At 46.3% G+C, this 142224-nt stretch overlaps 8 protein-coding genes and 1 pseudogene across 13 annotated transcripts in view; 5 read left to right on the top strand and 4 right to left on the bottom strand.

The window, feature by feature from the left end:
- The first annotated feature begins 18739 nt into the window (after positions 1–18739).
- On the top strand, positions 18740–25670 carry THAP7 (THAP domain containing 7). Of its 4 annotated transcripts, none has more exons than XM_048516393.1 (5): positions 18740–18810; positions 20248–20327; positions 20649–20801; positions 23257–23373; positions 24896–25670. In XM_048516393.1, the coding sequence occupies exons 2-5, from the start codon at positions 20248–20250 to the stop codon at positions 25449–25451; spliced, it is 906 nt and encodes a 301-aa protein (XP_048372350.1). In that variant the 5' UTR covers positions 18740–18810; the 3' UTR covers positions 25452–25670. The 4 variants fall into 4 exon arrangements, with proteins under 4 accessions (XP_048372350.1, XP_048372353.1, XP_048372351.1 ...); XM_048516396.1 differs by having other exon boundaries at positions 20649–20741; XM_048516394.1 differs by lacking the exon at positions 18740–18810 and adding an exon at positions 18841–19122.
- Positions 25671–31580: 5910 nt separating this feature from the next.
- Positions 31581–48153, top strand: LOC125445293 (E3 ubiquitin-protein ligase TRIM39-like). 2 transcript variants are annotated; one of them, XM_048518297.1, is made up of 5 exons: positions 31581–31928; positions 33287–33584; positions 35777–35887; positions 38520–38770; positions 47737–48153. In XM_048518297.1, the coding sequence occupies exons 1-5, from the start codon at positions 31827–31829 to the stop codon at positions 48004–48006; spliced, it is 1032 nt and encodes a 343-aa protein (XP_048374254.1). In that variant the 5' UTR covers positions 31581–31826; the 3' UTR covers positions 48007–48153. The 2 variants fall into 2 exon arrangements, with proteins under 2 accessions (XP_048374254.1, XP_048374253.1); XM_048518296.1 differs by lacking the exon at positions 47737–48153 and having other exon boundaries at positions 38520–39137.
- On the bottom strand, positions 41426–42361 carry LOC125445294 (annotated as a pseudogene).
- A 2055-nt stretch (positions 48154–50208) lies between the features above and the next one.
- Positions 50209–54193, bottom strand: LOC125445295 (olfactory receptor 2F1-like). The gene is made up of 2 exons (XM_048518298.1): positions 54078–54193; positions 50209–51328 (listed from the first exon to the last, which is right to left on the bottom strand). Exon 2 carries the CDS (start codon positions 51136–51138, stop codon positions 50209–50211), a length of 930 nt encoding a protein of 309 aa, XP_048374255.1. The 5' UTR covers positions 51139–51328; positions 54078–54193.
- A 3237-nt stretch (positions 54194–57430) lies between these two features.
- On the bottom strand, positions 57431–58370 carry LOC125444020 (olfactory receptor 5V1-like). Its single transcript, XM_048516459.1, is given in 2 exon segments — positions 57431–57847; positions 57849–58370. Coding segments are annotated over 2 exon segments (936 nt in total). The 5' UTR covers positions 58368–58370.
- An 11125-nt stretch (positions 58371–69495) lies between these two features.
- Positions 69496–70443, top strand: LOC125444022 (olfactory receptor 5V1-like). The gene has a single exon (XM_048516460.1). It carries the CDS (start codon positions 69499–69501, stop codon positions 70441–70443), a length of 945 nt encoding a protein of 314 aa, XP_048372417.1. The 5' UTR covers positions 69496–69498.
- A 9123-nt stretch (positions 70444–79566) lies between these two features.
- LOC125444023 (olfactory receptor 6N2-like) lies at positions 79567–93087 on the top strand. The gene is made up of 3 exons (XM_048516461.1): positions 79567–79585; positions 90049–90131; positions 92149–93087. The coding sequence occupies exons 1-3, from the start codon at positions 79567–79569 to the stop codon at positions 93085–93087; spliced, it is 1041 nt and encodes a 346-aa protein (XP_048372418.1).
- Positions 93088–98297: 5210 nt separating this feature from the next.
- Positions 98298–117988, bottom strand: SLC27A5 (solute carrier family 27 member 5). Its single transcript, XM_048518400.1, is given in 11 exon segments — positions 98298–98693; positions 99691–99821; positions 101180–101277; positions 102297–102495; positions 104089–104179; positions 109102–109191; positions 109193–109309; positions 111203–111327; positions 112205–112363; positions 113593–113802; positions 117233–117988. Coding segments are annotated over 11 exon segments (1875 nt in total). The 5' UTR covers positions 117711–117988; the 3' UTR covers positions 98298–98516.
- Positions 117989–138961: 20973 nt separating this feature from the next.
- Positions 138962–142224, top strand: part of ZBTB45 (zinc finger and BTB domain containing 45) — an 8548-nt gene continuing 5285 nt past the window's right edge. Inside the window, exons 1-2 of one of the 2 annotated variants that reach the window (XM_048518368.1) lie at positions 138962–139073; positions 142036–142224. The exon at positions 142036–142224 is cut by the window's right edge and continues 1416 nt beyond it. In XM_048518368.1, coding sequence (XP_048374325.1) covers positions 142098–142224 — 127 coding nt within the window. In that variant the 5' untranslated portion in view covers positions 138962–139073; positions 142036–142097. Of the gene's footprint in view, positions 139074–139122; positions 139207–142035 lie in introns of those variants that run through there. The other variant, XM_048518367.1, reaches the window with a different exon arrangement.

Raw genomic sequence — 142224 nt, forward strand, 5'->3', positions numbered from 1 at the left:
CTCTCAGCCCCACCTACCCCACAAGATATCTGTTAAGGGGAAAGAGGAAGGAAAAGGAATTTATAAGCCCCCTTGAGTCTCCTTACAGGAGAGAAAGGTGGGGTATAAAGCCAAACACTTCTTCTTCTTCGTGGTCACACCACCACCACCCACCACCGGAAGAATTTTAAAAATATCAGCAGCTTACTACATTATAACATTTGCAGTAGCGATGAATGTACAGTAGAGATTTGTCTTCCTTGAAACAGCCTAGAACTGGCAGGTTTTTGTGTTTGAAAGAAACCAAAACTGGTTTGAATTGAGGTGAAAAAGAGTTAGAACTGAAGAAGAGAAGAAGAGTTTTGGATTTATATCCCCCCTTTCTCTCCTGCAGGAGACTCAAAGGGGCTTACAATCTCCTTGTTCTTCCCCCCTCACAACAAACACCCTGTGAGGTAGGTGGGGCCGAGAGAGCTCCGAGAAGCTGTGACTAGCCCAAGGTCACCCAGCTGGCATTTGTGGGAGTGCTCAGGCTAATCTGAATTCCCCAGATAAGCCTCCACGGCTCAGGCGGCAGAGCTAGGAATCAAACCCGGTTCCTCCAGATTAGATACATGAGCTCTTAACCTCCTATGCCACTGCTGCAGATACAAACAAAAGGGGGTTTGTATCTGCCCACTGTGGCCACTGATGCTATTCTTATGCCACTCTCAACTTTCAGCTGTTTAAAAAAATAGTGCCCATCTCTAGCCTTGGAGTAGTTGAGATCATCTGTTCCTGGGGCAAACGGGGGACATCTAAGCATGGGGGCAGGTGGCAGGGATCGTAGCTTAGTGCGAATGGGCACGGCTTGGCATGTGGAAGGTTCCAGATTCTGTGCCCACCCCCTCTCTTTTTAGGATCTCCTAGAGGAAGGCTGTGGAAGATCTCTGTCTGAGGGCCAATCAAGATGTGTAGTTTAAATAAGTAGGGTCCAGGTTCCCTGCAGCTCCAAAATGCCCCTTCCTGAGAGCCAGCGTGGCGTAGTGGTTAAGAGCAGGTGCGCTCTAATCTGGAGAACCGGGTTTGCTTCCCCACTCTTCCGCTTGAGCTGTGGAGGCTTATCTGGGGAACCAGATTAGCTTGTGCACTCCAACACGTGCCATCTGGCTGACCTTGGACTGGTCACAGTTCTTCGGAGCTGTTTCAGCCACACCCACTTCACGGGGTGTTTGTTGTGGCGGGGGGAGGGAAAGGAGATTGTAAGCCTCTTTGAGTCTCCTTACAGGAGAGAAAAGGAGGATATACATCCAACTCTTCTTCTTCCTGGGGTACTTTGAACCAGGAAAATAGTGGAAGCCCCTCCTCCCTTTGCACTACGATCCCAATCTGAATCGGATCCTGGCAGTGCTTGATAAAAACATTTATCCGTGGCTACATGGAAAGCAAATGTGGATTGGGAAACCCAGACCTGACTAGTTGACAAAGTCACATTTAGTTCAGGGCAGAGACCCAGACAACTGTTCCTGGCCAGAGTAGGTTATGCTAGGTTAGATCGGTCGGTGGTACAAGGCTATAATTCCAGAACCCTCCTGAAAGGACATTTCAATTTGTCCAGCCCCTTGATGAAATGGGTCTGAACTTTTTCCCAAGTCCCACTATCTTGGACTGTCAGTGTAGCACCTGAGTTCCACTATAACCAGCGAACTATGTGAAGCGCCATGTGAGTGTTGAAGGGAGCAGCCAGATCCTGAGAACTTTCTAACGCTTCTAAAAAGACAGTTTCTAGCCCCCGTGCCTGTGCACGTTTGGAACCAATGGGACAATGCCAGCTGCAGTCACAAAAGCCAAACGGGAGGATGAATAGAACGCCCCAAGATCGAGGATGGTGTGTGATTTGAATTTCCCCGGTGGCCACCTGTAAAGACAATCCATCTGAGGATAAGCCTGATTTTGGCAGAGAGCACACTGAGCATATTTTGTAGGAACACCCAGTTTATGGAGGGGGGGGGGGCTGCCTATTTGTGTCTTTTGGAAGAAGGAAGAGGCTTTCTGTTGGTGCAGTTTGGGGCTGGGCCCTTCGATGAATTTGGTGGGGGTTTTGGTAAGTGCCTTCATACCGCTCGCTTTTTCCTTCTCATTTCCCCCAGGCGACAAAAACCTGGCAAAATATAACTCAGTGTTTGGGCTTGCTTAGTAGGAAACAACCCCTGTGGAACTCTGAAAGGGGTATCTCCAAGTGAACAGGCAGGCCCGTGACTTTAAAGCAGCGTCGCGGACTCCGGGGCGATTTTCTTCTATGGAAGGGCCCTTTGGATGTTCTGCTTCATCCATCCCATGCCCCAGTAGAACCTGCCTGTTCTTTCCCGACCTGTGACTGCTCGGTGGTTCTCATCTGGGTCGGCTTCCGTGCGACTTTCTTGTAACATTGGTGCTTCTTCTGGGATGCTAGGAGAGCTGAGGGCTTGCAAAGAGCTTGGGACTGAGCTCGGCTTCAAGGTTGCCCCAATCCAGCCCAGAAGGAACGGAAGTGAATGGGATGCCACTTAAAGCGGAAAGGCAATGTTTGGTACCTTGTTGACATAGAGGACAGGGCAGCACTTGCCTTCTAGCGATGCTTCCTTTTTCCTTGGCTTGCCTATGCACTCTCTCTTGCTGCCTTTTCTTTGCTTCTTGGCTCTTGCATGTTCCTGCTTGCCCACGCGTTCCTTTTCCTCGCTCTCCTTTCTTGTTGCTTCTGCTTCTTGCAATTCTCCAGGTTTTTTTCCTGCTTGCTTTCGGATTGGCATGCCTGCTTGCTTTCTGCTCTTGCCTTTTGCTTCCGTCCTGCTCTTCCTCGCACATCGGCTTTGTTTAGGGCTGCTGGGATGTCCCCCAATCACGGTCAACCCCCACTTGGCGATGCTGCTCATTCTTTTTTCCACTGGGGTCTGCAGCAGATGTGACCGAGCCAAACAAATCTGTCTCCTCCGCAGGTGCTAAAGCAGCCTGGAGGGAGGTCTTCAAGTGAAGAATCCAATCGGCAGGGAAGAGGCACTGCATGATCCTTTTCCCTTCTGCCCAGGGGCGTGTCTACTTAAAACAGCACCTGAGACTCCCCAGGCTCCGCCTCTCCCCCCACAGCTGCACCCCACCCCTGCCAGGAACAAGGTGCAGTTGAAGGCTGGCGAGCTTGTTTCACCCTGCTCACAATTTCCACATGGAGGTCAGGTGTGGGGCTGCCCTCCCTGCCATGTGAAGATGGGAGCAGCAAGGGCCCATTTGAGCCTGACCTCAGCCGACCTCACACTGAAGCTGGCCGCTCTCATCCCTCTGGCTGTATGCCCTTGGCTCTGCACCAAGTCCCAAGGGGAGGGGGGAGGCCTGAACTTGGAGCCGCATCTAGTTTGACCCTCAACCTCTTGCTTTTTTCATTTTCTTGTGTTTGCTCTATACACTGGCTCACTTTCTGCCTTGACTCACTCATTCCGATTTGCTTCTTGCGCTTGCTCGCTCTTTCCTTCCCTTTTTCCTTTTTTCCATCTCTCTGTCTTTCTCTTTCCTTTTTTCCTTTGATCCTTTTTTCTTTCCTTTTTTCCTCTCTGTCTTTCTCTTTTTACTTCCTTCTCTCTTCCCTTTTCTTCTTTCTCTCCCTCCCTCTTTCTTTTTTCCTCCTCTTTCCTTTTTCTCCTCTCTTTCCCTCTCTTCCCTTTCTTTCATCTCTTTCCTTTCTTCCCTTCCTCCCCCTCTCCTTTTCTTTTTGTTTATTTCTTTTCTTTCTCCCTCTCTTTCTCTCTCTCTTTCTTTCCTTCTCTCTTTCCTTTTTTCTTTTTCTCCTTCCTCTTTCTTTCTCTTCCCTTTCTTTCATCTCTTTCCTTTTTTCCCTTCCTTCCTTCCTTCATTCCTTCCCCTCTCCTTTTCTTTTTGTTTATTTCTTTCCTTTCCCCCTCTCTTTCTTCCCTTCCTTCTCTTTCCTTTTCCCTCTCTCTCTCCCCCTTTCTTTCTTTCCTTCTCTCTTTCCTTTTCCCTCTTTCTCTCTCTCTCTCTCTCTCCCTCTTTCTTTCTTTTTCCTTTTTCCTTTTTCTTTCTCTCCTTCCTTTCTCTCTCTTTCCCTCTCTTCCCTTTCTTTCCCCTTCATCTTCCCTTTTTCCCTTTCTTCTCTTCATTTCTTTTTCTTTCTTTCTTTTTCCTTTTCTATCTTCCTTCCTTCCTTCCTTTCTTCCTTCTCTGCCATTTTGATTGGCTGCCTGGTATTTATCCTTGGCTTGCGATCTAACCTTGCTCTTTGTTTACTTCTAGCTGTGCTTCTTTGCTTCCTCTCTTATTCTGGCATTCCCTCTATTTCTTGACCTGTTTGGCTTCTCCTTTGCCCTCGGTCGTGGGTTCCTTTTGTCCTTTTCTGCATGCTCAGCGCTTTTGCCTCCGGAGGGCCCATTTGCTGTCTCTTTCCTCTGCTCTCTCCCCTCCAACGCAGAGGCCTTCTTTCCTCCTCTACGTGGCACCACCAATCATAGCTGTGCTGACTATGCATTTTCTTCAGTCCCTGGTAACTACAGGCCTAAAATGAAGCCAGGGATCCGCTTTTCTTTCAGCGCCCCTCTCACTGGGAAGTGGGGAGATTGTCCCTATGTTGCAGGACCATCGGAGACAGTCATTCCAATTCGTGGCAGGAGGAGAGCCTGGCTGAAGCAGTCGGGTTTGGTTCTCTTGTGCTCTGCTTTCTCGGCTGCTGCCAGGTCCTTTGCCTGCTGAGGAATGGGGGAGTGATCCAGTATCTCCAGTCACAGACTGGTCTTTTTGCAGGCTGTGGCCTTCAGCAGGTGCCCAACGTTGATGCTGTCCCTGTTTTTCCTACCTCTCTTCAGCTCCTCTCTCCAGCTCTGCTGTTGACTTGACTGGGTTGTCATCACTGCTGACCCCCATTCTTCATGCCTTTTCTATTAGTTTTGAGCTTTCAATCTCTGCCTTTTTCCTCGCCTGCTCTCTGTCTTGTTGCTCTGACGCTGTTGCTTGCTTGCCTCTGTCTCTTTGCTCTGCTGGCCTGTTCTTAAGTGTCTGGTTTCTCTCTCCCCCCACCACTACATAAGCTAAAAGATTTGTCCGTACCAGCAGGTTGAGACTGTATTGTTTGAAGGCTAAGGAAGAACAGGATGTTCTTCGATACTGAGCATTTCTTTTCCTATCGTTGCCTGGGGCCCTGATCCATTCTTCTTTGTTCAGATTTCTTGTCCTTCTCTTTCTTTATTCACACTATTTCTTCTTGGTTTCGTATTGCTGTTCTGTCTTTCTGTTTTGCCTGCTATTTTTTCACTTTCCTCAAGCAACCTTCCTCTCTTATCTACCCTCTTTCACTATTCTTTATCACATCCCTGGCTATTTGATCTTGCACTCATTCTTTCGCTTACCCTTAGCAATGTTGTTCTCTCCTTGGGCTCCTTATGTCCCATTTGCACGCTCGATTTCTGTTTAGTTCCCTAAAACTGCCTCTCTGCCTTTCTTTCCTTCCATTCTTCTTTCTTTCATTCCTTCTTTTCTTCTTTCTTTCTTTCCTTCCATTCTTCTTTCTTTCCTTCTTTTCTTCTCTTTTCTTTCCATTCTTCTTTCTTTCATTCCTTCTTTTCTTCTTTCTTTGCTTCTGTTCTTCTTTCTTGCATTTCTTCTTTCTTTCCTTCCGTTCTTCCTTCTTTCATTCCTTTTCTTCTTTCTTTCCTTCCATTCTTCTTTCTTTCTTTCTTTCCTTCTTTTCTTCTTTCTCTCCTTCCTTCCTTCCTTCCTTCCTTCCTTCCTTCCTTCCTTCTTTCTTTCCTTCCTTTCCTTTTTTCTTTCTTTCTTTCTTTCCTTCCATTCTTTTTTCTTTTATTCCTTCCTTCCTTTCTTCTTTCTTTCCTTCCATTCTTCTTTCTTTCATTCCTTCTTTTCTTCTTTCTTTCTTTCCCTTCCTTCCTTCCTTCAAGTTGTTTGGACCACCACCTGCTTGCAAACTAGTCAGTTCCAGTGCACCATCACTTTGTATGAGACTGGGGAAGCAATTGAGTTATGGAACTCTTCCTCTGGAAGGGTTCCCCCTCTCCTCCCTGTACAAGTTTGGTAGCGAACATCACGCTGCCAATGCTAACTGTCCAGTACTAGTGTCCTGGTAGGGAAACAGCCTCCGTTCTTCAAAATGATCCTCTGCACGCAGCATGTCTCTCTGTTGCTCCTTTCACCTCTGTCCCTTCCTTGTGCGGTATCCTGCTTCCTTGGCTCCAAGTTTCTTTTAATCTCTCCAAAAGCAAAACTGAAATATGGTCTAACTAGGCTGCATTTTTGAACATGTCGCCTCACTCCTATGGGATGCTTCCAAAAGAGAGGGGCTGGGATACATCTCTTGTGGGGGGGGGGGGATGCAAATATCCTTGCTTGGCTGGCTCTTCATTTGACTCCGCACATCCCGTTTGGCTTTCTTTTTCCATCTGGCCCATGCACTTTCTCTTCCTTCATTTCATCTGTTTTTATACTCTTTTCCTTTGCTACCTCTTTTCTCCCTGCTGCTTTCTGATATGGTTGCTGTAAAAGCCTGCCTCTTTCTCTCTCTCACACGCACATGCTCACTGCCTTCTCACATGCATTTGGCCCCTCTCTGGATCTCTTTTCTTCTCTTTCCTGCTACCTTGCCTGCCCTTCCTTCTTTCTGCCATTCTTTTTACATGGGCTTTTCTGGAGTCGCTGTTCTGGGATTGCCTGTGCATCCATCCTCTCAGTCAATTTCTCAGTCCCACTTACATTATGCTTCTCGCTGCTTTTCTTTTTGGCATTGGGTAAAGGAAGGGCTGACAACCACAGGAAACGTGTTTGAAATTGCAGCCACAAAGTGAATAACGCTTTGCCTCACCACATGCCACAGTCAGTGTTCCTCAGTGGAGGTACCTTGTGCTATATGTGGCCAACTCACCACAAAGCCATAAAGACTGTGTACATGGCACATTGCTACAATGGCTGCCTGAATATGACTTCTTTTCCTCTCCTTTTCTTTCTCTTCCTTTTCTCTCTCCTCTCCCCCACCTTTTTTCTCTCTTTTCCTTCCTCTTTCTCTTTTCCTACCTATTTTCTCTCTCCTCTTTCTCCCCTGTCTTTTTTCTCTCCTTTCCCTTCCTCTTTTTCTTCCTATTCTCTCTCCTCTTTCTCTTATCTTTTCTCTCTCCACTTCCTTCTCTTTTCCTTCCTCTTTTTCTTTTCCTACCTATTTTCTCTCTCCTGTCTCCCCTGTCTTTTCTCTCTCCTTTCCCTTCCTCTTTTTCTTCCTATTCTCTCTCTCCTCTTTCTCCCATCTTTTCTCTCTCCGCTTCTTTCTCTTTTCCTTCCTATTTTCTCTCTCCCGACTTTTTTCTTTCATTTTCCTTCCTCTTTTTCTTCCTATTCTCTCTCTCTCCTTTCTTCCCTCTTTTCTCTCTCCGCTTCCTTCTCTTTTCCTTCCTCTTTTTCTTTTCCTACCTATATTCTCTCTCCTCTTTCTCCCGTCTTTTTTCTCTCCTTTCCCTTCCTCTTCCTCTTTTTCTTCCTATTCTCTCTTCTCTTTCTCCCTCTTTTTTCTCTTTTTTCTTCCAAATACTCTCTCCTCTTTCTCCCTTTCTCTTTTCTCTCTTTGTTCACTCTTCAGCTTGTTTTCTCTGTCCTACAGTTCCCTTCCTTTCTTTCTCTTTAAAATTCGCCTGCGCCACCTCTGTGCAATGTTTTTTATCAGGGCTACTCCACTGAAAGGATAGCTATCAACTACTGAAGAGCAGATATTCCCTATAATAAGAAAGCAGTTCCTATGACAGCTGGGCCATGCTACCAAGCTCTGTTCAGCTTGCCTATGTGAACGGGCTCTCGCCTGTTCATTTAGGATCAGTTGCAACAGCATGATGATTGAAACAAAAAACGGTCATCTTAATGCATCCCACTTCTTTCATAGGAGTCATTGCAGCATGCATGCAGTCATCCTATTTTATTCCTACTGATTAAAGAGATGACGAGGCATCGTTTCGATGAAGCAGCGTAAATCATTGCAAAAATCTCATTTTGTTGTGACATCACTTCAGCCACCCTGGGCCTGTCCTTAGTCGGGGAGCGCGCAATAGAAATTGAATGAAATAACAACAATAATAATGCCCTTTTTGAGCTGGCCAAAGCCACTGTGAGAGCTTTATGGATGACAGGAATTTGAACTCAACTCTCTGGTCAGAATCCAGTGATCTAACAACTAGAGCACACAGTTCGTCTGCACCTGTAATCACAAATTCTTTCACATAGCATGCATGAGAGAATTCCGAGCCCCTTATGCCATCTTTGATTCTGGTTTTCTTTTTCCAAGGGAAGTGTTTATGTGGTAAAGTCACTGTTTTGTTTCTGATAGAAAAGCACCTCGGAGTTGTATTTATCAAGAGAACACAAAATATGAAGGCCAGAGACAAACCTCCAACCCCATCCTGAGGTATTAAACCAGAGATTTGAACCTGTAATTAACCTAGGATATCTAATACTGAAAGCTGTCACGGAATATAATCCACGGTTCTGGTTTTCATTTCAGGATCTCCTCATTTGATTTGTTTTTCAAACTGTGTGATGATATTGTGTTTCCTAATAAAACAGAAATTCATTTGCTGATGCTTGGAATGTTTCCTCAACTGACACAACATAGTTATCCCGATTTTGTTTCAACAATTGAACTCTAAATGGCAAGCTATTTTTCAGCATTTTCAAAAACAAAAAAGGGGGCCTCAATTAAGGACTGCGATGAAAATTAATAAAATATGCACAATTTGGTAACAGGCAGTGTTTTTTTCCTCTAAGCTAGTTTAGGAGAGATGAAGATACTTACATCTGTTTTGAATTATTATCCCTGACTTCATTGGAGGGGCACCAGGTAAACAGTGAAAAGTTAAACACTCCCACAGTGTTATCTTTGTTAATTCTTGTTTCTTATTAATATCTGTTTAGTATTCAGGTCAGGTCTTATGATAATAATGTAGCGTTTGGGGAGAATGACTGAATGGAGTTACCCAGCACTAGCAACCAAGATGGAGAAAATCTCCATAGCCACCACAGCAGTGGCATAGTGGTTAAGAGCAGGTGTACTCTAATCTGGAGGAACCAGGTTTGATTCCCCGCTCTGCTGCTTGAGCTGTGGAGGCTTATTTGGGGAATTCAGATTAGCCTGTGCACTCCAACACACGCCAGCTGGATGACCTTGGGCTAGTCACAGTTCTTCGGAGCTCTCTCAGCCCCATTTACCTCACAGGGTGTTTGTTGTGGGGGGGGGGAGGGAAAGGAGTTTATAAGCCCCTTTGAGTCTCCTTGCAAGAGAGAAAGGGGGGATATAAATCCAACTCTTCTTCTTCTTTTGTGCTTATGTAGGCAGAAACAAATGATAGCTGAACACTGCAGAATCCGAATATGCTGCAGTGGTTACGCTTGTAGTCGACCCACGCGGTCAGCGTAAGAACGAGACGAGACGCGGAGATAACATCTGGTGGAGATCGCCAGCAGCGGGAGACCGGAGGTCCGTGTTCCTAGCGAGTCTCCCGCCTGCCGGTTCCTGGCACCTTTTATTGTTACTCTGTTGGGGGCGTGCAGGAGGGAGGACCGGGGGGAGTTCCGGGAGAGCGGGAAGGTCGGAGATCATCATGCTGATGCATGTGATCTCATCTGGCTACCGTCTGCGGAGAGGGAAGCGTACAGCGTCTGAGCCTAATCTCACCTGGGAGGCAAGACCATTGTCCCTGCGCCCGGTGATTGAGCCAGACAGATTCATAAGCGATACCTAGCTGACTCATGGGGGGGATGAGGTAGAAGTGCGATCAGCGACTGCAGCCGGCAAGGCGCGGAGTCCGCTGGCGTCCCAACGTTCCACTGCATGCGCACTGCTGGAGTGCGGCAGTGCACTACTACATCTCCTCCTTTTTTTACATTTTAGAAAGCGGGGGGGCGAAAGCGTTAAGAAGCAGGCTTTATTAAAGGGGACGCTTGTCTCCTCCGCCCGTTTGGTCAAGGTTGGCCAGCTGCTTGTATGCGCAACATTAGAACTGTGGTTGCGGGGTAAGTGGAAATGCGAGGGAGTTTCTTACACACGTTACAGGCAATATTAGACACGCATTGAGCGAAGCAAGATCCGATAACAAGGCATACAATTAAACCAATGCAGATCTGTACAATAGCATCTCAACCATCCTCCCGGCAGCCAGCTCCAGAGGGCCGACCACCAATGGGGCAAAACATCATACTTCAGATTAGATACAACTTCTTGCAGCTCACGCACTTTCATGTGAATCCCAGCACTGGGAATTATCAGAAAGACATTAAAACAAACACATATTATGTACATTCTCACAACCCTTGGTGATGCAACAACAACAAAATAATCAATAAGCTGACACGCATTGCTCTAGGGTCGCTTGGCTGAAGTTCCTGCTGCTTTCGGAGGCCAGGGCATCCAGAAGCCCGGTGGAGGTAGGGGACCTGATGGACTTACAAGCGAGACACAGGCCAGCCCGGCCAATAGTCTTAGCATTGTAGGAAGGCGCAGTCCGGGGACTCTCCCACTGAGGGAGATTCGCGATGGTGAGACGAACTCCGCTTCAGAGAGGGCGCACCGCGTAAACTCCGACATTGCGGAGGGTCGAAAGGCAGAGCGGAGCAGGCATGGCCCGGCGGCGTCCGAGCTCCCGGGGTGGGAGCCTGGGAGTAGGACAATGGTATTGAGGCGACTGAGGCAACAAAGAGGTTCCGGCAGGGAAGTCGGGCGAGGGATGTAGTTAAATGTCCTCTCCCCGCAGGTCCAGAACCAGCCCCTGGGGAGCAGGATGTTTTCGTAACATTTCCGAGGGGAATGTGTCCTCCATGTGTGTGCAGTTCCAACTGGCCGAGCCGACGAATGGGCCCGGGTCGGTTCCCTGGATGCGAAGCTGCGCCGGTGATGCGGCAGGTGTTAGGACTTCCGTGGTTAGCGACAGTCTTGGTGATAAAGGGAGAGAGCGCCGCGAGGGTTTTGGACGATCCGGGTCCCCAGTGATAGGCGCTCATAGAGTAATCTGATGGATGAGGCATTCATGTGATAGCTCGGGCTTAGCCCAGACTCCGCTAGGGAAGTCTCGAGAGCTTTGCAGAGCGAGGAGCAGGCAGGAACTTAGCAGGCTCCACGACTCCCTGTGGGTACTGGCCCAGGCAGAAAAGATGAAGGGGGGGGGGGGGGCGTTGGCAGCTGACAGCAAACTGCTCCCAGATGTTGGTCTGGTGAAAGCTTCGTCAGGGGGGTGGCCCGATCGCCATCGGCAGGAGGCAAGGCAGAGCAGACAAAGCGATGTGAGTGAGTGCAGCTGGCGAAGTTTGGTGGTGATGATCACAAAGGAGAGCGGCACAGAAGGTTCCTCGGGTGTCTCGGGGTGGTTCTTGCTGGGCGCCCAGCAGCGCTAGGAGCCTGACTGAGGTGGTTGCCTTGGCGTCTCCCCCAGGTCATTCCGGGTCTTTGAAGCTGTTAGCGGTGAAGCAAGTTCCTGCTGGGATACGCTGGGCGGGGTCCCTCTAGAGAATCGTTCCACATCTCCGGGATGGGGTTGAATTTCCTCCTGGCGCCATTCCATGGGTTGGCCCGTCATGGTGAATCGGAGTCCACGGGAACCTGTAGGGAGAGGGACTGAAACACACACCCCTTTCCCAGGTTACGGGGGGGGCCGGGTCCCGCCAGGCTCAGAAGTCCTAGAGCAGGGATGGCGGGAGGTGTTTTGCAGAATTTAATATAAGAAGGAAGAAGGCTTGTTTTACTGGCCAGCCTGGAAGAGAGGCTGCTTTCCTAATCACGTATCCTCCTGGGGAGCCGCCTTACTACTCCTCTTTCTTTAGTTGTTTGACGCGACGGGAGGGGCAGGAGGTAAAGGCTGACCCTGGTGGGAATTCGGCTTCAGAAGCGTCATCAGAAGTCGCGTCAAAGAGGCGAGGTCCGAGCCTCGAGAGAGGAGAGGAACAGGCAGTCCTGGGGGAAGTTGTGGAGATACGCATACTTAATCAGCAACACAAAGGGGGCTTTTGGAAGCACCTTTTGGGGGGATGGGATGCATCCGAGGAGAAATGAAGCAATCGGAAGGCGATTAGAAGGCAAATTCCTTGCACACACGAAGGAGAGAGGAAAGGGGGGGGTTTCTCTGCAAAGGGAGTTGTACTTTACCGGCCGTGGACCTTGAGTGGCTAATGCAGGAAGCTGGATGGTGCTAAATTTTGTGATCCGAATTATCTGGAATTAGGCCGCCCTTGAAACCACTCCTTAAAGAAGGCGGTTTATTCGATAAAAAGCCTGCCCTAACCTTTAATGTGGTACTGATAAAAGTTGCCAGGCTGGAGCAGCTCCCTAACCCAAAATGGGCTTTGGAGTATTGAGGCGATAGTGGCGGCAGCCCCTTTTTAAACTGGGGCCCTGTCCTGACGGTGCTCACGGTATCAGGGCGGGCCCAGATTTTAATCCAGGGAGGGGCCATTCAGCCAATTGGCCCTCCCGCCTTTACTAGTCGAAAAGACAGAAAGGAAAAGGAGGAGGGGAGAGGGAAACAGTTTTCCTGCGGAAATTAAGAAGCAACCTCGGAAGGCACGACTGGAATCAACGACCGCGTGACGGCTTTACCCATCCCAGACCAGAGTCGTTTTAACCTGACTCATGAGGGTCTCTTCCCCAGAGATCTGACATGGATGTCCAAAATGATGCAAGGCCCGGACCGTGAAGGCTGCCGCTTCGAAGTCCTGGGCTGTTGACCGTGGTGTCGGCGGATGCTCCGGCCTCATGCTGATTTGTCTCCCCCACCCCCCAGATAAAAGTAGCGGGCAAGCCTCCGGTCGGAAGCCCACTGAGTCGGGCCCGACCGGCTGCTCTGATGACCGGTACTTTTATCAGCGCCCGGTGTCCACCAGGCCCTTGAACTTACATCGCTTCTATGGCCAAGCTCTCCCAGATATGGGCCGGGGAGCTCCCGGAGTAGAGCGTCTCCACCGGCTAGCGACGGTGGTGTACAGGCGCATGCGCCATGTTGGCTGCACTGGGGCTCCATTGAAGCCTTTATTGCAGGTGCGGCAGCGGGCAGGCGCATGGAGGCAAGGAAAAGAATCAGCTGAGCGCAGCTGGCTCCGGCGGGCAGCTCCTGTGGGATGTTTGTCCAAACCTGGAGGTGGATGGGTCGCTTAGTGCGGCATGGGAGTGCGCATCACTCCGGGGACGATGAACAGTCCCTGTTCAGCGGCAAAGAGGCCCTTGGCAGCACTAGCCCAATTGTCCCGGGTAGGGATAGGAAACTCGTCATACTGGGTTGGGGTGACAGGAGGAAGAACACTGCGTTAAGGAGGGAACTTAAAAGGGAGATGGGCTGGAGTGCATGCGGCGGAGGGGGGAGATACCCACCCGTAGAAGAGGAGTGGTTTCTTGGCAGGGAGCGCTTGGCGTTTGGGTTCGCTTCTAGTACTCTCCTCCTTGGTCCTGGGCTGGGGAGGGGCCCGGGGAGGAGTTTCCCGACGGGCAGTGCGCTTTCTCCAATGGAAACCCTTCTGGCAACTGATGGGCACCGGGTTTTAGGTGGCCTTCTCACTCCCTGAGGGAGGACCCTCCTCCACTCGGGGAGTTGTGGAAGGCCCCCGCGAGGGCTGCCTACACTCCCTTCGGAGAGAGATGCCCGGGTCTGTCATAGCAGTCAAAGCAGTCATCCTGCCACCGCCTCCCGCCGGTGGAGAGTCCTGCGGCGAGGAGGCTAGCTTGGTGGCCGGAGAGGATCCAATGTCCTGGCAAGCCTTAAGCATGTCGGCCAGTTCAGGATTTTTTGCCCTAGGCCTGTGATTGCCCTCGCGGCTTACCTCCATGGAAGCGTTCTCTCAACTACTTCGCGAGGCGCATGAGGAGCTCCGCTTTGGGCCTCCCTCGCTATCTACCTGCACTCTTGAGCTTCCTGGAGCCTGTTCACAAAATTCAGCATAGGGCTCTTGGGGTTTTTGCTTGGATGGAGTAGGAGAAACTCTGGGTTGGCTGGCCGGCATTGGGGACTTTGATAAATGCCTTATAGAGCAATTCTCAGAGGCGATCGGGTAAGGGTGGCCTCTAGAGCAGGACAATCTGATACGTTGGGGTTGGCAAGACGCATCCCGAAACCGTAAAGCTGAGCCCGGCGGTGTAGGCGCCGCCAGAGGTGGTTGCTCTGCTGACAGCATTGCTGGCGGGAACTCACTTTCCCAGACCACAAATTGCTTGGCGGGGCTCAGGAGCATCGCGAAGCAGTGAGTTTCCAGTCATCTGGAACCATTAGGTGGTTCCGCTTTATGCGATGGCTTCCAGCATGCCTCTCACGTAGGGGCTAGGTGACTCCTACGTCCTGCATTCAGCTTTGCGGAGTTTCCTTCAGTAAGGAATGTTATAGCTCAGGGGGGCGGTACTTTCGACAACTCCTGCCGAACTATGCCATCCTCCTCCCAGTTATTATCTTGTGAAGTGGATGGGGCACAATGCAAGAATGTCGGCATCGATCTTCCGGTCAGGGTCTCCTTCTTCTGCAGATGCGTGGCTAATCACGTTCTGGCGAGAGTTTCGAAACCAGCGCCATTATGTGAAGCTGGCCGAATGCAGTGGCCCGAGGAAAATGAAGAAGCGGGAGCAAGGGGAGGAAGCCCGGCTGAGCAGCAGGAGGAGTTTGAAATGGGTGAAGGAGCGAGGGGGGCAGAAGGAGGACGAGGCGTCCAATTTAGTGGATAGAAAATTCGGGGTTGAGAATTAGAAGGTGAAAGATGTCGAAAGGAGGGCGGCCTACAGCAAAGGGAGCCGTTAGGTTCTGCAGGCTGATGGCGACATCAAACATTGTCTCCGTCAAATTTTAACAGCGACATCGGTAGCGCGAGGCTCACCTGTCGCTTGAACAGGTCCATGCCCGATGTTTTCCAGTCCTTAAGATTCAATGTCCACCCTCTGGGTACCATGGACACTGAGGAGCTTCAATCTCCTCAACCAATTTCGCGCCGACTCCCTTCTGCACCTCTAACTACGGGGACCCTGCCGCGTTAAGCTTTCAGTTAGATCAAGCGTGCTTGTCATAAGCCCTGCTGCCCCGAAACTCCCATGCCCCACCGGTGTTCCGTCCCGAGACGAGAGAGTGTCCTAGGGCCAGCGTGTCTCCTGGATCGCCCGATCCAGAGGACGAAGCGATACGAAAGCGGTGAGTCCCTGGATCGCCGATCCAGCGGACTTCGGTATCGCGGACCCTTCCCCAGGCCACAGTGGCAAGGCAGGGTGTGAGGTTCTGAGGATTCCGGGTTTCGGCACCAGCATGTAGTGGAAACCGCAGCGGTCAGCGTAAGAAGCGAGACGAGGCAGCCGGAGATAACATCTGGTGGAGATGTCGCCAGCAGCGGGAGACCGAGGAGTGTCCGGTGTTCCTAGCGAGTCTCCCGCCTGCGGTTCCCTGGCAACCTTTTATTGTTACTCTGTTGGAGGCGGTGCAGGAGAGGAGGAGGACCGGGGGGAGTTCCCGGGAGAAGCGGGAGAGCTCGGAGAGATCATCATGCTGATGCATGCCAGTCTCATCTAGCTACGTCGGGAGAGGGAAGCGTCATCAGCGTCTGAGCCTAATTCCTCACCTGGGGGAGGCAAGACCATTGTCCCTGGCGCCTCCGGGTGATTGAGCCAGAACAGTTCATGACCTGTGACTCCATGGGGGGGGATGAGGATTCAGGGAGTGCGATGCGACCCGGCGGCAAGGCCGGGCAGAGGTCGCTGGCTGGCGTCCCAACGTTCCACTGCGGCACTGCTGGGTCGGCAGTGCACTACTACATCCACTGAAATTGTTGGGCAAATCCCAGGCTAGGAAAGGTACCCCAAAAGCTGTTAATAGACCAGAAACCCCATGTTGCCCAAGAAATGGCAAAACATGGCAACTGACCCTTCATTACACTCTGCTGTGATCTCTTCTATCGCTAAGAGCTTGTCATAGGGAACTGTGGAGAGGTTCCAAGCCACAGGGAGCACATGCCTGCCCACAAAAAGGAGCAAAGGTATACAGCACAGCTGATCAGTTGTTTCCCCACCCAGGATCTCCTTCTGGATGCTGGTTTGGTAGCCCCGTCAACAGTTTTTGCCAACATGTCAGAAATGGATGTTGTGAAAATGACTCCAAAAGCCATTTGTCAAAGAGGGCAGGTCAGTTTCAGAGGCAGGCTGAGAAATATCAAGAAACAGAGGCTCATTCCGCACGTGCAGAATAATGCACTTTCAAACTGCTTTCAGTGCTCTTCGAAGCTGTGCGGAATGGCAAAATCCACTTGCAAACAGTTGTGAAAGTGGTTTGAAAACGCATTATTTTGCGTGTGCGGAAGGGGCCAGAGAAAGCAGAGCAGGAGGGGGGAGAAGAAAGCATAAGAGACTTCAGTTGTTGGCTCTGATTATTAGAGTGTTTCAGTGCTGAATGGACAGGGACAGGGCAGAAATTTGTTAATGTAGTCCCTAAGGCTGGAAGCTGATTGCCTTGGGAATTCCCTGCCCTTGGTCCACGTTTGGATGGCAAACATGAGCACCCAACACAGTTATCCATGTCTAAAAAAACGAAATAGGAGTTGACTAGTGGATTGGGGACTAGTTTCCAATGGTGCAAGTATAATAATAATAATTATTATTTATTATTTATTTGATTTAATATACCGCCCTATCCCCGAAGGTGTTTCCAGGCACACTTTACCCTGTAGTCTGTGCCAACTATATACAATTGAGGTGCCAATCAGGTGCCCATGTCTTATCTGCCTTTGCACACGGTACAGTTGTGCACACAGCCCTAATTATGCACACGGCACCTGCTGGAAGGAGGGTCCACCTGTCATCTAGATTTTGTCCATCTAAACACATGTTCTGACAAAAACATCAAATATAAAATCATACATACAATTTAAAACAGTTATGTCCTAAAACAGTTATGTCCTAAAACAGCGTCCCACGAAACCATTACGCAACCCTCCCCAAAAAGAATAATGGGTCCCAATGGTGTTAGGGACCCATATAGAGCAGGGGGCGCTGGGGCACCCTCAGTGGCTGGTCTCTCCAAAGGCCCGATGGAACAGCTCGGTCTTACAGGCCCCGCGGAATTCTCCAAGGTCCCGCAGGGCCCGGACAGCTGGTGGGAGAGTGTTTAAAAAGTCAAGGCAGTCCACAGTGCAAGCACCAGGTCACTACTAACCCATGGGGTGGTGTCACATGACAATATTTACTAGGTAGACTATGGTTATGGGATGGTTTGCCATTGCCTTCCACAGTCATCTACACTACCCCCAGCGCACTGGGTACTCATTTTACCAATTTCAGAAGGGTGGAAAGTTAAGTCAACCTTCAGCCAATTACCTGAAACCAATTTCTGTCAGGATCAAACTCAGGTCATTAGCTAAGCTTTTGACTGCAGCACTGCTGCTTAGCACCATGGGGCTCATAAGGTTTATGTAACAGAGGTTGATTCCACATAGGAAAAAGCCAACATTACACATAGGACCCTGCCTTGATATTGTGTATATTTTAGTTAACATTAGAGGATTCCTGCAACACAGGACTATCATATTATGTGCCTGCTGTGACCTGTCACTGAAGAATAGTTGGAATGGTGGCTCCTCCAATAAAATGTGAAGGAAAAATCTTCCTTTCCTCCCACCAAGGAGTGTCACAGTGTTGTCTGCAAATAGACTCATGCTAGAGAATTCCAAGGGTATAGTTTTCATTGATACCGAAAACAGAAATACGACAATGGAAAGTATTCCCACTTCTCCCATATTGTAGCAATCTCTCTGTAATAACTATAAATGTTTGCCAGTTATTGGTTGTGTTGCTTACTCTGCTGGTACAAAATCTTGACTTTGGGATATGGAGCTCAATTGTAGCAGCATAATTTCTCTCTCTTCTTTTTTCTGCTGAATCCAGGAGGGCAAGTTTTGTTACACACAGAAATGGCTGGTGCTTGCAGATGTGAAGAAACTATAATAGTTTAGCATATAAAATCCACACTTGTGGGAGCTGAATTAGATTCAATTTTCTGACCTACATGCAATCTAAGGTGTGGGTTGGGTTTTGTTTTTAGCATCTACACTATGTCATCTTTGTTTCATCCGTCTGCTACTGCCCCCTGCGTTGCTCTATTCCACCCCAAACTTTCTTTGCTACAACTTTCCCTGAAATATTGCTAAGTGGATTAGCATGCTGTGTGGATAGGGATGCTGTTGCAAGCCTAACCAATGTAAAATCAGAGAATCCAAACAGCGCAAAACTGAGACTGTAAAAGGCAATGTCAAAACAGAGAATCCACACACACAAACCAAAACAAAAGCAATTTGCACAACAAGCACAATGTGACAATGTGACCCATGCACTAACTTCAAAGCACAGAATCTAAACCAAGATAACCTGACAAGCTAGAACCAAGCCCTATAAAGGGGACAGAGATGTGGGGGAAACAATCGCAGGGCAAACAGCCTCAACTTCCGGTCTCAAAGGCAAGCCTCTCCCACGATTCGGGGCTAGGAACAGGGAGTGGCGCCGCTCTTGGCGTTCTCGTCTCTATGGTCAATCTCTCTGTGAACAGAGCGGTCCGTTCGGTTTCAAACAGGCGGTTGGGAACGTGCGTCATGGTACCGTCTTTTTTTAAAAAAATCATCTCACCGCTTAGTGATTTGTCCTTGTCTAAATAAACCATCAGTCACAACAATAAATAGTAATAGTCAAAATTGGTGGGGAAAGACGGGGATTGGGCCGGCCGCTGGTCTCGCGAGAGCGGAAAATCTCGCGTGACCCCGCTCCCCCCGCGAGAGCGGCCAGGAATTTCCTTTTTCCCAGGCAGTCTCGGAAGCCGCGTCGGCAGCGATGGGAGTGGGGAGGTGAGCAGCGGCCGGTCCTCCTCAACCGCTCCCCGCCTGGCGCGGAGACTCCCTGGCCGCGGAGCCGCTTTCTTGCCTTCCCTCCGGGGGGCGGGGCCCCTATTGTAGCCCCGCCCCTATTGTAGCCCCGCCCCTTCCCGTTCCCTGGGATATTTTGAACTCAGGTCCAAGCCTCGGAAAGCTGCTTCCCGACCGGTCTGGGTCCTTCCAGCATCATGTTGTTCTCCCCAGGAACGGGCTCAAGAGTGGTGAACAGCCTGCCATTAAAACCATGCATAATAGCCATTCCTTAGTGGAGGCGAGGAGAGCAACGTGAGCTGATTTGGGGAGAATGAAGGAAATGAATGAAGCTGGGTCTTTTGCAGGAGGAAGTCTGCTTCTTCCTCTTTGGCTCCTGAGCCTTTTGAATATTATGCATTCTCTTGTCCCTCCCTTTTTATTCCAGATTGGTCAAGCTGGAGTATTTTACATCCCTGTTTCGCTCTCTTCTTGCCATGCTTGTGGATGGCAGTGAGGAGCTGGAGGGGGAGGGGATCTTTGCCTTCCACAGAGAACGATCCGCCTTGTTCCCTCTCCCAGATCCCCCTGTACAATCAAGTCTGTGGTTGAACCAATAGGGTCACAGTAATGGCCACACTGTTGGCACTTAAGAAAGGAGGTGTTGAATGGCTTGAGCAAGGCTATGTATGTGCTCAGGAAGTGTGGAAAGCTCTTAGTGTGTACTGCTGGGTACAGAATTACCCAGCCTGCCGATCTTGATTCCTCACAAGGACTTGAAATTACTTGGGGGTTGCCTAGTGGAATCTCAGAAACAAGAGGGGTGGCAAGATGAGAGAGTTAATAAGGGTGTGTTGTGGGGTTAGGGATAAGATCTGGGTTCAGATCTCTTCCCTAAAACTCACTGGGTGACTTTGAGCCAGTGGTCATCTCTAGGCTACTCACAAAATCTTTTTGGGTGAGAGAAAAGACCAAAAAGGAAGGATAAGGTAAATATGCAATTGAAATATGTTGCTGGTAGTCTTGGGGCTTGGCAGCCTTGTATAGCAGTTTATCCCATAGTTACATACAGCATGCAAACGGGAAGTGTGCATATGCCAGTGACGGGATTTAGTGCAATATTTGGCAGCTGACTTAACCCAGAGAGCCCACAGCCCTTGACACTTTCGCATATCTAACTTTGCTTTGGTAATTTAACCTGAATCATTGGGACAGTGTGCATGAAGGGTTTTCAAGGTAACAAGTTCTTTGTCATTGCCTTCTTGTGCATGGATTGAGAGAGTTCAGAGAGAACTATGACTGGCCCAAATTCACCCTGCAGACTTCATGTGGGGAAATGTGGGGTGGGGGTGTTCAACCCTGTTCTCCACATTAGACTCCAAACACTCTTAATCACTACACCATGCTGGCATGTTACAAATGCCCGACTTTTCCTTGCAGATGCCCCGTCACTGCTCTGCCACTGGCTGCTGCACCCGTGACACTCCTGAGACCCGCAACCGTGGCATTTCCTTCCACCGGTGAGTATCCTGCTCTTTCCCATTCAGAATCCTGATTAGTAGAATTGGTTGGATGGGGCTAGTCTGGAGAGAGTTCCACATCTCAAATGAGCCACGTCTCTATCCTAACTTCAGTCAGAGCAGGGCAGAGTGTTGGGTACTGTGAGGGACTGATATTGGCCTGAACAGATTGAATGTGTCCTAGTTTGCTTGAAAGTACAGGAAAGCTTGTGGGATGAATTTCTAGGCAAATGTTCCTGAGGCTAAAGGATCCATTGTCTTGCCTGTTGCATTGTCCCCGTGCTAGACTAATTGTGATTCCCGTTGTGCATGTTCCCTCAGACTGCCAAAGGACAACCCCCGGCGGGCCACATGGCTGGAGAACTGTCGGCGGAAGGACATGACCGGCCAAGGTCTCTGGGACCCCGCCTCCAAGTATGTTTACTTTTGCTCCAAGCACTTTGAGAAGACTTGCTTTGAACTGGTGGGCACCAGGTAGGTAATTGGTGTCTGACAGCAGATGCGGTGCCATGCAGTGCCTGGTAACAATAAATGCTGGTGAACTGGGAAATCAGTAATGGTGAACTGGAAAATCAGACCCAAATGCAGACTTTCCCTTTTTAAAGAACTCTTGTTGAGATCATAAAAAAGATATACGAGGGCAGGATAACAAAGCAAAAACTTAAGGAACATGGAAGAACCTTCATTCTGCTTGGTTTACTTAAAGCTGATACATTTCCACTTGCTAAATACTGTATCTTTGTTGGAGGACGTCATCATAAATGCTGAAAAAGTAGATTATAACTCTAACTTGGAGGCCAAGAGGGTTCGTGACATGCTGTGGTCCCAGTAGTACTATCAGATGCGGTGCCATGCAGACAGACCAGGTTGCTACCAAGTCTTAGGATGCACTGAAAGATGTGTTTGCGTGTTTTCTCTGGACTTGGGTTGTTTCCATGGTCTTTTGTGGGGAGAGAATGGGACTCCTTGAAGCAATGCAGGCTGCAGTTTCACAACTATTACTTGGGATCCAGAACACAGATGTCTAGAGATGTGGGCAAAGAGTATTTATTTAGGAAATTTCTGTCCCATTGTTTTATTGAAATATGTGTGCATGTTCAGTGCTGTACGGTCGCTTTTGACTCGCAGAGAAACTATGACCCCCCCAAACCTCACATTAACATCTTTATTCAAGTTTTGCAATCTGAGATCCGTGGCTACCTTTATGGAGTCAGTCCATCTCATGTTGGGTCTTCCTCATTTCCTGCCATCTTCAACTTTTAAAAAACATTATTGTAATTTCTCATAATGCGACCGAAGTACGATAGCCTTAGTTTAGTCAGTTTAGCTTCTAGGATCAGTTCAGACTTGATTTGATCTAGAACCCACTTAGCATTCACAAATAATACAAAAGGGGTCATTCCTCCTCCTCCCGCAAGGAGCAAGTGACAGCAGCATAACAGCTGCTGTTTGTGATTGGTAATTTGTTCAGCGTTTTTATCATTGTTAGGCGCTTTGAATGCTTTTTTTGGAAAAGTAGGATGTAAGTACTGAAAAGATACAGCCTCTGACCAGCAATAATAGCAATTGGTCATTAAAAGCTCAGGAGGAAGGGGGGTTGCGGGGGAAGCAAAAGATCAGCTTTGATTGTCATCAAACACTTGCTGGAACAGAACCGTTTTAATAGATTTCTGGAGAGCCAAGAGGGAAGGGTAAGAGGGGATTCCTAAGATCAGAGTTTAGAGCCTGGGGCATACGGCCGAGAAAGCCCATGAGTCTCTCTTGTGTTCAGGCAGAAGGCAGCTGGGTTAGTTACAGGTGCGCCTCCAGCTACTCTCAGGGGCCCGAAGCTTGCACAAAACCTTGCTCTCCTATGCTTTGGTTCACATTTCTGAAAGTGCTAACTAGCAGTGGCAAGGACGTAGGTAAGGGGGGGTTCTCAGGTTCAGAACCCCCCCATTGCATGTCCGAAGCTCCGCCCCCCATTTGTGGGGTTTTGTATTTTAAAAGTGTTTTTTCGTTTTTGGCCTGCAGGGGGCGCAGTTTTTAGGCTAGCGGCTCCAAAATTTCAGGCTATCATCAGGTGACACTCCTGATGATACCAGCCAAGTTTGGTGAAGTTTGGTTCAGGGGGTCCAAAAGGGGTGCCCCATCCCCCATTGTTTCCAATGGAAGCTAATAGGAGATGGGGGCTACAACTTTGAGAGTCCATAATTTTGGATCCCCTGAACCAAACTTCACCAAACCTGGGTGGTATCATCAGGAGAGTCTCCCAAAGATACCCTGAAAGTTTGGTGCTGCTAGCTTAACAATTGTACCCCTGACAGCAGGCACCCCCCAAATTTTCCCAGATTCTCTTTTTAAATCCACCCCCTTCGGCATGGATTTAAAGGGAGAATCTGAGGTCCCCACTTTAAACATTGAAAGGGATGTTGTTTCATGGTGGGGGATAATCCACCCCAAAACAGCATCACTTTCAATATTGTTTTATCTGGGGACCTCAGATTCTCCCTTTAAGGTGGATTTAAAAGGAGAATCTGGGCTCCCTAATTTAAACACCATTGAAAGTGATGCTGTTTGGGGGTGGATTCCAGCATCACAGCAGTTGCCCATGGGGGGCGGGGGGGCGGTGCACAAACCTCACATTTTGCACTGAGCTCCATTTTCCCTAGCTATCCCTCTGCCTGGAGGGGAGAGAGAAGGGACTGCCGGCTGCCAGCTGGAAGCCCAGTCGGTGGGGGAGGCAGGGTGGGCGGGTCACGGGAGTCTGCCATCCCTTGCTTTGGAGAGCTGCTTTTATAACCACTTAGGCTGGGGGTGGGGCTTGGGGAGGCGTGGCCACGCCCCCAGAGGCAGGTGGGGGCGTGGCCTCGCCTTTGAATCCCCTCGTAAAAAATCTATACCTACGTCACTGAGCAGCGGCCTCTGAATGTTGATGCTTCCTTCCTAGCGGTTACCATCGACTCAAGGAAGGTGCCGTCCCCACTATATTCGAGCTTCATGCCAAGCCGCGGCGGAAATTAAAGCTAGGCAGTTCCAGACATGCAAGGCATCAGCAGAAGCAGAGGTGAGTAGTCACTTTGCCGTCCATTGCCCTGTTTCTTCATTTTATAGTTTCTCAGCCACATGTGTCGGTAGGCTTGGGAGAGAGGCCTGGTGACGGGAACCATCAAAGGTGAACATAGTGGCATCTGGGCCGAGGGGCAGGGAAGAAAGAGAAGGAGGGAGGGAAGCCGCTGGCATGGTACATGTACAGAAACGGGATTATAATGCAGGAGGGAAAGCAATTGGGGCTAAATTAGACCCCAGGCCCATTTTGTGGGGGTAAGAAAAGTTGCAGTATATCATTGCATTTCATCCAGTGGATTCTAATCTGGAGAAACAGGTTTGATTCCCCACTCCTCCACCTGAGTGGCAGAGGCTTATCTGGTGAACCGGATGTGTTTCCACACTCCTGCATTCCTGCTGGGTGCCCTTGGGCCAGTCACAGTTCTTTGGAGCTCTCAGTCCCATCTACCTCACAAGGTGTCTCTTGTGGGGAGAGGAAGGGAAAGGAGCTTGTAAGCCACCTGGAGTCTCCTTGCAGGAGAGAAAGGTGGAATATAAATCCAAACTCTTCTTCTTCTCATGACAGCTTTGCAAAGGGGTGAGAATCTATATTTGCCCAAGACCATCCAGAAAGCTTCCTGTGTTTACATCTAGTTCAGTTTTCACTGCTCTATAATGGCAGACTGCTCCCCTGGGAAAAGCTGTTTGGCCAACGTGATGTAGTGGTGAAGAGCAGGTGGTCTCTTAACTTGGAGAACCAAGTTTGATTCCCCACTCCTGCACATGAGTGGCGGACTCTTATCTGGTGAACTGGATTTGTTTCCCCACTCGTGCGCACAAAGCCTTCTGGGTGGCCTTGGGCCTGTCACAGTTCTCTCAGAACTCTCCCAGTCCCACCAACCTCACAAGATGCCTCTGAGTCTCCTTACAGGAGGGAAGGGTGGAGTATAAAACCAAACTGTTCTTCTTCTGCATAGCTTTTCTTGGTTCTGTGCATGGTCTGCCCTCATTCCTGCTTTTCTGTGGGGAGCAGTACCAGTGGTAGCAACCAAACGTCACATTTATTCAGGAGTTCTATCATAACAAATCGCCCTTAGTACAAATTGTAGTACAGACCAATAAACATTCCATCAGAATACATCATAAGATATCAAAACAACATCTTGATTCAAGCGACAGCCGAAGGGAAGTGCTGAACCAGAACACTTGACTGGGGGGGGGGGGGGGGGGGGGGGGGGCACTGTAGTCCCATTTCACAGAGTGATAGTTTCTTCTGAATATCCCACCAATATTTCTGCTGGTTTCCTTCAAATTGTTCTTCCCCAAACGTGCTTCAATCAATGTAAATGTATTAACGTGCTTCGATTATATTCCAACTTTATGCCGCTTTATAAGTTCTTGGTACTGTAAAAGCAGCGTGAGCTGGTGAAACTTGGTGTGTGCTTACACAATTTTCCCTTGTGTGGTATACTGTTGTTGTTGTGCTGTGTACCCTCTGGGAACCTTCCTGACTGACCGTGGTTCTGTTCCCTTCCTCACAGCTGCAGCCCTTGCCTAGAGGAGACATCAACCCCATTGTCCATGGACATCTCGTGCTTCCCTGCACAAGAGCTCCCGAGCCCCGTGGCAGCCCCCACCAGCGGGGAACCCCGAAGCCAGCCCCTCCTCCCCGGACCGGAGCCAGAAAGCCTGGCCCCGCTCTCAGACATTCCCCCAGACCAGTCTCCAGTTGCCACAGGCCAGGAGGACGCCTCTCCCTCTCCAGCGCTCCCCGAACTTGTGGGGGATCCCTCCCACCCCGTTTCCCTCTCCCTCTATATGCTACGTCTCCCTCCCCCAGCTGGGGCCTACATCCAGAACGAGCACAGCTACCAGGTAGGCAGCGCCTTGCTGTGGAAGCGGCGAGCGGAGGCGGCCCTTGACGCTTTGGGCAAAGCCCAGCGGCAGCTGCAGGCCTGCCGGCGCCGGGAGCAGCGACTCCGCCTGCGTATCTGTGAGCTGCAGCGGGAACGGCGACCGCACAGTGCCGACGCCCACCGGCGGCTGAAGGAACACCTGCAGGTCTTTGAACTGCAGCTACTCAACGACCTGGAGTGACTCTGGATGGGGGGGTGGGGGGTGGCTAGTCCTCCTCTCTCCCCCCCCACAAGCTGCCTCGGGGGGGGGGGGGCTACACGACAGCCTCCCTTAGCCGAACGGTGTATTGAGCGACTCTTGAGGCACTCCTAACTGTCCCGCTACCTGGCACTTGCCCTCCTCTTCCCCTTCCCCACTTCTGTTTACTCGGTGTCTGTAAATAAACATTGTTTTGTATAACTAGTTGCTCTCAGCTCAGGAGGAAAACCAGTTTGGCTTTACCTCTTTTGAGCATCATTCTGTTTCAGTTTCAAAAATTCACAAATTCTTTGGAGGTACTCGATGAGGGAAATCATTTTACACATTAAGGAGCCTGTGAACAGATAGGCATCCAATGGCTTGTTTTGAGGATGTCACAGCCTAATAGAATGACATGATTTGCGATCCCGCTGGGCCAGTGCAGAGCATAGAAAATCATGAAAAGGGTCTTCCATCAAAGGGAATAAAAACCACAGGTGTACAAAGACCAAGGAGCAGGTGGCCGCCTTGCTCTGGCTGTTCCCTTTTTCTTTTGAGCAGCTAATTTACCTTTTCCCTCCTGGTTCTGTGGGAAAGCGCGTTGCTAAAGCAAGCAAGGAGGAGAGAGGAATAGCGAGCAGGTCCTTTCCCCTGAACGTGTGGTTCCTGCTCCTTCCAGAATCTTCAGCCTGTTTATTCCTTCGTGTGGTTCCTGCCCCTTCCTCAGCCTGCTCAACCTTATCTTTAAGGACCTGGATATAGAAGAAGAAGAGTTTGGATTTATACCCCATTTTTTTCTCCTGTAAGGAGACTCAAGGTGGCTTACAAGCTCCTCTCCCTTCCTCTTCCCACAGCAGACACCTTAACTAGCCCAAGGTCACCCAGCAGGAAGGTAGGAGTGCAGAAACACACCTGGTTCACCAGATAAGCCTCCGCCACTCAGGTGGAGGGGTGAGGAATCAAACCTGGTTCTCCAGATTAGAATCCACCGGCTCTTAGCCACTACACTAGTGGGTTAGGGATTGGCCTTTCTTTTGCATCAGGCCGAATGATGGTCTGCTAGTTTTTGCTCCCAACGTTTCACTCGCATCTCCAGGTTAGTGTCCACCTGCTCTTCGCCACTACACACTGAATGCCCACTTTGCCATGGAAGCTCCCCAGGTGGTTTTGTGGTCACTGTTTCTCAGACACAGGGTTCGGAGATAAAAATGGAGGAGCAGTGAATAATAACGTGAGCTGCTTTGGGTCTCCGTTGTGCAGATAAGTGGAATGTAAATAATAAATAAAAACATTGGAGTAAAAGATGCAAGATTTGCACACCTCCTATAAGCTTATGATACATAAACATGGACTTCAGCATAATAAATAAGAACCCTGACGGGTCAGACCACGGTTCGCCTAAGAAGAAGAAGAGTTTGGATTTATATCCCCCCTTTCTCTCCTGCAGGAGACTCAAAGGGGCTTACAATCTCCTTGCCCTTCCCCCCCCCCCACAACAAACACCCTGTGAGGTAGGTGGGGCTGAGAGAGCTCCGAGAAGCTGTGACTAGCCCAAGGTCACCCAGCTGGCGTGTGTGGGAGTGCACAGGCTAATCTGAATTCCCCAGATAAGCCTCCACAGCTCAGGCGGCAGAGCTGGGAATCAAACCCGGTTCCTCCAGATTAGATACACGAGCTCTTAACCTCCTACGCCACTGCTGCTCCCAGCATCAGTGACCAAACAAATAGCAGTTAACAAGCAGGGCACAGATGCCGAAACTTTCCCATTCTTGCACCAGCACCTTTGAAACTGGCACTTTAAGGTACACTTTCTCTGATCATGGAGGTTCCATTTCACCATCTTTGATGTATCTAATCATTGTTACAGCTGCCAACAAGCCTGTGGAAAAATGCCCTTTTAACAGAGGCTTAACGTGTGGGAATCTTCAGCTGAACCTTTTCATGGCGTCACCAGATAGATAACATCCGTAAATCCTCTATTCAAGAGACAGGACATTGTTCACCCCCTCAAGCAGTTACTAGCCTATCCATGATGGAAATTCAGGTTGCCAGCTGGCATGTGTGTCGGGGAGGAGTGGCCGCACTCCTGTGCCTTTTAGATGTCCAGATAATTTAGCAGGGATGCTTTTCCCAGCACAGAGGAGAAACAATGGGAAATCGGCTATACTTCTGCTTGCTGGGCAGCTCTTAAAGGAACAGAAACCCTGCACGCCCCAGTTGACTAGCAGCCTTAATGGCAAATAATGGTACTGAAAAGCCAACATAAGAGCCTAAGAAATAGCCACGAGAGGGCAACATAGGATAGGAAATGGGAAAAGGCGGTGTCATTGATGGTATTTCGGACCAGCCCGGCGATGGCAAACCTGTGACACGTGACGAAATCCAGGACTTTGCTGCTTGCGATCAGAGCAAAGCTTCAGCAAACAAGGAGTTAACCGCCGTCGCTGAAAGGCAGTTATGACGACTGAGGCTGAGATTAAGCTTGGGAGAGCCACTCTTATCTCACCTCGGTCCTGGGTCCTTTTCCCTCCTAATAACTCCAGACAGCTGATTTCTCAAAGATTTATTGTAAAAGTTCAAAACAAAGAAATAAACATAAATGCTTTTAGAGAAATTGACCAGCTGTATGCTTCTTGTGGATCTCTTGGGACCTCTAGCCAAGAGGTGCTTCTCTTAGCTTAGCCCATGATAGAGTCACCTAGGCTTTGTTCCCTCACTCTCCAAGAAAACTTTTCCCGCTCGCCATGAGGTTTCCAAAACCTTTGAAGTTTCATGCTAGCACCTCTGCATAGTTTCCTGTCCCCCCTCCAGGAGATCAAAAGGCAAAGATGCTTTTCACAGTCATATGTGACTTCCCTTTACTGTAGCGATAGCATCTTCCATGACACGCCCCCTTTTGGGATGAAGTCTGTAAACTCCATGTTCACATACTTCAGCTTCCTATTAATACTGGTTGCATAATATCACATGTTTCTAGCTAATACATAGTTCAGCTAACTATTTTCCATCACATATCATGAAAGCAAGCCTGGGAGAGCCAATGCTTGTTTCATTAAAACCTGGGTTCTTTTCTCCAATAACTCCAACCAGCTGAGGTCTCAATGATTTTTATTGAAAAACAGAAAACAAAGAAATAAAACTTAGATGCAGTTAAGGGATTGCTTAGGTGGTCATATCCCTTTTCGTTCTTTGTCCCCATTCCGGGAACCCATGGCCCAGAGATGCTTCTCTGACCAGGTCTCAAGATGGAATTCTTAAAACCTTTGTTTCCCCCTTCTCAGGAAAACTCTGTTCAGGCCACGAGGTAACTTAGGCCTTTGAAGTTTCATCCTAGCACCTCTGCATAGTTTCCTGTCCTTCCTCCAGGAGATCAAAAGGCAAAGATGCTTTTCACAGTCATATAGAATTTTTGGGAAGAGAAGGCTGCATGCAGGTCGAGATGGTAACCAGAGAGTCTGATGCTGATGGCATGAGTGCTTTGGGAGAAGATGTGCCAGGATCCGGCAGGGAGAAGTCAAGGGGCCAGGGCTCAGGTCTTGAGCGGGGCGCCCAGAGGGCTTTCTCAAGCGGATGGCAGGAGCTCCTAAGAAGCTTTATGCTGCATCTACAGGCTATTTGGAATCTTTTGACAGCACAGCAGAGAAAACAACTTCCAAAATTCGAAGCTGGAGGGGATCAAAGTCTCAAGGGAGGGAACGAAAAGCCTCCAGGTGGGAGAATGTTCCATTCAGATGCAAGTGAAGAGAAGCCTGGAATTTTCCATCACAGCAGTTGTGTAGGATAATGCTCATGTCTTTCTTTTCTAGACAAAAACTGCTATCTGAAACTAACCGGCCTTGCTCATCGTTGAGCTATGGACTTTTTTTTAACAACAACAACCTTTATTTGGCATTTAAAAATAGGTTCTAGAGCATTGCCAGACATTTTTGAAATACAAATCAAGAGTACATTCAGAGCGCAGACAGGAAGACTATATAGCAGTATACATTACTTAGAAAGTTCTGTCACTTGTAAAAGAAATTTTGCTACTTTTTCCAAGAGCATGACATCTGTGCTGTTTAACAGAAGCTCCACAACAGAACAGTCAGAGTCACTTTCAGATTTGTCTAGGGCCAGCCTGGGAGAGAAATTCCTAATGCCCACGTATCTGAGCTATGGACTTCTTCCACCTGATGGATCCCTTCCAGCCTACTTCAAAAATCTCTCCTCCCCATTACTGAGACGTTTCTTTATGCAAGCTGGTCTAAATGGTCTCTCCTCTCCAGTTCTTGGTGGAAGATTCCTTCAGGTCCCATTACAAGCTAGAACTTGTCAGTGTTTGCCCAACCAAGTGGAAACAATTGCTCATATTGTCGAAGGCTTTCACGGCCGGAATCACTTGGGTGCTGTGTGGTTTCCGGGCTGTATGGCCGTGTTCTAGCAGCATTCTCTCCTGACGTTTCGCCTGCATCTGTGGCTGGCATCTTCAGAGGATCTGATGGATCCTCTGAAGATCCTCTGAAGATGCCAGCCACAGATGCAGGCGAAACGTCAGGAGAGAATGCTGCTAGAACACGGCCATACAGCCTGGAAACCACACAGCACCCAATTGCTCATATTGTTCTCGCCACACAGAACTCCGGAGTCTCTACGTTGAACCTCATATTAATTCGTGTCTTGCCACTTCTGACCAAGACAAGCTACGTCTGCTCTTGAATGACTGCAGTACTAAAAGAACTACAGACGTAGCAAAGTTTTTGGCGACAGCTTTATCGACAACTGAGCACTCCTGTTGATCAACCAATAACCTTTCTATTTGTTGTTATTGTTAGTCTGATTGTTGTTTTATCCATGCCTAATAAAGGAAATGAAATGTGTTTCTTTTCTTTTTTTATGATCCTAAATCTTTATTAAGCACTTCTGCAAACAGCTTTTTTTTTGCAACAAATGTCGGTTAATTCGCCAGCTATTGTGCACGTCAGTAAACAAAGCATTCAAGACAAAACAAAAGAGTCTCCTTGTAGGAATAAACCCATCCACCTTCCTGAACGTGGTGGACAGTAATAACAATTTCTTCGGTATTTCCAGACCACAACCCTAAACCTACTTGCTTGTAAGTAAGTACCACTGAAATCAAAGGGATTTAAATAAATGCGTTTACGGTTCAGGCTTTTCACGTGACTACTGTGCGTGAAAAAATTTGCATGTGTTAAGAACTTTGTTCCATCGCTGTCGGTTGTCCGTCCCGTGACTCGTCGGCTGCGCTTGTCATTGTCGCAACAAATCCTCCACCGGGTTGATTTCAGGGACATAGGTATAGATTTTTTAGGGGGGGGGGGTTCGGGGGTGGGGCCACACCCCCACCCGCCCCTACAGGAGAGAAAGGGAGGATATAAATCCAAACTCTTCTTCTTCTTCTAAACTGAGGACCTCAGATTCTCCCTTTAAATCCATGCCAAGTGGGTGGATTTAAAACGAGAATCTGGGGAAATTTGGGGGGTGCCTGCTGTCAGGGGTGCAATTGTTAAGCTAGAAGCACCAAACTTTCAGGGTATCTTTAGGAGTCTCTCCTAATGATACCACCCAGGTTTGGTGAAGTTTGGTTCAGGGGGTCCAAAGTTATGGACCCTCAAAGGTGTAGCCCCCATCTCCTATTAGCTCCCATTGGAAACAATGGAGGATGGGGGCACCCCCTTTGGGAGTCCATAACTTTGGACCCCCTGAACCAAACCACACCAAACCCGGGTAGTATCATCTGGAGAGTCCCCCAAACAATCCCTGAAAGTTTGGTGCTGCTAGTCCAAACAATGCGCCCCCTGCAGGCCAAAAACCGAAAAAGCACTAAAATGCTTAAAAAACCCACAAACGGGTGGGCGGAGCTTCGGACATGAATGGGGGGGGGGTTTCCAAACCCGAGAACCCCCCCCCCCCTTACCTACGTGCATGGTTGATTTTCTTTGCTTTGGAAACCGTGTGCAACCTTTCCAGAATCGACAGCTGCAAAACAGATTTCTCCTTGGATTGCTAAATCCAGCTGCTCAGGAACCACTAGCTATTTCTTCTAACCAGGATGGGACTTCCTGTTGAGCACCTGCAAACATTTTGACCCCCCCCCTTCCCCCCCCCCCCGGGTTTTCTGTGGGTTTTAAGATCATGACCCAAAACCATTTCAGCATCTCCTGTTCAGATTAAAAGCATATTATTTTCTGCTCATTTGGTTGGTTCTCACCTCTCCTGGGTTTGGATTTTCTTGGGACGGATGCAGCTACTTGCCAGGTTTACAAAACTCCTGAGTAGTGAGGAATTGGCAGTCCTGCTTCCGGCGGATCTGTCAACCGCTTTCACTTTCATGGTGCCGGAAAATATTCTACAGTCACGTCTCTAGCTTTACAAGGACGGATGGGGAGGAGGAAGCTACTTCCTCCCTTTCCCAGTTCGTGGGACTTTCGTTTTCATTTGCTGAGTGCAGCCGAGGGAGAAGGGCCGCGAGAGGAGAGAGCGGTGAGTTTCCCCCAGTTCCTGACTTTTTCCAGCCTTCTTTTAAACTTCGTGGGGACCTAAGGATCAGGCAATCAGGGATCTAAAAGGATCTATTTCTGAAGCTCTGGGGAGCCACTGAGCATTCTTGACAGTTCAACGACATAAGGCAGCTTCGTTTAAAGGCATTCAAAGCGCATTACTTCCCGCACGCCACGTTTGTTTAGTCGCACTGTTACTTTGGCAGGTTCTAAGGCTGCTGGGGGCTGTCCTCTCTGGGATGGAAGGGTGGTGTAGTGTAGTGGTTAAGAGCAGGTGGGCTCAGAGGTGGGATCCAGCAGGTTCTCACAGGTTCCCGAGAGTAGGTTACTAATTATTTGTGTGTGCCGAGAGGGGGTTACTAATGGGTGATTTTGCCACGTGATTTTTGCCTTAGTTACGCCCCTCCTCTCAGCAGTAGCAGGCAGAACTTGAAGCAGTCTAGCAGGAGGTGCACCGGCGTGCGTGGCAGCCTGCGCCTGCATGCATTCGTTTCCCGCCCAAGGACCGGCGCAGCGGCTGCGTCCTTGCCACAGCCCCGGCCAGGAATGCCACGCCCCGCCCCGAAATGCCCGGCCATGCCCCCGGAATGCCCCGCCCAGCCCCATTGGCGCTACGCCACAGTTTGAATCCCACCACCATGGGAACCTGTTACTAAAATTTTTGGATCCCACCACTGGGTGGACTCCTGCAGGGAGGCTAAGCAGTTCTGCAGCGATTGGCCAAATAGCTTCATGCCCACCACCAAGCTACTTCGCCTCAGGTGTCTCCCAGTGTGAGGCTGCACAGAATACCTACAAAGGTGAAAGCAGAGTTGCACTTACCTGTAGCTGCAGTTCATTGAGTGGGTTTCTGTGTAGACACACAGCCCTGCCTCCTACTGTGGGCTGCTATTTTTTTTACTGCACTACAACTGGCTTTCCAGGTGTTCCTTGTCTAGCTGGGGTGGCGGTAGGAGAACTGAGGGAATAGCATCACATGAACATTTGGACGAGAATCTTTTAGAGCCGCAGAGCAGGCAAAAAGCTTGAAAATCTTTCCGTGGCAGGCTGCTCAAGCGCAGTCCCAGTGTGTGTCTGGACAGAACCCCATTTGATGAGCTACCGTTACAGATAAGTGCAACTCTGTATTTATAATTGCTCTGTGAGTTTGTGGTACACATTCTGGTACTTGCCCTCAGTGATGACAGCAACATAGACAGAGCAGGCATTCCTTTAAAATATTTCCCAGCATCGCTTTCTCTTTCACAGCTTTCAGGCGCAGTATATTCATATTATTATGGTCATGTGATCAGAACTGAGCCCACTTTTTGGAGCACTCATAGGTGCTTTTCTCCACTCCAGAAACTTCGGCCTGGGCCCAAGATGGCCGACACCGTCTGCTGCAAATTGGTGGACTACTTGGAAGAACTGACGGAGGAGGAATTCAAGAAGTTTAAGATGCACCTTGAGGAATATCCGCTCGAGGAAGGCTACAAGCCCATACGGCGCTGTAAGACCGAGAAAGCCGGTGCCATCGAAATTGCCCGGCTCATGGTCAGAGCATATGAGGAGGCCATGGCGTTGCAGATGACAGTCAAAATCTTGGACAGGATAAACAAGAAGGATCTGTCAGCAAAAGTCAAGCAGGAGATGCCAGCCCGTAAGTAAAAGGAGCCAGACCACAACAAAACTGTATTTTCTGAGGTTCTGTTCCTTCATAGGCCTTTAGTTCAGGTCACTATGGAACCTACCTGACTCATCAATATGTGTAGTGGAGCAGCAGTGGCGTAGGAGGTTAAGAGCTCATGTATCTAATCTGGAGGAACCAGGTTTGATTCCCAGCTCTGCCGCCTGAGCTGTGGAGGCTTATCTGGGGAATTCAGATTAGCCTGTACACTCCCACACACGCCAGCTGGGTGACCTTGGGCTAGTCACAGCTCTTTTGAGCTCTCTCAGCCCCACCCACCTCACAGGGTGTTTGTTGTGATGGGGGAAGGGCAAGGAGATTGTAAGCCCCTTTGAGTCTCCTGCTGGAGAGAAAGGGGGGATATAAATCCAAACTCTTCTTCTTCTTCTTCTATCATACAAGAAATACATGGAATTTCACATGCTGTGCCACCTCCAGCTAGCTTGTTGTTGTTGTTGTTGTTGTTGTTATTGATACAAAAACAGTTATACACAGCAAACAAGATCAATATACTGGATTTTGTATTACATCACACGTCGGATATTATTTATTAAATTTATAGGCCGCCTCATCCCCGAAGGGCTCGAGGCGGCTCACAACACGGCTGTTTCAACAGCAAATTCATACGACATAAAAATAACCCATTAAAACTCAGCAGCAATTAATAATGAATAATTAAAACAGCAAGATTGTGTAACACGTATACACGTATACAGAGGCGCCCGATCTAAAGGCCAAAGGAAAAAAGAAAAAGAAAGAAGAAAGAAAGGGAGGAGATAGGCAGGGCCAAGATTGTTGTGCCAAGATTAAAGATGTCCTGGTTTAGAGCTAGATGGGGACAGACGTAATGCGAACACCAGTTGCCTTGTAGTCTCATCTTGGTCTCTTAAGACCTATATTGTCTGCTTGGACTGGCCTTTGGTCTCAGAAGATTTCAGGTGTTTTTGTTTAGAAGTAGTGTTGTATGAGCAATCCTTTGCCTCAGAGAGAGCAAAGCCCAGTCTTTTAAAACTGCACTATACATTTTAAAAATGTATAGTGATGCATAGACATGAATAGTGGGGTAGATAGGTTCTATTCTGTGTAGAGAATGGCACAAGACAGTGGATGGAGTGGGTAAGAATTGCCTCTTTTGGGGGGAGGGCACAACTGTTGTTCGTACTTCGAAATCCAAATCACACACAAAGACAGTAATTTGCCAAATAATAAGGTACTTATGTCATAGAAACTTCCGGGTTTTTTTTCCTATGCCGAATATTTACCCTTAAACCCTTCAGTTTCGGCACCTGGCCTTTAAGCATCAGAATGAGATAAAATCTTTAGCATCATTATTTTTTTTAAAAAAAAAACCTATTTTCTGTATTGGATCTTAATTTAACCCCACTTTTTGTCAGTGGGGAGGGGGGTTCCGATTTATCTAGATAATTCTATCAAATGTTTCCAATTGTCCATGAACTTAAGTTATTTTCTTTAAGTAGCAAAGTTAACTTGGCCATCTCGGCCAGCCTTCTTCACACACCATTCTTCAATTGTAGGAATAGCTGGGGTTTTCTATTTCTGCGCATTCAATATTCCTGTTACTGCTGTCATGTATAAAAACAAAATCTCCATGTTTTCTTTCTAGAGATCTGTCCCTAAGAATTGTGTAGCAAAGCAACAAGCACAGCCTGTTTATTGTTTTATGAGCTGATTGTCTGGAAATGCTCACCTTTTGGTTTTGAAACCAGATCTCTTATCCTGATTGCATCCACTTGTTAATCCGAGTGGTGCAAGAGACATTTCTCTTATTTTGAAAACAATAGAAGCAGGGACATATGAAGCTGCCTCCTGCTGAGTCAGGTGATTGGTCTGTCAAAGCCACTATTGCCTTCTCTGACTGGCAGCAGCTCTCCACAGTTTCAGGAAGAGGTGTTCTCTCATGCCTAGTATCTGGTCCTTTTAACCATTGGATCTGTTGAGGACTGAACCTGGCCAATAAGATTCTCTAGCACTGAGACATGTTCCCTTTCCCTAAAAAGCAGAAAGATGTTGTGCGTGTGTGCGTAAGATATAGATAAATATACAAACACCATGTGTTTGTAGTATTTCAAATTAAATATTTAAAATATCTGTATTTGTATATGATATTTATTTCATTAACAAGAACAGCCATTTGTTTCTGACAGGCTTCTTTCAGCCTGCAAAGCCAGTGCCTGTGACCAAGGAAGAAAAACAAAAACAGAAAGAGAAGACAGAGTCGGATATGTATGAGCGGTTCTTCGGGACTCCAAAGAAAGGTCTGTTTCTGGGGGGAAATTCAGAAGCTTCTAGGTCAGTGATGGCAAACCTTTTTGAGACCGAGTGCCCAAATTGCAACCCAAACCCCACTTATTTATCGCAAAGTGCCAACCTGGCAATTTAACCTGAATGCTGAAGTTTTAGTTTAGAAGAAACCGGTTGGCTCTCTTTTCCTCTGCCCCACCTGCTCGAGCAGGGACCAGCCTGCTCTAGCCACCAGCAAGTCCCACATGCACTGCTCTGTGCCTCTCTAGCATGTCTGCCTCCTCTGCGCCCGCCCCCCCCCCCAGGCAGCAGCCACCCGGAGCACAGGCACCAGGCCCACCAGTCAACTTTCTTGTTCACCGTGGTGCACGCACGTCTTGCTCAGTGGCCCAGGCCAGCCTAGATGTGTGTGTGGGGGGGTGTGATTTTCCGCCCCCCCACATGACAAACTCTGTGTGTGTGTGCCCACAGAGAGGGCTCCGAGTGCCACCTCTGGCACCCATGCCATAGGTTCGCCATCACTGTTCTAGGTGGAGGTCACTGTAGAAAGGCTGCAGGCAACTTGGCCTTCCAAATGCATGTTAGCCCTCTGTTTTGAGAAACATGCAGTTCGATCTCGTCAGACATTGGTCCTTGGATGGAAGACCATCAAGGAAAGCTCTGCCGGTGAAGGCAATGGTAAATTATGGCCAATTGTGCATGGAGCATCTCCTTGCCTCAAACAGCATTCCTTTGGCTCAGAGAGCCAGCGTGGTGTAGTGGTTAAGAGCAGGTGGATTCTAATCTGGAGAAACGGGTTTGATTCCTCACTCCTCCACCTGAGTGGCAGAGACGTGTCTGGTGAACCAGATGTGTTTCTGCACTCTTCCATTCCTGCTGGGTGACCTTGGACTAGTCACAGTTCTCTCTGAACTCTCTCAGCCCCACCTACCTCACAAGGTATCAGTTGTGGGGAGAGGAAGGGAAAGGAGCTCGTAAGCCCCCTTAAGTCTCCTTACAGGAGAGAAAGGTGGGGTATAAATCCAAACTCTTCTTCTTCTCTAGATTTTCAATTATGCAACTGACCCACCTACCTCACAAGGTATCAGTTGTGGGGAGAGGAAGGGAAAGGAGCTCGTAAGCCCCCTTAAGTCTCCTTACAGGAGAGAAAGGTGGGGTATAAATCCAAACTCTTCTTCTTCTCTAGATTTTCAATTATGCAACTGATCCAATGTATTCTCTGGGATGGATTTTCAATTATGGAACTGTTCCTAAACCACCACACTTTCTGAAGGAGAATCCCCACATTTTCCAATTCCCTGACCATTTTTTTCCCTCTTTGCATGGAAAGCGGAGCAGAACACCTTCTTCTATTTCTACTTCTCACTTGCCTTGAAAGCCCCTTGCCGAGGTCACCGTAAGTTGGCTGCAGCTTGCAAGCACTTTGTGCACACAATCCGGATCCCATTGCAGGACTGAGGAAAAGACTTCTCAAACTGCTGGCCATCTTGCTGAAGCATTCAGCAGCAGCAAAAAGAAAATCAAGTAGTAAACCACAGAGTAGAAGCAGTGAAAACCGGAAGCAGAGCCATTGAGGCCTGGAAAGAGACGATTGTTAGTGTTTGGCACCTAAAACAGCAGTGGGGTGTCACGGGCATAATGGTGGGAAGAGAGCTGCCACCGGTTCCTCGCAAGCACAAAGCCCTCAAGCAACCAACAGAGAAAACCAAATGTTTTCCCTCCAGAATGGCCAGCATTTACAGTGGCTTGCTATGTCGGGAAGAGCATTTTTTTAAAGGTGCATATAATAATAATAATTGTGTGGCATCAAGTTGTGACTGACTCATGGTGACTCCAGAACTATGGGGTTTTCAAGGCAAGAGATGACCAGCAGAGGGGATTGCCAATACCTTCCTCTGCATAACACCCCCATTCTTTCTCAGTGGTGTCCCATCCAAGAACTAATCATAAGAACATAAGAACAAGCCAGCTGGATCAGACCAGAGTCCATCTAGTCCAGCTCTCTGCTACTCGCAGTAGCCCACCAGGTGCCTTTGGGAGCTCACGTGCAGGATGTGAAAGCAATGGCCTTCTGTGGCTGTTGCTCCCGAGCACCTGGACTGTTAAGGCATTTGCAATCTCAGATCAAAGAGGATCAAGATTGGTAACCATGAATCGACTTCTCCATAAATCTGTCCAAGCCCCTAATCATGGCCAACCTCACATAAGCTTTAAAGTTCTGATGAGATTTCACTACTGGGGGCTACTCAAGCTGCTAAAACCTGCATATATACATTTATGCAAATACACATTCATCCTTCACCTTACAAGAAGATTTTTAAACAACTGCTTTGTAGAATGGGGTGTACATGTGAGTGTTAGGGACGTCACTGATGCTAGCCAAGCAGCATGTGCAGTGTCCGTTTTTCCCATGCCCATCTTGAAACCAAACCAAACCTCCATAGAACATTTTTTTTAAAACTTCCACCGGAAAGAGAGAAAGTGTATATAGGCTTGGAAGGTAGCACGGATATTATCAAACACCTCCACCACTGATAAAATAGTACATTCGTCTCCACCAATCCTAGTCTGATTTGAAAATATGTAAACAATAGTTTCTTAAGCTGATGAACATGGAAACACTCCCCTTTTTCCCTGTCTCTTTAGTGGAGGTAACACTGGATCCCAAAACAGCCTTCCCCACGCTTATCCTTTCTGAAGACCGGAAGAGCGTCCATCTGGGAGAAAGAGCCCAACCTCTGCCTGATAACCCTGAGCGATTCAATTTCTTACCCTGTGTTCTGGGAGCCGAAGGCATCACCTCTGGGACCCTGGAATGGGTGGTGAACGTGGGCAAGGCCAAAAGCTGGTCCATCGGTGCCGTTCGGGAATCAATTGATAGAAAATGGTACCTCTACATAACAGCCGAACAGGGGTTTTGGGTACTGCAGCTGCATGAAGGAGAGTACACAGTCTCAACTACCCCATTCACCAACCTTTTCTTGTGGAAGTCGCCACAGAGAATCAGAGTGCATCTGGACTACGACCGTGGTATCCTCTCCTTTTATGATGGTGACTCCATGGAGCACCTCTTTAGCTTCAACTATCCATTTTCCGAAAGGATGTTTCCCTTTTTTCAGGTCTGGGATACTGAGATCCCCTTGCAAATATGCCCCAGTGATTCCTAGAGATAACATAATCAAGTCATTGCCAAAGGCTTTCATGGACGGAAACAACTGAGCGGTGTGGGTTTCCCGGGCTGTGTCTGATGGCTTTTGCTCTTGTTTCGCCTGCATCTATGGCTGGCATCTCCAGAGGCATGTCATAATAAGATGGGCTATGATGTATGGCCGAACAGCCTCATATCTTTGTGGCACCGGGATCATACACTTTATCAGTTTTCGCCAGCATGGCCGAGGTGGCCACGCTGGAAGGGGCTGATGGGACTTGTAGTCCATAACATCTGGCGTGCCAAAGGTTCGCCACCACAGGCTAAGGAGAGGAGAAATAAATCTTATCGTGACCTGAAGAGATGCAGGTGAGATAGTAGGGGGAGGTGAGATAGTAGGAGCAAAAACTACCAGACTATTATATGTAGTCAGTATAATAGTGGGAGGAGAGTTGCCACCACAGAAATCCTTCCAGTTCCTTCCAACCCTATGAAAACTCAGTAGGGTTTCTGATAATGGTAATATTGGAGCATGTATGTAGAAACTGTCCTGAGTCCTGCTTTCTTGGGGGAAAGGCAGGATAAAATCTCAAAACTAAAATAAACTAATGATTAGCAGTCCCTCTTGTCTTATGTTATGCACAAAGTTTTTGCATGTACTATTCATTGCTGCAAATCACTGTGCGGAATAATTACAGGGATATGTGGACCAGCCCGTATATCACAACTTCTATACCCCTTCTGCACAGGCAGAATAATGCACTTTCAATCCACTTTCAATGCACTTTGAAGCTGTGCGGAAAAGCAAAATTCACTTGCAAACAATTGTGAATGTGGGGTGCTGTGTGGTTTCCGGGCTGTATGGCAAGATGTGGGGTGCTGTGTGGTTTCGGGCTGGCATGGCGTTCCTGGCAACATTCTCTCCTGGCCGTTTCACCTGCATCTGTGGTTGGCATCTTCCAAGGAGGATCTGATTATAACAAGATCCTCTGAAGATGCCAGCCACAGGGCTGGCAAACGTCAGGAGAGAATGTTCAGATCCTCTGAAGATACTCAACCGGACCATACAGCCCGGAAACCACACAGCACCCCAGTGATTCCAGCCGTGAAAGCCTTCGACAATAAATTGTGAATGTGAATTGGAAGTGCATTATTCTGCCTGTCATGTATAAAAGGAAGGGGGGTATAATGCCTGTCTCTTTGTAGAAGCGCAAATCCCACTGTTTTTGACATCATACTAGAATTTATAGTTTAGACTCATTCTGTTAGGCTTAACACGTTTAAAAGAAACTGGCAGTTTGAGGATGTGCCCAGCAATGACAGCCTTAGTTGTACATCAAAAATATTTTTGGTCTGTTCATGTAAAAGTCGATTTTATTATAAATATACAAATAAGTAAACACATAATATTTTCTAATTTGTTTTTCTTCTTCTAAGATTGAAATATATCTTGTCAAAATATTTTAGAGCTAGATTTCTGTCAGTAGCACATTAGAGACCAACAAAATTTTCAAAATATAATCTTTCAAGAGTCAAAATTTCCTTTAAGAACAGAATGCTAGATGGGATAAAAGAAGATAGAGTGGGGAGCTCTCTCTCAAAGTGGTATTACATTTATATGTTAATTTATTAAAGTATCAAGTTCCATCCGGTTGTTGTGTTTTATTTTCATGGTTAGGTAATTTACCTGTTTATAATTGTTGTGGGTTTTTTGTTTTCCTGTTTATCTTTTTCTTCCCTATATTTTGAGAAAATAAGTATATTTTTATGCAAAAGCAACTCAGCATCCCTGCGTATCTTTATGTCGTCATTGTGCAACTCTCTTATTTAAGAATTTATACCTTTTTAAAACCCATCAATTCCTCATTCTTCATCAGTAGACCTAAAAAGAACACATTTGTTCCAAGGTAAGTATGCACAGAATGGCACCCCGACAGAGCCATCCTATGCAGCGCTACACTGTTCTTGAGTCCATTGACATCAACAGTCTTAGAAAAGCAACACTCTATTTAGGAGGACACTAGCCAACCCTCCCACAATCAATAAGAAGAAGAAGAGGAGTTTGGATTTATATCCCCACTTTCTCTCCTGTATGGAGACTCAAAGGGATTTACAATCTCCTTTCCCTCCCCCACCCCCCCAACAACACCCTGTGAGGCGGGTGGGGCTGAGAGAGCTCCAAAGAACTGTGACTAGCCCAAGGTCACCCAGCTGGCATGAGTTGGAGTGCGCAAGCTAATCTGGTTCACCAGGTAAGCCTCCACAGCTCCAGTGGCAGAGCAGGGAAACAAACCTGGTTCTCCAGAATAGAGTGCACCTGCTCTTAACCTCTACACCACGCTGGAAAACTCTGTCCACTTCACCCAACCACAGTGTTACAAATGCACAGAGTGATCATTGCCTTTCATTGCCGTCTCCTTCTGATTTTAGACAAGGCGCCTTTGACTTCCTTGTTCCTGAGGCTGTAAATGAGAGGATTGGAGTAATGGAGTGTAACCAATTGCATAAAAGAAAGTAGTATCTTGTCACGGGTTGAACTACAGAGTTGCGTTGGGACTCAAATAAGCAAAGATAGCTGTGCCATAGCAGAGGGTGACCACGGTCAGGTGGGAGGTGCACGTGGAGAAGGCTCGGTGCCGGCCTTCTGAAGAGCGGATGCGCAAGATGGCTCCGATGATATACACATAGGAAAGCATGACTAGACTACAGGGGATCAACAGCACAAGGACGCCAGCCACCATCAGTGAAATATCATTGACGAAAGTGTCCGAGCATGACAGCTTGACCACAGCCAGGACTTCACACACAAAGTGATTGATGGTATTGAAGTGGCAGAAATGAAGGCACATGGTGAACGCAGTCTGCACCCCGGCATTGAGGAAGCCAACGAACCAGGAAGCGATTGCCAGTTGGATGCACACTCTCGGGCTCATGATGACCTTGTAATGCAGGCAAGTTGGCAGAGCGGCGACGATCTGTCGTAGGCCATGGCTGCCAACAAGATGAACTCGGTGCTGCCCAGGAACAAAGAGATGCAGAGCTGGGCCATGCATTGGTCAAAAGAGATAGTTTTGTGGCTGGTCAGGCAGTGGGCCAGCAACTGGGGCACCACACTTGTTGTGTAGCAGATGTCCAGGAAAGAGAGGTTGCTCAGGAAAAAGTACATAGGGCTGTTGAGCCGGGATGCGGCGCGGATGGTTGCTATGATGGTTTTATTGCCTGCCAGGGTGATGAGATACATGAAGAAAACCACCCCAAAGAGCCATAGATTAGTTCCTCGCACTCGAGAGAATCCCAAAAACACAAACTCTTGGACGCTTGTCTGATTGGGGGGTCTCATCGTAGAGCTGAACGAGTGGAAACAGAATGGAAGTATAACGCCTGGCTGGTACCTTGTGATTCGAATAGGTAGCCAATCTCCGTGGGATCTGGAAACCCTCCTGGAATTCGCCAGCTGATCTTCAGAAGACCAAGATCAGTTCTCTAGGAGAAAATGGTGCTCGAGGGGTGACTTCATGGCATCACACCATGGGAACAGGAAAATAGGTTTGGAATATTATATTTGATACAAAAGAATAAGGGATCTATATAAACTGAAAAGCAAGGAGTCTCCCTCTCAGTAGTAAAAAGTAACTGGTCAGAAAGTTACAAAGCAGGGAAGATCTTATCATATCACTAAGGAATTGATAACATCCCGGTATAGGACTAAAAAGGCATGAGATAAAGCGTGTCTTAGGCTCATTCCGCACATGCAGAATAATGCACTTTCAAACTGCTTTCAGTGCTCTTTGAAGCTGTGCGGAATGGCAAAAATCCGCTTGCAAACAGTTGTGAAAGTGGTTTGAAAACGCATTATTTTGCGTGTGCAGAAGGGGCCCTACAGTCCTAAAGGCATCCTCAGTCAAATAAGAGAGAATAAGATAATAAACACAGAAAGGAAGATGTCAAACGTTAGAGGAGAGATAAATCTAATCAGATAATTAAAATGTGTTTTTCTATAGTTTAATGAACTCTGAAATGATAGTGAATACGAAAGGTAGTGTGGAGACGGGCCAGAATGTGTATAAAATTGTTTAATCAAGGAAGATTGATTCAAATGAACCAGAGATTGCAATGAATCAAAATGGTGCTTCTGTGTAAGTGACCAGCAGAAACCTGCATGTTTGCAAAAAAAGGTCAAAAAGCCATGTTACCAGGTTTCTCAGTGAATATGCAGGCCAGCAAGATAACATCTTTGACATCTTGGCACTGAGGGCCTACGTGACAGCAGACAAGATGCATTTTATATGACCTTGTTTTCTTGGTTAGGTTTTTGGGTTAGAACTAGCTAAACCAATGTGATTAGTTAAATTACAAAGTGGTTTTTCTATATAGTTAAATGAGCACAGAGAAATAATAATGGGAGATATTCACATGTATTAGTATTTCACTATAATTCTATTTTCTTAGAATCATTGTATAATTGTTAGAATCATGTTTTAACATTTCATGCTGGGGAATTGAAGAGAGGTTTTATGACCCAAAGGAATCCTGCATTGCCCTTTGGCGCATCTCTCTGAGCCAAACTAAAAGCAAAGCGAGTTTTCTTGAAGACAGTGAGCTAGTCCCTTTATATGGCAGTCCCCTTTGTATATGCGTATTAGGAGGCCATAAACCAACAGCACATGTAGTGTTTGAGTAACAGAATATACGTAGGAAATATAGGCTGCCTTCATGTGACCAGTTCTGACCAATTAGATTTTTTTAAGGTATATGGACTATAATACGTGAGAGTAGGGGAAAGGATTTTATGTGACGTCTTTATTTCTGCATCTATAAGAATTAAGACTCTTCCTCTAATTTCGCCATGCAAGCCTCCTTCTGGAGAGCCACCCAGGAGAAGTTGCAATCTCCTGTAACATTCTAAACATTGGATTAGCGCCTCTCCTTAGGGAGAGAGTCACTCTTCTGTAACTTATCTGTATTCTGTATAACGTTCTGAATTCTGGGTCTATATCACTCCGAGTGGGCACTGGGAGTGTTCACACTCTGTAACTCTGCTATATTCTGCCAAGTAAAACTGTCTGTTTGTTTCTCTAATATCAGATGCTCTTGTTTTTTATTTCTAGCTTAGTTTTTCTTTAAAACTAATCTTGCTGTGTAGGACCAGAGAAGCGGCTCTGGCCCCACAGTAGGCAAAAGATGTATTCTAGGCATAAATATTGTTACAATCATTTTCACCTTTTTAGTAAATAAGATGTATGTGAAATCATGTTATCCTGAAGAAGTTCCTCTTTGGACATCGCCCCCCCCAGGAATGTTGTCCGATTATTTGGAGTGAAACTTAGGAAGGCTGGAATTCAGTTTTATTGCCTTATTAATGGAAGAGACAACAAGCCAAAAGAGCAGACGGAAATTCCAGCTCTGTGTCAAACTAGCAAATTTGATTTTAAGGTGAAGGGCAGGTATGTAAGGAAATCATGGTGTGTGCATTTTTGAAAGTATAAGAAGAGAGGTCTTTTGTCTGGTTGGGTGTGACACTCTCAGAGACAGAGAGAGAGCTACCACCCTGTATGTTAGATGATGGATCTCACAGCAGTAAAAAATATTTTCCTCTCTTAAAACCTGTGGTCTTTGGGCATTCTTTTTCTTCACCCATCTTTTAAACCGTAACTGAGCTAGGTTAGGTTGAATTCTCACCCCACAATACAATGCTGAGGTCCTTCCCCTACCCAGACTCCCCCGCCCCCCAGAATATCCAGGATTTTCTTAACCCAGAGTTGGCAACTTTTGACTTGAGCAGTAAACCTCGTCTAGCAACATTCTCTCCCATGTGTGTTATATCTAAACTATATCATAGTTAGGACCTCGAAATTCCCTGCGCCTGTTTCGGGATTTTTTAGTTTAAATTTTTTATTATTTAGTGACACACATTAGCCAAAAGAAAAAAAGATACAAAAAAGACATCACCGCGAAAAACGAAACTTGATGAAGGGAAACATCAATAGAACAAAATTAATTATGTTACACTTTTCAATGTATTTTGTTGTTTACACAGTTAAAGAAGATTTTTTTTTTAATGCTTTGTTGAAGCCTAAGCCTTGGATGCTGTATTAAATCACGCCTTTCTCGGCGCCATAAAGCTAGAGAAGGTTTTAATATTTTTTAAACTGTTTTAAATGATCTCAGTGTTTCTAAATGGAGCTATTTTGGTCATGTGTTAAGAACATAAGAACTAGCCTGCTGGATCAGATGAGAGTCCATCTAGTCCAGGGGTAGGGTACCTGCTTGACTCGAGCCACACATGTTGCCTCTTCTGCCCTTTGCACTGTGGCTCCCGCGTGCCGAAGCTGTCAAGTCTCCATCGCTTGCCCATCCTGTGGTAGCAGGGCGGGAGGCATTCAACTGCCCACGGTCGGTTACGCTGCTGGCATGTTTCCTCTCGCCCCCCCCCCCATTGAAGCTGGTGGGCTTTCTGGTGGTCGGCAAGGCTGCTGCTAGCTTCATCGCTTGTCAGTCCTCCGGGTGGCAGGGTGGTGTGCAAATCCATGCTTTCAGAATGAGAAAGCGGAGTAAAGGTAAAAAAACAACTCTATATATATAGTGTTATCTTTATTTTTTGAAATGTCAAAAAAATTATTTGCGGCTCCAAGTGTTTTTTTTTCCCCGTGGAAAACGGGTCCAAATGAGCTCTTTGAGTGTTAAAGGTTCCCACCCCTGATCTAGTCCAGCACTCTCTGCCACCAAGAGTGGCCCCACCAGGTGCCCGTGGGGATTCACATTATGGGAAACATCAGGAGCCAACCGAGTGTGATAGGGAAGGGGCTGCCTACAAGTCCGATAGATAAATTAACATAATATTTCTCATGTGTCAACTTTGGCACAAGCAAAATAATATTTAAAATGACATGATGAAACAGAAGATGAGTTTTCAGAGCGTGGGCTGGCAAAAGACATAGACTCCAAATAGTGCAAAACATCTGCAATCCCTTTATTTTTCTTGCCACTCTAATTTGATTTGTGAATTTGTCCAACAGTCAGATTCCACACATTTGTAGGAGATGATGATGTAAGCTGTTTTGGGCCCTCGTTGGGGAGAAAAGTAGGTTTTAAATATCTAAATAAGTTGGGGAATCCACAGATGAGCACCACCTTGCACAGGTAGAATCGCCTTCTGCTCCTACAAGGGACAGCTTTGGATCCCAACCAATTTATCTTGGGAAACCATCTGCCCCAGGGTGTGACTCATTGAGGTGGGATGGAGATCCCAGCATCCTGGTTTGCTGAAGCAATTGTAGTGGGCTTCACCTTTTACCAGCCACCCCCAAGATCATCCTTTCATCCCGCAAATTATGGGTGAACATTCATTACAATTCATTAAACAGTTTTTCAAAACCACACAGCAGCAGCAGCAGAAGAAGAAGAGTTTGGATTTATATCCCCCCCCCCCCTTTCTCTCCTGTAAGGAGACTTAAGGTGGCTTGCAAGCTCCTTTCCCTTCCTCTCCCCACAACAAACACCTGGTGAAGTAGGTGGGGCTGAGAGAGTTCTGAAGAACTGTGACTAGTCCAAGGTCACCCAGCAGGAATGTAGGAGTGTAGAAACACATCTGGTTCACCAGAAAAGCCTCTCCACCCACTCAGGTGGAGGAGTGGGTATTCAATCCCAGTTCTCCAGATGAGAATCCACCAGCTCTTAACCATTACACCACACTGCTCTTACGGGCATAACAGCTGCAAACCCAGACAGAATCATGACTACAATTGATATTTCCAGCTTCTTCTGTGTGGGATGGAAGGGTTCATACATACCTATGATATCAAATGTCAGGAGTGTACCTCAGCCACAATTTCTGCAGTGAGTCCTTCTTCAGTTCTGTGCTGGCTGTACTGTTAGATCCTACTGAGGTACAATGCAGACTGTAACGAACCAGAATTCTCCTCTTCTGGAGTCTTCTACAGCTCTTTAGGTTGGATCCAGCCAACCTTGCTTGTTGTGAAAAAGAAAGGAGGGTCTCCTTTTGACCTCCCCCCAAATGCTATGTTAGGAATCACAAGAACTGCATGTTGTGGGGAACAGAGCAACAACAAGGAAAAGAACTGGGTCGGACGGAGTAAAATATCTGGCTGGTTCCTGCCCATGGATTCATATGCTGCACAAGATAATTGTTGTCATTGCACTGCCAAGAATTGGGAAGGAAGCAGCAACTTTTCATAAAGAATTAAAGGGAAGGTGTTTCCTCGGTTGGACTCCAGCTCTGCCCCATGGCTTACTTTGACTGGTATGCAAGCAAGGAGATTTACTCAGATAACGTTAAAGAATATTTGAGCTGTTGCCAATGAACATATTGTGCCTAGAAGATAATTGAGTTGCAGTTCCTATTCTCCAGTGGAAAATTAACTATGAAGTCTCTTGGGTTACAAACGGCAGGGCCAAAAGTTTTTGAAGTCAACTCAGATTTGTGCCAAAGGTCCAGTTTAAAGGGATTAGATTCTACAACCCCATCCTGCTAAACTGGATCGTAAGATTTTTTTGCAACCAAGCCTTTGTCCAATGGCTTTTTGCAATAGGGAAAGATTTCCTTGGATGGAAGAACTTATTATTATTGGTTGATTTCAGTCAATGATGATAATAATAAGTTCTTCATTATTATCATTATTGATTGACTTCACAGCTGCCAGTTCTTTAGCTGGGTGTTGGCCTTTCATTACAATTCCAGTCTCCTGGAACCTCTACATAACAGCCGAACAGGGGTTTTGGGTACTGCAGCTGCATGAAGGAGAGTACACAGTCTCAACTACCCCTTTCACCAACCTTTTCTTGTGGAAGTCACCACATAGAATCAGAGTGCATCTGGACTACGACCGTGGCATCCTCTCCTTTTATGATGGTGACTCCATGGAGCACCTCTTTAGCTTCAACTATCCATTTTCCGAAAGGATGTTTCCCTTTTTTCAGGTCTGGGATACTGAGATCCCCTTGCAAATATGCCCCAGTGATTCCTAGGAATAACATAATCAAGTCATTGCCAAAGGCTTTCATGGACGGAAACAACTGAGTGTTGTGGGTTTCCCGGGCTGCATCGGATGGCTTTTGCTCCTGTTTCACCTGCATCTATGGTTGGCATCTCCAGAGTCATGTCATAATAAGATGGGCTATGACAGTGGTGGCGAACCTTTGGCACTCCAGATGTGGTGGACTACAATTCCCATCAGCCCCTGCCAGCATGGTCAATTGGCCATGCTGGAAGGGGCTGATGGGAATTGTAGTCCATAACATCTGGAGTGCCAAAGGTTCGCCACCACAGGGCTATGAGGAGAAATACATCTTATCGTGACCTGAAGAGATGCAGGTGAGATAGTAGGGGGAGGTGAGATAGTAGGAGCAAAAACTACCAAGCTATTATATGTAGTCAGTATAATAGTGAGAGGAGAGTTGCCACCACAGAAATCCTTCCAGTTCCTTCCAACCCTATGAAAACTCAGTAGGGTTTCTGATAATGGTAATATTGGAGCATGTATGTAGAAACTGTCCTGAGTCCTGCTTTCTTGGGGGAAAGGCAGGATAAAATCTCAAAACTAAAATAAACTATTGATTAGCAGTCCCTCTTGTCTTATGTTATGCACAAAGTTTTTGAATGTACTATTCATTGCTGCAAATCACTGTGCGGAATAATTACAGGGATATGTGGACCAGCCCGTATATCACAACTCTATGGCCCCTTCTGCACAGGCAGAATAATGCACTTTCAATCCACTTTCAATGCACTTTGAAGCTGTGCGGAAAAGCAAAATTCACTTGCAAATTCACTATTATAAAGATCCTCTGAAGATGCCAGCCACAGATGAAGGCGAAACGTCAGGAGAGAATGCTGCTAGAACACGGCCATACAGCCCGGAAACCACACAGCACCCCAGTGATTCCAGCCGTGAAAGCCTTCGACAATAAATTGTGAATGTGAATTGGAAGTGCATTATTCTGCATGTGCGGAAGGGGTATATGCCTGTCTCTTTAGAAGTAAATCCCACTGTTTTTGACATCATACTAGAATTTATAGTTTAGACTCATTCTGTTAGGCTTAACATGTTTAAAAGAAACTGGTAGTTTGAGGATGTGCCCAGCAATGATAGCCTTAGTTCTACATCAAAAATATTTTGGTCTGTTCATGTAAAAGTCAATTTTATTATAAATATACAAATAAGTAAACACATAATATTTTATCATTTTTTTCTTCTAAGATTGAAATATATCTTGTCAAAATATTTTAGAGCTAGATTTCTGTCAGTAGCACATTAGAGACCAACAAAATTTTCAAAATATAATCTTTCAAGAGTCAAAAATTTCCTTTAAGAACAGAATGCTAGATGGGATAAAAGAAGATAGAGGGCTCTCTCTCAAAGTGGTATTACATTTATATGTTAATTTATTAAAGTATCAAGTTCCATTCGGTTGTTGTGTTTTATTTTCATGGTTAGGTAATTTACCTGTTTATAATTGTTGTGGGTTTTTTGTTTTCCTGTTTATCTTTTTCTTCCCTATATTTTGAGAAAATAAGTATATTTTTATGCAAAAGCAACTCAGCATCCCTGCGTATCTTTATGTCGTCATTGTGCAACTCTCTTATTTAAGAATCTCTTTGTATACCTTTTTTAAACCCATCAATCCCTCATTCGTCATCAGTACACCTAAAAAAAACCACATTTGTTCCAAGGTAAGTATGCACAGAATGGCACCCTGACAGAGCCATGCTATGCAGTGCTACACTGTTCTTGAGTCCATTGACATCAACAGTCTTAGAAAAGCAACACTCTATTTAGGAGGACACTAGCCAACCCTCCCACAATCAATAAGAAGAAGAGGAGGAGTTTGGATTTATATCCCCACTTTCTCTCCTGTATGGAGACCCAAAGGGTTTTACAATCTCCTTTCCCTCCCCCCCCCCACAACAAACACCCTGTGAGGCGGGTGGGGCTGAGAGAGCTCCAAAGAACTGTGACTAGCCCAAGGTCACCCAGCTGCCATGTGTTGGAGTGCGCAAGCTAATCTGGTTCACCAGGTAAGCCTCCACAGCTCCAGTGGCGGAGCAGGGAAACAAACCTGGTTCTCCAGAATAGAGTGCACCTGCTCTTAACCTCTACACCACGCTGGAAAACTCTGTCCACTTCACCCAACCACAGTGTTACAAATGCACAGATTGATCATTGCCTTTCATTGCCGCCTCCTTCTGATTTTAGACAAGGCACCTTTGACTTCCTTGTTCCTGAGGCTGTAAATGAGAGGATTGAGCATGGGTGTAACCACTGCATAAAAGAAAGCAAGCATCTTGTCACGGTTGGACACAGAGTTGCCTTTGGGACTCAAATAAGCAAAGATAGCTGTGCCATAGCAGAGGGTGACCACGGTCAAGTGGGAGGTGCACGTGGAGAAGGCTCGGTGCCGGCCTTCTGAAGAGCGGATGCGCAAGATGGCTCCGATGATATACACATAGGAAAGCATGACTAGAATACAGGGGATCAACAGCACAAGGACGCCAGCCACCATCAGTGAAATATCATTGACGAAAGTGTCCGAGCATGACAGCTTGACCACAGCCAGGACTTCACACACAAAGTGATTGATGGTGTTGAGGTGGCAAAAGTGAAGGCACATGGTGAACGCAGTCTGCACCCCGGCATTGAGGAAGCCAACGAACCAGGAAGCGATTGCCAGTTGGATGCACACTCTCGGGCTCATGATGACCTTGTAATGCAAGGGGTGGCAGACGGCGACGTATCTGTCGTAGGCCATGGCTGCCAACAGGATGAACTCAGTGCTGCCCAGGAACAAAGAGATGTAGAGCTGGGCCATGCATTGGTCAAAAGAGATAGTTTTGTGGCTGGTCAGGCAGTGGGCCAGCAACTGGGGTACCACACTTGTTGTGTAGCAGATGTCCAGGAAAGAGAGGTTGCTCAGGAAAAAGTACATAGGGCTGTTGAGCCGGGGATCGATGCGGATGGCTGTTATGATGAGCGCATTGCCTGCCAGGGTGATGAGATACATGAAGAAAACCACCCCAAAGAGCCATAGATTAGTTCCTCGCACTCGAGAGAATCCCAAAAACACAAACTCTTGGACGCTTGTCTGATTGGGGGGTCTCATCGCAGAGCTGAATGAGAGGAAGCAGAATGGAAGTATAACGCCTGGCTGGTTCCTTGTGATTCGAATAGGGTTGCCAATCTCCTGGTGGGATCTGGAAACCTCCTGGAATTACAGCTGATCTTCAGAAGACCAAGATCAGTTTCCTTGGAGAAAATGGCAGCTTCAGAGGGGGGGACTTCATGGCATCACACTATGGGAACAGGAAAATAGGCTTGAATATTATATTTGATACAAAAGAATAAGGGATCTATATAAACTGAAAATCAAGGAGTCTCTCTCTCTCAGTAGTAAAAAGTAACTGGTCAGAAAGTTAAAAAGCAGGGAAGATCTTATCATATCACTAAGGCTGATTCCGCACACGCAAAATAAGCACTTTTAAGCTGCTTTCAGGGCTCTTTGAAGCTGTGCGGAATGGTAAAATCCACTTGCAAACAGTTGTGAAAGTGGTTTGAAAACGCATTATTTTGCGTGTGCGGAAGGGGCCCTACAGTCCTAAAGGCATCCTCGGTCAAATAAGAGGGACTAAGATAATAAACACAGAAAGGAAGTTGTCAAAGGTTAGAGGAGAGATAAATCTAATCAGATAATTAAAATGTGTTTTTCTATAGTTTAATGAACTCTGAAATGATAGTGAATATGAAAGGTAGGCAAAAGATGTATTCTAGGCATAAATATTGTTACAATCATTTTCACCTTTTTAGTAAATAAGATGTATGTGAAATCATGTTATCCTGAAGAAGTTCCTCTTTGGACATCGTCCCCTTCAGGAATGTTGGAAACTGATTATTTGGATTGGAACCAGGAAGGCTGGAATTAGTTTTATTGCCTTATTAATGGAAGAGACAACAAGCCAAAGAGCAGAGGGAAATTCCAGCTCTGTGTCAAACTAGCAAATTTGATTTTAAGGTGAAGAGCAGGTATGTAAGGAAATCATGGTGTGTGCATTTTTGAAAGTATAAGAGAGGTCTTTTGTCTAGTTGGGTGTGACTCTCTCAGAGACAGAGAGAGAGCTCACCCTGGGTTAGATGATGGATCTACGCAGTATAAAAATATTTTTTTTTCTCTTAAAACCTGTGTCTTGGGCATTCTTTTCTTCACCCATCTTTTAAACCGTAACGGAGCTGGGTTAGGTTGAATTCTCACTCCACAATACAATGCTGAGGTCCTTCCCCTACCCAGACTCCCCCCCCCCCCCAGAATATCCAGGATTTTCTTAACCCAGAGTTGGCAACTTTTGACTTAAGCAGTAAACCTCATCTAGCAACATTCTCTCCCTATGTGTGTTATATCTAAACTATATCATAGTTAGGACCTCGAAATTTCCTCGCCTGTTTCGGGGATTTTTAGTTTAATTTTTATTATTTAGTGACACGTTAGCCCAGGGGTAGGGAACCTGTGGCTCTCCAGATGTTCAGGAACTACAATTCCCATCAGCCCCTACCAACATGGCCAATTGGCCATGCTGACAGAGGCTGATGGGAATTGTAGTTCCTGAACATCTGGAGAACCGCAGGTTCCCTACCCCTGCGTTAGCCAAAAGAAAAAGATAAGCAAAAAAACATCACTGCAAAACGAAACGATTTAGTGAAACAATAGAACAAAAATTAATATTTACAATTTTCAATGTATTTTGTTTTACAGTTAAAGAAGATGTTTTAATGCTTTGTTGCCTAAGCCTGGATGCTGTATTAAATCATTTCTTTCCCAGTGCCGTAAAGTTAGAAGGTTTTAATATTTTTAAACTGTTTTAAATGATCTCAGTGTTTCTAAATGGAGCTATCTACCGGTTATGTTTTAAACGATTTTGGTCATGTGTTAAGAACATAAGAACTAGCCTGCTGGATCATACCAGAGTCCATCTAGTCCAGCACTCTGCTACTCGCAGTGGCCCACCAGGTGCCTGTGGGAGCTCACATTATGGAAACATTGTGAGCCACCCGGAGCATGTTGGGAAGGGGCTGCCCACAAGTCTGATAGATAAATTAACTAAATATTTCTCATGTGTCAACTTTGGCACAAGCAAAATAATATTTAAAATGACATGATGAAACAGAAGATGAGTTTTCAGAGCGTGGGCTGGCAAAAGACATAGACTCCAAATAGTGCAAAATATCTGCTATCCCTTTATTTTTCTTGCCACTCTAATTTGATTTGTGAATTTGTCCAACAGTCAGATTCCACACATTTGTAGGAGATGATGATGTAAGCTGTTTTGGGCCCTCGTTGGGGAGAAAAGCAGGCTTTAAATATCTAAATAAGTTGGGGAATCCACAGATGAGCACCACCTTGCACAGGTAGAATCGCCTTCTGCTCCTACAAGGACAGCTTTGGATCCAACCAATTTATCTTGGGGGGGGGGGAAACTATCTGCCCCAGGTGTGACTGATGTGGGATGGAGATCCCAGCATCCTGGTTTGCTGAAGCAATTGTAGTGGCCTTCACCTTTTACCAGCCTCCCCCAAGATCATCCTTTCATCCCGCAAATTATGGGTGAACATTCATTACAATTCATTAAACAGTTTTTCAAAACCACACAGCAGCAGCAGAAGAAGAAGAGTTTGGATTTATATCCCCCCCCCCTTTCTCTCCTGTAAGGAGACTTAAGGTGGCTTGCAAGCTCCTTTCCCTTCCTCTCCCCACAACAAACACCTGGTGAAGTAGGTGGGGCTGAGAGAGTTCTGAAGAACTGTGACTAGTCCAAGGTCACCCAGCAGGAATGTAGGAGTGTAGAAACACATCTGGTTCACCAGAAAAGCCTCTCCACCCACTCAGGTGGAGGAGTGGGTAATCAATCCCAGTTCTCCAGATTAGAATCCACCTGCTCTTAACCACTACACCACACTGCTCTTATGGGCATAATAGCTGCAAACCCAGACAGAATCATGACTACAATTGATACTTCCAGCTTCTTCTGTGTGGGATGAAGGGTTCATACATACCTATGATATCAAATGTCAGGAGTGTACCTCAGCCACAATTTCTGCAGTGAGTCCTTCTTCAGTTCTGTGCTGGCTGTACTGTTAGATCCTACTGAGGTACAATGCAGACTGTAACGAACCAGAATTCTCCTCTTCTGGAGTCTTCTACAGCTCTTTAGGTTGGATCCAGCCAACCTTGCTTGTTGTGAAAAAGAAAGGAGGGTCTTCTTTTGACCTCCCCCCAAATGCTATGTTAGGAATCACAAGAACTGCATGCCAAAAGCCGTGGGGAACAGGGCAACAACAAGGAAAAGAACTGGGTCGGACGGAGTAAAATATCTGGCTGGCTCCTGCCCATGTATTCATATGCCCCACAAGATAATTTCTGTCATTGCACTGCCAAGAATTGGGAAGGAAGCAGCAACTTTTCATAAAGAATTAAAGGGAAGGTGTTTCCTCGGTTGGACTCCAGCTCTGCCCCATGGCTTACTTTGACTGGTATGCAAGCAAGGAGATTTCATCACAGATAACGTTAAAGAATATTTGAGCTGTTGCCAATGAACATATTGTGCCTAGAAGATAATTGAGTTGCAGTTCCTATTCTCCAGTGGAAAATTAACTATGAAGTCTCTTGGGTTACAAACGGCAGAGTCAAAAGTTTTTGAAGTCAAAGGTCCAGTTTAAAGGGATTAGTGGGCTGGATTCTTCAACCCCATCCTGCTAAACTGGATCATAAGATTTCTTTTAAACCAAGCCTTTGTCCAATGGCTTTTTGCAATAGGGAAAGATTTCCTTGGATGGAAGAACTTATTATTGGTTGATTTCAGTCAATAATGATAATAATAAGTTCTTCATTATTATCATTATCGATGGATTTCACAGCTGCCAGTTCTTTAGCTGGGTGTTGGCCTTTCATTACAATTCGAATCTCACCCAGTGGCCTAGGAAGTTGTAATGCCTCGGCGTAGTATTCATGCGGATGCCAGGAAGACTGCCTGCTGAATCTGACAGCTTTATCTATCTATCTATCTATCTATCTATCTATCTATCTATCTATCTATCTATCTATCTATCTATCTATCTATCTATCTATCTATCTATCTATCTATCTATCTATCTATCTATCATCTATCTATCTATCTATCTATCTATCTATCTATCTATCTATCTATCTATCTATCTATCTATCTATCTATCTATCTATCTATCTATCTATCTATCTATCTATCTATCAAATTTATAGACCACCCCATCCCCGAGGGGCTCTGGGTGGTGCACAGCAATATCAGTATGTATACAATGTATAACAAGGGTCACAATAGTGACCATATTTACTAAAATCCATTAAAAACCATTAAAAACCATTTAAATAGTTGTCAAAACAATAATAACGGCGTCCTGTAACCCAATTCATTAAAACCTCCCCAGAAGGAGGGAGCGGCTGGACTCCTCCCTAAAAAGATAACAAATATATATACAAGAATGGAATTGTAAAAAATAAGGGAGCAAAGAAGCAAAGCAAAGGAGGGGGGGCGCACCTCAGCGACTGGACACTCCAAAGGCCCAGCGGAACAGCTCAGTCTTACAGGCCCTGCGGAATTCACCAAGGTCCCGCAGGGCCCGGACAGCTGGAGGAAGAGTGTTCCACCAGGCCGGGGCCAGGGCCGTAAAGGTCCTGGCCCATGTGGAGGCCAGCTGCATCATTGAGGGGCCAGGAACCACCAGCAAATTGGCCTCTGCCGAGTGCAGATGTTAATTTTGTCAATTTGAAGATGTTTCAAGTACTGCCCTAGCATTTTTGGAATGGCGCCCAGAGTGCCAGTTACCACTGGGATACCTCAGCTGGTCTATGCCATAGACACTGAAGCTCGATTTTCAAATCATGGTATTTAGTGACCTTCTCATATTCTTTTTCAATGGCTGTTGTTCCCATCCACACATACCAATACATACCATACCATACCAATACATACATGCAAATTAAGCATGGTGCCCTTATTCAGATGTAAGTAATAAAAAAATGGAACGTCCACAATACTATATCACAATAATCACGCCGCACTTCTGGCTCTATTTCTTATTTAAGTCCTGTAAACAAGCCTTTTAAGACAGCACAATTCACATTTCATTAAAGAAACAGGACTACATATTACGTGTATTAAAGGAACCAAATTCCAAGTTCATACAACCCTATTTTCATCTGATGTAGCCTTCACCATATCAATAGTCCAAAGAATTTCTTGTTTATAATCCATACATAGATGGTAGATATTGTAATCCATTCATTACAGGCTACGTTGGCAAGAACGCTTCGCACATAAACTGCGTTTTTTGTCTCCTGTGTTTTTCGTCTCCTGCGTTTTTCATCTCCTCCTTCAGTACCACAACCTTATGTGTAAATTTATCATAGACGTATCCAATGAGTAATATACTCTCTGTTAACAGAGCTGAAAAACATCCCACTGCATCCATTTCTCAGGATGTGAAAAGGTTTGTTTACAAGACTTAAATAACAAATAGAGCCAGAAGTGTGGTCCTTATTCAGATGACATGGTGACTGTGAATACTGACAGCATTGTAGTTATTCTGTGTGTAAATATATCACGTGAGGTATAAATCAGTGTCTAAATATATCACTCGAGATAGAAATCAGCAGATGTCGGACAGTTGTTCTTTTCAGATATTATGTCAGCACGTACCTAGTATATGCAGACATAATATCCAAAAAGAACAACTGTCAGACACCTGCTGATTTATATCTCAAGTGATATATTTAGTGTTGCCAGCCTGTAGGTGTGACCTGGAGATCTTCCAGAAGTACAACTGATCTTCATGCTACAGAAATCAGTTCCTCGGAGAAAATGGCTTCTTTGGACGGTGGTCTTTATGGTATTCTAGCTCACTGAGGTCTTCCTCACTGAGGAGGAGCAGCAGTGGCGTAGGAGATTAAGAGCAGGTGCATTCTGATCTGGAGGAACCGGGTTTGATTCCCCGCTCTGCCGCTGAACTGTGGAGGCTTATCTGGGGGAATTCAGATTAGCCTGTGCACTCCCATGCACACCAGCTGGGTGACCTTGGGCTAGTCACAGCTCTACAGAGCTCTCTCAGCCCCACCTACATCACAGGGTGTTTGTTGTGATGGGGGAAGGGCAAGGAGATTGTAAGCCACTTTGAGTCTCCTACAGGAGAGAAAGGGGAGATATAAATCCAAACTCTTCTTCTTCTTCTTCCTCTTCTTGAACCATGCCCTCCTTAGGTTCCATCCTAAAATCTCCAGCAATTTTAGAGTTGGCAACCCTAAATATATATGTGGCTCTCAGCCTATGACATGAGCATGCTTTCAAGGCTTTAAGGAATTTGACTCATACTTGGAGCTACAGAGATGGCATTTGGGGGGGATTGAGCACTCGTTTCACAGCCTCCTTCATTTCTTTGTTCCTCAGGCAGTAGATGATGGGGTTCAACATTGGAGTCACCACATTGTAAAGCACAGAAGCCAGAGTATCTAAATACGCAGGGTAACTAGAGCCAGGTCGGTTATAATTAAACATGCCACTGCTGAAAAACAAGGTGACCACCGTAAGATGGGAAGCGCAGGTGGAGAAGGCTTTGCGGCGGCCCTGGGATGTGCGGATCCTCAAGACCGCTGAGACAATATGAATGTAGGAAACCATGATGCAGAGGAAAGGGCTAACCCCAAGCAGCATCGTTACTACTACCAATGTGATTTGGTTGAGGAAAGTATCTGCACAAGACAGCTTGAGCAGCTGGGGGACATCGCAGAACACATGGGTCCAGATTGTGAGAGGCACAGAAGGGCACGAGACAAGTCATGGCGGTATGCAGCACTGAGTTGAGGAGGCCACAAGTCCACGAGGCCCCCACCAACTGGGCGCATAGCGTTCGGTTCATGAGGAGGGTGTACGTGAGGGGATGGCAGATGGCGACGTATCGGTCGTACGCCATCACGGCCAGAAGAAGGCACTCCACTCCCACAAAGGCCACCAGGAAGTAAAGCTGGACCAGGCAGCCCTGGAAGGAAATGGTCTTTGACTCGGCCAACAAGTTTTTCAGCACGTGGGGCAGAGTGACAGAGGTGTAGCACATGTCCAGGAAGGAGAGATGCCGAATGAAGTAGTACATGGGCGTGTGGAAGCTGGAATCCAGAAAAGCCGTGGCCAGGATGAGGCCGTTTCCAAACAAGGTGGTGACGTACATGGTCAGGAACAAGACGAAGAACAGAGCATGGGGCTCGGGGAAATGGGAGAACCCCAAGAAGACGAATTCTCTCACAGCCGTTTGATTTGCCATCCGCTCCAACAAGGATCGCATCTTGCATCTGAAACAGGGAAGAGGGTTAGAAAACACAGGGGACAATTTGCGCTTAACTCTCTAGGACATTTTGTCTGCCTGCATTAATTAATTAATTTTTGTGTTATCGTTGGTATATGATTCAGACATAACGCACACAATTCTCCAGCCACCGCACAAACAGTGATATTGATTTTCACTATCAAAAGTGATTCACATGAATAATGTTCTGTGAGAACAGTGAATAGGGATCCATCCTCCAGGTGTAGCCTGGGAATCCCTTGGAATGAGAACTCATCTCCACACTACAGATATCCATTCTTCTGAAGCAAAGGGGTGCTTTGGGGATGCCTTTTGCCCAGCTGAGTTCTCCTCCAAATTTCCGGAAAATTCTCCACCTCCAAATTTCCGGAAAATTCCCAACCTGGATCTGGCAACCTTACCCCAGAGGTGGGATCCAGCAGGTTCTCACCAGTTCCCGAGAGTGGGTTACTAATTATTTGTGTGTGCCGAGAGGGGGTTCCTAATTGGGTCTGCTTTTCCGTTAGAAATTCCATTAGGTCCAAAAATCATAAAGTCCTGTTGTTCCCTATGTGGCTGGTTAGCGAAGGTAGAAAACGGGATAATTCTCCCTGTTGGGCTGTTTTCAAAACATGTTTTAGTAATATGGCAAAGTTCCTTGTTTAAGGAAAGTATCCTTCTTTTGATTTCTAGAAACAAAATTAAGTATTTGAAAGTATTAAGTCAGGCAGTCAATTAGAGGAGAAGTCGTTGTTTCTGTTGGCAGTAGACGATAGGACTTGCTATAATGAGTTTAAATTATGGGCAGAAAGATACCAGCTGGAAATTAGGAACTTTTTTTTACAGTAAGTTTTTTACAATAACAGAGAAATTATTAATGCCCCGCCCCCGGAATGCCCGGCCACGCCCCGTCGTGCCCCGCCTAGCCCCATTGGCGCTACGCCACTGTTTGAATCCCACCACCATGGGAACCCGTTACTAAAATTTTTGGTTCCCACCACAGCCTTACCCCCTTTCCCTGCCAAAGGACTGGCACCCCTAATACTGAGGATTTAATCTGCATAGTATTTCTGGCTGGATCCAGCTACCCTTCTCGCTAGGCATGGAGCCACTGTGTTGTAGTGGTTAAGAGCGGCAGACTAATCTGGTGAACTGGATTTATTTCCCTGCTCCTACACCCAAAGCCTCTGGGGTGACCTTGGGCTACTCAGTTCTCTCAGAGCTCTCTCAGCCCCACAAGGTGTCTGATGTGAGAAGAGGAAGGGAAGGAGTTCCTAACTCCCTCTGAGTCTCCTTGCGGCTGATGAAAGCAGAGTAAGCATCCTTATTGCAAGGGCATGGATGAGACTGAGGCGAAGTTGGTTCCCCCAAGCCTCAGGTACTGCAAAGCTGAGCAGATTTATAACTAAGCTCCTTGATTTCAGTTGGTTTAAGACTGGAGTAACTCTGGATAGGATTGAGCTGCTGCTTTGGAACCATATCTAACTCAAAAGAGTAATCAGTCCCATGCAGATTCACTCCCAACTGTTGATAGGCAACGTGCCATTCACACAATCTAGGTGTAGGGAGACACATGAAACGTGCTGGGTGAACCTTGGGGTACTTACAGTTCTCTCGGAACTCTCTCAGCCTCACCTACCTCTCAAGGTGTCCCTTGCGGGGAGAGGAAAGGAGTTTGCAAGCCACCTTGAGTCTCTTTACAGGAAAAAAAGGCGGGGAATAAATCCAAACTCTCCTTCTTTGAGTTAGCAAAGTATAAAAGTAATGCCATACTAAGTAACATTTGTGAGGTGTGGGATGTGCCAAGACTGTAGCCCCTTGAGTAAGTGAAAAAGGACAGTTGCTTGTTAAGACCTAAGATACTGATGAATGCTAATTCAGGGTTTTTCCTGTTGGATTCTCCCTTTGAAGTTCAGTAGGGAAAAGTGTGACAATTTTTATTGTTTCCCATGACCCATTAGAAAGGAAAAGTAGAGCAGAGTCGTCAGGAAGTGAGTTCCTTCCATGTATATTTGCTCCGGCTTGCAATCTGCATTTGCCTGCCCTTTGTCTGCCTACTTCTGCTGCATGTCTGCCTTTTCTTCTGGGTATCTCTCTCTTGATCCTTCTGAATCGTTTTCTTTCTTTTACTCACCCATGGCTGGCTTATCATAGCTGGCTTCCCTTCTACCACTCACTGCCTTTCTTTCCTTGTGCTTCCCCAACCCCGCTTCACCCCATCAGACAGACTGAACCAGTCAAAAACACTCACCCCTTTAGCATCTAAGGAGACTTGTTGCAAACCATGGTTCTTTGTGATTGCTCAGCAGAGTCAACGGGTTGGAGCACACCAGCTTTTCCACCTGCAATAGAGGGGGAAGCCCCCCCCCCCTTTTCACCACCGAGAAGGCTATGAAGGGAATCTTGGCACACACACAGACAAGTCACACAGGACTAGCATGGCAGTGAAGGGTGGAATCAGGCAAGATCAAGCGGAAAAGTTGATAGGGTCCAAATTTAGGTGAATGAAATTCAAAACCATCCTCTGTTCCTCAACATTCCTGCTAGCTTTTTTCACTCAACGGTCTCGCCCAGTTCTCGTCCTTTCTGCACCCTCTATCCTACCTGGCATTTGTCCGTGCAGATCCTGTGATCCACACAGCACAGCTTTTTGGGGGAGTCAAATGAGACCGCCTCCCTTTTTGACTAACAGAAAAATGGGCTGGATCCAACCCACGTTCTTGTAATTTCAACGCAAGCAGACTTTGCACATAAATAGATGCTGAGACCTTTTATTCTAATAATTCAGTTAGAGAGAGAGAGAGAGAGAGAGAGAGAGACAGACAGACAGACAGACAGACAGACAGACAGAGAGGAGAGGGGAGGAGAGAGAGAGAGAGAGAGAGACAGACAGACAGACAGACAGACAGGCAGGCAGGCAGGCAGGCAGGCAGGAGAGAGGGGGGAGAGAGAGAGAGAGAGAGAGAGAGAAATGGCTAGGATGGTAGAGGAGAAATTCCATGAGAAAAATATATTTACCAGAGAATCTCACAAAGATAAAGCGTCGGTAGTATATTTTCCACACGATGCATCCTCTACCTCAGATGAATAAATCCATGTATATTTAAATTGTCATTTGCATCCAGATTGCCTGCAACTTTTAATAATTGTGTGAGAGAGACTATATAAACCTCTCTTGGCACCAGTGGGATCATTAAGTAATTCTCTACCCAATAGCAAGATTGTTTTTTGTTTTCCTGAAAAAAAGAGAAATTCCTTGATTTGGACCCAGAAGGTTTTCTAGTTTGCTTCACTAAGCCAACGGCATGGTCTTCCATAACATGAGAATGCCATACATTGCTTTAACATAGAAGCATCTGTCTTTCCAAATGATTTTTTTCTGAGTAACACTTATAGGAGTCACCAGGAACCCTATAATAAAATGGGAAAATAGGGTTGCTGTTGAGAGATCTCCCACCAAAGTGGAGGATGTGGAACTCTTAGCTGTATGCTTTGTTATGTGTTTTATTCTGTACCCACATTTTGTTGGGCCACAAGACTGAACCCTAAGCTAGAGTTTTACCTCAGTTCAAAGAGCCAAAAGCCGCAAGCGGTACAAATGGAGGATTGCGAAAAAAATATTTATTTATTTATTTAAAACATTTGCTGCTTTCCCGCCAAATTTAAGGTCCCCCCAGGCGTCAAACATTAAACTATTTCAAATATTAGAACATTTATGATGTTGAAACCCATTTTCATAATAAATATATATTACATTAATATAACAAGTATAAATATAAACACATACGTAACCCTGCGGGTTTGGCTCTCTATTGGACCTTGAGGGGGGAAAGGCATTTTATCCCTAAAGGAGAGCAGTAGAAAAGGCCTGAGAGAAAGGACAATGCACAGGAAAAAGAGTTCTGAGGAGAAAAAAGGAGACAAAAGTCATCTGTTGGTTCTGGTGGGTTTTCCGGGCTGTGTGGCTGTGGTCTGGTGGATCTTGTTCCTAACATTTCACCTGCATCCCTGTTACACAGTGTGTAACAGATTTCCCTCTGTGATACACCTCTGAAGATGCCAGCCACAGATGCAGGCGAAACATTAGGAACAAGATCCACCAGACCACGGCCACACAGCCCGGAAAACCCACCAGAACCAGTTGAATCCGGCCGTGAAAGCCTTTGTCAAAAAATCATCTGTGTTCACGGGCAGAGAAAAGAGTGACCTGAAGGAACCTCAAGAGAGCTGCAGACTCAAAGATCTGCAGCAATACAAAAATGCCTCAAGAGCAGAAGGGGACCTGTTATCCCCAGAGGCCTTCTTCCTGCTAGCTGCCACTTCCTGCCTCTCTCTTTTACTTCCATGAGTGCACTATGTGACAGTGGTGTAGCAAGAGGGGGATGCGGGAGGGCTGGTGCCCCGGGTGGCACTTCCTTGAGGGCACATTGCAGGACCGTGCCTCCCCTCGCATCTGCGCTCCAGCAGGGGCTCAGTTGAATGCCAAAAAGTGGGGCTTGGCTCGCCCAATCTCCACGTGGAGAATCGGGAGTGGGGCAAAGCTGGGGGGGGGGAGTTCTCAGTGTTAGCCACAGGTGCCGTTTTATAAAGCTACACCCCTGACATGTGCTCTCGGCATCTCTCTCCATCCTCGCTTAGATAGTGTCATGGGCTCAGAGTCAGCCAGCCAGGAGTCCTCTGATGAGGAGCACTGGCAGTAGGACCCCACTGTGCTGGAGTCCCAGTCAACTGGGCCTCAAGCACAGCCAGAAGTCTCATAGGATGTAGAGCTGGCCCAAGTCAAGAGTTGGAAGCCAGAGTGCTTGCAGAAGCACCTCCAGCTACTGAGGGCCAACCTAGCAGTCCACCCAGCTCACCTGAGTCTGTAAGACAACTGAGGATTTGCACCCAGCAGGAACTGCACTCTATAAGGCGCAGTGCACACTTGGAAGCCCTAATCACAGAAAATGCTGTGAGTCAGCTCAGGATTAAGACTGAGACACAACACAGGCATATAAGAAACTGGGAAGTGGAAGTTGCAGGAGCAACCTTGTTGAACGCCTGACAGTTTTCTGCCACACCCGCTTGCAGACCGATTCCTTGGACTGGATTGCCTGACTTGACCTCGCTTGGACCCTTGACTGCCTCTTACCAGACCTACTTGGACTCTGTTTCTCTGGACTCAGAGCAAGACTGCTCTCTCCCTTTCTTGCTTCTGTGCCTGCTATTGGCTGGGACCTGACTCTCCGGGTGGGCAAAGACAAAGCAGAAGTTTAAAAAACAATAGAGGAACACAAATGATGATGGAGAAACCACAGGCCTGGTGGAACAGCTCTGTCTTGCAGGCCCTGCGGAACCGTGTCAGGCCCTGCAACTCACAGCTAATATCAGAGAAGTCAGAGGTCAGAAGCTGAAGATGGAGGAAAGGAGGGGATCCTGAAAGAAAACAGGCCAGTCACTGTACCTCTTGCAAGATCCTGTGTGGTAAAGAGATCGTTACGAAAAGGTACCGCTGTCAGACTCTGAGGTCGATTCCGCACTTGGGTTATCGACCTAAGTTCGAGCTGCGTTCGACCTAAGTGCTCCGCACAACCACTGGGATTGACGTGGTTTTGTACCAGCTTCGCCCTGTGTAACGGTCAAATTTCCGACTCCAGTTGGGAACTACTACTTTTTCAGGGAACCACGCTCGAACTCAGCTCGATTCCAGGAAAGTGCAGAATCTCTGGTGCCAGGAGTCCCCCATTCAGCCAATCACAGCTGAGTGTTTCGGGCATGCGTACAGCTGGCCAATCAAAAAACACCATCTTCGTTCCTTCATTCCTGTGGCAGTTTTTTTTATAACATGTGTGGGGATAGACGGAACATGGCCATAGAACAGTAGCCAATCGGAACGGAGCAGCAAAGAGGCACAGGATGATTCCGCCCTCCGAGCTGGGATCAAGCTGGTTGCAGTGGGGAACAACAATGGCTTCGACCTAGGTTAGTACCCTTCTCAGGGAACTGGGTCGAACCTATTTTACTCGTGTGCGGAATCGCCTCATCAGTGATTTTAGAAGAACCTGTTCTGGCAGATATGTGGACTAATAGTTCTTCTGCAAGTGTTCAAGGTTACATGAGAACAGGGTTCAAATTAAGAATTCAGCTTGGTAAGATATTGTGCTGGGATACTGTGTTGTCATTGCTAAGGTATGGTTAGAATGGATAAACACCTTTGAAAATGGCTGCTCCATCAGCAATCATGGAAGATAGATTAACCAAGTATTATCTCCGAACCAAACCATACCTAACTTAAATCTGTTTCACTTAACTTTAAAATTCATTTTCATCCAATTAGAAAAATCCTCTTCTTCACTTCAGCTTTCACAACTGTAGGTAGGTACCCAATCATTATTATAATCCTGTACAAAATATTTTACCCAGTCTTCCAATCTAGTTTAAATTCATTAATATGTTTGTCCAAAATATATCCATTCCATTTTGCCAATCTTACACATTCGATAACTTTGATTTGCCATTCATGTATGTTTTCTTTTTTCTTTATACAGAAAATGATTAATTGGAAGAACTAATTCTATCATATTAAATCAAACAGTGTCCACATTTATTGCATTATGTAAGACCATATTATGCCGGGTTTAGCTGAGCTAACTGAAATCTTCTGGGTCCAATTCAAGAAACTTGATTTATCAGGAAAAAGAAAACAAAACAGCTTACTGAGCTGAGAATACTGCAACTATCCCTGGGTGAATCAACCCCAGGAGTACAAAGATATGTTTATATAGTCTGTTTCTCACTTCAACAATGGAGACGGGAGTATTTTTTAAAAAAAATATGACAATCAGAATACAAAATAACTATTGAAATATACATGGATTTATTCATTTGGTGTGAAGCGGCATGCAGGACGCATTGTATAAAAAATACAAAATGGATACTGCATCATTGTGAGATTCTTTGGTAACACATTTCTGTAATGCAATTTCTTCTCTACCGTCCTATCTGCCTGTCCATCTCTGTCTTTCTCTGTTCTGCATAATTTTGTCGTTTCCATTTGGAATCAAAGGTCCCTGCGCACAAAATCGGCTGTAATTGCTGCTACAATGCTGTGGATTGGATCCAAACAGGTTTTCTGCTGGTGAAAAAGTCAGAGGGGTGGTCCACTTTGACCACTCAAAAAGGCTATGATCTACAGATCGAGGGCATGAACAGAGCATGAACAAAAGTCAGGTGGGGTGGCAGAAAGAAGAAAGGGAATTGGATGAGTTTGAGTGAAAAGGCTCTGTGAAGCGAACCCAGCTTTGCAAAGGGATGAATTGGCAGAAATGTTGATGAATAGATCATAATTCTGAGGTTTTTGTATACTGGTTGGATCCTACCAGCTTTTGTGCTTGATGTTCCCTAATTCTCCACCTCTCTGCAAGCCTGATCCTGTTTGATTTTTCTCTCAATAGCTTCCCCAATTTCCTTTACAGCTTTTGCAGTGGCCAAAAGGGGTCTTTCTTCCTTCGGTCACTACTGGTAGGCTGCAACCCTTTCAGATGCCGTGGTGTGGCATCGTTTGTTCGTGACCGGAATGTGAAAGGAACTCTGCCCACACACCACGGGAGTGAATGTCTGTTGGAAGGTTTTCACATGGAGCTGTCCGCAAGGTTCAGATGCCGAACTGCAGCATTGTCCTTCCATATGAGGAGAGGCTGCAGCGTTTGGGACTCTTGAGTTTGGAGAGGAGGCGGCTGAGGGGGGATATGATTGAAGTCTACAAAATTATGCATGGGGTAGAAAATGTTGACAGAGAGAAATTTTTCTCTCTTTCTCACAATACTAGAACCAGGGGGCATACATTGAAAATGCTGGGGGGAAGAATTAGAACTAATAAAAGGAAACACTTCTTCACGCAACGTGTGACTGGTGTTTGGAATATGCTGCCACAGGAGGTGGTGATGGCCACTAACCTGGATAGCTTTAAAAGGGGCTTGGACAGATTTATGGAGGAGAAGTCGATCTATGGCTACCAATCTTGATCCTCCTTGATCTGAGATTGCAAATGCCTTAACAGACCAGGTGATCGGGAGCAACAGCCGCAGAAGGCCATAAGAACATAAGAACAAGCCAGCTGGATCAGACCAAAGTCCATCTAGTCCAGCTCTCTGCTACTCGCAGTGGCCCACCAGGTGCCTTTGGGAGCTCACATGTAGGATGTGAACGCAATGGCCTTCTGCGGCTGTTGCTCTCGATCACCTGGTCTGTTAAGGCATTTGCAATCTCAGATCAAGGAGGATCAAGATTGGTAGCCATAAATCGACTTCTCCTCCATAAATCTGTCCAAGCCCCTTTTAAAGCTATCCAGGTTAGTGGCCATCACCACCTCCTGTGGCAGCATATTCCAAACACCAATCACGTTAGCGTGAAGAAGTGTTTCCTTTTATTAGTCCTAATTCTTCCCCCCAGCATTTTCAATGAATGCCCCCTGGTTCTAGTATTGTGAGAAAGAGAGAAAAATTTCTCTCTGTCAACATTTTCTACCCCATGCATAATTTTGTAGACTTCAATCATATCCCCCCTCAGCCGCCTCCTCTCCAAACTAAAGAGTCCCAAACGCTGCAGCCTCTCCTCATAGGGAAGGTGCTCCAGTCCCTCAATCATCCTTGTTGCCCTTCGCTGCACTTTTTCTATCTCCTCAATATCCTTTTTGAGATGGGGCGACCAGAACTGGACACAGTATTCCAAGTGCGGTCGCACCACTGCTTTATATAAGGGCATGGCAATCTTTGCAGTTTTATTCCCAATTCCTTTCCTAATTATCCCCAGCATAGAGTTTGCCTTTTTTACAGCTGCCATGCATTGAGTTGACATTCCCATGCAACTATCAACTAAGACGCCTAAATCCCTTTCCTGGTCTGTGACTGATAGCACTGACCCCTGTAGCGTGTTTGTGAAGTTTGGATTTTTTGCCCCTATGTGCATCACTTTACATTTTGCTACATTGAACTGCATTTGCCATTTCTGAGCCCACTCACCTAATTTATCAAGGTCCGCTTGGAGCTCTTCGCAATCCTTTGTGGTTCTCACCACCCTACATTGCATTCACATCCTGCATGTGAGCTCCCAAAGGCACCTGGTGGGCCACTGCGAGTAGCAGAGAGCTGGACTAGATGGACTCTGGTCTGATCCAACTGGCTTGTTCTTATGTTCTTATGTTCTTGTTTTCTTCATTGGTTTGAGATCAGAGAAACGATGAGGAAAACACACCAAGGCAATAAATGGAAAATAATGTCTGAAAGCGTGGAGGAAAATTGCAGCAGTAGAGCACCCAAACTGCAGGAAAGCCTCAAAAGGCCCCTTCCACTACACAGAATAATGCACTTTCAATCCACTTTCGCAATTGTTTGCAAGTGGATTTGGCTATTCCACACAGTTAAATCCAGCTTCAAAGTGCATTGAAAGTGGACTGAAAGTGCATTATTCCACATGTGCGGAAGGGGCCACTGTCGGTCTCATAGGAGTGACCTAGGCTAACTCTGCTCAAGATAAGCCCTCAGCAAACCACCATTGCCTCAGTTTCTCCCACATCCCCACCCATTTATATGGAAATAATGATGGTTACCAACATTACAGGGCTGTTGCAATGATAACTGAAATAAAGCATTCATATTACTGCTTTTGCTACCATTTCTGGCTGAAATGGCTGAAATGCTAAGTGGGTTTTGTCCCCAGCATCCCTGCAAGATGTTATTCAGTTGCACTGCATTTTGGTAGATGAAATTCATATTTACTTGTTGTGTGCTTGCAGGAGAATTGCATGTCTACCCCAGGGGGCATTCATTGAAAATGCTGGGGGGAAGAATTAGGACTAATAAAAGGAAACACTTCTTCATACAATGTGTGATTGGTGTTTGGAATATGCTCACATAGGAAAAGGGGGTGCAATAGTAAATATTAATAATAATAGAACTACCACTACTGTTGCACTCTGGCTATAACTAATATTTCAAATATAGATATATGCATTTGAAATATTAGTTATAGTCAGAGTGCAACAGTAGTGGTAGTTTGGAATATGCTGCCACAGGAGGTGGTGATGGCCACTAACCTGGATAGCTTTAAAAAGGGCTTGGACAGTTTTATGGAGGAGAAGTCAATCTATGGCTACCAATCTTGATCCTCCTCAATTTCAGATTGCAAATGCCTTAACAGACCAGGTGCTCGGGAGCAGCAGCAGCAGCAGAAGGCCATTGCGTTCACAGCCTGCATGTGAGCTCCCAAAAGTACCTGGTGGGCCACTGCGAGTAGCAGAGTGCTGGACTAGATGGACTCTGGTCTGATCCAGCTGGCTTGTTCTTATGTTCACGTTGGTGGCCAATTCAAATGCCTGTGGGTTGGATCCAGCTGATTTTTCTATCAATAAAAAGGGGGGAGAGGGGAGCAAAAAAAACTATGCTGAGGATCATGGGACCTGTGTGGAAGAAAGCAATACAAGATGGGACCGTCGTACAGAGGGGAACTAGACAAGATATAGTGGGAAGGTTAACTGGATTCAACCGACTGTCACAATAGAGAAAATGCAGGCAGGGAAGGGAAGAAAAAAATCCAAAATATCATAAGGTAAGTCCCAGGTTCAAATGGACAAATATTCCCGTTTCATTATCACTTTGAATATACATTCAATAGATTGTTCATTAAAACAAACAATGGCTTTTTAAAAAGTTTGATTAAGAGTTCTTTCAACATCTAAGATCCAGTCTCCAGGGCTGCATTAAAAATGTAGCCACTTTCCCCATAAGGTAGTGGTTCTCAACCTTCCTAATGCCACAACCCTTTAATATAGTTCCTCATGTTGTGGTGACCCCCAACCCTAACATTTATCCATTTTAAAGATGGAGAACACTGATGCAGAGAGTCTTAGGCGACCCCTGTGAAAGGGCCATTCGACCCCCCCCCCCAAAAGGGGTCCTGACCCCCAGGTTGAGAACCACTGCCATAAGGTGTACAATTCCTCAGAAAAAGTAAACAAACGTTCTACCGATAGCCTGTTACCAGAGACACGAGTGACCCTATTGCAAAATTGTCCCTCTTTGTTTTCTAACCCTTTCCCCCATTCAGACGCAAGACATGATCTTTGTTAGAGCGGATGGCAAATCAAACGGCCGTGAGAGAATTTGTCTTCTTGGGGTTCTCCCATTTCCCCGAGCCCCATGCTCTGTTCTTCGTCTTGTTCCTGACCATGTACGTCACCACCTTGTTTGGAAACGGCCTCATCCTGGCTACGGCTTTTCTGGATTCCAGCTTCCACACGCCCATGTACTACTTCATTCGGCATCTCTCCTTCCTGGACATGTGCTACACCTCGGTCACTCTGCCCCACGTGCTGAAAAACTTGCTGGCCGAGTCAAAGACCATTTCCTTCCAGGGCTGCCTGGTCCAGCTTTACTTCCTGGTGGCCTTTGTGGGAGTGGAGTGCCTTCTTCTGGCCGTGATGGCGTACGACCGATACGTCGCCATCTGCCATCCCCTCACGTACACCCTCCTCATGAACCGAACGCTATGCGCCCAGTTGGTGGGAGCCTCGTGGGCCTGCGGCCTCCTCAACTCAGTGCTGCACACAGCCATGACCTCTCTTGTGCCCTTCTGTGCCTCTCACAATCTGGACCATGTGTTCTGCGATGTCCCTCAGCTGCTCAAGCTGTCTTGTGTGGACACTTTCCTCAACCAAATCACATTGCTGGCAGTAACGCTGCTGCTTGGGGCCAGCCCTTTCTTCTGCATCCTGGTTTCCTACGTCCACATTGCCGCAGCGGTCTTGAGGATCCGCACGTCCCAGGGCCGCCGCAAAGCCTTCTCCACCTGCGCTTCCCACCTCACGGTAGTCACCTTATTCTACACCACCTGCATGTTTAATTATAACCGGCCCAGTTCAAGTCACCCTGCGTATCTCGACACTCTAGCATCTGTGCTTTACAATGTGGTGACCCCAATGTTGAACCCCATCATTTATTGCCTGAGGAACAAAGAAATGAAGGAGGCTCTCAAACGAGCGTTCAGACCCAAACAGTCACTGTCCCTGTGGCTCCAGTAGTTGACCAAATTCCTAAAATGTCACTGCTGGATAACGTTGTAAATGTGTTACTGGCACATGCTGAAAACCTTTCCTTAACATTTATTTAAATACACTACTAACACCTCACACTGTTTAAGTTTTGTTCCTACTGGATGTATCCCCTGATCCCCGAGACATATCAAATCTGATCATATGTTCCTCTTATACTTTTAATCTATTTTATCCTTTGGGCCTTCACACTGATGACCCACCCCACCCCCACACAGGCGCGCACACACAAACTTGCACAAACACACACACACACACACACACACACACACACACACACACACACACACTTCTGTTCTTGCTGTAATCTAAGAATCAAACAGTCTGTGATGGCAGAACCTACCAATATTTACTCACATGTCGTGTATGGACCTTTTTTTTTATATACAGAAGGTGCAAAAAGAGAGTTGATTTAATTCATTTAATTCTGTGTATCTTGTTTTTAAAAGTAGCACTGCCTTGTGCATGGCTCTGTTGTTTCTGTTCTTTCAGCTTGCTGTTGATTTTGTTTCCCTTTATTACTTAAAATGCTTGTACCCAAATAAAATATTTTGAGGTAGGTCATGATTCCACAGAAACCATGATATTCTATTAATACACAATTTTTTTTAAAAAAAACCCAACCATTTGTATTGCAGCTGGTGAGATTGGATTTAGTGTCGCTTGTTTTTCAGACTGTAATTTTGCCATCAAAATCTCCCCGACCTGAAAAGGTGCTTATCAGTCCAGCCTCCTAGTCCACTTATCCCCAGTGTAACACCTCCGGATGCCCTTGCCATGTCATTCATCACCATAACATCTCTTTCCAATACAATCCTGGCTTTCCCCCATCTTACTATGTAGGGGTGAGCCCGCGAACCCTGTAGAAAGAGTGCCTGGCATGCCGGTGCCGGCTACGGCCTTCTGGGCGCACACGCTCCCCCAACCCCCTCTCCCCCATGAGTCACGGGTCATGAACTGCCTGGCTCGCAGCCACCAGGTGTCCCATACAAAGGGACAAAAGGGCTCTTGCCCTCAGGTGAGGATTAGACCCAGACGCGGATGCTTCCTCCCGCACGTAGCAGCCCGATGAGATCATGCGTCACATGATGATCTCCCGGTCTCCCGGTCTCCTGCCTGCCCGACCCCTTTACACGCCCCCATTGAAACCCTAATAAAAGGTGTGAGGGGCGAGCACACGGCAGAGTTGCCAGGATCACGGGATCCCGCGCTTCCTGCTGCTGGCACTCTCCACCAGATGAAATCTCTGCGTCTCGTCTCTTCCTTGGGGCCTCGTGGGTCAAGACTACATACTAGATAAGGAAGAAGAGCCCAGGAGACTCCTTTTGTACAAAGGGACTACTTGCCTAAAAATGGCTACTACATATTGGGTGGACATCTTATTTGGAGTCTTCAGAAGTCTCTGATTGGCCCCTGCCTAGAATTACCAATGGTGGCTTGAGAAATCCCAGGAAATTTGGACCCAGTACTTGGGGTGGGTGAGCGGTAGCTCAGTGGAGATACAATGCAACCAAGTCCCAAGCTACCATTTCCTTCAGTGGAACAGAACTCTGTAGTCTGGACATCAGTTGGAAGTCCAAGAGAACTCCAGACAACTTTGCCTCTTTCCCAGGGCAGCCATTCTGTGGTTAGCTGAACCTCTTCCTGGCAGCAATTTTATGGTGGCACCCAGTGGTGGGATTCAAAAATTTTAGTAACAAATTCCGATGGTGGTGAGATTCAAACAGTGGCGTAGCGCCAATGAGGCTGGGTGGGACACGACAGGGGCGTGGCCAGGCATTCCAGGAGCAGGGCATTCCTGGGCAGGGCTGTGGCAAGGACACAGGGCATGCACGCCCCAGGTGCAGTTCCCCTTAGCCTCGCCTCTAGATTCAAATAATGTCTGTCTAATGTGTTAAAAAAGCAATATACTGAAAGGTAGTGTATTATTTCTTTTTAATATAATTACATTGATTGATTTTAAATAATAACATAAGTAAGGAGAGAAACCAAAAACTGTTTACAATTGTTAACACATTACAAACATATCTAATTGTTTATCTCTCTCAACCCCTCCTACTAAAACATCCTATATTGCCTCCCTCCTTCCCATATTTCCCTCTCTCCCTCCTTTCTACTTCCCCTTCTGATTCCCATAACTACTTTATCTATTCCACTTGAAAGAAAACTAAGAGAGGGAGAGATCCAAAATCCTTAATCTAAAAGAGTGGTTTAAACTCCTCTCTTTCCAATATAAATTTCAAGGGAAAAAAAGAAAATGAAAAATCTTTACCTGTAATACTTTCCCAACCTTTATACCAATGAACAAAAAAAATAGAATTACTATATATTGTATTATTTCATACAGTTCATACACACGTGGGGGGGTGCCACAGGGGGCAGGGGGAGCCGCAGGGGGCCCTGGGGGGTGATTTTGCATCTCCCACTTGACGAGATTTGTTGTACCCAGGGACAGAGATTACCCCCTTGTCCCTAGTGGAGTTAATCATTAATAACCGGTTCTCCGAACTGAGAAAATTTTAGTAACCAGTTCTACCGAATAGGTGCGAATAGGCTGCATCCCACCTCTGGTGGTACCCACTACTCAAAACGACTGCAAAAAACCACCGATCAAACAGGTTGGCGTCCCATCACCCTACTCCAACTCCCTGCCCAGGAGGGCATTTTGATCCAACCACACCTAACCACACAGCACTATCTCAAAAAATACCAGTGTGTGCTACAGCTGGAGCGAGTCTTTGGGGAATTTCTTCATCTTCTTGAGGGGAGGGAAGATTTTTGTGTCCCATCTTCCTACTAATGGAGAAACCTCTGCCCTGGAGAAAATTCCCAGAAAAAAAGGTCACTCAACTGCAAGGGAAACAGAATGACAAAAGAGACATCTTTCACTTTTGGGGGTGGATTGGGACACTGAAGATGGCTCCTCCAAACCCAGGTCTCAACCTGAGCACGCACTGTCAGAAAATACATGGTGCATGTGCCTCAGTTGAGACGACGGGGCGGGGAAAGCTTGGGGAAGCAATGAGAAGCTTGCTGCCAATCAACATGAAAGTATAGGCCAGTGATGGTGAACCTTTTCGAGACCGAGTGCCCAAATTGCAACCCAAACCCCAGTTATTTATCGCAAAGTGCCAACACGGCAATTTAACCTGAATGCTGAGGTTTTGGTTTAGAAAAAACTGGTTGGCTCCCTCTTCCTCCGCCCCACCCGCTCGAGCAGGGGCCAGCCTGCTCTAGTCTCCAGCAAATCCTGTGTGCACCGCTCTGTGCCTCTCTAGCATCTCTGCTTCCTCTGCGCCCCCCCCCCCTCGGGCAGAAGCCACCCGGAGCACGGGCACCAGGCCCGCCAGCCAAGTCCTTCCTGGTCACCACGGTGTGCGCATGTCGTGCTCAGTGGCCCAGGCCAGCCTAGATGTGTGTGTGTGGGGTGTGTGTGTGATTTTCTGCCCCCCACATGACAAACTCTGTGTGTGCGTGCCCACAGAGAGGACTCTGAGTGCCACCTCTGGCACCCGTGCCATGGGTTCGCCATCACTGGTATAGGCAATCCTTCAGCTGTTAAAAAAACACCAAACAAACCTCTTTTCTCCCAAACTCTGGCACACAAATCCCTCCACATTTTCTTAGCAATGCATCCAGGGTGTTTCAGCTTCAATGTTGTTCTCTAGCACCTCAAATGTCTGCCAGGATCAGAAATGTCTGCCAGGATCAGGTTCAGCCTTTCCAAATTAAAGAAACACCTCACATTTTTTCCAGTGACAGGAGAGGTTTTCAGGCCAACAGCAGAAGTCACTGGGTTGGATCCAAACAGCTTTCCCGCTGGTGAAAAAGAGAGACAATCCCCAGAAGACTATGTTGGGGATCTTGGCACTGAGGTGATAGAAAGAAGCAAATTGGGTGAGGCTGGGTAAAAAGGTTGGCCAGATTTCACTCAGGCCCCTTCCGCACACGCAGAATAATGCACTTTCAATCTACTTTCACAATTGTTTGCAAGCGGCAAAATCCAGCTGCAAAGTGCATTGAAGTGCATTATTCTTCATGTGCGGAAGGGGCCTAGCATTTGCTAAGTGAAGTTTCCTCACGCTTTCTCCTCACAGGAAATAGTACCCATACAAGTGCACTTTCCCATATGTAGGCCAGAAAGTGCAGCTTGAGCATTATCTCCTGCAAATGTGTGGAGAATCCAAACTTCCTTCAATTTCAGAACTTATTCTCTCCAGGGCACACAGATCTCAAAGACAGAAATTACCTTGCAAGCATTTGGGGGCAGTTCTGGAACAAAGTTCTCTCAAACTTGCAATTCTTCCTCAACGTTTCACAAAATATCGGCTGGAGTTTTCTTCCCAAAAGCCTCATTCTAACCAGCAGCACTTTCTCAAGAAATCACAGAGAGTGCTGCAGTTAGAACGGGACTTTCCAGGAATATCTTGCCATGTTCGAGAAAAGGTAGAATTTCATATTTCATATTTCAGAATTTCATATCCACAGAACACCTGTTAACAAGACAGGGATGGATCCAGCCAACTTTTCCATTGGAGGGATTCCCCTTTAGCCACTAAAAAAGGTGTGCCGGGGATCAAAACCTAGCAAATAAAGGAAAGAACCTAGAAGATAAAGGAAAGAACTGAGCAAAATTTAGTGAAGAAAGGTGACTGGATGCAATGTGTTTTTTAAAAAAGAATTACCATGCATGGGCAACGTAGAGCCAGTCATTCTTTCTCAGTCGAATCTACCTCGCAGGGTTGCTGTTATGAGGATAATAACAGAGGATGGAGGGAAAATGTTGTAAGCCACTTCAGGAGAAAAAAACCAACTGATCTCCAGACAATAGAGGTGAATTCCTTAGGAGAAAATGGCTACTTTGAAGGGTGAATTCTATGGCATTTATAGAGTCATAGGCTCATTCCGCACATGCAGAATAATGCACTTTCAAACTGCTTTCAGTGCTCGAAGAAGAAGAAGAAGAAGAAGAAGAAGAAGAAGAAGAAGAAGAAGAAGAAGAAGAAGAAGAAGAAGAAGAAGAAGAGGAGGAGGAGGAGGAGGAGGAGGAGGAGGAGTTTGTATTTATTTCCCCCCTTTCTCTCCTGCAGGAGACTCAAAGGGGCTTACAATCTCCTTGCCCGCACCCACCTCACAAGCAAACCTACCCTGTGAGGTGGATGGGGCACAGAGCTCCGAATCAAAACTAGCCATTCCTCCGACTGGAGCTGTGTAGGAGTGTACAGTAATCTGAGCTCTAGATAGGACCTCCTACGTTGACTCGAGCTGCTCCTAGAGTATGCTTGAAGATAGCAAAATCCAGTTCCTGTAGATTAGGAATACACGAGCTCTTAACCTCCCTACACCACTGCCTGCTCCTGCCAATGTCGTGAATAGCAAAATCACTGTCTTGAATCCCAAAATCTGTCACTGTCTTGGGAATAGCAAAATCCACTGTGAAGCTGTGCAGAATAGCAAAATCCACTTGCAAACAGTTGTGAAAGTGGTTTGAAAACGCATTATTTTGCATGTGTGGAAGGGGCCATAGAACCACAGAGTTGGAAGGGGCCAAACAGGCTATCTAGCCCAAACCCCCCCCACCCCCGGCAGGATCAGCGTAGAACATCCCTGGCAAATGTTTGTCCAGCCACTGCTTAAAGACTGCCAATGGGGGGGGGGGGGGGAGCTCATCATCTTCCTGGTCCCTTCCACACATGCAGAATAATGCACCTTTAATCCATTTTTACAACTGTTTGCAAGTGGATTTTGCTATTCTGCACAGTAAAATCCAGCTGCAAAGTGCATTGAAGTGCATTCTTCTGCATGTGTGGAAGGGGCCCCTAAGTAGCCAATTCCACAGCTGACCAACTCTTACACTGGTTTTTTTTCCTGCTATGCAACCAATACCCTTCTGCTGTGATTTAAACCCATTACTATGAGTCCTATCTCCTGCTGCTGGTAAAAAATACCCCTTATTTAGTTCAAGGACGTTGTCACGAGATTTTCCATGACGCTTGATTTTTATGTAACCCATGCCATTTTAATATTTGGTTTTTTAATGTTTGGATTTGAGGGTTTAAGGAACAAGAGTTTCCTGAGCATGTTCAGTTGGTAAATTTGCTCACATATTATCAACTGCAAAGGCCCTACCGCCCCGAGTCAATCCAGTTTGCAGAAGGAGAGGGAAAGGCCAGAGCTTGACTGAGAATTGATCAGTTCCTTGGATCCTTGGAGGCCCAAGCTGAAGAAAGACTTGCAGCAGCCACAGCTGTCCCAAAAGAGCAGTTCTGATAGATATTTTGGACTCCCCTCTCCTTATAATAATAATAACAATTATTATTATTATTATTATTATTATTATTATTATTATTATTATTATTATTATTATTATTATTATTATTTATTACTCTTATATACCGCCCTCCCCCAGAGGGCTCAGGGCGGTGCACACAAAATAACAGATAGAGCACAGTTTAAAACAACCATAAATAATTACTGGGTCCTGTTGGTATCTGTTATTGTTCTGAGTGCCTTTTCTGAAGGGCACTGAATATTCTGTATATCTGAGTTCTGCTACATTCATAGCCACTATGATTTAGGTTTAACTGTTGTAAAGTCGTTGTGTTCATATTAAATGTGTGTTACTCTGTCGAAGCAATTTCACATTCGTTTGGCAAGCCACGAGGGGCTGTCACTTTATTGATTTTAAATCCTCCCCCCCTCCACCATCCAAGTCTCCGATAGAGATTTATGTAGCCAGGGACCTGCTAGGTTATTTACACATTCAGTGTTGGCCTCTGTGGAGAAAACTCAGCTTGTTCAGGTGGAAGGAGTCAACGGAGAGGTCCCCGCATGACCTGAACCTCAACCTAAGCATACACCAGTCACAAATACAAGGCGCATGGCTCAGTTGGGGCCAAAGGCTAAGGAAGGTCTTTGGAGAAGCAAGAGAAAGGTTGAAACCCATCCAGGCTGAGGTAAACAAAGAAAATCTTGTTGCTTTTAGCAAGGGCAAGGGCATCCACACTAGCTGCACTATCCCATTTGTAACACAGAAAGTGACACGTGGTGAAGCACCATTCTCTCCCTCAAGAATCATGTCTCTTTCCTCCAGCACATTTCCTCCAGCACGGTGGTTTATTCCAGTCGTCCCCATCCCAAGCAGGCAGCACTATCTCAAGATACCAGAGAATGCTACAATTTAGGACAGGTCTGTCAGGAATTTCTGAGCACCTTTGAGGTAAATGAGACTGTAACCTCTGCTTGTGGGTTCTGTGGGGCAGAACTTGGAAGGAGTTTGCAACAACTAAATTTTAAAAAAAGGTTTACTTTTCCTTAACATATGACACTTATCAAACATTAACATTTAATATCACACTTCAAGGTCCTGTTCAAGTTTCATTCCAAGTCCTTCTAATTACAGTCTGGTAATGCCAAGTCCATGTCTTCCTGCTGGTGGTTGGCCCATGAAGACTCCAGAGGCTTGGTGAACTGGATTCAAGATGATGAAGGTCCCCAAAAGAACTCTCACCAATGACATACACAAAAAGCCCTGAACAATACATTCTAACATTTACAATATGGCGAAATAAACAACCCCTTTCCCACTAGTTCCCAACAACATTGCAATTACCTTAAACAAAGTGTTAAGAGCAGATAAACAAATCAGTTAAGGAGGTCCCAGCCTGGTAGCCTTGCTTCCTCCAACTATATGAGTTTTTGCAGCCTCCTGATGTTTTCAGTCTCCACCCCATTTTGAGTCATCCCATTCTGAACATAGGGGTTACAAGACCACCCTCCTTCCACTATCTAAAACAGTGGTTCTCGACCTGGGGGTCACCTAAGTCTCTCTGCATCAGTGTTCCCCATCTGTAAAATGGATAAATGTTAGGGTTGGGGGTCACCACAACATGAGGAACTGTATTAAAGGGTCGCAGCATTAGGAAGGTTGAGAACCACTGATCTAAAACCACACGTTCTAGATATCACCCCTCCAAAATAATTCCTCTTACCAAGAAAAACTAGGCTTCTGTGCAGTAAGGCCTTTCCTGGAGATGTCAGCTTTGGATCTGCTGTGTTCCTCCTGCATGAGCATTTTCTGTGCAAACTCACTCTCTTTCTGTTCCATCCCACAGGATCTCCTCAGTCTTTCTTTTATTGCCTGCCCGCTGAGTGTGTCACCAAACACACCCTCCCTGGTCCTTTCACTTTGATTGCATCACCAGCTTTATCAAGAGCTCCGAAAGGGCTTTAGGATCAGCAATCTTTTTGGGATGCAAATTACCCTCTTGGAATGAGAAGGACCAACTGAAACCGATCAGTGAGGAAAAAAAGTCCCCATGGACAAAGTTTGTCTCATGGTCCGTTTGATGCAATTATCTTAAAAGAAGGCAATGATCCATTTCCCTTCCTTTCGAAGCTGGTTCTTCTTTGGATTAGATCAGACGGTGATTCAACAGCACCAAAGTGTCAGAAATGATCCATGCGAGCCACAAGAATTCAAGAGATGCAGGGAGATGCTTCCCAGATATTAGAAGATCATTTTCTTGAAAATATCGCCGTTCTAATTTAAAATGATACTTCCTCAATTGTCTTAAGCCTATGAAGATGTCATAACCAATCAGCAATTCAGAATGACTCCCAAAAAGGTCCCAACGCACCCCAACCAATGAGATTAGATCCATCCATAGTTGGAATGCCCCTGATTGGAACTGATTAAATGGGTGAATTAAGTTTATGTTTCTCTGTAGTGAAGAGATGCTTGAATTTTTCACTTTGGGAATTTGGTTTCATTATTCGGAGCTGATTTTCCGGTTTGGGATCGATGACCAGAGCTTTCAGGTAGAGTGCAGTACAAATGTTGGATTAAGAAATTTGTGCCCTTCTCTTTCAAAACAAAATGTCTTATTCCCCCCCCCCCCCCGCCCCATAGATTATTGAACAAACGACATGGCGTTATATATTTCTGCAGCAATAAATTAGCACATTTAAACAGAATCAAGTCAAAGTAACTATATCGTACAGTGGTGGGATCCAAAAATTTTAGTAACAGGTTCCCATGGTGGTGGGATTCAAACAGTGGCGTAGCGCCAATGGGTGGGGCATGACGGGGGCATGGCCGGGGATTCCAGGAGTAGGGCAGGGCATTAATAATTTCTGTTACTGTAAAAAACTCTTACTGTAAAAAAAAGTTCCTAATTTCCAGCTGGTATCTTTCTGTCCATAATTTAAACTCATTATAGCAAGTCCTATTGCCTATTGCCAACAGAAACAACTACTTCTCCTCTAATTGACTGCCTGTCAAATACTTAATACTTTCAAATACTTAATTTTGTTTCTAGAAATCAAAAGAAGGATACTTTCCTTAAACAAGGAACTTTACCATATTTCTAAAACATCTTTTTAAAACAGCCCAACAGGGAGAATTATCCCGTTTTCTACCTTCGCTAACCAGCCACATAGGAAACAGCAGGACTTTATTATTTTTGGACCAAATGGAATTTCTAACGGAAAATCAGACCCAATTAGTAACCCCCTCTCGGCACACACAAATAATTAGTAACCCACTCTCGGGAACCGGTGAGAACCTGCTGGATCCCACCTCTGCTTAGGTCCCTTCTGCACATTGTGGGACAGGAGATTAGGACTGAAAACTATATTTGATAAAGAACCACTATTTAATCAAAATGGGTTTTTCTCTCTTTCAGACCAACTGGTCATGAAAGAAAGGTAATATCACTAAGGGCCAGAGCCATGACAGAGAGTACATCTCATACACCTTTTAGGGCTAACCAGCTAGATAAGATGGGGTACGTGAATAAACACAGAAATGAAGAGATCAAAGGTTAGAATAGAGATGAATCTGATCAGATAATTGAAAATGTGTTTTTCTATATTTTAATGCACACTGAAATGATAGTGAAATATATGAAAAGTACCCAATTAGTAACCCCCTCTTGGCACACACAAATAATTAGTAACCCAGTCTCGGGAACTGGTGAGAACCTGCTGGATCCCACCTCTCATATCGTAAGAGAAACAGAGTGTCCGACAAGGATCTGAGAGGACCAAGTTCGAATTCCCACTCTGCATTAGAACCTTGCTGGGTGGGTGACCTTGGACTAGTCTCAGCTTAACTTCCTGTGCATGATCATTGTGAGACTAAAATGGAGGAAGAGAGAATGGTATATCTCACTTGGGGTCAACATTGAGGAGGAATGCAGGGGATAAATATGAAGCAGTAAGTACTTCTTGGTGGCAATGCTTACAAATATTAGTATTTACATGCAGATTTCATGGCAGTAGTTAAACCAAAGTCCACATAACTAAGAAAAAAAACACCCTTTAAAACATTTTCATGTCACTTTCAATGCTCTACGAGAAGAGGCTTTATTTGTTTTTCTTAGTTTGTTGGCTGCCTCGCCACTGAAAATGTCACGATTGTAACAGTCTACCAAACGAAAACGTGACCTCAGCAATGGCAACAGCCACTGCAGAAAAAGAACATCTTAAATCACTTTCAGAGTACTATGAGCAAGAAACAATTTGAAGGACAATGCAGAAAAAGATAACAGATGGTGAAATCCACAGACTCCAGCCAAACGTCCAGCAACTAAGACTCAATTAGGAAGAGCCAGACAGTTTGTTGGGCATAACTGTATCCCACAACTCCGGGGGGCCATTACAAAGAAGATCCACCCCTGCCTTGAGACGCCAGATGAAGGTATACAAAGCAGGGTCTCTGTTGCTGATCCCAAATGCCGGCATATTCTTATGGGAACAAATCCAGGTCCACTTCAGTCCTTTTCCTTCCAGACAAACTCTCTAGACTTATCCACATTTTAAAAGATCTATTTGTACAGTCAGTGAGGTAATTTGTTTCCTTAGGGAGAATATTTTGCTCTGAAGGACAACAGTCACAGAAATAAATAACAAGGAATGTCTACAGAGACCTCAGCAAGCGATTATATGTTCTCTTCCTTGACGGGGGCATCAGTTTCACTTCTGAACTGGATGAGAAAAGAATTCCTTCCGTATATCAGGTATATTACAGTTGTAACTAGATGACTATGAATATCTGACTTTATCTTCTGGGGATCTGTGCAATTTATTTATCTTTATTTACATCCACCGAATATGACAGATGATGGGTTTGTGGTGCTGAAAACAACAAGCAGTGTGACCCCATGCGTGTTTATTCATAAGTTAGCCCCACTGTGAAGAATGTAGACACTCTACACCCCAGATACTGTGGACAGGAGTACAAAATTAAATCTCGTTCACAGAAGAATGGGACCTGAATCTACCAAAAAGAGCCAATGGGGTACAAACTTCAGGAGACCTGGCGAACAAAGTAAGCTTCTGGACGATACCTGCAACCCCGCTCTTTTAGCAGTGGCGTAGGAGGTTAAGAGCTCGTGTATCTAATCAGCAGTGGCGTAGGAGGTTAAGAGCTCATGTATCTAATCTGGAGGAACCGGGTTTGATTCCCAGCCTTGCCGCCCGAGCTGTGGGGGCTTATCTGGGGAATTCAGATTAGCCTGTACACTCCCACACACGCCAGCTGGGTGACCTTGGGCTAGTCGCAGCTTCTCGGAGCTCTCTCATCCCCACCCACCTCACAGGGTGTTTGCTGTGAGGGGGAAAGGGCAAGGAGATTGTAAGCCCCTTTGAGTCTCCTGCAGGAGAGAAAGGGGGGATATAAATCCAAACTCTTCTTCTTCTTTAGTCAAACATCTTGCATACGCTTTGAATGTAGGGCGAGAAGGACTTATTTATCTGGGTTGCACATGGGTTCTTGGCATTTTTGTAGAGAAATAAAAGCCATTTATTTGGGGATATTTGGTGGTAGAAATTGCCGTCACGTTACAGCCAGCTAATGGTGACACTGTAGGGTTTTCGAGGCGAGAGTTATTGAGAGGTTGTTTGCCTTTGCCTGCCTTCTGTGTAGCAACCCTGAATGTCTTTGGTGGTCTCTCCCATCCAAACCTTAACCAGGACCAATCATTCCTTAACCAGGACCAAGCAGCAGTGGCGTAGGAGGTTAAGAGCGCATGTATCTAATCTGGAGCAACCGGGTTTGATTCCCAGCTCTGCCGCCTGAGCTGTGGAGGCTTATCTGGGGAATTCAGATTAGCCTGTACACTCCCACACACGCCAGCTGGGTGACCTTGGGCTAGTCACAGCTTCTCGGAGCTCTCTCAGCCCCACCTACCTCACAGGGTGTTCGTTGTGAGGGGGGAAGGGCAAGGAGATTGTAAGCCCCTTTGAGTCTCCTACAGGAGAGAAAGGGGGGATATGAATCCAAACTCTTCTTCTTCTTCTTCTTCTTCTTTGCTTCCAAGATTTGATGAGATGGAGTGAATCTGAGCAATCCAGGTTCAGGGAATGATGTTATTTACCACTTGACATTATTCTCCTCCATGCCACAAACATTTTCCATTTCCTGTTTCTACGGAAGAAACTTTGACTACACAAAGAGGGGCAGGACATTTTTTCAGGTGTGGTAGCAACCTTAGCTGTGGGAATAGCTTTGATTAAGACCAACTGAAATAGCACAATATTGGGCAAGTGTCTACTTCTCCAGAGCTCTTCAAAAACCAAGCAAGATTAACTTGTTGGAGTGTAGTGCCATGAAGCGAAGAGAAAATTAGACCCAAAGTTATGGAAACGATCATCCTTTCCAACGAAAGAATAACATCTCCATTCTGAAGCGGCAGAAATGAACAAGAGTCCAGTAGCCCCTTCAAGACGAACAAAATTTCACACAGGGTATGAGATTTCGGGACTCACAGATCATCTCTTCAGATACCTGAAGTGATTTTATCTGAAGACATGAGCTGTGGTTTACAAAAGCTCATGCCTGCTGGAAATTGTGTTCATCTTTAAGGTGCTGCTGGATCTTGCTCTTTTATACCGCTACAGAATGCTACCACAGCTACCCACCATAATCTAGGTCATTCTGAAGACACCTGGACCTTTCCAGCTATCTTTTAACCAACATAATTGATTTGAGAAAACAATCATTTTGCTTATGGCTGCCCAGAAAGAGTCACTCTTTCCATCTTCTCTCTTCCCCTTTATCTCATTCATTAACTAAACTCATTACGAGGAACCTCTGTTATGCCAGTGTCAGGGCAAATCTCTCTTTGGGGGTAGATTTGTGGCCCTGCAGGAGAGAAAGTGCCCGTTTGCAGGAGAGAAGTTTCTTAAGGGTTTAAGATGGCACTGTTTAAGATGGCACTGTTTGAGCCCAACATTTAGTTATGAATTCACTTCAACATCCATTTATGGACCAGCTGGATTCAAGTCCAGCAGCACCTCAGGTATTAGTCTTCGAGAGCCACAGCTTCCTTGTTGTTGTTTGTTTGTTTGTTTGTTTGTTTGTTTGTTGTTGTTGTTGTTGTTGTTGTTGTTGTTGTTGTTGTTGTTATGGGGGGGTTGCCATCAAGTCACAGCTGACTCATGGGAACCTTGTTGGATTTCCAAGGCAAGAGAGGTTTGGAGCTGGTTTGCCATTGCTTGACTCCACGTCTTGACCTTGGTATTCCTTGACGGCGTCTCCCACTCAAATACTAACCAGAGTCAAATCTGTGAGTGTGTGACCAGTCCATGGTCACTCAGCAAGCGTCCACAGCATGTGGGTTTTATTCCCATGCTGGCAGGGGCTGATGGGAATTGTAGTCCATGAACATCTGGAGAGCTGCAGGTTGCCGACTCCTGCCTTAACCACTACACCATAGGTGTCAAACTCGCAGCCCTCCAGATGTTATGGACTACAGATCCCATCATCCTCTGCCAGCGTCATGCTGGCAGGGGATGATGGGAACTGTAGTCATAACATCTGGAGGGCTGTGAGTTTGACACCTATGCACTATACCAATGGTGGCGAACCTATGGCACTCCAGATGTTCATGGACTACAATTCCCATCAGCCCCTGTCAGCATGGCCAATTGGTGTAAGGTTGCAGACCCCTGAATAAAATCCACATGCTGTGGACGCTTGCTGGGTGACCATGGACTGGTCACACACTCACAGATTTGACTCTGGTTAGTATTTGAATGGGAGACCCCCTCAAGGAATACTAAGGTCAAGATGTGGCCATGCTGGCAGGAGCTGATGGGAATTGTAGTCCATGAACATCTGGAGTGCCATAGGTTCGCCACCACGGCACTACACTGTACCATACTTGATCCTTCTATCTGTCCCTTTAACATCAATGTGATCTGTGAGCAATAATCTGGTAGTGTGATTTTGTGATTGTGCTCTAGGCCATGAAAAGATCCAATTGTTCATGTCCTAGGGTTTCCAACCTCCAGGTGGGGTCTGGAGCTCTCCTGGAACGACTGATCTCCAAACAGCAGAGAAGAGTTTTGGATCAGTTCTAGACACTATGGCATCACATCTTCACCCCCATTCTGCCTCCTGAACTCACCCCCTTTCCCCCATGCACCGCACCTTCCCCAGTCTCCAGGATTTCTAGAGCTGGCAGTCCTACTTTCTGTACTTGATCAATAGACATGTATGAAGGGGGGGGGGGGGCACAGAACATTTTGTGAAATGCTCCTTCAAAGACTTGCTATCTGAGCTTATTAGCAAGTTCAGTAGACATAGCAAAAAGACAGTTAGGAGGCTGAATGGTTGTAATGGTTGTAATTTACACAATTATAAATAAAACACGGAGAAAGCAAAGTAACTCATCTTTATGTTAACCAGTCAACTGAAATTCACAAGATTCAGTGACTAGGAGTTGAGAAGCTTATGAATGGGGAGAGGGGGAAAACACCTCAGACCCGCCCTGATGTAAATACAAAGTGGTCATTGTTTAAAACAAATTGCTTTGTTGGGCATCAGTAATTGCAGGTCCTGGCCTGGAATCTGTTCCTTTGGGAAGATAACCCTGAATGCACAACAATGGCCCTTTTAAAAGGCTTTAAACAATAGTATTTTAATGACCATTCATAGCCCTGACTGTTCCCTGGGGGCTTTTGCTTTAGGTCTCCTTGTTTCAGCAGAGGGAGAGAGACTGATTTGATCTGATCTGGCTCTTAAACTGGATTGAGGCTTGGCCCAGGGAATGTTACCACTCTGGCCTAGAAAATGTGAAGAGAAAATGGTGCTCTCGTGGGTCTATGACAGTGGTGGCGAACCTTTGGCACTCCAGATGTTATGGCCATGCTGGCAGGGGCTGATGGGAATTGTAGTCCATAACATCTGGAGTGCCAAAGGTTCGCCACCACGGGTCTATGAAGTGGGAAGCATCATTGGTGCTAATCAATGCCAGGTCCATCAACAACAAGACCATGGTACTTCGAGATTTTCTCGGTGCCCAGCAGGTGGACCTGGCAGGTGTCACCGAAACCTGGGTGCGCGAAGGTGAGACCGTCGCCTTGGGCGAAGTCGCGCCCCCGGGTTTCGCGTGCCTTCACCGATCACGAACAGGGGGCCGGGGGGGGTGGGGTGGCATTGTTCATCCGTGAGTCTATCCCCTTTAGGGCAGTCCCTGTCCCGGAGATCACTGGCATGGAGTGTGTCGGCCTAGAGTGGTTGGCCTCGGAGAGGTTGGCTGTTCTCCTGGTGTACCGGTCGCCTGGCGCGCCGGGAGGCAGCCTATCACGGCTGCTGGAGGTGGTGTCGGACTGGGCGTTGCGGTTCCCCAAACTTATTGTTTTGGGGACTTCAACATCCGCGTCGGCGCCGCCTCATGTATGGCGGCATGGACCTAGTGTCATCCATGGCGACGCTAGGCCTCTCCTTAATCAACTTTGGCCCCACCCATGAGGCCGGTCACACGCTGGATTTGGTCTTCGGGTCAGGGATGAACCTGGTCGTATCCTCTATCAATAGAGTGCCATGGTCCGACCACTATGCCTTGAAGGTCGGATGGACTTGTCGCTTAACTTACCCCGGTCTAGGCGACGGGCGATTTTGCCCGCCAGCGGAGACTTATGGATCCCACGTGGTTTCCTGAATGCTCTTCGGGACCCTGAACCCGCCCGGCACCTCGATGAGCAGGTGGAGGACTGGAATGCCCGGCTCTCCGATGCCATCGATGTTGTTGCCCCGGCGTCCTCCGCCCGTTTTCGGCAGCTCCATGGTATCACGGAGGAGTTGCGTCAAATGAAAGCGAGGTCTTAGACGTCTAGAAGCGAGTGTGGAGAAATCTCCCGACGAAGCTGCGCGAACATCTTATAGGGCGTTTATGAAAGCCTATGAGATGGCGACGAAGAAGCGAAGAGGGTCTTCTTCTCCTCCTCCATCGCGTCCGCTAGCTCTCGCCCAGCTCAATTGTTTCGCATATATTCGGTCATTGACCTCCTTTGTCAGAGAGGTCATCAAACTCTCAATTGGATATCAGCTGTGAGGCATTTATGAGCTTCTTTGCGGATAAGGTTGCGTCGCTCCGCCATGACCTCCCACCCACGTTGGCTACAATTAGTGAACTGGAGACTCCCTTGCCGTCTTCTGGCCCGATGTTTTGGCCCAGTTTTCCCTACTCTATGAAGCCGCTGTAGACAGGACCTCAGCTGCTGTTAGACCTACTACCTGTCCTCTGGATCCATGCCGTCTTGGCTTGTGAAAGCCTGCCAGGCGGAGCTACGACCCCATCTGTTGAGTATCATCAATAACTCCCTTGAGCAAGGAGTTTTCCCAGATGGGTTGAAGGAGGCAGTGGTCCACCCACTCTTGAAAAGACCATCGTTAGATCCTGGGGATCTGGCCAATTACCGCCCCGTCTCGAATCTTTCATTTCTGGGGAAGGTAATTGAGAGAGTGGTGTTGGAGCAGCTTCAGGGTTTCCTGGATGACACATCGGCTTTCGACCCCTTCCAGTCTGGCTTCCGTGCTGGGCATGGGACGGAGACCGTTCTTGTCGCCGTCACAGATACACTCCGTATGCAGCTGGACCAAGGTAGATCGGAACTGTTGGTACTGTTAGATCTGACCGCAGCGTTTGATGTGGTCAACTACGATCTTTTGACCCACTGTCTGGCCGTCTCCGGGGTGCAGGGCACTGTGCTTCAGTGGATTGCCTCGTTCCTCCGGGGGCGGACTCAGCAAGTGAGGTGCAGGGATGAGGCCTCCCGGAAGTGCCCGCTTGATTGCGGTGTACCCCAGGGGGCATTATTATCCCCGCTGTTGTTTAACATCTACATGCGACCCCTTGCTCAACTGGTACGGAGTTTTGGGCTGTCTTGTCATCAGTATGCAGATGACACTCAGCTCATTCTGCTGATGGAGGGGGGAACAGCCACCGCCCCTGCAGCTCTACAGCATTGTTTGGAGGCGGTCGCTGGTTGGTTGCGACAGAGTAGGTTAAAACTGAATCCATCGAAGACGGAGATCCTCTGGCTGGGCCGTGAGGGGGAGAGGGGATGTTTCAGCCGCCCGGTGTGGGAGGGGGTCACATTGGCACCAACCCCCTCCGGACGCAACCGGGGGTCCACCTGGATTCGTCTCTATCAATGGAGATCCAGGTGGCCCATATAACCCGGGTTGCTTTCTTCCACCTTCGCCAGGCCCGGCGGCTGGCCCCCTTTCTCTCCCAGACCGATCTGGCCACAGTGATCCATGCAACGGTCATCTCCAGACTAGAACTATTGTAACTTCGCTCTACGCGGGCCTCCCCTTGCATCTGATTCGGAGGTTAAAACTGGTCCAAAATGCAGCTGCGCGTCTGCTTACAGGCAGTGCCACCTGGGATCATATCCAGCCTGTGCTGCGCCAGCTGCATTGGCTCCCAGTAGAGTTCGAATCATCTTCAAGGTGTTGGTGCTGACCTTTAAGGCCTTACAGCGGCCTGGGACCTTCGATATCTTCGGGACCGCATCGCCCCACATGTCCCTACTCGGCCTCTTCGGCTCTGCGGAGGCCAATCTACTGAGTGGTCCCTGGCCCTCGATGATACGGCTGGCCTCCACACGGGCCAGGGCTTTTACAGCTCTGGCCCCAGCCTGGTGGAACACTCTCCCACCAGCTGTCCGGGCCCTGCGGGACCTTACTGAATTCCGCAGGGCCTGTAAGACGGAGTTGTTCCGCCAGGCCTTTGGAGGATCCAGCCGTTGATCGTGCCCCCCATGGCCTTTACATCAGTGCCTTTGCCATCTGGGGTTTGCTGATCTTCCCCCTGAAAGAGGGTTTGGAAATGGATCTGTCTGACGCCATTGCGTGTTAGTTTTAATCTTTCTACTAGTTTTTATTTTACTGCTGCTTTTAATGGTTTTAGTTATTTTACTTGTATACGTGCATTTTTATCTGTATATGTGCATTGTATTGTACACCGCCCAGAGCCCTACGGGGATGGGGCGGTATAATAAATCGAAAAAACTAAATAAATAAATAAATATTATATCAGCAACTGTGTGTTTCCCAACTCTGTCATGGCTGGGGAGCAGTAATGGAGAGAAGAAGAGTTTGGATTTATATCCCCCTTTTCTCTCCTTGTAGGAGACTCAAAGGGGCTTACAATCTCCTTGCCCTTCCCCCCTCACAACAAACACCCTGTGAGGTACGTGGGGCTGAGAGAGCTCCGAGAAGCTGTGACTAGTCCAAGGTCACCCAGCTGGCGTGTGTGGGAGTGTACAGGCTAATCTGAATTCCCCAGATAAGCCTCCATAGCTCAGGTGGCAGAGCTGGGAATCAAACCCTGTTCCTCCAGATTAGATACACGAGCTCTTAACCTCCTACGCCACTGCTGGGATTTTTTTGGGCAGAAGCAAGGAGGTCTCTTCTGCAACATCCAAAACCCAGCCCAGGGGAAGGAAGGGGCAGTTGCAGGCAAGAATTAACAAATAGGAAAAGACTGATAACACTTGCTGACATGCTAGACCTGTGTGCTAAAGAAAACCTCTAAATTATCCACCCTGCTCTTCCCAGAACCAAATAAAGAAACTCCAGATTAAGGGGATTTCTGCATTAATATATATTCTTTATGCATTCTTAAAAAAAACTCCCAACCCTGCTTGTAGAAAAACAAAATCTGAAAATGAAAGAACACACCTTACTTAACAGTGTGTTCTATATACATAAAGAACAGAAGGGAATTTCTGGAGCCTTGATCTTTTTTTTTTTTAGCAAAATTCCTATTGTACTTCCCCTGCCCCCCCCCTCTCTCTCTCTCTCTCACACACACACACACACACACACACACACACACACACACACAAACGTCATGCATGCTGTTTCTGTGTTGGGTTTGAGGATATAAAGTAGGATATAAAGATTTTGAATAATTTAATAAGGGATGCACTAAGGATCCTCAGATTGTTCTGGGATTGGGTATATTTGCACTATTTCTTGAGATATTTATGCCCCGGTTTTCTTCCCAATCATTCTCCTGTCCTGTGCTTTTCCTGTATGTTGTTTTATCTTCATGATGGCAACCAAATAAACCAGAAACCTGTAGGGAAGGCAGCCAAATAAACCAGAACCCTGTAGGGTAGGGCAGGCTGAGACCTTTTCTGCACATGGTATTTCTGTCAAGTCCCTCCTTTACAATGTTATGCTTCGGGTCCCCCCACCCCGCCACATGCTTTGGTGCCTCTCACAGTAGGGGCAATATTTTTGTCCCCCTCCCCCTGCCCCCATTTTTCCAGCTGTACTTTTCCTGCAAAGTTGTTCCCAGCTGAGCCAAATTCTCTCCATTGATGACGTGAAATTTCTCAGTATGGGGGGATTGGTATGTTTTGTATGTGCATGCTGTTCACTATTATAGGAGCAGCAGTGGCGTAATGGTTAAGAGCAGGTGCATTCTAATCTGGAGGAACCGGGTTTGATTCCCCGCTATGCCACCTGAGCTGTGGAGGCTTATCTGGGGAATTCAGATTAGCCTGTGCACTCCCACACACGCCAGCTGGGTGACCTTGGGCTAGTCACAGCTTCTCGGAGCTCTCTCAGCCCCACCTACCTCACAGGGTGTTTGTTGTGAGGGGGGAAAGGCAAGGAAATTGTAAGCCCCTCTGAGTCTCCTACAGGAGAGAAAGGGGGGATATAAATCCAAACCTGCTCCTCCTCCTCCTCCTCCTCCTCCTCCTCCTCCTCTTCTTCTTCTTCTTCTTCTTCTTCTTCTTCTTCTTCTTCTTCTTCTTCTTCTTCTTCTTCTTCTTCTTCTTCTTCTTCTTCTTCTTCTTCTTCTTCTTCTTCTTCTTCTTCTATTCACATCCCAGTTGCATCTCCAAACCTCATTTTCCTATGTTTTCTCTGCCCTCCCCTCTTACCCCTCCCTCAGTATCCCAGTGAGGTTAAAAAAATTTTTTTACACGTAATTCTAATAGCATTGTTTAATTGATTTAAAAAAAGATCTACCAGTGTTATAAAGCAGAAACACATAGTCGTCCATTTTCCCTCATGAACGTTACGCAAAGGGCAGTTTTTGATTGCTGTGATCTTGAACGGTATGTGCCGTGCATTCTTTTTCCCCTTTATCATTCTCCCTCTTTGAACTTTGAAATCTGGTATTTAACTTTTGTGTTTTGGCAGACGACTTTATCTTCTTTGTGCATTTCGAGGCTTTGCTGTTGCTGTTGTGGGCAGGTTAATGATTACTGGATACGAACAATGATTAACCCCACCCCACCCCTCATCCCTGCCTTAACCATTTTTATACCTAGAGAGCGTGTTTGGGGGGCAGAATATCACAAAGCACTACACACGCCACAGAGGCAGAGCAGTGAATGCAATATATCCCTGGTGACCATTAGGATACTATTGCAGGGGCAAGTTGATGGCATCTATCCTTGGTGTTCCCAGTAATTCTCAGGCAACGGTGGTTGTGGGGTTTCCTGGTGACGGAAGGAAACTCAAGGGCCCACTCTGCACAGCAAATGTAGAGTGGGTTGCAGTCGGGATAAAGTAACCCATTTTCCTGTTTTCGCATTCACATGCATCCAGGCAGGCAGCGATTGGAGCCCACGGAAACAATGCGGGTTGCTGTCGTGCCTTCGCACCGAGATATGCCTATTTTTTAAATTTTACCTCCCACCAATGTGTAGCCGTGCAGGCACGCACAAACGAAACCCCCCTCCCCCCCCCCCGCACCATGCTGACAGTGGCTTGGAGGTTGAGAGCTCGTGTATCTAATCTGGAGGAACCGGGTTTGATTCCCAGCTCTGCCGTCTGAGCTGTGGAGGCTTATCTGGGGAATTCAGATTAGCCTGTGCACTCCCACACACGCCAGCTGGGTGACCTTGGGCTAGTCACAGCTTCTCGGAGCTCTCTCAGCCCCACCTACCTCACAGGGTGTTTGTTGTGAGGGGGGAAGGGCAAGGAGATTGTAAGCCCCTCTGAGTCTCCTGCAGGAGAGAAAGGGGGGATATAAATCCAAACTCTTCTTCTTCTTCTTCTTCATCTCACGATACCACAACACGACCATCTGCACCTGCGTATCTACGCAGATGTAAGCCACAAAAATTTTAAAAAGGAAAGCAATGGCAAACGACGTATTGTCAAAGGCAAACAACTTTATAATGGCAAACTACTTCATAAACATAGTCTGCCTAGCAAACGTTGTGATGCAACATGATACCATGGGTCAGTAATGACTTGGCGCTCATACAGGTTACTTCCTTGACCTTTACTTTCCAGATCCTAGTCTGACAGGCTAACCAACGCTGGGGACACTATTAAAGTCTCATGGATAAATGTCACCCATGTCTGCTCATTTTCCAAACTCATCTTTTTTTTTTTCATTTGAAGAGGTGGAACTCATGAATTCCACATCAGTGACTGAATTTGAGCTCGCTGGTTTCCTGGACCTACGGAATTTCCACACACCTGTCTTTGTCACCTTGCTGGTGATTTACCTGCTCATCCTCAGCGGCAACAGCATCATCTTTGCCCTCATCTATGCCCACCCACGCCTTCATACCCCCATGTATTATTTCGTTGCCGTATTGGCGGTCCTGGAGGTGTTCTATACCACTGTCACCATGCCCAAGATGCTGGTTGACCTTCAGAGAAGCACTCAATCCATCTCTCTCCACGGCTGCCTCCTGCAAATCTATTTCTTCCACTCGCTAGGGATCACAGAGGCCTGTCTGCTCACAGCCATGGCTTATGACCGGTACTTAGCCATCTGCACCCCGTTAACGTATTCCTCCGCTATGACGACCAAACTTTGTTTCCAGCTGGTTCTGGCATGCTTCACTTGTGGCTTTGCCTGTCCTTTGCCAGAAATCATCCTGACTTCTAGGCTGCCATTCTGCGGGCCCAAACGCATCAACCATATGTTCTGTGATTTCGCTCCATTGATCAGTCTGGCCTGCACAGACATCTCAACCAGCATCGTCGTGGACTTCTCGCTTCACTCCGTCGTCATCCTCTGCCCCATCTTTTTGATTCTCCTCTCATATGCAAAGATCCTTCAAGTCGTCAGGAGGATCCAGAGCTCAAAAGGCCGCCAGAAAGCTTTTTCCACCTGTGCCTCTCACCTCATCGTGGTCCTGGCCTTCTTTGGAACCATCAGTTTCATGTACATGCGCTTGACGTGGGTTGAATCCCTGCATTACGACAGGATCATAGCGGTGATCTACGCCGTGGTCACCCCTCTCTTCAACCCCATTATCTATAGCTTGAGAAACAAAGAAATCAGACATGTGATCAAGCAGATCACTAGCTCCTCTCGACTGTCCTGTTGAGAAAAGAAATAAATGTGTTTGTTTCTGAGCTACTCAAACCTGTTTAATTATTTTTTTATTGATGGTAACTGGTCCCTGTATTTCATTCCTCCTTTAGACATCTACATCTATATATATAAACGTGAAATACCACTCACTGACTCATGCACAGAACTCAAAAACCACCGAACCTACAATGTTGAAATTTGGCACATCTGTTCGTTATGTGATTTAGGTGGCTAAAGGATTTTTCAAAATATTCAGTTTTACTCGAGTTATTACACATTTACTGTTGAACTCTGGCCATCTGTGTGAACATTCCAAAGATGACAGTTAAAAGCCTGCTTGTCAAGTTTGAGGATGCAATACAGGGACTAAAAATGATTCATTTCACAGGAGACTTTAATGAAGGGCACTTTGATGCTCTACTTCCATTTGTCGAATTGACAAGTTCTGATAATGCCCACCAAGCAACAAGCACAACTGAACCAATGGTGGCCCAACTGATTCTACCACCGACCTCCTCAACACATACAAACCTGTTCCTTATGTTGAAACTGGGAGGAGAGGGATTAAACAAAGAAAGCATTTGATTCGATTAAAAAAGACAAGTAAGGGAACCTGCTGCAAAATATGCGAAAAACAACCCGGATGTTGATAGAGAGGCTGTGAAAAAGTATGCTGAATGTCACCCCAAAGTGAACAGACAGGCTGTGAAAAAGTATTCCTCTAACAACCCACATGTTAACCAGACCACTATAGCCAAATACAATAAAAAAGGATTACAAACCAAATTATCACCTTGGACTAAAAAAATATTTGTCGGGTTTTGAATATGGCTCTCACATTGATTACTGTTATTGGAGACAAGGTTATTGCTCTTGGACTTCGATCACCCTGTGCTTGGTGTCATGCTCTGAAGTGGCGGGATGAGCCCCCAGGAATGTGCTGCAGTGGCGGTACAGTTCAGCTCCTTCCATTCAACCCTATCCTGAACCTCTTCACAGCCTTCTCACCCATCAGCATCCAATGGCAGAACACTTTCTTTCTGCTTCCCGGAAATACAATGGATGCTTCCAAATGACGTCCTTTGGAGCTCGAGAGGTGAAAGAGAGCAATTTCATGCCAACATTCAAAGTGCAGGGACAGGTCTACCACAGGATAGGAAGCCTCATGACGGGACCCCAGCAACGAGCCGGCCATTTCTTCCAGATATTATACTTTTGTTGGGGATGATAACAATGAGAGGGACATTCAGAGTGCTCCAGAGTTAGTTCACCTGACAGCTTGGTCATCCTTCAACCAGAGGGGAAAACCAAGAATATTATTTACAGGGAAGTTTTGAGCACTTAATCTGAGGGAGAAACGAAAACTGTATGCTGAACAAGTTATTAATATGGCTACGTAGACCACAAAGCTAGGAGTGGTGATTATTTGCCTTTTAATGTTTTATCCTGTGACAGAAACTCATCCTACCATTTGTAAACAGTTAATAGTGTTTATGAATTCATCACATTTGAAACTTTCACAGTATTTTTATCAGGTCACTTTTATCTTTTCACTATGTTTTAGTATTCTCAGTGTTTTTAACGGATCTTTATTTTTATGAATTCCTTAAATTGCAACCTTTAAGGGTATTTTTATGCTGTACGTTTTATATTTTCAATATTTTTCCAGTATGTATATTTTTATAAATTTATGCCATTTCAAACTTCAAGGGTAATTTTATCAGGTTCATTTCATATTTTCAGTATTTTTCAGTAGTATCAGGTTTTTTGCCATGCAAGGGAAGGGGAGGGAGGGAGGGAGGGGTGGCATGCAAGGGAGGGGAGGGGAGGGGGCCCAGCATCTGGACATGGCCCACCCACCCTAGTGGAGGGAGGGGGAGGGGAAGGAGTGAGGGGTGGCATGCAAGGGAGGGGAGGGAACCCAGCATCTGGACATGGCCCACCCACCCTAGTGGAGGGAGGGGAAGGAGTGAGGGGTGGCATGCAAGGGAAGGGAGTGAGGGGTGGCATGCAAGGGAGGGGAGGGGGCCCAGCATCTGGACATGGCCCACTCACCCTAGCGAATGGAGGGGGAGGGGAAGGAGTGAGTGGTGGCGTGCAAGTAAAGGTGAGGGAATGAGGGGTGGCATGCAAGGGAGGGGAGGGGAGGGGGCCCAGCATCTGGACATGGCCCACCCACCCTAGTGGAGGGAGGGGGAGGGGAAGGAGTGAGGGGTGGCATGCAAGGGAGGGGAGGGAACCCAGCATCTGGACATGGCCCACCCACCCTAGTGGAGGGAGGGGAAGGAGTGAGGGGTGGCATGCAAGGGAAGGGAGTGAGGGGTGGCATGCAAGGGAGGGGAGGGGGCCCAGCATCTGGACATGGCCCACTCACCCTAGCGAATGGAGGGGGAGGGGAAGGAGTGAGTGGTGGCGTGCAAGTAAAGGTGAGGGAATGAGGGGTGGCATGCAAGGGAGGGGAGGGAAGAGGAGGGGGCATTTTTTATAATCTCCATAGCGAAGCACGGGTATCCTGCTAGTACTTTTATATGATAGTCTAGCCATGTCACCAAACTTTAAGCTGAATTTGACAGGGTCTCCGAGCCCACTTGGTGTTGTGCCATTTTGTAGCAGTAGGCTCCCTCTGAGGAACTTTTAATAGAGCTATGAGACCTGGATTCTATATAGGGCCAGCATAGCGTGAGGGCCTCTCACCTTCCCTTCCATGCCATTTTTCCAAGTTGAAATGGGGCTGAGGGAGTTATGTCCTATATGACCCCGCCCCCAGCACCATTTTAGGTCAGAAAAATAGCACAGAGGAAGGCAGAAACCATAACCTGACTGGTACCAACCAGTCCTGCAGCACCGTTAAAGGAGTTCCCCAGAGGTGGTTCTCTGCTACAAAATGGTGGCGTGTGCCCCAGGTAAAGCAACAGGTTGCCATCTCAGCCCTGCGTCTCTGTCATAACTATGTCCAGAATGAATGTTAGTAGACAAGAAGTTCAGGCCTTGATTTAACTGTAGTTGCATAAGGATGTTTACTTTTCAATTACTTACCATTACTTTACTTTTCAATTCCTTACATGTCATTCAAGTATTTTATCACCAAAGTATAGTCACATGAGCTTGCTAAGGAAAAAAGGTAGCCACACTTTACTATTTAAAGAATTTTTGGAGGTTTCCATTATGTCCTTCGCTGTGTTCCTTCTGTATAATTACATGCGTTATATTAGATTTTTTTTTAAAAAAATGCAACAGCATCAAATCCTCCAGGCTTCCAGACATTTCAGACGATAAACAAGAAATGTTTATAACCCCTTAATTTGCAGGCTACTGCCTGAGACCTAGCCCCATTACATCCCATTTGGGATATGGATTTGTTTTCAACTGTTTACAAAGCAAGGGGTTGGGCAACAGCCACAGAAAGTTCCAGAAACATTTCCAGTGAACAGGGTCTTCTAGAAACGCAAACATATTTCCCCCATGACTGCAAATCTGTGTTTGATCTCACATTAGAAAAACAACAACAATCGCAAGTTGGATGCTGAAGAGATAACCGTCTGGCAAACCATTGCTTCATCTCTCTTTCATTGGTGCAATATCACAACCGTTATCACTGCTCCGGGTGGTGGAGTTCACAGAAGAGCCACAGAGAGCAAGAGTCATGACCTCAGGATAGTTGAGAACGAGGACCAATCAAGGAATCACAATGGCCAACCCTCCTGCCAACGAGGACTAATCAAGGATTCACAATGGCCGACCGCTCTGCCAAAACAGCTGAATGGCTATAATTGTATTTTTATATACAATTATAGTGTACATGGGGAAGAAGGCAGTGTGGCTAGGCAGGAAAAGAAAGTGTGCTTAACTGTAGGACACTACTACCCAGAATTCCACTTCTTCCCCTGGGCCCAACTTGGTATTCTTGCATAAGGACATAATAAGAACCCTGCTGAATCAGACCAGTGGTCCATCTAGTCCAGTGATGGCAAACCTATGGCATGGGTGCCAGAGGTGGCACTCAGAGCCCTTTCTGTTGGTACGCATGCACAGAGTTCATCATGTGGGGGGGGGGGCGAAAAATCACCCCCACACACACACCTAACCTGACCTGGGCATGATCCTTTACCCAGGAGTAAGCTCGGTTGCTGGCAATGGGGCTTCCTTCTGAGTAAACCCTCCTAGGGTCATGATTCACCCATTCGAAGCATTGCACGATTGCTTCACCAAGCTTACTCCCGAGTAACATGCGCCTCGGAGTCAACCGTTTTTTCTAAACTAAAACCTCAGTATTCAGGTTAAATTGCCATGTGGGCACTTTGCAATAAATAAGTGGGTTTTGGGTTGCAAGTTGGGCATTTGGCCGCGAAAAGGTTCACCATCACTGATCTAGTCCAGCATCACGTTTCACACAGCAGCAAACCAGTTGACGTAGAGGGCTAAGCAAACGGGCCTCAGAGGATTAGACCAACCTCTGCTGCCATCTCCTTGCCCTGGGAGTCGGATGTTTATTGCCTCTGGATATGGAGGCTCTTAAAGGGCCCTCGGTTGCCCATGGGAGCAGCAGTGGCATAGGAGGTTAAGAGCTCGTGTATCTAATCTGGAAGAACCGGGTTTGATTCTCAGCTCTGCCGCCTGAGCTGTGGAGGCTTATCTGGGGAATTCAGATTAGCCTGTACACTCCCACACACGCCAGCTGGGTGACCTTGGGCAAGTCGCAGCTTCTCGGAGCTCTCTCAGCCCCACCTACCTCACAGGATGTTTGTTGTGAGGGGGGAAGGGCAAGGAGATTGTAAGCCCCTTTGAGTCTCCTGCAGGAGAGAAAGGGGGGATATAAATCCAAACTCTTCTTCTTCTTCTTCTTCTTCTCAGCGAGTCCTGAGATTAACCGATGACCCCTGAACTGAACTGTATTTCTGGATTTTCTCTGCTCTGGTCCTATGAGATGATTACCCCACCTCACCAGCAGGGGACTTCGGAGGGTTTTTAAATTGTTGATTGCCATATCAATATCTCAGCATATTAGTGTATTAATTGCTGATTTTTTAAAAATGCAGTGAAGCCCCCCTTGGTGACATGGGGCCAATGCAGTGGGGGAAACGTAGGGAAATCCACTCTGTAGAACAGCAGCAGCAAAAACAGGGTAACCATCGCAAAACGTTTCTGTGTGGAAAGACTGCATTCTGGCAGACATGCTTCACATCTCACCTGGACACACAAATTTGCACTACAATGCTCAAAGAACACAAAGCAAAAACAGCATTTTAAAAATCTCCAGATTAACTCATTGTACAGGATTTTCAACGACACACACAGAGAGAGAACATCTCTGGTTTGGTCCCTGGTAAGAAATGGATTTGAGGCGATCTCTCCCCTCCCAGTCAGTAGTCACAAAGTTCTGAATGGTAGTTTTCCAGGCGTTCTGTGAAGGACACCATCGCCTGTGGGGCCTGAAAACTCTCTTCACAGCTTCTGTCTCTTCTCTGCGATGGAGTTATAGATCTCCTGAGTCATCGGCACGTAGCGTTTCTCGGCCACATCCAAGAAGAAGAGAGGGTCACCGATGACTGCAGGATTGAATCCCTCCTTTACTAGTTGGCCTTTGACATGTTTGAAAGTTCCTGTGATCGCCAAGGTTTTCTGAATGTGAAACAAAATGGAAGTGAATATAAGCAACCCAAAACAGTTTCCAACATAAGAGTTACGAGCACACCAAAAACCAGAGTCGGGGGGGTGGGGAGAGTGGCATTGTATCAGCCACTTATGCACTTGTGATCTACTCTGCAGTGAGCCTACATTCCCTTCAAGTCAGATTCTCGATTGCACAATTATTTTCCCTGCTTCCAAATGCACCACTCTGCAGATCAGAGAATCCCCATGGTTTCTGAAAGCAGGTAAAGTGAAGGAAAACAGAGCACTTTGGGTTTTCCTGCTCCTCCCCACTTTTCCCTGCCCATACAGCAGTAGCAATTTCATCCACTCTTTGGGACAGCATTTCAGGAACCTCAGAGGGACTTCCTTTTTTTAAAAAAATACTATAAATATAACAGGAACAATAGACCAACACACACACCCCCGCCCCACTCCGCTGTCCTTTTGAAAAGGCAAACAAAGTAACCCAAACTGAGGTTACCGACATAATAAGGAAGTCAGGGGGGAGGGGAAATGGCCCCTTGGCTCAGCTTGGTGGGCAAACTGATTGCTTGGTTCAGAGTGAACAAGAAAATGCGGGGAAATCTGACTGAGGCAAACAGCTGTGGGGTAAATACTGCATGCATAAATGGCCATAGTCAGATCTCAGAAGTTAAACAGAGTTGATACCTAGATGGGAGACCATCTAGGAACACTCTTGCAAGGAATGCAATGGCAAATCACCGCTGCTTCTCACTTGCCTTGAAAGTTCAGCACTGGGGTTGTCATAGATTAGAGTTGCCAACCTCCAGGTGAGGCCTAGAGATCTTCTGTTGTGCATAGTGTTTTGTATATAAGGGAAAACGGGGAGGGAATCTTTGTCTGGGGAGCCCATAGTGGCTGTTGGCAGTGCAGATTTCTTTGGGCACAGTTGGGTATTAATGCCCAATACTGTGGGCCAAAACAGTATAAAGAGACTGAGCCATGCAAGACAGAGATGTGTCACCTGGACGCGGATGAAGTGTGGGATGGCATAGCTCGGCAGGTGATCCGTGGCATGTCTGTATATCTCCTCTTCATCAAAAGATAGTCCCTCCTTTAGCTGGATGGCCGCCATCCCAGTCTTTCCTTCATGGCCTGCAGCAAACCAGAAACAATCATCATATAAGAAGAACTCTGACGAATCAGACCAGCACTCTGTTTCCCACAGTGACCGAACTATTTGCCCTGGCGGGCTAGCAAACAGGGCACAGAGGTTAAGGCTTTTCCCAGGCTGATAGTGCCTCCTAGCCCTGGTATTCAAAGGACTACTGCCTCTGCATTTGGAAGTTCCCCTGAGTCATCTGAGCCAGTGGCTCGTATTTATTTTTCAGACGGTACACTGACGTGTTTCACCTGATCAGCAGGATACATAAATTTATTTAGTCCTCTTATACAACTGTAAACATGGTTCACAATGATCCTGTAAAGAAGCCTGTACCAATTAGCTCGTACAGAAAAACATTTTCTTCAGCCAAGTGGCCAAAAAATACCATATTGATGAGTTCTGTATTTAGCAAGATAGAAACTTTCTGCAAGTTAATCTTTCACTGAAAAAGAACCCAAGCCCTTTTTTATTAGACAAGATGACAAGAAATGGAAATGAGTAATAAGTACAAATTAAACTTAACAAAAAAACTGCATGCAAGGAAAATCAGATCTTCTAACTTTTCTCAAACATAATTGCAGATATGAGTTTTAATGTGAACCACATTTCACGTAACTACGACTCATTCCGCACATGCAGGATAATGCACTTTCAAACTGCTTTCAGTGCTCTTTGAAGCTGTGCAGAATAGCACAATCCACTTGCAAACAGTTGTGAAAGTGGTTTGAAAACGCATTTTTTTTGCGTGTGCGGAAGGGGCCTACCTCAGGATGCTTTAGAAAGTTTTAGACATCTCATCTAGATCTTTTTGACAGTCCTTTCAACAGAACTTTGAACAACTCTCTGCACGGCACTTTCTATAGATAATTGTCAGTCACAAACTTAGATAAATCCCCATATCGGTATCAAGTAATGATTCTGTAGGTTTTCAAAATGATTTTATACAGATGCTCTGAAATATATCTGATAACGCTTGCTAAAAGGGTGTATTTAGAATGTTGCGCAAAGTGCTCTCAGCCCTGTTGGGTTTCCTCGGCAAAAAACTACGGAGATGGTTAGCCGTTGCCTTCCTCGGCATAGTCACCCTGGACTTCCTTGCCGATCTCCCTTTACTAATAATTGAAAGGCAATCATTTTACATCACATCTACTGTTCATGGCCCCAAGGACTATCTGCCAGCTTTCCACAGATCAATCTGCAGTATCCAGATTACAGGCTGGTATAAAATAGCCTAATTAGCTTTTCCTTTCACATACTGCTCCGGAGACAGAACAGCTATTGATGCTCTTTCTTTGAACACCACGTGGTGGAACTAAGACTTTTTAAAAAAGAGATGTTTCAGACTCACCTGGCACGGACACCCCATATACATTGACTTCTTGAATAAACTTCAGCATCATCAGGATTTTCTCAACCTCCGTCGTGGCTACATTCTCCCCTTTCCAGCTGCAATGGGAAAGAAACCATTACCACTGGATCAGGGGTAGGGAACCTGCGGCTCGAGAACCGCATGCGGCTCTTCTCCCCTTGCACTGAGGCTCCACGAGCTGAGCCGCCAGCTTCATCCTTGCCCGCCCTGCAGGCAGCAGGGCGGGCGCACCGATTGCCTGCGGCCGGCTGGGCAGCGTCGCGGGCTTCCCCTCTCGCCCGCCTTGTTCGAGCGGGGCGGGCGCTTTCCCAGCGGCCAGCAAGGCTGAGCTGCTGGCCCCATCCTTGCCCGCCCTGCAGGCAGCAGGGCGGGTGCATCCATGCGCTTCTTAGAATGAGTGGAGTAAAAGGTAAAAAAGCCCAATATATACAGTGTTATCTTTATTTTAAATGTCAAAAATTATTTGCGGCTCCAAGTGTTTTCTTTTCCCGTGGAAAACGGGTCCAAATGGCTCTTTGAGTGTTAAAGGTTCCCTACCCCTGCACTGGATTCATTATCCATATTTGATTTTATAGAAGTGAGCATCCATTATTTTGGTCTTCATTTGGGAACGCCAAAAGTATGGAGAAGTATGGAGACCCCCCAGTTCTCCAGATTAGAATCTGCCACTCTTAACCACTATATTCTGTCTCAGATAAAGATGGCAGCATAGTCAGTTGAGGTGCAGAAGTTGAGAAAATTGTATGCTGTCACATTCGAATATAGTCCTGAATGAGAATTATCATTCGTTTTTATGCCCTGCCTTTGTCAAAACCTTTGTTTTGTGCATTACTGAACATGGAACTTTGATACAAGAGCATTTATAATTTATTGAATTACTATCATCAGACTTTCAAATGAATGAGGGGAGCAGGGCTAGGTAAGCGGAGCATCCTGCAATAAATAAGGTCAGGCATGTTGAGTTCTGTGGTGGAAGAATCTACTAACATCTTTTTGTGAGACAGAATACAGCTCTCTAACCTGTAGTCAGACCTAATTTAGATCACTCCCAGGAGAACACACGACTCATCCCCGTCCAAGCAATGTGGAGGCTCACCGGAAAGTATCTCCCACCCGGTCCTGGAAATATACAAAGTTTTCATGGTCTATCCTCAAGAGGTCTCCGCTATTGAAATAACAGTCTCCTTTCTTCCGGACATCTCGGAGGATCTTCTTCTCTGATTTCTGGCGGTCCCCCGCATAGCCCGTGAATTGGTTGAGGTTTGTAATCTTGCCCAACAGCAAACCTGTCTCACCTGGGAAATGAAAAGGGAATCAAAGGGGGTCAACTGAGCCTCCCCATCCCTGCAAAGACACAAAGGCAGAGCTGCTCTCTCTGGTGTTTCAAACGAGAGGTGACCAGTGTGAGAAGAAGTTATTAGGAACCCATTCATATGCTATATGATGGGGCAGGCCTATCCTGTTTTGTGCTCGCAGTAAGGCACCAAACCCGATTTCACTGTGGTGTATACCTCTCAGCTGGTGATGGAGGGAAGCAACAAATGGCTTTGTGCTAGAGTTGCCAAATCTATCTTCGGAAATTTCTGGAGATTTGGGATGTGAACTTGGAGGCCTCCTTGTGGATGGAGGTCCAGGTTGCACATACAGCCAAGGTGGAGTTTCTCCATCTTTGTCAGGCTAGACAGTTGGCCCTGTACCTGTGACTCTAGGACCTAGCTAGGACCTAGCCACAGTGATTCATGCAGTAGTCTTTTCCAGGCTGGATTACTGTAACTTGCTCTATGGTGGCCTGTCTTTGAAACTGCTCCAGAAGCTGGTCCAGAATGCAGCGATGAGGGACCTACAGGGACCCCAGTAAGAGCACATATTCAACCTGTGCTGAAGAAGAAGAAGAGGAGGAGGAAGAAGAAGAAGAAGAAGAAGAAGAAGAAGAAGAAGAAGAAGAAGAGGAGGAGGAGGAGGAGGAGGAGGAGGAGGAGGAGGAGGAGGAGGAAGAAGAAGAAGAAGAAGAAGAAGAAGAAGAAGAAGAAGAAGAAGAAGAAGAAGAAGAAGAAGAAGAAGAAGAAGAAGAAGAAGAAGAAGAAGAAGAAGAAGAAGAAGAAGAAGAAGAAGAAGAAGACGACGACGAGGAGGACGAGGAGGACGAGGAGGACGAGGAGGACGAGTAGTTTGGATTTATATCCCCCCTTTCTCTCCTGTAGGAGACTCAAAGGGGCTTACAATCACCTTGCCCTTCCCCCTTCACAACAAACACCCTGTGAGGTAGGTGGAGCTGAGAGAGCTCCGAAAAGCTGTTGCACTGTTTGCCAGTTTCATTCCAGATCATGTTCAAGGTTTTGGTTTTAACCTTTAAGGCCTTGAGCAATCGGGAACTGTCGTATCTATGGGTACTTCCTGGTACTTCCCCAGGCAAGCATTACGCCCTGCTGGAAGCAACCTCTTGGAAGTCCCTGGCCCCAGGAATGTCTATCAGCCTCCTGCAGGGGCAGGTCTTTTTTAGCCCTATCCTCAACCTGGTGGAACTCTCTGTCAGTTGAGACCAAGGCCCTCCAGGATTTAGTACAGTTCTGCAGGGTCTGCAAGACAGAGATATTCCACCAAGTTTTTGGACTTGGTGGAATAGCAACAGTATTCTTTATATATAACTCTCTCTATGTATAACACACACACACTCTCTCTCTCTCCCTTCTTGAAACGATTTTATTTTAAACTCTTTGTATCTCTATCTCTGCATTGTAGGTTTGGATGTTGTTTTTAACTCGGGAATTGTTTTGTTCATATATATTGATTTGTTAGCTGCATTCTAGAGTGGGGCGCCAGAGCCAAGGAGACCCAATAACATGAGTAAACACTAACCAGAACCCGGAATGTTCATTATGTCACCTTACCTGGGGCTACCGGGATGCAGTAACCTTTCTCGTCCCTCGCGGGCTCGCCTGTGTCGAGGTCGCACTTAACAAGTTCAAAAGGAGTAAACATCTGAAGAGGAATAAATTGAAGGTGGAAGCATGAGCCCAAAGAAGGCAGAGATGTGTGGTGGCTGCTACCGTATTTCACCCAAGCCTTTCCCCATCTAGGAACTGTAGCAAACTGTTACAACTTTGACACTGGTATTTCTGCCACTTTTAGCAAGCATATTCTACTCTTTGTACTTTCTGGTTTTGGGGAAAGTTTTCCAAACTGTAATTTGGCACACAAGAGCTACAGAGACATGCAACCTGGTATTCTGTGAGTGGGACTCCAGACATGGGACGTGGCTCTTTCAAGTAGCTGAAATGGGACCCAATCTGGATTGGGATAACATCACCGGAGAAAGACAAGTTAAGCTTCCTGCCACCATTTCAGGGGAAAAAGACTGACACAAGAAGAATACCTGTCTTTTTACTTGGCAAAGGTTTCAATCAGACTGGAAGGGGAGGCTGTTTTATTATCAGGAGAATGTCAAGCCAAGCCCTCTCCAGAATCCAGATTGCCTTAATCCAGATTGAGTATCCCCTCTCCGTGACTGTTGTTGTTTTTTTAAATATACCCCTGCAGTTTCAGTTACGAAATCCTGGTTTGGTTGTTCTCTGTTCCGTGTTTCAAATTGCAGCAACTTCATACCATTTTAAACTGATGTTCATTGGGTTTTTTAAATGTATTGTTGAGGTTTTCATGATCGGAATCAATTGTTTCTGTGTGTGTCACTCTGCCCCCCCCCCCCGCCCCCGGCAGCCATTTCGTAGTTGTACCCACCACCCTGTGTCAGAATTCCAAAGGCCCCCTAAAGAAACAAAAAGGTTGGGGCCCCATGTCCTAGTCCATAGGTGTCAAACTTGCGGCCCTCCAGATGTTATGGACTACAGTTCCCATCATCCCCTACCAGCATCATGCTGGCAGGGGATGATGGGAACTGTAGTCCATAACACATCTGGAGGGCCGCAAGTTTGACACCTGTGTCCTAGTCCAATACTTTAACCACACCGGCTGTCTCTGGCAATGCCTCCCTCTCCCTCCCCCAATCCTAGGAATTGTATTGGTGGGAATTATAAGGATTCATGGTTAGAGCTTACAGGTTCCTGTGATGATTGACAATTTTTTTGGTGAAAAAAATGTCCTGTCCCGTGAACAGAGCCTTAATGGGATGTTTTAAACCTAAATTCACCTGCCTATACCTTCAGCCTTTATTAAAAGGGACAGAAAGAACCTTTTTCTCTGAGTCTGTTGGCGACCCTAGCTCCTGTTCCTGGACTTAATTGGAGTGATTATTAAACCAGTCTAAATATACAATCTGTGCTTTCTTACTTGATAGCAAATCAACTGAGTCCAGTTCAGCAAAGTCTGCTTCTGAGTAAACACACACGGCATCTCATTTGTGTAGACAGCATGTAGAAGAACCTCGTGAGTTGGGACTTTACTCCCGGGCAACGTTCTGCTTGTCGGCCTTGGCAACAAACTATTATCTACTTTTGAACTGCAATTAATTCAAAGTCCAAGGCCAATTGATTCCTCTGCACCTGCTGTACTCTGGTAATGCCTTTTTGTGCAATGCCTTCTGGGCTGAGGTTGTCAAAAAGGGCTGCATTAATTGCTCTGCTAGTTTAAAGCCTGATTTTTTTAAAAAAAATTAGGCCAGTTCAGAGCAAAATATGCCCTAGGGCACTCTGGTGCTTCAGGTGTTCATGGACTACAATTCCCATCAGCCCCTGCTGGCACAGCATCAGCAGGGGTGGTTGGGAATTGTAGTCCATGAACATCTGATGTGCCAGAGTTGGACACCCTTGCCCTAGAGTTACCGGCTCCAGGTCGGGAACTGCCTGGATATTTTGAGGGTAGAGCTTGAGGTTGTAAAGCCACAGAGTCCACCTTCCAATGTGGTCATTTTCTCCACTGATTTCTGTCGCCCGGAGATCAGATAAGAACATAAGAAAGCACCTGGTGGATCAGACCAGAGTCCATCTAGTCCAGCACTCTGCTACTTGCAGTGGCCCACCAGGTGCCTTTGGGAGCTCACGTGCAGGAGGTGAAATCAATGGTCTTCTGCTGCTGCTGCTCCCGAGCACCTGGTCTGCTAAGGCATTTGCAATCTCAGATCAAGGAGGATCAAGATTGGTAGCCATAGATCGACTTCTCCTCCATAAATCTGTCCAAGCCCCTTTTAAAGCTATCCAGATTAGTGGCCATCACCACCTCTTGTGGCAGCATATTCCAAACACCAATCACACGTTGTGTGAAGAAGTGTTTCCTTTTATTAGTCCTAATTCTTCCCCCCAACATTTTCAATGTATGCCCCCTGGTTCTAGTCTTGTGAGAAAGAGAGAACAATTTCTCTCTCTCAACATTTTCTACCCCATGCATAATTTTATAGACTTCAATCATATCCCCCCTCAGCCGCCTCCTCTCCAAACTAAAGAGTCCCAAACGCTGCAGCCTCTCCTCATAAGGAAAGTGCTCCAGTCCCTCAATCATCCTCGTTGCCCTTCTCTGCACTTTTTCTATCTCTTCGATATCCTTTCTGAGATGTGGCGACCAGAACTGAACACAGTACTCCAAGTGCGGTCGCACCACGGCTTTATATAAGGGCATGATGTAACAGTGGGAGATCTCAAGCCACTACCTGGATGGTGGTGACCCTAAGCCTTGCAGAACTTGGAAAGCCAGGATGTTGCAGTGGTTCAGAGCAGGTGGACTCTCCTCTGTTTGATTCCTCACTCTTCCCCATGAGCAGCACTCTTAGGGCAGGACATGGTGGGGAGGTATGCTTAACAGTCCATTAACTTCCATTAGCCTTTTTTTTTTAGCAACAAGGAATATCTCTTCTCCCCATATTTTGTCCGTTCTGACTTCAACCAAAGCCCCCCAAAGAGCTGTTGTGAGGATCAAGGGTCGGGGGACTTGCTGCAAGTAAGCCGCTGTGAACTCTTCGGAGTCAGCGTTGGGATAAAAGAACAATTCTATGGAGATGGAATAAAAGTCACCCACTTCCTTTCCTGCAATAACAGAACACCCTTCCTTCCAAGATATTCTCGCGGTTTCAACTGCAGCAAGGTTGCGGAGGAGTGTCTTTTGAAAGGACACCTTCCCTTCACTGCAAGGAGTGTCAGCACATATTTCAATTTCAAAGCCAAGCCATGTATAGAATTCAGGAACGGCCCCCTCGCCCTGTAGCAGAGCTGGTAAGGGCATGCCTTATTTGTTATTGAAATGCTCTGACTGCACACAAGCCATTATCAGCACAAGAAACTACTGGGCGTGGGCGTGGAACAGAGATTTCATCATTGCGTAGCACGCCCAGAACCATTGACAAGGAACACGCCTGAGAAAGAGATCATTATCTAAAGGAATCCCCACCAAACCCCAACAGAAACAATCTCTGCTTTCCAGCAAGTCAGTGTCATTGCTGTTATCCTTCACAAACCAGCAGCAGCAGATGGTGAAGACTATCACTTTGGGGGACCAAAAGGAAGCTATCGAACCATTTCCATGTCTGGTTTCCTCATGAAAAAGCGTGTGGGGCTGTCAGAAATAATCCAAACGGAACCGAGAGAAAGTTGAGGAGCAATTCTATAGGTTGAAAAAATCCAATCTACTCATCAGGATCTCAACAAATCAAACATCTTTTTTCGTATAACGTTTTGTGAAAGGGACCAAACATGAGATAAGGGTTAAGAGCAGCAGACTCTACTATTCCTCACTCCTCCACACAAAGCCTGCTGGGTGACCTTGGGCCTGTCACGGTTCTCCCACAATGCCGAGAGCCCATGTGAAGGCAGGCAATGTGGGACATCTGGATGTCCCTGCTTTGTGGGGGGAGCTTCCATGTGACACAGCACTCATCTGAAGAAGAAGAAGAAGAAGAAGAAGAAGAAGAAGAAGAAGAAGAAGAAGAAGAAGAAGAAGAAGAAGAAGAAGAAGAAGAAGAAGAAGAAGAAGAAGAAGAAGAAGAAGAAGAAGAAGAAGACGACGACGACGACGACGACGACGACGACGACCCATTTCTCTCCTGTAGGAGCCTCAAAGGGGCTTACAATCTCCTTGCCCTTGCCCCCTCACAACAAACACCCTGTAAGGGAGGTGAGGCTCAGAGAGCTCGGAAAAGCTGTGACTAGCCCAAGGGTCACCCAGCTGGCGTGTGTTGGGGTGTGCACAGGCTAATCTGAATTCCCCAGATAAGCCTCCACAGCTTAGGCGGCAGAGCGAGGAATCAAACCTGGTTCCTCCAGATTAGAATGCACCTGCTCTTAACCACTACGCCATTGCTGCTCCTTATGGGCTCCTGGGACTTTCCTTCTGAGCATGACTTATACGCTTTCCTCCTGGGACTTTCCTTTTGAACATGACTTATGGGCTCCTGGGGCTTTCCTTCTGAGCCAGAACAACCCTGCTCCCCCCCATTAGGCTCTGGGGTGTAGCTGGTGGTGGAGTGTTCACGTGGACACTATACAGTGGTGGGATTCAATTTAACAACCAGTTCTGGTGGTGGGGTTCAAATGTTTACAAGCACCATTTTAACAACCGGTTCTGCCGAAGTGGTGCGAACCTGCTGAATCCCACCACTGACACTATACCTGCGGCCAATTGGGGGAAGGAGTGAAGTTAAGCTCCACCTTCAAAATGGCAGAGCTAAAACTAAATCCTCCAGAAATGGGAGAACTAAAACTAATCCTCCAGAATGAGACAAATAGAGCTCCCTGGGGCTGTTTCAGATTAGGGAGAAATAGCAGGAAGGGAGAAATCTCGGATCCCTTCTCTTTGCACGCTGTCCTGGTCCTTATTAAGCTCATACATACCTGAGAACTGAGTTCCCAGCACAGCACTCCCATCTCAATTCTGACCCAAAGTTCAACACAGAGACTTTGCAACAGGAGACTTAGCCAATAATCAGTCACAGCGCATAAATCTTCCGGTTGAGCACTCATTACCTTGAGTAATAAGTTGACTCTTCCCACAGATCCGACCTTCCCGGTGTAATTAATGAACCCAACATTTGCCTCTGTGGCTCTGGTGAGGGCCTCATGGTAGGATCTGGATGGGTCCAAATCGTATGCAGTAGGCTGCCTCCTTCCAGACCTCCAACCGAATGCCGTTGCCGATTGCTTTTTGCACACCGTGCTCATGGTCGTTTGGCTTCTGAAAAGGGACAAATCCAGAGGTTCACTGCTCTCCTCATGAAGGCTTAGGTCCAGTGGTAGGATCCAAAAATTTTAGTAACAGGTTCCCTTGGTGGTGGGATTCAAACAGTGGCATAGTTCCAATGGGGTGGGGCAGGGCACGACAGGGGCATGGTCGGGCATTATGGGGCGGGGCATTAATAATTTCTCTGTTACTGTAAAAAACTCTTACTGTAAAAAAAAGTTCCTAATTTCCAGCTGGTATCTTTCTGCCCATAATTTAAACTCATTATAGCAAGTCCCATCACTACTGCCAACAGAAACAACTTACATTTCTCCTCTAATTGGGACTGCCTTGTCAAATACTTCTAATTCTTTTCAAATACTTAATTTTGTTTCTAGAAATCAAAAGAAGGATACTTTCCTTAAACAAGGAACTTTACCATATTTCTAAAACATGTTTTGAAAACAGCCCAACAGGGAGAATTATCCCGTTTTCTACCTTCGCTAACCAGCCACATAGGAAACAACAGGACTTTATGATTTTTGGATCTAATGGAATTTCTAATGGAAAAGCAGACCCAAATAGTAACCCCCTCTCGGCACACACAAATAATTAGTAACCCGCTCTCGGGAACCGGTGAGAACCTGCTGGATCCCACCTCTGCTTAGGTCCCTTCTGCACATTGTGGGACAGGAGATTAGGACTGAAAACTATATTTGATAAAGAACCACCATTTAATCAAAATGGGTTTTTCTCTCTTTCAGACCAACTGGTCATGAAAGAAAGATAATATCACTAAGGGCCAGAGCCGTGACAGAGAGCACATCTCATACACCTTTTAGGGCTAACCAGCTAGATAAGATGGGCTACACGTGAATAAACACAGAAATGAAGAGATCAAAGGTTAGAATAGAGATGAATCTGATCAGATAATTGAAAATGTGTTTTTCTATATTTTAATGCACGCTGAAATGATAGTGAAATATATGAAAAGTATATATGACATGTATTCTACTAGAATCACATATTATAACTGTCATAATCATTTTTAACCCTTTCAAAAGTGAATAAGTTGTATGTGAAATCTTTTCACCTCGAAGATGTATCTCCATGGGGAAACCCCACCTTTAGGAATGCTGGGAACTGTCTATCTGATTTAAACTAAATATAGAATTCAGTTTATTGCCCCTTTTGCCTACGGGAAAGGACATGTAGCCTAGGGCAGAGAAGGGTAGAACTTTCCAGCTTTTGTGTAATAATGGTCAGAGAAGACAGTTTGATTTTAAAGAAATGAATGCATATCTGGGAGAAATATGACCGTGCAGGGTATGATTATGAATTATTATATATGTATTCTGTGTATCTATAAAAGATTATGGTCTTTGTCTGGTTGGGTGTGACTCTCTCTTAGAGAGACCACCCTGTGTGTGAAATATCTATTCTACACAGTAAAAACATATTCTTCAGTCCAAAGCCTGATTTTTGGTATTCTTTCCCTACCAGTCTTTCAAAAACATAATTGAGCAGGGCTAGATAGGGATTCTGGCCCGACAAGGTGCAGAATAATGCACTTTCAATCCACTTTCACAATTGTTTGCAAGTGGATTTTGCTGTTCCGCACAGCTCCCAAGTGCATCGAACGTGGATTCAAAGTGCATTATTCTGCATGTGCGGAAGGGGTCTTAAAAGAGCCACTGGTTTGCCCACTTTCTCTCTGAGAGACCCAATTAGGAAACTTTATTAAAGTGGGCCCGTTATTTTCTTTCTAAATGAACTACAAAGGACTAATACGGCAGAAAATGTACTGTTGTGTTTTGCGGGAACGACATTGAGACTCAGAACAACGATGAAGTTTGGGCGTCTTTTGTAGCATTGACCTCAGTTACCGTGAGCGACAGGCTAACTTACCTCTGGTGCATGACACAGGTAGCGCATCACTTCTCCCACGTACTGGATCACAGAGACGTGGTATCGCCTGCAATCATCCCAGAACTGGGAAACAGAGAACTTAGACTTCAAAGCACATGTGCAGCCTGATGGGAAGAGAGAGAGAGAGAGAGAGAGAGAGAGAGGATTACTATTTGGGAGTGGTGATACTACAAGCAAAGGAAGCATGAAAACAAATAAGACAAGGAAAAAGAGCATTTAATGTGAGCACAGCTTTGGAACTAAAATGAATACCAGCAATGCAAACATTGGCATCGCTGGTAATTTTGTCCCTCCCCCATGTCTGAAGTGTTAAAACTACCCCGGGCAAGTGGAATGCCCAATCAATCCCTTACAGAGCCAGATTTTCCTACTAACTGATTCACGCCCAGAGTTTAACTCTCCACCAGCTCAGCTCCTTCAGTAAACCTGTTGGGCAGGGTTAAAAAACATTCACAACTCCACAGAGGAAATGTTTCATTTCCTGCCTCAAAATGTTTTATTTGGTTGGTGCGGAAAGGGCCAACGAGGAGTGATACAGTTTCAGAGATATGGATGTTTTAGGGAAGGGATTCAGGGGGGGAGATGACATGGTTTATCTCAATCTCAGAAGCTTAGCAGGATGGGTACGCGGAAGATGGCCACCAAGGAAGACTCTGCAGAGGAAGGAAGTGGCAAACCACCTCTGCTTCTCACTTGCCTTGAAAGCTCCTTGCTGGAGCTGTCATAAGTCAGCTAGAACTTGACAGCATTTTAGACACACACGCACATGCACACAGAAGAGAGTGGATCATCTTGGGATGAACTTTTTCACTCTAGAGAGAAAGGAGGAACTCTCCCAATTGCCTCCCTTCCTGCCCTTCCCTCTGCAAAAACGTATGGGCCTCTCATTAGTATTTCTGTTTATTTCACCTCTCAGTATCAATCTCACACACACCTAAAGCAAACATGTATTTAGACCTCTAATGGACTTGCTGTACATACCAACCTCCAAGCACCCTCCAATCCCAATAAGTAACCCAGCTGTGTGGTACAATGGGAGCGCGGTGTAAACAACGTCCTTTGAAGAGACCCCACACAGGGCTAACACGCTGCTCATACGTATCAGTCTTTTGTGGTTGATGATGGCAGCTTTGGGTAGCCCTGGAAGCAGGCAGAGAAAGGAAAGAGAAGGTGCACTTAGCAAGGTTGAGGAAGAGAAGGTTTTGAATTTATACTCCACTTTTCTCAATGTGTGCTTTGGTCCTGACTTAAATACATACCTGTTTTCAGGGACGTAGGTATAGATTTTTTTAATGGGGGGTGGGGTTCGGGGGGCAGGACCATGCCCCAAGCCCCAGCCCCAGCCTCAGTGCTTATAAAAGCAGCTCTCCAAGGCCAGGGATGGCAGACTCACCAGCCTCGCCCCTCCGCCCCCCACTGGCTTGGCTCCCAGCCAGCAGCCGCCAGTCCCTTCTGCCCTCCCCTCCGAGCAGAGGCATAGCTAGGGAAAATGGAGCCCGGTGCAAAATCTGAGTTTTGTGCCCCCACCCTGAAACAGCATCACTTTCAGTGTTTAAACTGGGGACCTCAGATTCTCCCTTTAAATCCATGCCAAAGGGGGTGGATTTAAAAGGAGAATCTGGGGACATTTAGGGGGTGGCTGCTGTCAGGGGTGCAATTCTTAAGCTGGCAGCACCAAAATTTCAGAGTATCTTTAGGAGACTCTCTTGATGATGCCACCCAGGTTTGGTGAAGTTTGGTTCGGGGGGGCAAAGTTATGGGCCCTCAAAGGTGCAGCCACCATCTCCTATTAGCTCCCATTGGAAACAATGCGGATGGGGCACCCCCTTTGGGAGTCCATAGCTTTGTACCCCTGGACCAAACTTCACCCAACTTGGGTGGTATCAGTAGGAACTCCCCTGATGACACCACCCAGGTATGGTGAAGTTTTGTTCAGGGGGGGCCAAAGTTATGGACCCTCAGATGTGTAGCCCTATCTCCTATTAGCTCCCATTGGAAGTAATGGGGGATGGGGCACCTCCTTTGGGAGCCCATAACTTTGGACCCCGTAGACCAAACTTCACCAAACCTGGCTGGTATCAGCAGGAGGGTCTCCTGAAGATACCCTGAAGTTTTGGTGTTTCTAGCCTAGAAATTGCGCCTCCTGCAGGCCAAAAACAGAAATAACACTGGAAAAATACAACAAACCCACAAATGGGGGCGGAGCTTCGGACATGTAATGGGGAAACCCCCCTTACCTATGCCCTTGCCTGTTTTCTACCAAAACAGCCCAGGTGAAGGGTAGGGAGAGATAGAGAAAGATATCCAGGTACAGTGTATCCTTCAGTTTGTCCCTGCACTCCCGCCTCCTCAAACATTTTCCTCCTTACCGGTAGTTCCAGAGGTGAATATATACAAGACTGCAGATTCGGGGGTGGTGCTAGTTCGGAAGGAAAGTGGCACAGTCTCAGCAGAGCTGGATTTAATCTGTCCCAGCAAGGCTTCTACCCCCTCGGTGGGGGAATTGTTGCTCAGATAGAAAACCTGCATCCCTTCCTTCCTGATGCTGCCCAGGACATCTTCAACAGTTGTTTTGAAGTCTTGAAATGGGGGAAAGAAAAGAGGCAAGACGGTTGATGGGACAGTATTTTGCAGTTTTGGTGAACTCCTTGTGACTCTAGGAAAACCGTAACGCGAAAGAACATGGACGTGAAAGATTTTGGCCTTTTCTCACCAGCCCCGGATCCTGCCTTGACTTAGATTGCCCAGGCTAGCCTGATCTTGCCAGATCTCAGAAGCTAAACGGCATCAATCCTGGTTAATATTTGGATGGGAGACCACCAAGAAACACCACGGTTGTTATGCAAAGCAAAGTTAGGCAGTAGCAAACCGCCTCCATCAGTCTCTTGGTCTGCAACCCCTCCTCTGTCGCCATAAATCAGCTGCGACTTGACAGCCCTTTACCCACGCACACCCAGATCCTAATCTGATGACTCCGCCACGCTGGGTCGTTGAGGTCGAATCCAGAAGGTCCTGGCTTCCTTTGCTGAGGAGCAAAGAGTTTATTTGCCTTGGCTGTGGCACCTGAATTAAAATCTCCAAGCTGGAAAACATGACCCAGCAGTATCAAGGGTCATCTTCAAAGCATCCCTGCAGTTCACTTTAGTTCAACTTCACCATAACAAGATGTCCCCTTGGAGTTAAAGTGCTCCTCTGTCACCTTGCGCTGTCTTCTTTTAGGGTTACCCATTCCAGATTTGGAAATTTCTGAAGATTTGGGGGGTGGGGCTTGGGGAAGGGGAGATTTGGGGAGGGGAGAGAGCTCAGTAGGGTATCATCTACCCACCAAAGTCTACCCACCAAAGCAGCTGTTTCTCCCCCAGGAGAGCTGATTGTTGTCTGAAGATCAGTTATACTCCTAAGACCATGGTGGCGAACCTTTGGCACTCCAGATGTTATGGAGTACAATTCCCATCAGCCCCTGCCAGTATGGCCAATTGGCTGATGGGAATTGTACTCCATAACATCTGGAGTGCCAAAGGTTCGCCACCACTGTCCTAAGAGATCTTCAGGTCAAATCTGGAGGTTAGCAGCCTGACCTTTGACCCTTTGAGATTTACTATGGCAGAAAGTTGAATGATGTCTATCCCCACCCCAGAAATCCATGATATTCGGGTGACATGATGTAGGGGTATGTGTGGAAAGAGAAAGATGCAAAACAGCAGGACCAGCCAGACATAACATGCAATATCTTCAAGATTTCTAAGCAAAACCCACATGTATACAACAGGGCTCCACAACTGGCGGTTTCACAATGGATGTTACATTGGAAAGGAGATGCTAAAATAACCAGCCTGTGACAGGAATGGATGACAAAAGTTTTATGAGATTAAAGGGACGTCTCAAAACTATTTTACCTCGGGAAGCAACAAAGGTGCACAATTACGACTTTTTTGGGGGTAAAGCCGTACCTGAAGTAAAATATGAAAGAATGTTACCATTGTTAGGCATTGTAAATATGGCTGCATAAACTGTGTACCTGATCTGCTGGCCTAGTATATGAGAAGGGATGTCATGATATGTGCTGTCATCAGTAGATCGTCTAGATCACAGGTGTCAAACTCGCGGCCCCCCAGATGTTCATGAACTACAATTCCCAACAGCCCTTGCCAGTAGAGCCAATGCTCATGTTGGGAGGGGCTGATGGGAATTGTGGTTCATGAACATCTGGAGGGTCATGAGTTTGACACCCCTGACCTAGATCATATCCTAGGCAGCAAAAAGGGAGTACAGTGACAGCAAGCAACAGCAGCCAGACTGGTTCAAACCAGCTGCAGATGACCTTTAAGGTGATTGGTTCATCATTGTATGTAAGCACCTGCATTGTACTGAGTTTTTGTTCCTTTGGGGAACTGTTGCCTCGCGAAGCACTTTCTTTGGTCATTCCAGAAACCTGTATATAGTATATTGTACGTATTGCAACTCTTCAGTAAAGCCTTCCCTGGAAAGAACATCTTGTGTGGTTTGTGTTTCCTTCCTGGAGGTGGGAGGCTGCAGTGTATGCACATGTGTACAGGTGGACCACTAGTTCTGCTTGTCTACTCTGAGTAGCTCTGCTCTACGTCTGCTCACACTGTGTACCACTCCTTAATAAATGCTAATAAAAACTAGCATCTGGACTGTAGAAACTGTAAAAAATGGAAAGCCAGCATGGTATAGTGTTTAAGAGATGATGGACTCTTATCTGGTGAACCAGATGTGTTTTCGCACTCCCACATTTCTAGGTGACCTTGGGCTAGTCACAGTTCATTCAGAACTCTCTGAGCCCCACCTACCTCACAAGGTGCCTATTGTGGAGAGAGGAAGGGAAAGGAGTTTGTAAACCACCTTGAGTTTCCTTACAGGAGAGAAAGGTAGGGTATAAATCTCAACTCTTCTTCCAACTGTCCGTCATCAATAATGTTATGCTAATAAGTTAATGTTAATAATGTTAAGTTGTAATCTCCAGTGACATAAATGAAGAAGAAGAAGAAGAAGAAGAAGAAGAAGAAGAAGAAGAAGAAGAAGAAGAAGAAGAAGAAGAAGAAGAAGAAGAAGAAGAAGAAGAAGAAGAAGAAGAAGAAGAAGACCCCTTTCTATCCTGTAGGAGACTCAAAGGGGCTTACAATCTCCTTGCCCTTCCCCCCTCAAAACAAACACCCTGTGAGGTGGGTGGGGCTGAGAGAGCTCCGAAAAGCTGTGACTAGCCCAAGGTCACCCAGCTGGTGTGTGTGGGAGTGTACAGGCTAATCTGAATTCCTCAGATAAGTCTCCACAACTCAAGCGGCAGAGCTGGGAATCAAACCCGGTTCCTCCAGATCAGAGTGCACCTGCTCTTAGCCACTGCTCTTAGCCACTATGCCACTGCTGCTCCTTCTTTTATAGGCTCTGTTCATCTTGTTGAATGGTCTTTGTTGAATGGTGATGAAATTCGGCTCTTTAAAAACAAAGGGTAGCAGCCCACTTATATAAAAGATTAAAACCACGCCCTATCACAGGTTTCCCAATTGGCAATAATCCACGATGCTAAACTTTCCCTTCTCACTAGACACTGTGTGAAACAGTCTTTTCTCTGTGATACACCTCTGAAGGTGCCAGCCACAGATGCAGGCGAAACGTTAGGAACAAGATCTACCAGACCATGGCCTCACAGCCTGGAAAACCCACCGCAACCAGTTTCCTGGCCTAATTCAACAGCTGCTTATGTCTGGCTAGCTGGAGGAAATGGATAAAACTGTCAAGGTACTCTCAAGTTCTGGAACTAGTTTTGAATGCAACAGGCATCCAAGTGGGAATTCTGCAAATGTTCACATAATTGACAGCTTCCCCCAACAGTTGAAATGGAGTTTTGGGATCCAGTTATCTTGTCATGAATTGAAAAAGATGCATCAGGACCGCTCAAAGAAGAGAAGAGCAAGAGGGTGTCAGGATTTTTCCCAGGTTCTTTGACTACCAGCAGCAGAGACATGACATTATCCTAGTTGTCCTTACCTGGAGTTGTCAGTAGAACCTTGGAGTCACAGGAGCAGAGCGCGTGCAGCAGAACCTTGGATCGGATGTTAAAGTTGATGCACGCCATGGTACAGCTGATCTTTGCCAAGCCCAGCCAAACCCAAACATAGGCAGGGCTGTTCTTCAAGAAAACAGCGACCGTCTCCCCTCCTTTCAACCCTACCTGGCTCAGGAAGACCTTGGCTGCCTGGTTGCTGAGCTGGTCAATGTCTCTGTAGGTGTAGACCTCATCTCCAAAGAGAATCAGGGGCTTTTGGGGATGTTTCTGGACATTTGCTAGAAAACTGTCCAGGAGGGTGAAGGGCGGTTTGCGCTGGAGACGTTTTTGCCACTTGTATCCGTGGTAGACGGTACGGAAGAACATCGCCAGGTCCAGCCAAAGGTAGGGGAAGAAAAGGTTTCCCAAGAGCGGCAAGAGGATCAGAAGCCCGAGCAGAACAGTGTACGGGTCCAGCATGACTGAGATGATCTCGCCACAGGATCAAGAGCCTGAATGTTCTCCTCTGGATTCCAGCTGTCAAGCAACAGTGCGCTGTGCAGAAGGCAAAGACCAAACATAAAAAGGGAAAGAATCCTCTCTCTCTCCCCTCCTCTCCGTCCCCATAGGCTGCTCGGAGCAAATCCTTTCCGCCCAGCAAACTTTAACCTTAGCTGCAGGGAACTGCTGAGTTTTCTCCTTTCCTCCCGTGTTGAGCAGGAGCTTTTGCCTCCTGCACGAAACACCTCTGGCACTGAGCACTGGCACTGAGCAGCCAGCTCAGGCGTTTAAGAATTACACCCTGGGAGGAGTTGTTTACATCTCCAAGGGGGGAAAAAACTGTATTTGGCAAAGTTTCCAGCAGCGGGTTTGGGAAAGCCGAAGAATGAATGTGCAAGAATGTCCCTGGCATCGTGACAGTCGAGATGTTTTGGGAATAACTAATGTAGCAATCCTTGGGAAAAGAACAGAGGAGAGCCAGCGTGGGGCAGTGGTTAACAGCCGTGGACTCTAATCTGGAGAAGTTGGTTTGATTCCCCACTCCTCCACCTGAGTACATCGACACAAACATTTTCAATCCCTCTGTTACCCGAGGTGGAGACACCGTCTCTCAATAATGTGGGGCGATTAGCTTAGAGCAGACTGCTTGTTTGCAAGAGGCTTGTAAGGAATAGTTTGTACCAGTGTGTGCAAAGATCAGAGAAGAAAATCCACAGAGAGGAATGGGATACCAATCTTTATGGGAGGGATGAAGGGTTCACAAGCATTTGACTCGGTTCAGCAAACATGCCCACACAGATTTCCTAAGATATAGATAGGTTAGGAAAATAGATTTTGGAATAGAAATAGATCTGTGGGATATGGGTAGGACGATGTGATCACGAAGGAAAGAAAATCCAAGGTTCAGAGCCAAACAACTGGCGTCTTGTTCCAGGGGGGTCCAACACGTTGGGCACAGCAACAAAGACAGAAAGATATCCAGCAAATTCAACTTGCTCACCTCTAAATCGATCACTAGTTGAAGCAAAGGGTTGTATGTCTCATTATTTACTCTATATGATTAATTTTAGATTAAGATGTGCATTCTCTTTAGCAAGATTCAATATTTTGCCATCTGCCTTACTCGAGGGTCGATTCCAAAAAATACCAAAGACCGAAAGACTATGCCCATGCAACAGCATACAAGTAGAAACACTAGAGCAGGGGTAGGGAACCTGCGGCTCGAGAGCCACATGCGGCTCTTCTGCCCTTGCACTGTGGCTCCACGAAATGAAAGGTTGCCCCATCCTTGCTCCCGCCCTGCTGTTACTGGTCGACCAAGGCCAAGAGTTTCCCTCGCCTGCCCCGTTGGAGCTGGGCAGGTGCTTTCCCGGGCGTTGAAGCGCAGGCCGAAATACCGGCTTCATCCTTGCCCCGCCCTGCGCATCCATGCGCTTCTCAGAATGAGCGGAGTAAAAGGTAAAAAACCCCTATATATATAGTGTTATCTTTATTTTAAATGTCAGAAATTATTTGCGGCTCCAAGTGTTTTCTTTTCCTGTGGAAAACGGGTCCAAATGGCTCTTTGAGTGTTAAAGGTTCCCTACCCCTGCACTAGAGCATATAATGTTTCACTGTCCAAATAGGGAATACTTATGGTATAAGTATCGACCATTGTTTAAATATTTTAATGTAGATATGACAGATGATCAAAGGATAAAGTATTTCCTGGATGGATCAAATCAGGATTTTTTCTGAATTAGTTGCCAAGTTTCTGTTGGATATAATTGGTACATCTGCTAAGGGAGATTTTTATATTAAATGATGGTTATTTGAGCTGTAACTATGTTATTCTGGTTGTAAAATGTTTCTGGTTACAAAATGTTTTACTGTATGATGCCAATAAAGGCTTTGTGTGTGTGTGACAGAAAGATATCAATGGCACTGGACGAAGGATTGGGGGGGGGGAGTAGGATCTTTATAGGGCAGTGATGGCAACCCTTTTTGAGACCGAGTGCCCAAATTGCAACCCAAACCCCACTTATTTATCGCAAAGTGCCAACCCGGCAATTTAACCTGAATGCTGAGGTTTTAGTTTAGAAAAAACCGGTTGGCTCCCTCTTCCTCCGCCCCACCCGCTTGAGAAGGGGCCAGCCTGCACCGCTCTGTGCCTCTCTAGCATCTCTGCCTCCTCTGCGCCCCCCCCCCCCTTCAGGCAACAACCACCCGGAGCACAGGCACCAAGCACCAGGCCCTGCTCACTGCAGTGCCCGCATGTTGTGCTTAGTGGCCCAGGCCAGCCTAGATGTGCGTGTATGTGTGTGTGTGGGGGGTGATTTTACACCCCCCACATGACGAACTCTGTATGCGCGTGCCCACAGAGAGGGCTCCGAGTGCCACCTCTGGCACCCGTGCCATAGGTTCGCCATCACTGTTATAGGGTAACAATCCAACTCCGGGGGTGTCGGGACAACCTTTAGGGGATGGCTGGACAACCACTGAGAGATGCCTGGGTGGATGTTGTTGAGAAGCAATGAAGTACACTGTAAGGTGGTTAAAAGATGTTAGTTACAGGAGGGAGTCAGGGAAGGGAGGTAATCAGGGAACTGAACAACATCAGGAGTCTTGTGGATGAAATGATTTCATTTGGCAGGGCTACTTGTCACATTGAGAACACGTTCTTTCTTAGCGTGAAGCTGAAAATACACTGGCATGACAAACAGGCCGAAAGCATGAGAGCTGGAAATCAATTATTTTAGGCTGACCTGGCAATTGCCAGGGAATGGACCCATCTCTGCAATGCCAGCATCACCTTTCTAGGCTGGCAAGTGGGCAGGGGGAACTGAGAAGCACCTCCCCCCTCCCCGCTATATCATTGTGGTAGAAGAAGAAGAAGATGAAGAAGAAGAAGAAGAAGAAGAAGAGGAGGAGGAGGAGGAGGAGGAGGAGAAGGAGGAGTTTGGATTTATATCCCCCCTTTCTCTCCTGCAGGATACTCAAAGGGGCTTACAATCTCCTTGCCCTTCCCCCCTCACAACAAACACCCTGTGAGGTGGGTGGGGCTGAGAGAGCTCCCAGAAGCTGTGACTAGCCCAAGGTCAGCCAGCTGGCATGTGTGGGAGTGTACAGGCTAATCTGAATTTCCCAGATAAGCCTCCACAGCTCAGGCGGCAGAGCTGGGAATCAAACCTGGTTCCTCCAGATTAGATACACGAGCTCTTAACCTCCTACGCCACTGGTATGCTAACACCCCCCTTCACCATGATGTATGTCTGCACTCACCCTCTCCAAATGACTCCTGGCTGCCATTTTGTAATTTCTCCCTTTTTTCCCTCCGTTTTTCTTTGAGAATATTGCTTCTATGCTTCATGGTGGAGTGCAGTGATTCTCTGCATCTTCTGCAGTCCATCCTTCAATGATTAGCAAGCACACCCCCCCCCCAAAGAAATCTGCAAGAAAAACAGGGAAAACCTGCAGGAAAAACAGGTGAGGGGCTAGAAGTGAGCTGAGAAAATGGCACCAATGAGAAAGTGTAGGGAAGGTTAAGGCAAATGAAGCCATTTTGAAAACATTTCAACCAAAGAATCATTTTAAAAGGGCATTCATCTAAAACGGTTTGAGGCTGGAAACAAAACTTTGGGGGTAAAAACAATGCAGAACTCCATGGGGGAAATGTTTTATTTCCTGCCTGAAAACATTTTAAAGTGTTTGTGTGGGAAGGGAAGGAACTTATAAAGCGCTTTGGCTCATTCCGCACATGCAGAATAATGCACTTTCAAACTGCTTTCAATGCTCTTTGAAGCTGTGCGGAATAGCAAAATCCACTTGCAAACAGTTGTGAAAGTGGTTTGAAAACACATTAATTTGCGTGTGCGGAAGGGGCCTTTGAGATTCCTCATAGTTGAGAAAAGCGGGGTATAAATCCAAACTCCTCCTCTTCTTTGATCTGTGGGACAGGCGAATAGGCCTGAAAATTATATTTGATAAAGATAAACCACTATTTAAAATTAAGATGATTCTTTCTCTATAAAGGCCAGCTGGTCAGCAGTTACACATCAGGGAAGATTTTATCACTAAGGAATTTATAGCATCGTGGTATAGGTTCAGAGTTGTGTGAGAGAGAGAGAGCATAACTTTTAGACCTTTAAGGCATACCCAGCTATACAAGACGGGCTACGTGAATAAACACAGAAATGAAGAGGTCAAAGGTTAGAATAGAAATTAATATGATCAGATAATTGAAAATGTGTTTTTCTATATTTTAATGAACACTGAAATGATAGTGAAATATATGAAAAGTATATATATGACATGCATTCTACTAGAATCACATATTATAATTGTCATAATCATTTTTAACCTTTTAAAGTGAATAAGATGTATGTGAAATCTTTCACCCTGAAGAGGTATCTCTATGGGAAAACCCCACCCTTATGAATGTTGAGAACTGTCAATCTTGATTGAGACCAAATATAAAATTCAGTTTATTTCCCCCTTTGCCTATGGGAAAGGACATGTAGCCTAGGGCAGAGGAGGACAGAACTTTCCAAAATTAGACGAGCCAATTTGATTTTAAGGAAGAAAGCATGCTTGGGAGAAATATGATTATACGGGGTTTGTATGGGTATGGGTATGATTATTAAATATGACATATGTATTCTTTGTACCTATAAAAGATTATGGTCTTTGTCTGGTTGGGTGTGACTCTCTCTTAGAGAGACCACCCTGTGTGTGAAATATCTATTCTACACAGTCCACCACAGCCTGATTCTTTGGAATTCTTTTCTCTACCAGTCTTCCTAAATGTGACTGAGCAGAGCTAGATAGGAATTCTGGTCTCACAGACTGGTCAAAATTCAACCCTTTAAATGACAGGGAGAGTTCATGGAGGGCTGCTGGCAACCAGGAGGAAGCAGGGTCCCTTTCGGCTTGGGCCAAGGAGGCCACAATGACAACAGGTTTGCCTGACCCCTGCTGCCTTGCCCACCCAAAGACTATGCAGCTGTTTTATCTACTGCTGTTCTAACATTCCAATTCTCCCCTACCGCCATTTTGAAGCAACATTGTAGGGTGTTTAGGGACCCTAGTGTGAACGAGTTATGAATGTGCCCAAATTTGGGCACGAGTCATGCTGTGCCCAAATCAACAAACAGATGTTTTTAACCCCCTACTATCAGCTGAGGGAGGACTACCTCACGTGTTACACTGTCCTAGTGTCCCCAAATGTTCAAGCCACAACTCCTCACATCCGTTTGCCCAGTTCAGTTCAGTTTATTTACAGTCACTTGACCAGCAGATAAAAACTGGACAGTCCATACACAAATAGCAAGGTCACAATTTTGTTACACCAAGCAGAGAGCTCCACGCTCTACTATATAACAAAACTTCCACACTGCGTTTAAAAAAAAACAGCAATATCTTTATCCTCAAGTAAAAAGTTAACAATAAAATCATCTGAATGTCTAAAAATGTTGGTCAGCAAGGGTGAAATCAATGGATTTCGAACATCCCAATAAAATTCGCAATATAATAAAATGTGGGTAGTTGTCTCCCCCTTTTTCTTCCCCTCCACTCACTCAAAACAAGCAAACCATGAGTGTGTCTTGCAATTTTCTCTCAACTGTCTTGCACGCTTGTTCAATCAACACCTGACAGAGAGGGCCAAATTTTTTACAAAAAAAAATGCTGAGTCCCTAATTCCTGCAGCCTTCAGAGTCTGGTGTTCTGATTCACTCCAAGGTTTCCACTTTCAAATCTTCATTCTTGCGCACAGCTGCGGTGCTGCACAAAGTTAAGAATGCAGGTCAGGCACGTTAACAAAACAAAGGGTCTAGTGTGTCTAGTCCACACTGAATGGGATGGCAACAATCCAGGCAGCCTATTACTTACTGCAGGGACATGGGAAGAATTTTATACAAGCACCGTAGCGCTTCTGGAAACAGGGCTGAGGTAAGAGGCAGCTAATATTGATTTCTGAGCCTGCAGAAACTCTTCAGTTGCAAAAAGCAGTTCACGCTGAGATCCACAGAAAGATGGGGTTTTTCTCTGAGCTCAGTTCTCTTGGTACTGCTGCCTCTGAGACTAGGACACGGCATAATCGATTCAAGATAAGAACATAAGAACATAAGAACTAGCCTGCTGGATCAGACCAGAGTCCATCTAGTCCAGCATTCTGCTACTCGCAGTGGCCCACCAGATGCCTTTGGGAGCTCACATGCAGGAGGTGAAAGCAATGGCCTTCTGCTGCTGCTGTTCCTGAGCACCTGGTCTGCTAAGGCATTTGCAATCTGAGATCAAGGAGGATCAAGATTGGTAGCCATAGATTGACTTCTCCTCCATAAATCTGTCCAAGCCTGTAGTCGACCCACGCGGTCAGCGTAAGAACGAGACGAGACGCGGAGGAGGGAAGTTAGAAGTGCTCTGAAATTCATTCACTTTCAATGCTGTCCCATCAAACATACACTGCTTCTGTACTAGGCAGATTTTAACAAGGGCCCCAAAGGTGATCATGCCCTGCCCCCAGCCCCAGCCTTGCTTATAGCAGTTTCCAAGGCCAGGATGGCAGACTCACTCAGCCTCGCCTCCCTCCTGGGGCTTCACTGGCTTGGCTCCCAGCCAGCAGCCGGCAGTCCCTTCTGCCCTCCCTCCTGAAAGCAGAGGCATAGCTAGGGGAAAAAATGGACTCGTGCAAAATCTGGAGTTTGTGCCCCCACCCTGAAACAGCACTTCAGTGCTGGGGTCCGGGATTCAGATTCCCTCCCTTTAAATCCATGCCAAAGGGGGGTGGGATTTAAAAGGAGAATCTGGGGACATTTAGGGGTGGCTGCTGTCAGGGGTAATTCCTTAAGCTGGCAGCAACTAAAAATTTCAGAGTATCTTTAGGAGACTCTCTGATGATGCCACCCAGGTTTGGTGAAGTTTGGTTCGGGGGGCAGTTATGGGCCCTCAGCGCAGCCACCATCTCCTATTAGCTCCCATTGGAAACAATGCGGATGGGGCACCCCCTTTGGGAGTCCATAGCTTTGTACCCCTGGACCAAACTTCACCCAACTTGGGTGGTATCAGTAGGAACTCCCTGATATGACACCACCCAGGTATGGTGAAGTTTAGCTCCAGGGTGCCAAAGTTATGGACCCTCAGATGTGTAGCCCTATCTCCTACATTCTATTGCTAATGGGGATGGGGCACCTCCCTTGGGAGCCCATAACTTTGGGACCCTGTAGACCAACTTCAATAAACCTGGCTGGTATCAGCAGGAGGCTCCCTTGGAAGATGGCCCCTGAAAGCTCTTTGGTGTTTCTAGCCTAGAAATTGCGCCTCCTGCAGGCCAAAACAGAAACAACACTTTGCCGCACAAAACCCTACGGGGAAATGGGGCTGAGCTTCGGACATGTAATGGGGAAAACCCCTTGGCCTATGCCCTGCCTCGTTTCTACCAAAACAGCCCAGGTGAAGGGTAGGAGAGATAGAGAAAAGATATCCAGGTACAGTGTATCCTTTCAGTTTGTCCCTGCACTCCCGCCAAACATTTTCCTCCTACCGTAGTTCCAGAGGTGAATATATACAAGACTGCAGGATTCGGGGTGAAAAAGCGAATTGGAATAAGTGGCACAGTCTCAGCAGGAGCTGATTTAATCTGTCCCAGTGGCGCTCACTCCTCGGGGAATTGTTGCTCAGATGAAACCTGCATCCCTTCCTTCCTGATGCTGCCCAGGACATCTTCAACAGTTGTTTTGAAGTCTTGAAATGGGGGAAAGAAAAGAGGCAAGACGGTTGATGGGACAGTATTTTGCAGTTTTGGTGAACTCCTTGTGACTCTAGGAAAACCGTAACGCGAAAGAACATGGACGTGAAAGATTTTGGCCTTTTCTCACCAGCCCGGATCCTGCCTTCAATTTAGATTGCCCAGGCTAGCCTGATCTTGCCAGATCTCAGAAGCTAAACGGCATCAATCCTGGTTAATATTTGGATGGGAGACCACCAAGAAACACCACGGTTGTTATGCAAAGCAAAGTTAGGCAGTAGCAAACCGCCTCCATCAGTCTCTTGGTCTGCAACCTCCTCTGTCGCCATAAATCAGCTGCGACTTGACAGCCCTTTACCCACGCACACCCAGATCCTAATCTGATGACTCCGCCACGCTGGGTCGTTGAGGTCGAATCCAGAAGGTCCTGGCTTCCTTTGCTGAGGAGCAAGAGTTTATTTGCCTTGGCTGTGGTGAATCTGAATTAAAAAATCTCTGTTGGAAAACATGACCCAGCAGTATCAAGGGTCATCTTCAAAGCACCTCGTAGTTCACTTTAGTTCAACTTCACCATAAATAAGATGTCCCTTGAGTTAAAGTGCTCCTCTGTCACCTATGCTTGTCTTCTTTTAGGGTTACCCATTCCAGATTTGAAATTTCCGAAGATTAAAAGGGGCTTGGGGAAGGGATTTGGGGAGGGGAGAGAGCTCAGTAGGGTATCATCTACCCACCAAAGTCTACCCACCAAAGCAGCCATGCCCCTGCAGAGCTGCTGATTGTTTTATTGTCTGAAGATCAGTTATAATTCTAAGATTATAGAGGACTTGAGACTAGGATGTTATATACAATTCTATCAGCCCCTGCCAGTATGGCCACTGGTTGATGGGAATTGTACTCCATAACATCTGAGTGCCAAAGGTTCGCCACCACTGTCCTAAGAGATCTTCAGGTCAAATCTGGAGGTTAGCAGCCTGACCTTTGACCCTCCTTTGAGATTTACTTCATGGCAGAAAGTTGAATGGATGTTCATCCCCACCCCAGAAATCCATGATATTCGGGTGACATGATGTAGGTATGTGTGGAAAGAGAAAGATGCAAAACAGCAGGACCAGCCAGACATAACATGCACATCTTCAAGATTTCTAAGCAAAACCCACATGTATACAACAGGGTCTAATAACTGGAGGTTTCACAATGGATGTTACATTGTAAAGGAGATGCTCAAATAACCAGCATGTGACAGGAATGGATGACAAAAGTTTTATGAGATTAAAGGGACGTCTCAAAACTATTTTACCCTCGGAAGCAAATAAGGTAATAATTACTACTTTTTTGGGGTAAAGCCGCACCTGAAGTAAAATATGAAAGAATGTTACCATTGTTAGGCATTGTAATATGGCTGCATAAACTGTGTACCTGATCTGGTTGGCCTAGTATGAGAAGGGATGCTTATTATGTGCTGTCATCAGTAGATTGCCTAGAGATCACAGGTGTCAACCAGGAATTACAATTCCTACCAGCCCTTGCCAGTAGAGCCAATGCTCATGCTGGGAGGGGCTGATGGGAATTGTGGTTCATGAACATCTGAGGGTCATGAGTTTGACACCCCTGACCTAGATCATATCCTTCTAGGCAAAAGGAGTACAGTGACAGCAAGCAACAGCAGCCAGACTGGTTCAAACCAGCTGCAGATGACCTTAAGGTGATTGGTTCATCATTGTATGTAAGCACCTGCATTGTACTGAGTTTTGTTCCTTTGGGAACTAAGTTGCCCTCACAAGCACTTCTTTTGGTCATCTATAAACCCGTATATAGTATATTGTACGATTGTAATCCCTGTAAAGCCTTCCCTGAAAGAACATCTTGTGTGGTTTGTGTTTCCTTCCTGAGGTGGGAGGCTGCAGTGTATGCACATGTGTACAGGTGGACCCTTCACTAGTTCCAGTTTTGTCTACTCTGAGTAGCTCTGCTCTACGTCTGCTCACACTCGTGTACCACTCCTAATAAATGCTAATAAAACCCAGCATCTGACTGTAGAAACTGTAAAACAGAAAGCCAGCATGGTATAGTGTTTAAGAGATGATGGACTTATCTGGTGAACCACAGATGTGTTTTCAGACTTCACATTTCCTAGGTGACCTTTGGGCTAGTCACAGTTCATTCAGAACTCTCTTGAGCCCCACCTACCTCACAAGGTGCCTATTGTGTGGAGAGAGAGGAAGGGAAAGGAGTTTGTAAAACCACCTTTGAGTTTCCTTACAGGAGAGAAAGGTAGGTATAAATCTCAACTCTTCTTCCAACTGTCCGTCATCAATAATGTTATGCTAATAAGTTAATGTTAATAATGTTAAGTTGTAATCTCCAGTGACATAAATGAAGAAGAAGAAGAAGAAGAAGAAGAAGAAGAAGAAGAAGAAGAAGAAGAAGAAGAAGAAGAAGAAGAAGAAGAAGAAGAAGAAGAAGAAGAAGAAGAAGAAGAAGAAGACCCTTTCTATCCTGTAGGAGGACTCAAAGGCTTACAATCTCCTCGCCCTTCCCTCAAAACAAACACCCTGCAGGTGGGTGGGGCTGCAGAGCCCAAAAGCTGTGACTAGCCCAAGGTCACCCAGCTGGTGTGGAGTGTACAGGCTAACTGAATTCCTCAGATAAGTCTCCACAACTCAAGCGCAGAGCTGGAATCAAACCCGGGTTCCCTCCAGATCAGAGTGCACCTGCTCTAGCCACTGCTCTTAGCCACCATGCCACTGCTGCCCTTCTTTATAGGCTCTGTTCATCTTGTTGAATGGTCTTTGTTGAATGGTGATGAAATTCGCCTCTTTAAAAACAAAGGGTAGCAGTCACTTTATATAAAAAAAAAGACAAACCACTTCATCACAGGTTTCCAATTCAGCCAATCCACCTATGCTAAATTTTCCCTTCTCACTAGACACTGTGTGAAACAGTCTTTTCTCCGTGGATACACCTCTGAAGGTGCCAGCCACAGATGCAGGCGTTAGAACAAGATCTACCAGACCATGGCCTCATTGCAGCCTGAAAAACTCCACCGCTAAATCCGCCTTCGGTCAATTCCAACAGCTGCTTATGTCTGGCTAGCTGAGGAAATGGATAAAACTGTCAAGGTACTCCCCTGCTCTGGAACTAGTTTTGAATGCAACAGGCATCCAAGTGGGAATTCTGCAAATGTTCACATAATTGAAGGCTTCCCCAACAGTTGAAATTTGTTTCGCATCCAGTTATCTGGTCGCGAATTGAAAAGATGTATCAGGACCGCTTCAAAGAAGAGGGAAGGTGCCAAGAGGGTGTCAGGATTTTTCCCAGGTTCTTTGACTACCAGCAGCATACGACATTATCCTAGTTGTCCTTACCTGGAGTTGTCAGTGTAGAACCTTGAGTCACAGGAGCAGAGCGCCGCGCAGCAGAACCTTTGGATCGGATGTTGCGCTGATGCAACGCTTCATGGTACAGTTGATCTTTTGCCAAGCCCAGCCAAACCCAAACATAGGCAGGGCTGTTCTTTTTCAAGAAAACAGCCACCGCCTCCTTCAACCCTACCTGCTCAGGGAAGACCTTGGCTGCCTTGGTTGCTGAGCTGGTCAGCACGTCTCTGTAGGTGTAGACCCCATCTCCAAAGAGAATCAGCCTTTGCATGTTTCGGACATTTGCTAGAAAAAAAACTGTCCAGGAGGGTGAAGGGCTGCCTATGCCTGGAGACGCTACCTGTAACCGTAGATGCACGGAAGAACATCGCCAGGTCCAGCCAAAGGTAGGGGAAGAAAAGGTTTCCCAAGAGCGGCAAGAGGATCAGAAGCCCGAGCAGAACAGTGTACGGGTCCAGCATGACTGAGATGATCTCGCCACAGGATCAAGAGCCTGAATGTTCTCCTCTGACCTAGCTGTCAAGCAACAGTGCTTGTGCAGAAGGCAAAGACCAAACATAAAAGCGGGAAAGAATCCTCTCCGTCCCCATAGGCTGCTCGGTTAAAATCCTTCCTACCAGCAAATTTAACCTTAGCTGCAGGAACCGTTTGAGTTTTCTCCTCCTGTGTTGAGCAGGAGCTGCCTTAATGAAAACACCTCTGGCATTCGAGCACTGGCACTGAGCAGCCAGCTCAGGCGTTTAAGAATTACACCCTGGGAGGAGTTACTTACATCTCCAAGTGGGAAAAACTGTATTTGGCAAAGTTTCCAGCAGCGGGTTTGGGAAAGTCAAGAATGAATGTGCAAGAATGTCCCTGGCATCGTGACAGTCGAGGGATATGTTTTGGGAATAACTAATGTAGCAATCCCTTGGGAAAAGAACAGAGGAGAGCCAGCGTGGGGCAGTGGTTAACAGCCGTGGGACTCTAATCTGGGAGAAGTTGGTTTGATTCCCCACTCCACCTGAGTACATCGACACAAACATTTTCAACTCTCTGTTACCCGAGGGTGTGGAGACACCGTCTCTCAATAATGTAAGGATTAGCCAGGAGCAGACCGGTTTGTTTGCAAGAGGCTTGTAAGGAATAGTTTGTACCAGTGTAAAAAAAAAGATCAGAGAAGAACCACAGAGAGAGGAATGATACCAATCTTTATGGAGGGATGAAGGGTTCCACATTTGACTCGTTCAGCAAACATGCCTACACAGATTTCCTAAGATATAGATAGTTAGGAAAATAGATTTGAACAGAAATAGATCTGTGGGATATGGGTAGGACGATGTGATCACGAAGGAAAGAAAATCCAAGGTTCAGAGCCAAACAACTGGCGTCTTGTTCCAGGGGGGGGTCCAAATAATGCTGTGGGCATTGGCAACAAAGACAGAAAGATATCCAGCAAATCAACTTGCTCACCCTCTCTCTAAATCTATCAATTAGTTGAAGCAAAGGGTTGTATGTCTCATTATTTACTCTATATGATTAATTTTAGATTAAGATGTGCATTCTCTTTAAAGTGCGATTCAATATTTTGCCATCTGCCTTACTCGTGAGGGTCGCATTCCAAAAAAATACCAAAGCATCCTGGAAGACTATGCCCATGCAACAGCATACAAGTAGAAACATCTAGAGCAGGGGTAGGGAACTCTGCGGCTCGAGATCAGCTACGCTGCCTTCTGCTCTTGCACTGTGGTTCCACGAAATGAAAGGTTGCCCCATCCTTGCTCCCGCCCCTGTTACTGTCGACCAAGGCCAAGAGTTTCCCTCGCCTGCTGAGCTGGCAGGTGTTTCCCGGGCGTTGAAGCGCAGGCCGAAATACGGGCTTCATCCTTGTTCCCTGCCCTACATCCATGCGCTCTCAGAATGAGCGGAGGTAACGGTAAAACCCTAGTATATATAGTGCGTTATCTTGATTTTAAATGTCAGAAATTATTTGCGGCTCCAAGTGTCTTTTTCCTGTGGAAAACGGTCCAAATGGCTCTTTGAGTGTTAAAGGTTCCCTACCCCGCACTAGAGCATATAATGTTTCACTGTCCAAATAGGGAATAATTTGGCGGTATAAGCAGCATCACCATTGTTTAAATATTTTAATGTAGATAAGGACATGATGATCAAAGGATAAAGTATTTCCCGATGGATCAAATCAGATTTTTTCTGAATTATTGCCAAGTTTCTGTTGGATATAATGGTACATCTGCTGGAAGGGAGATTTTTATATTAAACATGGTTATTTGAGCTGTAACTATGTTATTCTGGTTGTAAAATGTTCTTGGTTACACTGCTTCTACCGTATGATGCCAATAAAGGCTTTGTGTGTGACAGGAAAGATATCAATGGCACCCGGACGAAGGATTGGGGAGTAGGATCTTTATAGGGCAGTGATGGCAACCCTTTTGGCAGACCGAAAGTGCCCAAATTGCAACCTGTCTCTCAATTTATTTATCGCGAAAGTGCCAACCCGCAATTTAACCTGAATGCTGAGGTTTTAGTTTAGGTGTCCGTTGGTCTCTCCTCCGCCTACACTGGGCTTGAGAAGGTACCGCACCGGGCTTCAGAAGCCTCTTAGCATCTTGCCTCTGCGCCTTCAGGCAACAACAACCACTCCGAGCACAGGCACTACACCAGGCCCCGCTCACTGCAGTGCCCGACAGCAGTTTAGGTGGCTCCAGGCCAGCCTAGGATGTGCGTATGTGTGTGTGGGGGTGATTTTACACCCCCACATGATCTAATCCTCAGAAGCGCAAGTGCCCACAGAGAGGGTTCGAGTGCCACCTCTGGCACCCGCTATAGGTTCGCCATCACTGTTATAGGTAACAATCCAACTCCGGGGCGTCGGAAACTTTGTATGGCTGGACAACCACTGAGAGATGCCCAAGTGATGTTGTTGAGAAGCAATGAAGTACACCTCGTAAGGTGGCAAAAGATGTTAGTTGCTGGTGGAGGGAGTCAGGGAAGGAGGTAATCAGGAACTGAACAACATCAGGGAGCCCGTGATGAAATGATTTATTTCGCGGCTACCGTCACATTGAGAACACGCTCTTCTGGCTGAAGCTGAAAATACACTCTGGCATGACAAACAGGCCGAAAGTACCAGAGAGCTGGAAATCACGTTTTAGGGCTGACCTGGCAAATTGCCAGGAATGGACCCATCTCTGCAATGCCATCACCTTTCTAGGTTGGGCAGGGCGGGCAGGGGGAACTGAGAAGCACCTCCCCCCTCCCGCTATATCATTGTGGTAGAAGAAGAAGAAGATGGAAGAAGAAGAAGAAGAAGAAGAAGAGGAGGAGGGAGGAGGAGGGAGAGGAGAAGGAGGAGTTTGGATTTATATCCCCCCCCTCCTGTAGGATACTCAAAGGGGCTTATAATCTTCCGTTCTTCCCTCACAACAAACACTCCTGTGAGGTGGGTAATGAGAGTCTCCAGAAGCTGTGACTAGCCCAAGGTCAGCCAGCTGGCATGTGTGGGGAGTGTACAGGCTAATCTGAATTTCCCAGATAAGCCTCCACAGCTCAGGGCGGCAGAGCTAAATCAAACCTGGTTCCTCCAGATTAGATACACGAGCTTCTTAACCTCCTAATGCCACTGGTATGCTAACACCCCTTCACCATGATGTATGTCTGCACTCACCCTCCCAAAATGACTCTGGCTGCCATTTTGTACTTCTCCCTTTTTTTCCCTCCTCGCTTTTCTTTGAGAATATTACTTATGCTTCATGGTGGAGTGCAGTGATTCTCTAATTCTGCAGTCCATCCTTCAATGATTAGTAAGCACACACCCCCCCCCCCCCCCCCAAAGAAATCTGCAGGAAAAACAGGGAAAACCTGCAGGAAAACAGGTGAGGCTATGAGCCGAGAAAATGGCACCAATGAGAGCGTAGGAAGGTTATGCAAATCGAAGCCATTTTGAAAACATTTCAACCAAAGAACCATTTTAAAAGGGCATTCATCTAAAACGGCTTGAGGCTGAAACAAAACTTTGGGGGGTAAAACAATGGTGAACTCCATGGGGAAATGTTTTATTTCTGCCTGAAACATTTTAAAAGTGTTTGTGTGGGAAGGAAGGAACTTATGCTTTGGCTCATTCTAAGACATGCAGAATAATGGCCTCAAACCAAGCTTCTACTGCTCTTTGAAGCTAAAAGGAATAGCAAAATCCACTTGCAAACAGTTGTGGAAAGTGGTTTGAAAACACATTAATTTGCTGCAGCGGAAGGGCCTTGAGATTCTCTATAGCCGAGAAAATGGGCAAATCCAAACTCCTCCTCTTCTTTTGATCTGTGGACAGGCTTAATAGGCCTTGAAAATTATATTTGATAAAGATAAACCACTATTTAAAAAATTAAGATGATTCTTTTCTAAAGGCTGTTGGTCAGCAGTTACACATCATCAGGAAGATTTATCACTAAGGAATTTATAGCATCGTGGTATAGGTTCAGAGTTGTGTGAGAGAGAGAGAGCATAACTTTTAGACCTTTAAGGCATACCCAGCTATACAAGACGGGCTACGTGAATAAACACAGAAATGAAGAGGTCAAAGGTTGAATAGAAATTAATATGATCAGATAATTGGCAATGCTTTTCTATATTTTACGAACACTGAAATGATAGTGAAATATATGAAAGTATATATATGACATGCATTCTACTAGAATCACATATTATAATTGTCATAATCATTTTAAACTTTTAAAGTGAATCAGATGTATGTGAAATCTTTCACCCTGAAGAGGTATCTCTATGGGAAAACCCCACCCTTATGAATGTTGAGAACTGTCAATCTTGATTGAGACCAAATATAAAATTCAGTTTATTTCCCCCTTTGCCTATGGGAAAGGACATGTAGCCTAGGGCAGAGGAGGACAGAACTTTCCAAAATTAGACGAGCCAATTTGATTTTAAGGAAGAAAGCATGCTTGGGAGAAATATGATTATACGGGGTTTGTATGGGTATGGGTATGATTATTAAATATGACATATGTATTCTTTGTACCTATAAAGATTATGGTCTCTTGTCTGGTTGGGTGTGACTCTCTTAGAGAGACCAACGTGTGTGAAATATCTATTCTACCAGTCCACCTCCACAGCCTCGATTCTTTGGAATTCTTTTCTCTACCAGTCTTCCTAAATGTGACTGAGCCAGAGGCACAGATAGGAAATTCTGGTCTCTGAGACTGGTCAAGAATTCAGCCCTTTGGAAATGACAGGGAGGAGTTCATGAGGGCTGCTGGCAACCAGGAGGAAGCAGGGGTCCCCTTTGAAGCTTGAGCCAAGGGAGGCCAACAATGACAACAGGTTTGCTCTGACTCCTACTGCCTTGCCCGCCCAAAGACTATGCAGCTGTTTTATCTACTATGTTCCTAACATTCCCAATTCTCCTACGCCCATTTGGAAGCAACTTGTTGTAGGGTGTTTAGGGACCCTAGTGTGAACGAGTTATGAATGTGCCCAAATTTGGGCACGAGTCATGCTGTGCCCAAATCAACAAACAGATGTTTTTAACCCCCTACTATCAGCTGAGGGAGGACTACCTCACGTGTTACACCGTCCTAGTGTCCCCAATATGTCTGCCACAACTCCTGTTGATCCGATAAGCTCAGTTCAGTTCAGTTTATTTACAGTCACTTGACCAGCAGATAAAAACTGGACAGTCCATACACAAATAGCAAGGTCACAATTTTGTTACACCAAGCAGAGAGCTCCACGCTCTACTATATAACAAAACTTCCACACTGCGTTTAAAAAAAAACAGCAATATCTTTATCCTCAAGTAAAAAGTTAACAATAAAATCATCTGAATGTCTAAAAATGTTGGTCAGCAAGGGTGAAATCAATGGATTTCGAACATCCCAATAAAATTCGCAATACAATAAAATGTGGGTAGTTGTCTCCCCCTTTTTCTTCCCCTCCACTCACTCAAAACAAGCAAACCATGAGTGTGTCTTGCAATTTTCTCTCAACTGTCTTGCACGCTTGTTCAATCAACACCTGACAGAGAGGGCCAAATTTTTTACAAAAAAAAATGCTGAGCCCCTAATTCCTGCAGCCTTCAGAGTCTGGTGTTCTGATTCACTCCAAGGTTTCCACTTTCAAATCTTCATTCTTGCGCACAGCTGCGGTGCTGCACAAAGTTAAGAATGCAGGTCAGGCACGTTAACAAAACAAAGGGTCTAGTGTGTCTAGTCCACACTGAATGGGATGGCAACAATCCAGGCAGCCTATTACTTACTGCAGGGACATGGGAAGAATTTACATGCTGGCTCCGGAAGGCTTGGAAACAGGGCTGAGGTAAGGGGCAGCTAATATTGATTTCTGAGCCTGCAGAAACTCTTCAGTTGCAAAAAGCAGTTCACGCTGAGATCCACAGAAAGATGGGGTTTTTCTCTGAGCTCAGTTCTCTTGGTACTGCTGCCTCTGAGACTAGGACACGGCATAATCGATTCAAGATAAGAACATAAGAACATAAGAACTAGCCTGCTGGATCAGACCAGAGTCCATCTAGTCCAGCATTCTGCTACTCGCAGTGGCCCACCAGATGCCTTTGGGAGCTCACATGCAGGAGGTGAAAGCAATGGCCTTCTGCTGCTGCTGTTCCTGAGCACCTGGTCTGCTAAGGCATTTGCAATCTGAGATCAAGGAGGATCAAGATTGGTAGCCATAGATTGACTTCTCCTCCATAAATCTGTCCAAGCCCTTTTTAAAGCTATCCAGGTGAGTGGTCATCACCACCTCCTGTGGCAGCATATTCCAAACACCAATCACACATTGCGTGAAGAAGTTCAGGAAAAGAGATTCCACCTCAATATTAGGAAGAACTTTCCGACTGTCAGGGCTGTTCAACAGTGACATTCACTGCCTTGGTGAGTGATGGGAGTCTCCTTTGGAGGTTTTTAAACAGAGGCTGGATGATCATATGTCCGGAGTGCTTTGATTGTGTGTTCCTGCATGGCAGGGGGTTGGACTTGGTGGCCCTTGTGGTCTCCTCCAACTCTATGATTCTAGTGGTTGCAAAAGAGAAAAAAAAGAAGAAGAGGTATTTCCAACCAGAAACAATGTCTGTTGCTGCCCTTATAACAGGAGGTCAATTTCGGCAGACAGTCCAATCATGGAAGCAATGAGAAGTTTCAGGGACAGCATTTATTTGGGTCAGTTTCATCTAGATGCAAGAGCATACACATACCGGTAGTCCCCTTTTGTGAAAACAGGGCAATGCGCAAATATTCTGACTTCAGTGCGCAAGAACTCTTTCAGTGGCCGGTGTCAGAGCTAGAAAATAAGTGTGTTGGATGAGGAATCCTGCCCCCTGGGAGACAAGGCTTGCCAGCTGGCCTCTCAACCCAAACAAAGGTCTGCAGAGAGTATTGTTTAAAAAGAACAACTTAATTGTGCACACAAGGACAGAATGCAAGAAAAATCTCACCAAACAGATAAGGCAAGATAAGGCCAAACAGATGAGGCATTCTCTCTGAATGAACAAGCATGCCTAGGTTTTGGTAATGGGGAGTTACAAACTAATTAGGCGGGCTTAAGACAACAAGATTATTGCTGATGCTCATACTTGACCAAGGTTAGCTTCCTCAATTTTGTCAAAGATAAGGTTTTCTTCTTAACAGCACAAGGAAAAGGAGAACACGTCGGAGTCATTTCCCACTGTCCTGTTCCCCAAATCACCTTTGAAACTACAGTTAAAATAAGTACAATTTATAGACATATGTTTGTGTGCGTGTGTGTGTGTGTGCGTGTGTGTGTGTGTGTGTGTAAAGCATCATCAAGTTGCTACCAATGTATGGTGACCCTAAGGGTTTTCAAAGCAAGAGATTGAAGATGGTTTGCCATTGCTTGCCTTGGGCCCCTTCAGCACATGCAGAATAATGCACTTTCAATCCACTTTCACAATTGTTTGCAAATAAATTTTGTTATTCTGCACAGTAAAATCTTGCTGCAAAGTGCATTGAAAGTAGATTGAAAGTACATTATTCTACACGTGCGGAAGGGGCCTCTGTGTCACAAACCTGGTATTTCTTGAAGGTCTCCCATCCAAATATTTGCCAGGGTCGAAGCTGAGAGTGTTTAACTGGCCCAAGGTCAACCAGCAAGTTTCCATGGCAAGCCCATTATGCTTGCTTTGAGGCTCTTCACTGCACAGTGGGTTTACAGTAGGCTCTCCTTGCGTTTCCCTGTTTACAGGAGCAGCAGTGGCATAGTGGTTAACAGCAGGTGCATTCTAATCTGGAGGAGCCAGGTTTGATTCTCCGCTCTGCCGCCTGAGCTGTGGAGGCTTATCTGGGGAATTCAGATTAGCCTGTGCACTCCCACATACGCCAGCTGGGTGACCTTGGGCTAATCACAGTTCTTTTGAGTTCTCTCAGCCCCAACCACCTCACAGGGCATTTGTTGAGAGCGGGGAAGGGAAAGGAGATTGTAAGCCCCTTTGAGTCTCCTACAGGAGAGAAGGGGGGGATATAAATCCAAACTACTACTCCTCTTCTTCTTCTTCTTCTACATGCATGGCTGGCTGCTGAATTTTCCCAGGTCTGCTTTTCCTGGATCTCTTAACTCACCCATCAACTCACTGTTAAAGGAACAGTTCTCATCACACCTGGTGTCACAAGATTGCTGGCTTGATTAAGGCTCCTTAAATCACAGTTATATTGATATTGCTGTTCTTACAGTTATATCAATATTGTGGCCCCTTTCGAAAAATAATCCCCACCCCCACAAATGTAAGAAGCAAAGCAATTCTCTGAACTACACGGTGCTGAAGAAGGGACCCTGTCCTAGAGCTGTTATTTTCATCTTCTCCTCTCCCCTCCACACACGAACACACACACTCACTTCCTGCCACTGCTGCTGCCACAGGAGGAATGAGAGGCTTATTTCGATATTTCCTGTATTAGATAAGCACTGTACAACCCTCACATCTGCTCCCTGCCACCCCTTGTGCATAATCAGTCTCGAGTGGAGATTGGAACCTGGGTTTTACAGATCCTAGTTTGTCACCTTAACCACTACACCACACTGTCTCCCAGACAGCACAAGTTATACTTAGATAGTTCAAACCCAAGGGAGGGGGGCAGTATAGAAATCTAATAAAACAAAAACTGTCCAAGTTTTACTTAATACGCTAGCTTCAGCTAAACTTTTAAGGCACCACTGTAGGCAAGAGCTGTATTCTGATTAAACTTTGGTGCAACAATGCCCGAGGTCTAGATTTTAGACCTACCCCATCATGTTGCCGTGTTCTTAAACACCTGTGACTGTGGATGAATATTGTGCATGGTGCTATTTCCCATTCCATTCAGAATGTGCTTCCTTGTCACAAACCTCTGCTCACTTTGGCCCCTTCCACACTTGCAACATAATGCACACTCCATCCACTTTCACCGTTGTTTGAAAGTGGATTTTGCAATTCCGTACGGTAAAACCCAGCTTCAAAGTTCATTGAAAGTGGATTGAAAGTGCATTATTCTGTTTCTGCGAAAGGCGCATATGTTCAGCAAGTTGAGGGAGACGGGAGTAATTTCCTCCAAGCCATTAAAATAGGATAGCAGCCCCCTCCACAACATCAGTCTTGCAGCATCCTAAATGCAAGAGCTGCACTCCTCTAATATTGCACACCTACCTTCCAATAAATCCTACTGAACTAAATACATTTTAATCCTGAGCTGCAATACATTTGTCATTAATGCATTTATTATAATAAATATAGGAGGGTAGCCAGTAAAGGTGTTCCAGAGTTGGTGGATAGAAGACAGTGACTTAAACGTTTCGTGATGGTTTGTCTAATAGTATTAGAATGTCACATGATCCATCATGTATATCAATACAGTCCTGGGTAGATGTCTTTTCTGTTCTGATCTTTCCTGAAGTCTCTTTTTCTATATCTGTTAGATATACCATGCAAATAATTTTTTAAAAATCTTTTTAAAAACTGCATTTATTGTTATGAATGAATTTGCCTCCAACAACCCCGATACGAATTTCAGTACAAACACCGCTCTGGAATTAGACACAATGGTCAAACAGGAAACTGGATGAAGTGTCTCCCCATCTCTATGGTTTTCCTCTCTTCCGCTTCGAGTTGGTTACCCTGGCGACCACGTTTGAGTTTATGTCCTATCACAGGCCGCTCTTCAATATGGTTCAGCCCCTTTGCCTCCGCTGTGGTGGAAGAAGGTGCCTTCCTGCAGAATCCTCTCTTTGGTTGAGGTAGGCGATCCGGGCTTGGACCGCTCTGGGCGGAAGTAGTACCGGAAGTCGCGGGCGGGGGGAGGAAACGAATGCGGAAAAGGGTCGCCGGGACTCAGGAGGTGGAGGGTGAGACTCACGGCGGATCGGGGAGGTAAGGAGAGGGGCCCCGCCCCCATCCCGGGCGTTAGCGACGCCCCCTTGGAGGGCTGGGGTTGTCACGTGTGGGACTGTTTAGGAAGGAGGTGATAGAAATTGACCTGGGTGTCTGGAGCTGAGGCGCTTGGGATGGCTTGGCTGGTAGCCATTAGGTTTATTTATGAGAAGGAAACTGCCGTCTCTGACCATGTGCAAAGTGCATTTCATCACGCAGGAACCCAGCTTCATATTAGAGGTTTAGGGGCACCACATATGGGTCTGGCCAAGATGGACTTCCAGAGCATTTCCTACTCTGGAAGTCAGACCTCCACAACATCAGTCTTGCAGCATCCTAAATGCAAGAGGTGCACTCCTCTAATATTTAATTCTGATACATTCCTGCAAGAGGAAAAGGTGGTGACATCCCGACACTATAGAACAGTCTGCAGACTACTGTAGTGGGTGGATTTAAGACTGTAGTGGGTGGATTTAAGACAGGCGGGATGCCCTGTCTTTTTAATAAAGGTTTCATATGTATGAATCAGCAGGTAAAGCTTTTACATGGCATGGGTTTAAATCACATCATTGCACAATGACCCCAGGTCACGCATGTTAAAGGCAGAGCTATGGAGAACAGTGTCAAAGTTGGCCATGACTAGCTGGATTCCAGTTCTGACCACACTTTTGCAAGAGAGATTTGCAAATTGAAAACTTGCGTTGCAGGAAAAATACATCTACCCTTCCCCTCCCCTCAAATGTAATCAACATGCTATATAGAGTGTTTAAATCTGTCCTCCTCTGGAACTGGACTTGAGAGTTACAGTGACCTACAATGTTGTGTTTATTTCATTTATAGTTCATATTTTTCATTCAGACTCAAGGCAGATTACTCAATTGAAAACAATGACGTGAAAGCAGTATAATGCACGTACCCTCACTAAGGGAGCCAGGATGACCAGACCTTATGCCACAGCCTATGGACCCGACAGCTTGAAAGGTTTGGTTTCCATGCTGCTTTGCATTGCAACATCTGAGCCTGATGAAGCAGGTGAAATCCAAAGCTTGCACAAAGTTTTGCGTCAATCTGTGTGGTAAAAAGGATTGCACAGATTTCATTTTTAGTTTTGGGTTTTGAGTGGACCAGCAGGGTTGTGCAACTTTTTCTGTTTAAAGGTTGGTCAGAACTGGAATCTAGCTAGTCGTGGCCAACGTTGACACTGTTCTCCATAGCTTTCTGCCTTCAACAGGGCTGAGATCTTGCAGGATGACTAGCTGAAGAATCTGTGAGTGCAGTGAGTTATGTAGGGGACAGTCTAAGAATATGAGGTAATGTTTCTGGGGAGTCAACCTCACAACTGCATGATCTTTTGTGAAATGGAATGTGGTAATATCTCCCCTCGATGACTGCTCAGGGGCAGATGTCAAAGCGTGCCATCATAAATGTTCTCTGATATTGGACTTCATTAGATGGATTTTCAGATGACACCAAAATAGGAGGGGTAGCTAATACCCCAAAGGACAGAGTCAGAATTCAAAATGACCTGGACAGGTTAGAGAGATGGGCCAAAACAAACAAAATGAATTTCAACAAAATAAATGTAAAATGTTACACTTAGAAGACAGAAAAAAATTAAATGCACAGGTGTAGGATGGGTGCCAGCTGGCTTGACAGTACCACATGCGAACGGGATTTGGGAGTCTTAGTCGACCACAAACTGAACATGAGTCAGCAGTGTGATTCTGGGCTGTATCCATAGGATTATAGTGTCTAGACTGAGGGATGTAATTGTACCTCTCTATTCTGCGTTGGTCAGACTTCACCTGGAATATTGTGTACAGTTTTGGGCACTGTAATTCAAGAAGGATATTGACAAGCTGGAACGGGTCCACAGGGCAACCAAAATGGTAAAAGGTCTGAAATCCATGCCCTACAAGCAGAAACTTAGGGAGCTGGGTATGTTTGGTGAAGAGAAGGTAAAGAGGTGACGTGATGGCCATGTTTAGATATTTAAAAGGATGCCGTGTTGGTGAAGAAGCAAGCTTGTTTTCTGCTGCTCCAGAGACTAGGACCAGGAGTAATGGGTTCAAGGTGAAGGAAAATAGATTCCACCTAAACATCAGGAAAAAATTCCTGACAGTAAGGGCTGTTCGACAATGGAATGCACTACCTCAGAGTGTGGTGGAGGTTTTTAAACAGAGGCTCTTCTTTGGAGGTTTTTAAACAGAGGCTAGATGGCCATCTGTCAGGAGTGCTTTGATTATGTGTTCTTGCATTGCAGGGGGTTGGACTTGTTGGCCCTTGTGGTCTCTTCCAACTCTATGATGCTGTGATTCTAAGCAGGTAGCTTGCTCCAGATCTATGTGATGGTTGCCTGTCTTGAAAAGAGAACCCTCATTCACTCATTGGTGGCTTGGCAGAGTGGCTAGAGCTATTCATGACCGCTCCAAGATGGCTGTCGGCATAGCTTTTCCTGCAGCGCATCATGGTTGTGGAGGGTTTGCCTAACCAGTGGTAGCGAACCTTTGGCACTCCAGATGTTATCGACTACAATTCCCATAAGCCCTTGCCAGCAGAGCCAATTGGCCATGCTGGCAGGGGCTGATGGGAATTATATCTATAACATCTGGAGTGCCAAAGGTTCGCCACCACGGGCCTAACCTGTCCACAGGTGTAATCGCACCTGGTTTTGGTGGTACCCCTATGATACACAACAGAGTTGAATCTCACAGTTCTGAATCACTGCAAGTTTTAAAAGGGTGGGTGGCAGACCTGTGCCCAGTGCAGAGTTAATGGTTCTACAAGGTAAAACATCCTGTATTGTAGCTTTGCTCATTTTTCTTTCAGGGTTTGTTGAAGATAGTTCCTCTCTTGCCTACACCAACCTTTAGAGGACTTTGGAATCCTGGATGCCTCAAGGTGTCACACGGAACATCATGGCTGAAGCAGTCCATTACATCCACCTCCAGAACTTTAGCAAATCTCTTCTGGAGACCCTGAACGGGCAGCGTCTTGGCGGACACTTTTGCGACGTGA

This window comes from Sphaerodactylus townsendi, linkage group LG15 (assembly GCF_021028975.2).
Source record: "Sphaerodactylus townsendi isolate TG3544 linkage group LG15, MPM_Stown_v2.3, whole genome shotgun sequence".
NCBI lineage: Eukaryota > Metazoa > Chordata > Lepidosauria > Squamata > Sphaerodactylidae > Sphaerodactylus > Sphaerodactylus townsendi.

Excerpts from the sequence above, each read along its gene's own strand:
- LOC125444022 (XM_048516460.1), top strand. The coding sequence starts at position 69,499 with ATGGCAAATCAAACGGCCGTGAGAGAATTTGTCTTCTTGGGGTTCTCC.
- LOC125445293 (XM_048518297.1), top strand. The coding sequence starts at position 31,827 with ATGGGGAGGAGGAAGCTACTTCCTCCCTTTCCCAGTTCGTGGGACTTT. Across the intron at positions 33,585-35,776 it reads CAAGCAGGAGATGCCAGCCC|GCTTCTTTCAGCCTGCAAAG; the intron begins GTAAGTAAAAGG and ends TGTTTCTGACAG. Across the intron at positions 38,771-47,736 it reads ATAGAAAATGGTACCTCTAC|ATAACAGCCGAACAGGGGTT; the intron begins ATAACAGCCGAA and ends TGGAACCTCTAC.
- LOC125445295 (XM_048518298.1), bottom strand. The coding sequence starts at position 51,138 with ATGAGACCCCCCAATCAGACAAGCGTCCAAGAGTTTGTGTTTTTGGGA.
- LOC125444023 (XM_048516461.1), top strand. Across the intron at positions 90,132-92,148 it reads TTCTCAGTATGGGGGGATTG|GTGGAACTCATGAATTCCAC; the intron begins GTATGTTTTGTA and ends TCATTTGAAGAG.
- THAP7 (XM_048516393.1), top strand. The coding sequence starts at position 20,248 with ATGCCCCGTCACTGCTCTGCCACTGGCTGCTGCACCCGTGACACTCCT. Across the intron at positions 20,328-20,648 it reads CGTGGCATTTCCTTCCACCG|ACTGCCAAAGGACAACCCCC; the intron begins GTGAGTATCCTG and ends ATGTTCCCTCAG. Across the intron at positions 20,802-23,256 it reads TTTGAACTGGTGGGCACCAG|CGGTTACCATCGACTCAAGG; the intron begins GTAGGTAATTGG and ends CTTCCTTCCTAG.